The sequence below is a fragment of the Protopterus annectens genome, chromosome 8.part0, assembly GCF_019279795.1.
Source record: "Protopterus annectens isolate FY-2018-M chromosome 8.part0, PAN1.0, whole genome shotgun sequence".
Taxonomy (NCBI): domain Eukaryota; kingdom Metazoa; phylum Chordata; order Ceratodontiformes; family Protopteridae; genus Protopterus; species Protopterus annectens.
Window position 1 is genome coordinate 1,245,988,014 of NC_056741.1, and position 144,179 is coordinate 1,246,132,192.

Here is a 144,179-nt window from a genome sequence, read left to right on the forward strand (position 1 = left end):
AGAATATTATGAAGGACACTATATATTTTTTGACAGATAGTAATACCAAATAAACGATCTTATTGTATAGTTTTACTCCAAGTCAATTATTTAGATACTGATTTAAAGCTAAATGAAATATAACTAAATACAATAATACACATGACTTCATAAACCTTACTAATAATAAATTATGAAGAAAATAAAATAACTAAAAATAGTATTTTTCCTATATTAAAAGGAGTGTTAGCATAATTATATTCTACTGGCATCTCCACTAGTAATTATTTATTAACAATGGAACTGAATAAAGATGGAAATAGATTAGCTTCTCACTAATGGCTCAATTGTTTCACATAAAAAGAACAAAAGGAACTTGCATGAATTCTCCTGGTTGGCATCATGATTAATATTGTAGTCACATAATGAAACAAGAACATAACTATCCACATTACAAAATTACATAAATATCAATTAATACTGTTGTCATTCATAACCCATAAATATACTATGAAGCTATGCATTTACAAAGAAAGTTTCAACCCCCATCTCAGATCTGCAAGAAAGTCCTTGCTGTATCAGGCCAAACATACATTTGTAGCTAACTAGGCTTAAGGCACATTTCTACTATATGTCAGGTGTGCAGTTTGAAGAATATTTTGCAATAAATAGCCATTATCAAATCCATGCATCATTGAATATAAATATGCATTCATTATAACTAGCCTCCATTCAAATTTTCTTAAGTAATAATAACAGCACTTTTTTAAGTTTCATGCAAGACAGATAAAATTAACTATTTATACCCTTTCATTTTAACATCAAACAGTACCACACCTTAAGGTTCTATCCTCATCACTTACAAATGAATAATTTACCCCCACCCTGCAAATTAGTAATGATAATGTTCCTTAACTCTGTCATACATAATGAACTTGCTGATCTTAAAGACAGTTTCACTCCTCTGATCACATTTACTAGAAACATGTTTGTAAGCAAGTCATGGATGTGTCAAACAAATGTATTATAATTGGCAATTCATTTAGGCATAATGCATATTTCCATCGTGTTTCAAATGTGTAGTCTAACAAACGAGTCCATTGCTAAACCTTTATATCTTCAAGTAGAAATATTCTTTTTTTTATTTTCAGATTTTCTTATACCATCTACAATATGAAAAAATATATTATCCCTTTACATTCACGGCACTCCAGGAAGTAATTTTAATTCCTTTGGACCTTTATGCACTACCAGAGTAGAGAAAAGCAGTCTCCCCCAATCCACTTGAATTTTTTGTTCTACTTTATCAGTTTCATTTTTTTCTACTCAACTCGTACAATCCCTGTTTTAGGAATAACGCCATGATCCAAAGTAGCTGCTTCATAAGAAACCTACATAGACAGTTCTTTATTTCTGAAACTGCCTCCTCTGCATTTGTTTTATCAGCTTTTTGTACACTATCTGCAGTATGAAAAAACCTCTCTCTGATTTTGATGTTACCATCCATCCAACAGACCTTCAGATTTGCAGGAAATGTCACTGTATTTCTTTCTCTGCTTCTTGTATTCTTCAACGACTTCCATAGACTGCCGCTGGGTAATCAAGTTCAACACAATCAGATGAATGAACAGCTGCAAATCACCTTTCCAGTTTCCATAACTGCCCTAAAACCTGTTCCTTTACATAAGACTACACAAACTGGATTAGAATAACTCTACACCTTCTATATGTCTTATCACTTCATTCAGTGATAATTATATCACTTTTTCAATGCCCATTTTTTTGTGACACCTGTCCATTGTGACATCTTTGTTTTACATACCTTTCAAAGCTTCCAATCCTCCAATACAATATATATATATATATATATATATATATATATATATATATATATATATTTTTTTTTTTTTTTTTTCCCAGCAAATATTATTGTGTCAGAACTGCCTGTTAGTCCTCATATTCTATCTGCCCAGTTATTTCATTCTCTTTCCCAAAAATCTTATAATTTTAGTGCTTAACAAGCATCATAGTGACTTGCTGATCATGCATAAATACAGCATTCTCAACTCCAGCTACTTCCACTCACCTCACATAATCAGCCGAAAGTCCTGTAAAATGCAATAACTCTTGCTGATTCTCTTTCAACACCCTCAACACTTCTTTCATATTAAGTTGAATTGGCTTTTTTGTATCGCCTTAATACCTTTTCAATTTCAGTTTGCCTCTTGATCTGCAGCAGTACTCAACCTTACCTCAAACCTCAGGTTTTTTAAATAGCTTTCCATCATCACGCACCAGACAACACCTTCACACACTGCTGTCAGAAACCCCACCTTGAATAAATTTAATTCAAAAGGTAAGATTTTATTTATACAATGTATGTGGCTAGACCAAGCCAAACAACCTGTATCATGCAGCAGTGTCAAATGTTCAATCCACCAGAGTTTTACATTGTATTTTTTCTATCCCACCTCAGGAAATATCTTATTTCAAACAGTGTTATAACTGGCCAAGGCAAATGAAAATGAAAATCCAACACACAACTAATCATACAATAACTTGTAAGTAATTGTGAGTTTGTTGGGTTCGGGAAATAATGCTTGTGTTATGAAGTTCTAATTCCAGAGTCACATACATTTATCATTGCACTTACCTATTTTTTTACATCCAGACTGATGTTTGTTCTGTGATGGGATCTATAAAAATCTCATTATCTCAAATGATTCTTCTGCCTCTAACTTCAAACAATCATCGACTCACACTGGTACTAGATTTCCATATTAAAGTGTCATTGCATATCATAGCAGACAGCATCAGTATTTTGTTATTTTCTGCATTTTGCATATCTTTATTAAAGAAGTTCAAATCTCTCTCCACTATTCAGGAAAGTTCACCTTTTGGAGTTATACACATACCTGTCTCTCATCACAAGATCATGGAGAATTACCATTTATTGTCTGTGAATTAATGAACCAACTGCCTGGCCTTCATAGCTAGATAATTTACAGTATGATTATTTGATTTTATTCCCAATACGAATGTGGCAATATCTGTTGCAAATTTATTTTTCATCACCACTTTCACCTCTCACAATTTACAAATCAGCATGTGCCATCAGCTCCACAATACCTGACTTTATCAGCAACAGTCTCTTGACTTAGTATGTAGTCAAATATGAGCCTTAAATCACAGGAAATTCCACCTTGTCTTTGCGAATAGTCAAGGACTGCCAAGCAAAGGATAAGACCACAGTCTCCAGTTGTGGTGTCATAAACAGAGCTGATCTTCCTTCAGCTAGACAAGTCCTTTTCCTCTGACTGTGCAGGTGCCTATGAAAACCTGTAGCCTTTGTCTACTTTTCATTTGTACTGATTTGCCTCACTCATTCATCTGTAATTTGCTGCTGTTGCAATCCAGGTTATCATCTCTCAAGAACACTTCCACTTTCATTCCCTCTTGTTTATATCTCAGCCCTTCTTCCTGGATTCTAGAAGCCAAGGGACTAAATGATGTTCCCTGTGATCTGTCCACATTGTTCAGGGAAAACTCCAACCTTTCAAAGTACAGCATACCTTTCAACTGTCTAGATTTTCACACAATATCCAGATTTTTGCCTCATATTTTTGGTCTGTTCCTCAAAAAAATATGTGTGGTTTTCTGGCAAATCACTGAGGATTGAAGTAATTAAACAATGACAGACATTTGAGTTTCAAACTTTTCTTATCCTTCAGAAAATGCATGCTAATTCAAAATCTGTTATCCTAGCAACATTTTAAGTGCATAAGAGCAATATTTAAAATCTGTTGCTATTTTTGGGCCATTGTCCCCCCATTATGTTTGGTTTTGACTAGATTTCTTGCACTAAGATGGGTATGGGGTAGAGCTTGACTTTCAAAATAGAAAAAAACTTTAAAATATGTTTGCATTATTAATAAAGTCAAAGCTGTTGGTCTAAACAAATCAGTTATGAATTCATTTATATTCCATTTCTGGTATATTTTTCATGTTGGACCCAGTAGTACAGTCGCCTAGAACTACTCCTATAGACTAATTCCAGTTTCATTTCAACGGTTTGACTACCTGTTTTTGTGGACTAATCTTTGACGTTTTATTTAAAACCTTCAAGCTTTTTTTCCCACAGGCTTTCACTATAGTTCTTATACATTTATTTTGTTTTATTTCAAATTGGATTTCATGATTTAACTGCTTGGTGTAATCAGATTAATCCAGTATTTTATTTTATTCTTAGGGCTTTCTTTATGCTCTGGGAATGTAATTTAATCAATGTTTTATTTTAGCTTTACACTGGACATTTAGATTTACCTACTAGTTTAAAGTTTTAATTTCATCTTTAACCCTGAAAGTTTCTTCTTGCATATTTCATTATTTTATAGAATAATGTTATATTGACTTTCTTTCATTACTATATTCACCTATTGCCTTCTCCCTCCACAGCCATTTGCTTTTAGTGTTTCTTTAATGTTTACTTTTATTATCACGTGTGATTGTTGCACTTATTTTTTTAGTAAACACATTGCTTTGGGTTTATATATTTATCAGTTTTGAATACCTGGTTTCATTATGGGCTTTATTCAAGTATAGCCTTTCCCTCCTGTTTTGATGTTCATAATATCACCTGATTATGCATTTTTTTCATTATGATGACTGTCCTATGGTTGTGCATGCTTTTACTTCTTCACAGTTGGACTACTGCAATGCCATTTACCTGGGTTATCAAACTCTAGGCTTGGTGCAATCACCTGTCTATGTTAAACCCAGTTTTTTTGTCTGCTTCAGAGTCATACTGATAATGGTCCAGATGACTGGTTATTGATTAAAACTGTTGCAGGACTCTGCCTCATAGTTATATAGTGGGGTATCCAGATAGCACCAGATTATTTCAGTACTTTGGAATCTCCTATGTCTGCCTACAAGGTCTTCATTCTAGTCTACCTTGTCTTAGATGGCTTGGATCCCTCTTACCATAGGGAACTCCTTAGGTGGTATTGGCCTGCTTTCACTCACTCCTCCTCAGGCCATTGATTGTTGGAGGATCTATGAGATTGACTGGAATCTGCTGGGAAACACTCCATTGGATACTGGGGGCCTCACCTTTGGAACCTGGTACCCGAATGACTTGAGATGAGCCAGATGCTTGGTGATTTCAAGCATTCTTTAAAAGCAACTTTATTGCCTGGTCTATATGAATTAGTCAAATACTAACTTATTATAAACATATTTGTCTCATCTTATTCTGCTATAGATTTGATCTGTTTATTTAGAAATTACTGTAATAGTGCTTCACCGATAGGCACCAAAATAAATTTGAACTTGAATTACTACCTAAACTAGTCAAACCTGTGCACTCTTTTTCTCTCTCTCTCTAGATATGTATATATACATAACAAACTCGGATCATCATCAGTATTAGAGACCATCAAGCAGTGGCGGCTGGTGACTTCAAATTAAAGGGGGGCTGCAGAAGACAGCTGAATGGGTGGAGCCAATGGGAAGGGGTGGGACCAACTAGAAAGGGGTGGAGCTATGCTCAAAACCACAACAAGTGGAACTTTAAATACGCTGTCCTAGGTGCCAAACCATCATTATGAGAGTCCAATCAAGACAAAATGAAGAAAAAAATATTTCAATGCATTGGCTACATGACAGCTTATTTAATATCTAGATGGAAACACAAAGGTTGTGACGCATGAAAAAATAAATTACTTTTTAAATACATTACTGGAATGCCAGCCAAAATCAAGTATAAAAAAACAAGCATCACTCAAGTCAAACCACTTCTCCTTGCAGTGCAGTTCCAATTATAATTTATATTCAGCTTTATAAAATTGCCATGTAACATGCTGAAAGTAGCAATCTGGGATACCCCCACTTGTAAAAATGTTTCTTATCCAAAAAAGACCTGCTGCCTGACAATAACTATCTATTTGTTTCATGGAGAAGACATGATCAAAGTAAAAAATGAACAGCAAACAAGAAAGAAGCTCAAGATAAATTGCTTAAAGGATTCCTGCACAAGTTATGGACCACACATGATAGATTAGCATTATGTTTAGTTTACGGGTAAAACCTGCAATGATGACTGCAAATCTCCAACAAATGTAATGAGCTTCTGAAAATACTGTAATCCTGTCCTTTATTACAAATACTGTCATATGCATTTCAATACCCAAGGCTTATATGTTATCTAGTTATGTAAATATTCTCTGCATGGCAACAACAAAAAAGGCTTTCAATATTGCTAATTCTTTAACAGTATGCTTATTAAAACTTACTTGCATCTTGTGATCTCCGACAAGCTTACCTGATGGTCATTAAAGCATTGCTACTTAAACACAGAGCAACAGGGCAGTGCGACAGCATGCATTTTCTGAATAATAAGAAGCATAAATCAACAGTATAAAAATATGATAGAAAATCAGAACATTCTGTAAAATCAAGGACAGATGAAAAGCCACTGCCGTACTTGTGTCCCCTTTGGATGGGGCAATACTCTGCACACTTACACTGCATAACTGCTCCTTCATTTGCTTGGACACATCAAGAGTCACTACATGTGGGAGTGGGGAGCAACACGTATGTCACAATTTGAAATGTCTCTGGCTGACGGTGATGGCTCTGACACTAATACCTCTCAACCTCAGAGCAAGAAATCTGGACAAAGCCATACATAGAAGTGGGACACAGGCCCAAAAATAAGGACAATTTTTAAATATTGCTCTTATAAACTTAGAAAGATAATAGAATAGTAGTAGGTCTTGCATTACTATGAGTTTTCTGAAGGGTACGAAATCTGAAACTCAAATGTCTGTCATTATTTTCTAACTTCAGTCTTTAATGATTTGCCACTAATATGACAGAAAACCAGAATTTTATGAAAAATGGACCAAAAATGTGATGCAAAAATATAAAATTGCCACACAGTACAGCTGGGAACCTGTCAAAGAAGGGACACCTTTTTAATATTAGTAATGTTAACTTGAGCAGCTGACAAAATTAGAGAATCTACATGCATTTCTGAAATAAAAGTAATCTATAACTCTGATCATTACAGTTATTTATAATTATAAACCCTCCACATTTTCTTCCAAAATTGCTATTTTGCACAGGGATTATTAGGGGGAGAGCAACATTCTGAGCCAAAACTGGGAACAGTTGAGAGGTTTGGATATTCCTAATTCTATAAAGCGATTTATTTGCACGTACCTCTCAGCCTCTTAATGCAGGAAATCTAAACAAGGTCAAATATATTGGAGCAACATACAAACAGTACTAAAAATTGCTCTTGTATAAACTTAAGACATTTGATAGAATAACAGATCTTGCTTTAGCATGCATTTTTCTAAAGGTTACGATGTCTGAAACTTAATGTCTGTCATTATTTAGTGACTTCATTGCTAAATGATTTTCCAGAAAACCACAAATTTTATGAGGAACAGAACAGAACAAATATGAGGCAAAAATCTGTACTAAGATGGGAGGACATGCAGACTCCACACAGATAGCACCCCAGCCAAGAATCAAACCAGAGAGGCTGTAACTGTCAGACAACAATGCTACTCCTGTACCACTGACTGACTGTGTAACAAAAATACAGAAACCACAGATTTTATGAGGAACAGAACAGAACAAATATGAGGCAAAAATCTGCATTTTTTTTTACAAATGGTGGTGGGTAGGGAATTCAGGCCCTTGCCACCTGCATACAAAGTACAGGGTTGAAGTCAGAGGTATTCCCTACTCACTATCATGAGTTCTCTCTAGCCACCAGTATATAGCAACTGGGGCATTACACACACACACACACACACACACACACACACACACACACACACACACACACACACACACACACCCTATGAATTCACCTATTTGCATGTTTGGGAAATGTGGAAAGAAACCAGAGACCACAGGAAAAACCCACACATACTCAGAAAGGAGATGCAGACTCTGGAAAGTTAAGAATCAAACAAGAGAACCAACTGCTGTGAGACTGCAACAACAATTGCAAGCCTAATTAGGCAAACATTATTTATATAATTAAGTTCAAGAGCAACATCTGAAGATATGAAAGAGTTTAAAATGTATTTATTCATGATCAAGCATGCAGAATTCTGCCAATTTTTAATACAACTGTCTGTCTTTTGATATGGTGCTGCAGCTTGGCACAAAGCCAGCATCATTTGAATACTTTCCTTTGTTGCAAATTATGTCGCTGTTGTTTATCTTGGGGGGGGGGTCACTCCACCATATGTCAGTCACATCAAATTGGGTTACAATAAATTACATAAGCAACATAAAAAGCAGCCAATAACAATGATACAATATTATAATGTGCAAAATGCGATATCAGTTGCACAATAAAAATGTCTGTTTCTATAGATATTTGATGAAACTCACTTTAGAAAAAGATCTACAGTTTTGTAGAACTCAACTCATGTATGCAATTGAACAGTCAGTGATGGCAGACTGATAAGGAAAGCAAATATGGCCTAGTGTTCACCAAAACCTATATAAACAGACCCTTTAAGGAAATAATATATGTAATCGTTAGGTATGAAGAAAAATGTCTATGTGACTCATGGCTGAATCTTTTAAACTCTTCAGTGGAACTTCTTTCAAAAAAGTTTTATGAAGGGATAGTCTGATATTATAAGGTGGTAATAACAAATAAAATTGAAGGAATCATAATTTCACAGAAAATATTGTAGATGATCCCAAGAACATTCATAAGTAAGCATTTTGGTTGGTCAATCTACATATCATTGCATTCACCCAGTAGCAAGGTATACTATAGGGCAATATTTCCATTTCTTCACTAAAGTTTAATAACCATATGCTACCCTTTTTTGGGCACTTCAGTGACTCAAGGCTGGAGTGTGTACCACTGCTCCCTTCAGTTTGAAAGCAGTACCCAGTGAGCACAGACCATGGGTACTGTGATTACCATTTGTATCTAGAAAAGCAGCACAGAGAAAACATTGCTGGCTCTATGTCACAGTAAAACAAATTCATGCAACAGCACTTTTTTTTGTGAACGAATACATTGAAACACAACTGTTTAAATCTATTTTATCTTGGACTGAGGACTGTATGACTGGATGCTTAATATCAAACTGTTATGCAGAGTCTTCATTTTGTTGTTGCAGCAAAAAAAAAAAAAAAAAAAAACAGCCGAGTCCAGCACCTACCTCAGTTTATGTATCTAATCTCTCGTCCTCCTCTTCTTTTCCTTTCTTCTCTTTCTGACTGCAGTGCAAGCCCTTAGCCAAGCCAAAAATGACAATGCTGGTATAATCCACCGAATCCAACAGTCCCAATCTCCCGAGTTCCAATGCAGCCTCTAAATAAGGCAAGTACAGTACTACTGCACTAGTGCTACTGATTGTTTCTCCCTCTCTTTTTTGAGAAGAGAGGGAGAACCAATCAGTAACAATCCGGCCATCCACGTCACGTACGTGCCTGTGGACGTGGCAGTCCGACCTCCCTTCTAATTTACAATGTGGTTAAATCGCACAGACTTCTGGGCATCACACTGATGCGTTTCTTAATCTGGACTGCCATTTACAGCAGTCAGATAGTAGGAGATAGATAGGAGATACGTTCCTTGTTAAGAAATAAAAAAAAAAAAAACCCGGAACTCAACGAGCATGCGCAGTTCGTGTTCCGGGAGTTTGTGACATATCGTATCGTATTGTGTTTGCTCTTTACTTTGATACGAAATAAATGGGAAATATTATATATTTTTTATGGCAAATGAAATGTCAACTTTTTTCTGGGAGGGCTGCAGTCCGATAGCACGAGCCACCACTGCCACCAAGACCTCAGCTGCGGCATAGCCATGTTCAATTTTGTGTCTAATGTGGGGAGAAAAGACACCTGGGTAGATGCTGCTTTGCTGTAAGTAATTTACCCAGGAATTCCTTCTGTAATCTGGATATGATAAGTAAGGCTTTATTTTAGTGATCCTTTTTGGTTCTAGCTTTGTTAATAATTTTAGTGAACCTTTTAGGTCCTGGTTTTAGATTATACACAGCATTGAGATTTTCTCTGACTAGTATCTACTTTCTTTTAGCAAGGGCTATTCTGGTTCTTTTTGATTTCTTCCCATCATTTGATACAGCTCAGCATTTAACCTTATTGGACTGTTTGGAGCACTACTGTGGAATGATAGGTTTTGTCTTGGACTGGTTTGCCTGCTTCTTATATTGATGAACACAGAGGGTGATATTGGGGGTTAGCTTCTCAGCCTCCTACCCCACAAGGTCTCACAAGGTTCCACTCTTTATCCTTTGTCATCAAGGAGGTTTTATATGGTCTCCTTTGTCATCAATGAGGTGTTATATGGTCAGAAGGTTTCCATCATTATTGGGCCATTAAGGACAAGCAGTTGTACTCCATTAGTAATCTGCATTGGCTTTTAACCATCTCAAAAGATTAGGAATGCATCCACTCATGAATAGTAGAATTAGTATAAATTTAGCATTACTAAGACTGTTGTTCTGGCCATACATGCTACACCTCAGTAACTTATCAGTACCAATTTTGTTTTCCCATACTACCTTCTGTGGATACAAACTTCATTTTGTGTAGAAGATATGTGATTTGGTAGTGACTATTGACAAGAAGCTCACTCTGAAGGACTTGGTCTCAGTAGCTGTCATATTCTCTTGCTGCCATCTGAGGAACATCAACCACAGCAAACACCTTATTCTAACTGCTGATCTCTCTTCTGTGGTTCATTCTCTGGGATCTTCTCAATTAAGCTACTGTAACACTCTGTATGTGGGGTTTCTAGATCAAAGACTGAAATGTCTGCAGCTTTTGCAAAATTCTGCTGTCCAGATACTTACAGGATTGTTTTAGTGCCACCATATTATGCCAGTTCTGCATGGCCTGCACTGGTTTCCTATCCAGCAATGAATTATCTTTAAATTCTGGTTATGGTTCATCTTGATTTGCATAGCTTGGATCCCACCTATCTACAAGAACTTCTGAGCTGGTATTAGCCTTCTCACTCAATGTGTTCTCTTTCCCAGGAATTGTTACTGATTCCAGCAGTACAGCTTGATTCCTACAGGATGTGTTCATTTTCTTACTTTAGTCCAAAACATTAGATTTTACAACCTGAACGGTTTTAAGAATTCCTTTAAGACCTGTCAGTTTGAACTGCTATTTGAACAGCTTGCTTTACCATCTGTACTACTGTACTGTATTACATTGATATGTATTAGCTTCATATTTGTTCTAGATTTATTATTTTATCTAATGTACTTAGATTTATGTTTGCTCTGGTTTTATTACATTATCTAATTTACTCTGTTTTATATTCCTACATTTTACTTCATTGTTATTTATAGTTCACTTATTGCTCAGTGCTTTTGTTCAAGTGCTTAAATAAACTTGAACTTGAAAATTAACCTACTCTGATTTAATTACATAGTAAATTACTTGGCTGACCTTTGTGGCTATCATCATGGTAGGAATCCCAGGCTTTATTTGTGACACAACTCAGTCTCAAGAAGCTTCTGTGATAAAAGCTGTTGCTTTGACTGCTGTGTTATCCAAAGCTAATTTATAGATTTGTTTGTTAACTGAGTAAGTTAATTTGCTCTTTTTTGGGGTCATTTTCAGCCATTATTGGGCCACAAGATTAAGGGTAAATGCAGCAAATTTATGTTCGATCAAGTGCAGCCATTTAATCAGCATATTTATAGAGTGAGAAGAAATAGGAGTATTTGAAGAAACAATAGGTAGATGCAATGAGAACATCTAAAATTCCACATAGACAGTGACAGGGGCTCGGGACTGAACCCAAGGGAATACTGGCAGTGTGAAGCAGAGATTTTAATACTAACACACCACACTGTTACTCAAGTTCTTGAGGACATCGCAAAACTCAAAGCGGGAACGTTAAGTAGTCAAGGTAGATCAGTAGAAGGTGCCCATACTTCCCAACCCTTAGGTTGAGAAATCAGGACAAAGCCACAAGTTATGGTTGGACAATTTTATTTATTATTTATTTGATGTTTGTTTACCTGGATAGTCCAACTGGGTCACATAACCCATTTTTAGCAGAGTTTTGGGAGAACATATAGTACACAAGTTCCACATTTTTGACTTTATTACAGTATACCATAAAAAATATGACATATAGAGGAAGTAATTTTTGCATTATGAGCAGCCACTTAAGTTTGCTTGGGTTGTAGCAGAAGAATATTTACAGTTAACATTTATGCACTAACTGAGATAGCAAGGACAAAAAACAGGAACAGATTTTAAATATTGCTCTTGCAAACTTAAAAAGTTGCTAAAATAAAAAGTGTTGTGTTAGCATACATTTTCTAAAGGATATGAATTCCAACCCAAATGCCTGCCACTATTTAATAACATCGGTCCTCATAATTTGTCAGAAAACACAAATTTTATGAGGGAAAAACAAACATAAAATTTATAGTTAAGTACTAGGCTAGATACCCTAATGGGCCATTTTAAATCTAGCCAGATTCCCATTCAAGGGTGAAAATCAAACCCTGTATATTGTGTTTGTGAAGTAAACACCTTATCCATTATACCAACTCCCAACTCCATGAATTAAACCCTGTACCTTATGCCTGCAAGGTAAATACCTTACCTATTATACCAAGTTTCCTAAAAGGTGAAATGAAGAAAGGACAAATACTGAAGGTATGATACTATTTTTATATTTATTTTTAGGAATATTTTTAGGATATTTTTAGGATGTGTATAAATGCATCTTCTTGCATTTATACACATCTGCATTTTGCAGTTTTCTGCTTGACTTACTTTCAGCAAATTTGTACTTTGCACTTTTTGTTTTATCTCACATAAACAAAAATGATGACTTTGTTACGTACTGTTTTCATTTTATGTTAGTTCTTTTAAAAAATTGTTTCACCTGTAAACATTGCAATGTATTTATTGTTTTTTAATGCTAGAGCTTTTCTCCTTGGGTCTCCACTGAAAAAGGGTCTCCATCCAGTTGGGCTAACTCAGTTAACAAATGTCAAATGATTAAATAAATATTTGTTAACAAAAACACTCATAGAGTATAAATGATAAAAGAACAAGAAACAAAGTGAAAAGTGAAAAGGAAAGAATGTTTTTGCTCATGGGGACATCAGTATCTGACAGGCTGACTGAAGTATTCTTTTGTCTAAATCTAGAAAGAGTAAAAAGGTCACATAGCAAACCATTCATTAAAAACTGCAAGAAAAATCCAACTTGGTCCTCACTGTGTAATATCTTATACCCCCCTGCAGCAGAGGCCAATGGGATGTATGCAAATGACCGCTTAAGAGCATACAGTGTTTCAGCTACTTGGTTTCTAAATGCCCACGACTTTTTACTTAAGTAAGTCTTTATTGGTACAGTCAGGACAATATAGCCAAACCCCAGTAGTACTAAATTTAAGGTTAATTCTACATAAATGACTTCTGTGCGCTTGAAATTGCATAAATATAACATCTGATGTGCAGAGAGGCATTTAGCTGCTTAACAAATGACTCTTAGAACTCCAGCTCCATAGCTAAGGTGGATGGAGTCCTAACTACAACCCAGCTGACTGTAGACAGACTAGCAACTTGAATGCTGGAGCAGCCAGGAAGAGAGAGGGGAGAGAAAGAGCAGCTTTGTCGGCTCATCTACTCTGGGAAGGAGGGAGATGTTTCTGCCCATGATGAAGACACATTCTCAGTGATTGAGACATGCCATAATAATACACATATTGCCATTAAACTATGACATTGGGGGGTTAGGGTTAATTGACATCATGGTAAGAAGTGCACATGATGTCACTAGTTCTCTGCAGTTAGGGAATAACAAAAACTTTTCTGGCATGCAAGATCAGCATATGTAATGCAGCAGGCTGGTTCACTCGGCTTCCCCTGGTAACTTCAGATTTTCTTGCTGTGTAGATACTCTGTTGTGTTGAGCATGTAAATTGAGTTTATTGCTAGGTTGCTGTGAAGCATCTAGGCAGTCTCTAACTTTACTTAAATCTACAATAGTAACCTCTCAGATTGGGTGTTTTAGTAACATGTTTTTATTTGCAGTCTTTGCAGAACTAGTTAATAAATAAAAAAAATGGCACCTGCGTTATGGAATGTTATAGAAACTATATTTATTTATTTGAATTTGTTAACCCAGGTAAACTACTCCGGAGAAAGGAGTTGGGTTTGTGAATTTAAAAATAGAAAGATATACATTTTAAAGTCAGTGGTAGAGTAGCTGATATGAAAATATGTGGAGCCAAAAATCAAAATTTAAAGTTCAGCTGGAGAACAGTGGCAGTTCCAGCTGTCACATAGATATGTTTTTAAAAGAACTTTAAAGCATTGTTGATTGTTTATCTGTCTTAGGGATAGAAGGAATAGGTTCCATTGTTTAGTTACTTGTCAGCTATACAGTGCATCTCCATGGGAATTATTGGCAGGGGAAGCACATGGCAAGAGCTGTTCCTTGACAGAGAGAATGTCACAGAGGAACATTTATTTGGAGGATATCACATTTTGTGAGCTACCTTGAGCTGATGAAGTTTGATTGCATTTGTGTATTTAAATCAGTTCAGATATTTTAATGCATTACAGTCACTGGTTTATATAGAGGAGCTGGTGTCAGATTTGTCAATTTCATTGTAGTATTGTTTTAAAGTTGAGAGCTGTGCTGAGTGTAAGTTGTTGAATATAGAGATGGCATAGAAGAGATTGGTAGAAGAAAGTTAGGTGCTATATGTTTTTAGTGGACTCAAAGACAAATAATTTAGTTGTGTAAAGAAATAGCTGTTTACATCAACAATAAAATAGCAGCTAAATTGAGTTCCAACTTTTTCTTTGGCTCCCCTCTTTAGTTCCCCCAAATTACTACTCAGACCCTACATCCTCCTAAAATACACATCTAAGCAAGTCCTTAATGCCCTCTGCAAAATCAAAGACATTAGCTTCATAGGTCCTGACAACATACAAGGCTGTTTTCTAGTCATAGTCAGCACTAAACAATGTTTCACGGATTCAATTTTAACCTTCTCAGCTATGTACATGCCTTAGGCCTGGAGAATGCCCATAGTGATATCACTACACAAAGGTGGCTTTACCACTGACCACGGGGAATATAGACCAATTCATCTTTTCACTATCATCTGTAAAAGTAATGTAACATATAATAAAACTTATAAATAGTGACATTTGTAGTCTAGAACCCCTCAACCCAAACCGATCTGAGTTTTTTGAAAGGTAGATTCTGCCAAATTAATCTGGTAGATGTCTTTGGTAAGGTGCCTGAAGTTCTGGATAATGGTCAAGCAGTAGACACTACCTATTTGGATTTAGTTAAGGCCTTTTATACCTTTCCATATTAGTATTACTGAGAAATTCACCTGCTTGACAATGAACCCTGTGTAGTCTGCTGGAGAGGTAAAGAACCCACACATTCAGGGTTTATTGCACCTTTGCTTTAAATAACACATCAACAATGGCATCCTACTGATTTCCATGTCAAGTACAGCTCTATTCAGCAGACATGTCACTAATGTCCAAAATGACATTAAAGCTCTTAAACCAAGCTTGCAGATGACTGCAAATGTGGCACTTTCAGTAACTCTCCAGCTGATACTCATACCCTGCAGTACAAAATAAAAATGTAGTATTTTACTCTTTGGGAAACAAGTGTACTCCTGAAACTACAGCATGAATGATACTGCCCACAAAGCAAATACACCATTAGACTCCTAAGTACATTCATTGTCAGTGAGTTCTATTTTGACCATCACATATTAAGAATTGATAAGAATTCTTCCGACATAGCCTAACAAATTACTAAAGGTATGCCCCCAGCCTAAGGAAATTCGCTCTCAAGCTACCTTTTCAAGCCACTATAGATACAGGGAGCAGATAGTGGGAACTTCAATGGCTAAGCTTCAAACCTGCAAAACTATTAACCCATGAACTTTTATGGCACTTAACTTGCTTGTAAGTGTGTTTATATAGGGCATTCAAAGGCTTTTTATGTCTAATGTCACCCAACTTGTACTGCAATTGGCCAGAAAAGAAATATTATATACTGTAGATGTATTCTTACTGCTGAATTATTTTGTCTTATTTACCCGATGGCAGTGTGAACAATGACCGCAGGTTTTTTTTGGCCAGTTGCAGTACGAGTTGGGTGATTTATTTGGTGACTTGCACATGCTCTGCATTTTATGTGGGCCAAACATCAAGACCTTTGAAACTCAGAATAGGGGAACACATGAGTGACATTAGACATAAAAAGCCTTTGAATGCCCTATATAAACATACTTGCAAATACAATACTTTGGTATTTAGATTTACTATTATTGATCATATTATAGGTAATTGTAGGGATAAAGTTGGTTGGCACAGTGTTTGGAACACTAAGGAGAAAAAATGGATCATTAAACTAGGGAGGCTTTTCCCTCCTGGTTTAAATGAATATTTATGAATTAACCTATGGGAATGTATGTTGGATTCTGCCTTTTGCTTTATAAGAAGAACCTTTTGGTTCTATGCTTTGTTCTGTATTTTGTCTTCCACTGAAGAAGGCTATTTAGCCAAAACCGGTTTGATTTGGGGGTTGGGATTCATGTCCCTTCACCCACTATTATGTTTTTTGCACATTAAATTGTGCTAAATCCACACATGTTGTGCTGGTTCTTGTTTGTTTTGATTTTCCTTGGAGTTTTGTGCCATTTTACTTGCCATACATGCATGTCTGAGAGGTTTGGAGTATACCATCAAGAAAACCAAAATTACAATTGGGTTCCTAAACGCATCAGTAGCTGACCTTCTAAACATCATCTTCATGCCAGTTCTGATTACTGAACTGGTTCTGGAATTGCAATGGTCTTTTGGACAAACACTCTGTAAAGCTCTATCATTTCTAAATATGGCAAATGCATTTGTTAGTTGCTATTCTGTAACCACAATTAACAAAGACCACTGTCCCATCTGGTATAAAAGGAAATGCTCCAAGCATTACAGCACTATAATATGCCTGCTAGTGTGAGGAATAACATTTTTATTCACTACACCTATACTCATTTTTATCAATGCTGTTGAAATTAAAGATGGATCTGGTAGAACCATTTGTGCACTTGATCCTAATGGTGTGGATCTAAATAATGGTAGATATGTTTATAAATTGCCTGAAAAGTTTAGCTTTAGAAATTACTTAGGACATTCAAATTACATTGCTATGGGCAGTATGTCTGGCCTCTCCCAAACTCAAACTGCTGCTCTACAGCTGTTAACAGTAGAAATGAATCGCAGTTTCTACAGATTGGTCCACCAATTCTATTTGTTTTTGGGTACATAATTCCTTTAAGTATCATTATGGTTTGTTACATTATGATTATGCGAAATATACACCTAGTCTATCAGATCATCTAAACTCTGTACATTAGCAGCTGCTTCTGTGGTGAACTTTTCATTAGTTGGATGTCTTTACAGTCACTGAATATATTATTTATAAATCTCTCACTTAAGAGGTCTATTCACTTATTTAAAGCTATCATAACCATTGGACCCCTCGGTGTCAGCTGTATGTATATAAGCAGCTGTAGCAGTCAGATTTAAATGTACTTATCCACTCTAAAACAGGACTGATAAAATAGAAAAATAAATGTAAAAAAGAGAAATGAATCAGGGGGCTAAAGACAGACTAAAAAGCATCTCTCTCTCTCTCTCTCTCACACACACACACACACACACACACACACACACACACACACACACACACACACACACACATTTCCATGGAAACAGATTGCACTTTCATTATACATATATAATCTATTGCAGTATCAGTGAAATAAAATAAATAGCATCAGAGTGCTGGAAATGGAAAATGGCATATTTGTTTTCTTCATGTGATGCTACTTTGATTACGATAGTCAAAACACACTATTTGAATGGTTTTCTGTATTGCAGGAAAGTCATTTAAATTGCTACTTATTTGCACAATATTAATAATAATTATGTGAAAATAATCCTGACTATAAGCAACAAAAGCATATCAGACAATTCATGTTGTAATGCATATTCCATCAGCAATCTTATGATTCCTTAACACTGATTGCCCACCTTGACTTGGACATGGGGAAAATGGAAAGCATTTACTTATTTTAATCTTATCAATAATGACCATGTTTACGTTAAGAATAATACATTTATGTGTATTAAAATAATATCTATAAAACTTCATTATGAAATTCTGTTAATGAAAAATTTCTCCAAGGTGGCATTTTCCGGTGTGACTTTAACTTATACATGCCTAAATGAACTTGCTGATTAGGTTATAAGTTATGTTACCATGCATAATGAATGTTTTGTTAACTTTAAAACGTAAATCTTTCATCACCTGGAGAATAAGTTTTCTACAAAATCTGAAAAATTACTTTTTGGCATGGAAGTTTCAAGGAATAATGTATTCAATACTTTGTATTTAGTCTCTTTCTATTGCTTAATCTAAGTCACTAATTATTAAAAGTTCATTTAAACACAATATACTGATTATAATTGTGTTCTTGTTTGTCATTCATAAAGATCATCTCTACCTTAATTATAAGGCATTTGTGTTTAAATTTTCCAATTTTCTTGCAACTGTATGTTAGTATACTGTTTTTGAAATCAGTCTTAAATTAATTCAACGTTTGAACTGAGTTCTTGAATATAAAAAAGAAATTAGCTTGTGGTTAACAAGCAGCACATGTTTTACCTCACATTTGTACAAGTTTTTTTAATGTGCAATGGTATTATAGGTCTGTGTTACTTAATAATTGTTTGTTAACCATCATCTGAATTAGTCTGTACAACCTACATTTTTGAAAAGAATCAGTATACTAACACTAAAAATTCTAATGTGTATTATAAATTACAAACTGTAATTTTGGAATCACAGTGTTGTTGTTGTTTGTCTTTTCCTGGTTAGGTGTCGCCACAGTGGAACTCCGGTCCACTAATGTTTGGCAGTAGATTTTTTTATGGTGCCAAGTTGCCAGCCCAATGCCCAACCTTCAGTGAAGGCATGCCCATTCACGCAAGTCTTTCGAATGCCACTTGACCGCGGGGAGGACATGCAGACTCCACACAGAAGGCACTCCAGCCAGGAATTGAACAGGAGAACCTCTTGCTCTGAGGCAACAATACTACCGCTGCACCACCGTGGCTATTTTTTGGAATCACATAGTAAGATGACAAATTACATGCCAGTTTATTTAGAATTACTGGTGAAAAACTAGGTACTATAAAGAGTTTTTAGAAAACGAGCTTCCAAATATACAAACATGCATGTGTATATGTGTGTGGACACACACACACACACACACACACACACACACACACATATGCAAACACACAAACACAAAAATATCAATAGCATACATAAACTAAATTAATCTCATTCTAAAACTGTTGGCTGCTTGTTTCCTTATTAGCTTTCTAGCAGATCATCTTTCAAAAATGGATTATGATATGCTATTAACTCTTTTGTTAACTTCTCAAAAGTCATCTTTTTTTTTTGTATTTTATTTTTTCCTGCCCACAGCTGGAACTATCTTATGTTAAACATCATCATAATATGCTAGTGAAAAAAATGAAAATAAAATCATATTTTACATAAAATTGTAAGAAACTGTGGATTATCTGAATTCTTCAAAGTGTTTGTATTGTATACTTCTGGTTACACAGTCATAAGTAACCTTTTTTATATACATGCAAGCTGAGGTTTATTCTGAGATGTTTTTTAAGAAAAACATTATCAGAAAGTTCTCTTACCTTTCACTTCTGCAAAACTTGAGACAGACTGGCATTAGATTTCCATCTGGAAATACAATTATATGTTGAAGCAGAAAGCATCATGGGATCATAGGAGTTACAGTGCAAATGAGCCACAAGGCCATTTTCACTATGCCAGTACCTACCCTTAGACCTAGTCTCTTTTTACCCTTAGGTCTTGCCTCTCTTTTCAAGGAGTGAATTTATAAACACCCATGCAGATGTCCCGTTCCTTTTTAAAGGCAAACAATGTGTTACAACTCTTAACTTGGAAAGGGAGTCTGTTCCATTGAAGGGGTAGGTGCTATATGATAAATTTATACTTCATCCTCCTAGTCTTATTTATTTGTCGGTTTATATTTAGAGCTCCAGTGTTCACAGAACTGTTTGATTTATTGAGGTATAAGAGTTCTTGAAGTACTGGATCCTGTATAGCCCTATAAGCAAGGCACAGGTCAGCCCTAATGAGTGTATAGGAAACTGAGTATAGGGATAAAGATCCAATCTTTCTTTGTTGTTCAGATCTTTTAGGCTCCTGATCTTTTTACTTATAATATTTACTTAATCATCTATTTCTCTTTATTTACTGGGGAATTCTGACAGATTCATCCCATTTTCAACACAAGCTCAGAGAGAAAAGCTCCACATACTAGGCAAGTACATTTAAAGACAGAAAAAGGCATTTTGTAAAATACATTGAGTTTACATGAAAACACAATTATATGAATACAACTAGGGCACATTATATAACATACAGTAGCCTAAAAATTTAAAGAAATATTTTTTTTTTCATGAGGTAGTTGTTTAAAGACAAATTACACAGATAGACAGTGGATGTATTATGTTAATTTGCTTATCAGCTGGAAGTTTCATAGTTTCATAGTTTAGTACTAGGCTATCTGCCCTGGTGCATTTATAAGCCTAGCCATAGTGATGTGGCTTTCGCCACCCCATGTAATGGTACAAAAGTGTACAGAATAGATTTAGAATACTGTGCCTCTGTCTAGTAGTGACACAGTGAAGACCCCCTTACATAATAGAATTAGTTTACTGTGCCTCTGTCTAGTAGTGACACAGAGATGACCCCTGGGGTAAACCTACGATCTCCCATCCACTCGTCAAGATTTCTCTTGAAGAGAGTCAGTGAGGGGCTCTGTCTAACATGAACTGGGATTCTGTTTCAGAGTATGGGAAGCCTCTGAGTTATGAATCTGTCCCTCCAGCATGTCCTATTCATATTTGTGCTGAGGTTTAAATCTTTAGCTCTCGTGGTTCTGGTGGATTTGGATTTTTTGAGGTGGAGCATGTCCATCAATTCCTGATTGGACATGGCCTTGTACGTCAGGCACAGATCACCTCTGAGTAGGCGGTATGCTACTGAATAGAGCTGGAGTTTCTTTAGTCTGGCAGCATATGACATATGTTGGAGACCCTTGATCCTCTTGGTGAGGTACTTTTGGGGTCTCTCTAGCTGTTGCAAGTGCCGGGTGAGGTACATACCAAATGGGGCATTGTACTCAATCATGGGCCTGATAAGGGAGGAGTATAGGGGTACAATGACCTCCTTTGATCTGGATGTGAATCCCTTCATGATAAGGTGGGCAAGGTAGAAAGTCTTTCTAACCACTTTGGCAACATGGGTGTCAAATGAGAGGTCACTATCGACTTGGGTCCCCAGGTCTCTGATTACTTTTTCCGTACTCAGTGGGTTACTGTCTTTGTGATAATTTGTGGGTACTTTGTTTTTCCCAAAGGGGATGACTATACATTGTTTGGCATTTAGTTTAAGGCCATGACTCCGGCACCAGTTGTCCGTTTCAGTGAGGCCTTTCTGTAGGATGTATGTGTCAGCTGTTGTATCGACTATGGCGCCTAGTTTGCAGTCATCTGTGAACTTTGTCAGCCACAACCCTCCCATGTTTGCTTTCACATCTGAGAAATAAATGCCGAACAAGAGGGGTCCCAGGACAGAGCCCTGTGGGACACCACTTGTGACTGGCTTTGAGTCTGACATGGCTCCAGCGATTTTGACTTTATGGGTTCTATCCTTTAGCCAGTTTGCAACCCATCTTGTGACATATGGATTTACATTTAAGCTATTGAGCTTGTCTATGATGCCAGAGTGGGGTATTGTGTCGAAAGCTTTAGCCAAGTCCAGGTAGGCTGTATGGACTGCTTTGCCCTCGTCAATGGCTCTAGTGACTGTTTCAAAAAAGTCAACCAGGTTCAAAAGGCAGGATCTGCCCTTTACAAAGCCGAACTGGGAGGGATCAAGTTTCTGTAAGTCCCCAATGTCTCTGTTTATGAGTTCCATAATGATTCTTTCCATAGCCTTGCAGACCAGGCTGGTTAAGCTTATGGGGCGGTAGTTACCAGGGTCTGTAGAGGTGCCTCCTTTGTGGAGTGGGACTACTGTTGCTGTACGCCAGTGTTCAGGTACATATCCTGTATTAAGGCTAAGGTTAAATAGCATTTTTATGTGCGGGTTTAGCTCCTCTTGGAGTTCACGTAGCACGCAACCCGGGATACCGTCAGGTCCCATTGATGCTGTGTTTTTAGCTTTGCTGAGGGCGGTTCTCACCTGGACATCTGAGATGACAGGGAGGTTACATTCAGCTGGGTTAAGTATTTCTTCTTTTGGGGGTGAGGGAGGGGAGAAATTTGCACTGAACTTGTCTGCCAGAATGTTGGCAATATCTGTGGGTTCAGTGTATTTTTTGTCATTGTGAACTAACTCTGAACATATCTGAGGGTTTCCGCCCAGGTTTCTAACATAGCAGAAGAAGTCCTTGTGGTTATCTTTAGTGTCCATAGCGATTTTTCTCTCAAAGTGGGCCATGGATGTTTTTATGAGAGAACGTAGCTTTCTAATAGTGCTGATCAGAGATGCCTTCTCTTTATGGGATTTTGCTCTGTCGTGCAGTAGCTTCCTTCTTTTGTTATACAATTTGTTTATGGCTGGGGTCCACCAGACAGGACGCCTGCCCTTGGTGGAGAGGGTCTTGGTTTTATTTGGGATTGCATGATCCATGCATTCTTGGAGATGTCCGTAGAAAGCATTTCTGAAGAATTCTGCATTGTGGGATGTGGTTTCCACTGGCCCAGTGGGCTTAAAGGATACCATCTCAGTTTTAAGAAGTGTAAAGTCGGCTTTTGAGAAGTTTTTCACTGTAGTCTTTTGTGTTGGGGGTGGAGGTGGGATATGTATATCCAGGGTGATTATTTTGTGGTCAGATCTCACTACTGAGGGGTATACTTCCGGTGTGGAGCACTTTGTCCCCATGTTTGTGATGATCAGGTCTAGTACATTATCTCCCCTTGTGGGAGAGGTTACTAGCTGTTCCATTGCATTTGAATTTATGAATTCCAGGAACCTTTGGGCTAGGGTGTTTGGGCTAGAATAATGCACCCAGTCTATGTTAGGGTAGTTGAAGTCTCCCAATATGATGGTGTTTGGTGAGACATTCATATCCTCCAATGTCTTCAGGAAGGCTGAATGCGGTTCCTGAGATTGGGAGGGTGGTCTGTAACATGCTACCAGTTGTATAGCAGTTTTGCCTACGGTTAGTTGCACCTGGATGGTCTCTGATGCTTCATGTGTTGCCACTAACCTGGAGGTGTGGGTGTCCTTGATGAATATGGACACTCCCCCTCCCTTTTTGGTTTGGCCCGAGTTTTGGGACCGAAAAGCATGATACGAGGTATAGCCTGGTAGCGCTGGGGTGCTCTCAGGAGCCTTGAACCAGGTTTCAGTGACTGCACAGACATCAATGTCCTCCATACTGAGGAGTGCTTCAAGAGCCTGCATCTTGAGATTTAGACTTCTGGCGTTGAGCAGCATTACCCTTAATTTTTTTCCATTTTTGTTTTCTAAGGAGGTGGGTTTGTCTTTTGAGCCTTGCCTAAAAAAGGCACTATGGGGGTGGAAAGAGCCTTAGCCAATATCCGGAAGCCCAGTGGTGACAGATGCAAGCCATCCCTTGCGAAGCAGCGTGGCTTGTCCAGCATGTCATCCCAAGCAGACAGACATTGGATCCCCCTAGAATGACACCAGTATGTGAGCCAATTATTAAAGCTGATCATCTTGTCTTTGTATTGTGGCATCATTCTTGGTGAGGGCAAGATGCTGCTCAGGGTCAGGGTCATACCAGCCTGGGCTACATAATCAGAGAGCTCCTCTATGTCTCTTTTCATGTAGTCCAGGGAGGTACGTCTCAGGTCATTCACGCCAGCATGGACAATGATGGAGTCATATTTGTACTTGCTTTGGAGTGACCTGAGTGTGTGTGTTATGTGGTGGATCCTAGCTCCCGATAGGCAGCTCACCATTACCCTCTCCTTGTTCAGCCTAGTAAGCGGAACGTCAGTGTGTCTGACTATAGAGTCACCTATTATTAGTGTATCAGGCATGGTGTTTGGCCTTAAGGGCCGTGATTGTTTGACACACTGATTTATTGAAGTATGTGTTGCATGTGTTATGTTTTGAGGTGGTAGATTTTTGGGTGTCTGCTTTGGGAGCCTCTGTTGTTTTGGTAAGTTTTTTGTTAGAGCCTCCGAGTATGTCTTTGTGTTATTATGTGTTTGGTTTGCAGTTGTGGTAGGTCTAGGTGGGACTGGGTTTGGTGTGTGTGTGGTTACCTTCTCCTCCTGTCTGGTCTTGCCAGTTCTGAGTTGAGAGAGTTCAGCCTCCAGTTTGGCTAAATAGTTGCATCTCTCACATGTATTTGTGTTTGTTGGGAGGAGGAGAGGGTTGTCTTTGTACATGAGACAATTGTAGCATTGTCTCAAGATTCTCAGATTAACCATCTGAACAGGAGAGGATGCTAGTAATCTACCACTCAACATGCTAGAATATTATAATGGAGTGCTGTGCCTTTAAGGGAAGTGGGTACTCACAGGGGTGGTAGGTGGATGTAGTGCTTACTTTAGTTAGCGAGTGCTTACTTAGAAGAGAGGTTTTGAGAACAAGTGCTAGGCTTATAATAAAGCGAGTAGACTGATTTTTATAAGAGTAGAGCTTTCTTAAGGGAAAATTTGAAGAGCAGACTTGGCGGAGCCAGAAAAAGTTTAACCTTGTTTAACCAATGCTGCGCTATGTGCACAAATGCGCAAAGCTGTGCAAATGCGGATTTTAAACAGGGAACTTCAAAAGAGCTAGAAATGGTCCAAAACAACCAATTACTACAAGCTGTTGTGCTGAGGTCACTCCTTCAGGGACAGATAGGCTGCTCAAGGCTTCCCACTCCCACTGGTGAGCAAAGAAACTTCCTTCTATCCAAGTAAGGCAATGGACAAAACAGGAACTACACCACATCCCAGAATACAACAAAGCCTGTATACTGGTCTAAACTAGTCGAGGAGAGGCAGGAAAACAAGGATATTTTTTTTGTTTTTTTTGTTTTTGAGATAGAAAGCACACAGAAATGCAGGAAACAGTAATAAATCAGTTACACAGGCTAACACACTTTAGTGGGCAGCCTCAACAGTTAAATTTAACAAACAACAAACAACTTTCGACCAATTTTCGACTAAATAAAACTTTAACTGCAGATAATATATAATGCAACAAACAGTTAAAAAAACAGTTGAAGCTTGTTCAAAGTAAGCAAGAGAAGGTATTTCAGGTAAAAAACTGCAAAAAATACTTAAATCAGGAAAGTAGTCGCTTTTCTCAGTTCTCTGCTGCTAGGACCACTCTGCAGGACCACGAGGAGCTGTTTCTGAGTAGTATAGCCAGAAAAAAATGCTCAGAGGTGGATTTTAAACAGGGAACTTCAAAAGAGCTAGAAATGGTCCAAAACAACCAATTACTACAAACTCTTGTGCTGAGGTCACTCCTTCAGGGACAGATAGGCTGCTCAAGGCTCCCCACTCCCACTGGTGAGCAAAGAAACTTCCTTCTATCCAAGTAAGGCAATGGACAACACAGGAACTACTCCACAGCCCAGAATACAGCAAAGCCTGTATACTAGTCTAAACTAGCCGAGGAGAGGCAGGAAAACAAGGAAATTGTTTTTTTTTTTTTGTTTGTTTTTGAGATAGAAAGCACACAGAAATGCAGGAAACAGTAATAAATCAGTTACACAGGCTAGCACACTTTAGTGGGCAGCCTCAACAGTTAAATTTAACAAACAACAAACAACTTTCGACCAATTTTCGACTAAATGAAACTTTAACTGCAGATAATATATAATGCAACAAACAGTTAAAAAAACAGTTTAAGCTTGTTCAAAGTAAGCAAGAGAAGGTATTTCAGGTAAAAAAACAGCAAAAAATACTTAAATCAGGAAATAAGTCATTTTTCTCAGTTCTCTGCTGCTAGGACCACTCTGCAGGACCTCGAGGAGCTGTTTCTGAGTAGTATAGCCAGAAAAAAACGCTCAGAGGCAGATTTTAAACAGGGAACTTCAAAAGAGCTAGAAATGGTCCAAAACAACCAATTACTACAAGCTCTTGCGCTGAGGTCACTCCTTCAGGGGCAGATAGGCTGCTCAAGGCTCCCCACTCCCACTGGTGAGCAAAGAAACTTCCTTCTATCCAAGTAAGGCAATGGACAACACAGGAACTACACCACACCCCAGAATACAGCAAAGCCTGTATACTGGTCTAAACTAGTCAAGGAGAGGCAGGAAAACAAGGATATTTTTTTGTTTTTTTTTTGTTTTTGAGATAGAAAGCACACAGAAATGCAGGAAACAGTAATAAATCAGTTACACAGGCTAGCACACTTTAGTGGGCAACCTCAACAGTTAAATTTAACAAACAACAAACAACTTTCGACCAATTTTCGACTAAATCAAACTTTAAGTGCAGATAACATGTAATGCAACAAACAGTTAAAAAAACAGTTTAAGCTTGTTCAAAGTAAGCAAGAGAAGGTATTTCAGGTAAAAAACAGCAAAAAATACTTAAATCAGGAAAGTAGTCGCTTTTCTCAGTTCTCTGCTGCTAGGACCACTCTGCAGGACCTCGAGGAGCTGTTTCTGAGTAGTATAGCCAGAAAAAAATGCTCAGAGGCAGATTTTAAACAGGGAACTTCAAAAGAGCTAGAAATGGTCCAAAACAACCAATTACTACAAGCTCTTGTGCTGAGGTCACTCCTTCAGGGGCAGATAGGCTGCTCAAGGCTCCACACTCCCACTGGTGAGCAAAGAAACTTCCTTCTATCCAAGTAAGGCAATGGACAACACAGGAATTACACCACACCCCAGAATACAGCAAAGCCTGTATACTGGTCTAAACTAGTCAAGGAGAGGCAGGAAAACAAGGATATGTTTTTGTTTTTTTTGTTTTTGAGATAGAAAGCACACAGAAATGCAGGAAACAGTAATAAATCAGTTGCACAGGCTAGCACACTTTAGTGGGCAGCCTCAACAGTTAAATTTAACAAACAACAAACAACTTTCGACCAATTTTCGACTAAATGAAACTTTAAGTGCAGATAATATATAATGCAACAAACAGTTAAAAAAACAGTTTAAGCTTGTTCAAAGTAAGCAAGAGAAGGTATTTCAGGTAAAAAAACAGCAAAAAATACTTAAATCAGGAAAGTAGTCACTTTTCTCAGTTCTCTGCTGCTAGGACCACTCTGCAGGACAATGAGGAGCTGTTTCTGAGTAGTATAGCCAGAAAAAAATGCTCAGAGGCGGATTTTAAACAGGGAACTTCAAAAGAGCTAGAAATGGTCCAAAACAACCAATTACTACAAGCTCTTGTGCTGAGGTCACTCCTTCAGGGATAGATAGCCTGCTCAAGGCTCCCCACTCTCACTGGTGAGCAAAGAAACTTTCTTCTATCCAAGTAAGGCAATGGACAACACAGGAACTACACCACAGCCCAGAATACAGCAAAGCCTGTATACTGGTCTAAACTAGTCGAGGAGAGGCGGGAAAACAAGGATTTTTTGGGGGGTTTTTTTTGTTTTTGAGATAGAAAGCACACAGAAATGCAGGAAACAGTAATAAATCAGTTGCACAGGCTAGCACACTTTAGTGGGCAGCCTCAACAGTTAAATTTAACAAACAACAAACAACTTTCGACCAATTTTCGACTAAATGAAACTTTAAGTGCAGATAATATATAATGCAACAAACAGTTAAAAAAACAGTTTAAGCTTGTTCAAAGTAAGCAAGATAAGGTATTTCAGGTAAAAAACAGCAAAAAATACTTAAATCAGGAAAGTAGTCGCTTTTCTCAGTTCTCTGCTGCTAGGACCACTCTGCAGGACCACGAGGAGCTGTTTCTGAGTAGTAAAGAGAAGGGTAGCAAAGGCAGAAGGGATTTAACAGGAGGTAGTTAGATGAAACATTAGGTAGATAGAGAGCTTGCACAGACCTGCATTAACTTTGGACTCAGCAGTGCAGTCACCAGTGATTGTGCATGCCAGATCATTCCATCAAAGTCACTTTAATAATATAGTATCATATGGCTGGCCTAATGGTTGCCTTTAGGACATAACCCACAATTATTATGTGACGCAGAGTACCTTATAGTAACCTCCCCAACATATAAAAATGACAGCCATTGAATCCAAGTTCTAATGGACACTGCAAAATCAAGGGTGTTTCTATAAGTACTCAAGGCAAAAATAGAGAATGTGGTGCTGATGAGTTCCTCCTGCAGATGCCAACCTGCAAGAGGTACCAGCTGTTAGCAGAATGTCAAGTAAATAAACTGAAAAAAAAATGCTTCTTGTTGATCTACTCATTTGGATGTGTGTATGCCCTCCTCTTCATTGTTCACTGGATGTTGCAAAGTTAGCTGAATAAGTGAGTAAAGTGTGTTTTTTTTCATTTATTCTTTCCCCAAAACTTGATTTTTTTTTCTTTTTCATGGTGAAATCCTTACAAGAGAGCTAGATCCTATCATACAAAGCAGTGGTTAGAAAGCAAAGGACCAGGTAATATGATAGTGAGAGGAATGCTGGTGTATTTCAAAACATGAGTGCACATTTTTTTGTTACAAAAGAGTGGCAGTTCTCATTCTTGGGGGAAGTAAGTCTTACATGTAGGCAGCTCATTAAACCATGTCGAATGCTAGCAATGAAATGACATTTTCAGTCTAAGAGAAACAGCTGAAAAAATCCAGCTTAAGATAAACATTATTAAACAACAACAGAGTAGAGATTTCTGCTTGGCTTGCACATGAATCTGGAAACACTTACATATTTGGGTTAAGAAAGCTGATTATGTGTATGCTCATCTAAGGGCAGTATTCATAGTCCGGGGCTGCACAGATGCATAACGCACATCTGCAAACAGCAGCACTATGTAGATATGCAAATAAGGTCAGAGTAATGTAGTTGCTTTGAATACAGAAGTGCAAAGCACATTCTGTAATCACACACTTTTTTATAAATGTGTAAATTGTGTAAAGGCTGTCTTTTCATATGTGCAAACTGTTTTGCAGTATCATAAATAGGATGTGCATTCGCATATCATGGGCAAGAACAGCATTGTACAGTCACACTTAAAGCATTATAGCAAAGCTGCAGACTGTGCAGCAGCTAAAGCTGTTTTTTTTAATTAAAGAGATTAGAGCTGTTTCATCTAGTAGTATCCCTTTGTAGATACCCTAATGGATTCATTAAAGAACAGAAAGGGGTTGATAGGGAACACTGAAAAAGGTAGACTAACAAAGACAGGAAACATACAAAGGAAACATCAAGAAGGTTTGAGCTGGAGGTGATGGGAGAAAATGGGCAATATGTTTTTGTCAGAGGATAGACCCCCCTATGTTTCAGAAGATTTTTTTGTAAATGGTATTGTGGATGGGAATTAGGTAAAAGGGCATAGGAGAAATGGCAAAGGAGGAAGAGATGAGGAAATCTCAGCTGTGTACCTAGTCCACAGAGCCTCAAACACATCCACTGCCAGATGGTGTTGCAGTGGAAATCCCCAAGGTTGAGGGGGTAGGAGGATCTGTTGACATGGTGGTCAACACCAACTGGGCCAGACTATCTTGCACATACTGAAGAGAGCTTTTGACTGGCATAATTCTCCTGTCCACTCCCTCTTCCAGTATGTCCCCAACCAAACTCTGAAGCCCCCATTCAGTGAAGCTTTCCAGGCAGCCACATGCTGGAGTGTCTGCAGGACCATCTCCTCCACTCCAGCCCTGTGAAGACAGCCCTGTATGGGCAGAGGGTGATCTCTCTCTAGCCTGGGAGATACATGCTTGGACTTCTCCTGAGGGATGTGAACCTATATAAAAAGTGAAATGGAACAGAAGTAAAACAACAAAGTAAAAAAGAAACACATAAGCAAAATAATAAATAAAGCACAGAAAATGGGTGGCGGAGTCAAAACAGAACAAAGCACAATAAATCTACAGAAAACTGTTGTAATGCAAAGTATCAAGTCAATAAACCATTCAGAGAAGTATCTTTATTGAAGTTCTATATGGGAAGTGCTTATGTAAAAAAAAAAAATCTAAGCCTGTTTCCTACCTTTCCCGTAACTAGTGTAGTCCAGATTCAGATTTGCTGTATCCAGGACTGCATGTAAGCTTCTGAGCCGCCCAAGCTTTCTGTGTTGGAGGGAAGCCTTCTGGCTTATAAGTGGGAGTGGTAAGCACTAGGTTACCTATCTACCACATAAGGAGTAGTTCTCGCCCAGAAATTGTAGTTAATGGCCGTTTGGGCAGTTTTTCCATCTCTCTCAACTTTCTGATTTAAAATCCCACATTTGCACTTGTTTCCCTCCTTTCCTGTAACTAGTTTAGTCCAGATACAGATTCTTAGTTTTAGCACTTGAATTTGCTTATTCGTGATCAGCACTTGTTCACAACTTGTTGTAAGCACTAAATAACCTACTAATTACTACAGCACTCAACCTTCCTCATTACCCAGAGGAAAACAGTTTTGGTACTTACTTTCCTCACTTGCTTAGAGAAAAACAGCTCTTGTACTCACTTTCCTCATTTATCTAGAGGAAAATAGTTTTTTATTCAGGCATGTCCAAGGGTCAGCTCCCAGTGTTCTCTCCTGTCTATCTAATGAATCAGGGCATCCTGGGGCAATGTAGAAATTGCCTCATGTACACAGACAACCCTCACCTCCTACCACACAAAACTACAACCTGTGAGAGATGCACTTATCTAGCCAAACTGGAGGTAAAGCTCTCTCCAACCAAGACTGAACTTGACAGTCAAGAGGAGAAGGTAAACACTTGCCACCACACCACATTCATCACATAGTCTCATTAAATCTACACCACCAAAATCCACACATAGAAACAAAAAAACATTCATGGAGGCTCTCAATAATAATCTGCACAAGCAACAGAGACCTCCAAAGCAGAAATGCAAGCAATCTCCACCCCCCAACACAACGCAAATGAAACATAGCCCACAGACTTAGTGTGCCACTCAACCACAGCCAATAAGGCAAAACAACATACCCAACAAACTAGTCATAGGTGACTCTATAGTCAGGCACACTGATGTCCCACTCACCAGGCTAAACAAGGAGAAGGTTACTGTCAGCTGCCTGTCGGGTGCCAGGATCCACCACATAACCCACGCACTCAGGTCACTCCACAACAAGTTCAAATATGACTCTGTCATTGTCCATGTTGGTGTGAATGACCTGAGACATACCTCCCTGGACTACATGAAAAGAGACATGGAAGAGCTCTCCGATGTAGCTGAAGCAGGTATGACACTAGCCCTGAGTAGCATTCTACCATCACCCAGAATGATGCCGCAGTACAAGGACAAAATGATTGACTTCAACAATTGGCTAAGCTTCTGGTGTCATTCTAAAGGGATCCAGTATCTGTCAGTCTGGGATGACATGGTCGACAGACCATGATGCTTTGCCAGAGATGGCCTGCACCTGTCACCCCTGGAATTCCGGATACTGGCTAAGGTTCTTGCTGCCCCTATAATGCCTTTTTTAGGCAAGGTTCAAATGACAAATTCACCACCGTAACAGGAACAGGCAAGCAAAAACTGAGGGTGATGCTACTCAATGCTAGAAGTCTAAATCTCAAAATGCACTCACTCGAGGCACTCCTTAAAATTGAGAACATCGATATCTGAGCAGTGACTGAGACCTGGTTCAAGACTCCAGAGAGCACCCCTGCACTACCAGGCTATAACGCATACCATACTTTTCGGCCATGTAACCTGGACCGGAACACCAAAGGAGGAGGTCTGTCCATATTCATTAAGGATATCCACACCTCCAGGCTAGTTGCTCAGCATAATGCAGCCGAGGTTATCCAAGTGCAACTAACTCTGGGCAAAACTGCAATCCAAACTCTAGCTTGCTACAGATCCCCCACTATGCCCCAGGATTCAGACCCCTCTTTTCTTGATGTACTGGAAAATATTAGGGTTCAACCAAATACCCTAATAATGGGCGATTTCAACTACCCCATCATTAACTGGGAAAACTACTCATGTACCAACTCCTTCGCCCAACGCTTTCTGGAATTCATAAACTCCAATGCCCTCGATCAACTTATCCATACCCCCACCAGGGGCAACAATATCCTAGATCTAGTCATCACCAACATGAGTAACCAGTGTTCCACACCTGAAGTCAACGCATCGTTGGTCTGAGCCAACCATAAGCTAATTACCCTAGATATCCACATCCTGCCCCCCCCCCCCCATTAAGGAAACCATGGTAAAAAATTTCTCCAAAGCCAACTTCATGCTTCTTAAGGCAGAAGTGGTGAACTTCATGACACCCATGCAGATGGACAATACACTTACGACTACTGAATCCTACACAATTGCACTTTATAAGCACTTATACGAGTGCATGGATCGTGCTATCCCAAACAGAACCAAGATTCTATCCTCCAAAAAAAGGAACCAATCTGGTGGTCCCCTGCCATAAACAAACTGTACAACAGAAGTAAGAAACTGTTGCAAAAGAGAGTAAAATCCCATGAGTGGAGGAGCTCCCTGGTCAGCCTCAGTAAGAAGCTGCGATCCCTGATAAAATCCTCCAAAGCTAGTTACGAAAACAAAATCACCACTGATTCTAAAGACAACCACAAAGCATTCTATATTTATGTCAAGAATTTCAAAGGCAACACTCAGATCTGGTCTGAGTTACAGCACAATGGCACTAAATATACAGACCCAACTGATATTGCCAACATCTGGCAGATAGGTTCAGTGCTAACTTTACCCCCCCTAAACCCCTAAAGGACCCATCTCTATACCAGAAGAATGCAAAGTTCCTATAATCACAGCTGCACAGGTAAAAAATACACTCTCCAAAGCCAAGAACACAGCATCCATGGGACCAGACAACATCCCAGGCTGCGTTCTACATGAACTTCAGAATGAACTGGCACCCCACCTAAGTACCATGTTCAATCATAGCCTCACCTCAGGCTTTGTGCCTGCTGAATGGCGTACAGTGACGGTTATCCCACTCCACAAGGGGGGAGGCACTACGGACCCCAGGAACTACCGACCCATTAGCCTGATGAGCCTGGTCTGCAAGGCCATGGAACGTATCATCATGGAACTTATAAACAAAGACAGTGGAAATCTCCAAACTCTGGACCCCACCCAGTTCGGGTTTGTAAAAGGCAGATCATGTCTCTTAAACCTGATAGACTTTTTTGAAGCAGTCACCAAAGCCGTAGACGAGGGTAAGGTGGTTCACACAGCCTATCTAGATCTTGCCAAGGCTTTTGACACCATCCCCCACTCTGGAATTATAGATAAACTCACTAAACTAGGTATAAATACCTATGTCACAAGATGAGTTGCCAACTGGCTCACTGACAGAAGTTACACTGCGAAAGTAACAGACTCCAAATCTGACTTAAGACCAGTGACAAGTGGAGTACTACAGGATTCAGTCCTGGGTCCTCTCCTGTTAGGAATCTACTTCTCTGAAGTACAGGCTAACACAGAAGGTCTTTTGCTAATGAAGTTCACAGATGACTGCAAACTAGGAGCCATAATCGAAACTCCTAACGATGTGGACATCCTACAAATGGGCCTCACTGAGACAGATGCCTGGTGTCAAAGCCATGGCCTCAAGCTCAATGCCAAAAAGTGCATTGTCATCCCCTTTGGTAAAAACTCTGTATCCATGAACTACAACATTGGCGGTAGTATACTTAACACTGAAAGTGTGATAAGAGACCTTGGGACACAGGTGGACAGTAGTCTCTCCTTTGATAATCACATCGCTACAGTAGTTAGGAAATCCTTCTACGTGGCACACCTCATCACAAAAGGTTTCTGATCCAGAAAAAAAGAGGTAATTGTTCCCCTCTACTCATCACTCATTAGACCCATTATAGAGTACAATGCCCCTTTTGGTATGTACCTCACAAGACATCTACAACAACTGGAAAGGTCTCAGAAATACCTCACAAAGAGGATTACCGGCCTCAATCAGATGCCCTATGCAGACCGTCTCAAAAACTCCAGCTTTACTCCGTCGCATATCGCCTACTCAGAGGTGATATTTGCCTAACATACAAAGCTATGTCAAACCCAGAGCTGTTGGACATGCTCCACTTAAAGAAATCCCAATCCCTCCGAGCTACACGCTCTAGGGACCTAAACCTTGTCACCACAATAAACAGAACATGACGGAGGGATAGATTCCTGTCCCAGAGACTTCCCATACTCTGGAATAAACTACCTATCTATATCAAACAAAGCTCCTCATTAGCACTCTTCAAGAAAAATCTTGATGATTGGATGGGAAATAGGAAATTCACCCCGGGGATCACTTCTGTGGCTCTGCTCGACAGTGGCACAGGAAAATAATTTTCTTGGGTGGCAAAAGCCAGGGTACCTTTTTGGCTGGGCTTGTATAGGCCCCAGGGCCGATAGCGTAGTACCTACCTATGAACCTATGAACCTATGGGGGTAGTGATTGGGGAAGTGCTTATGTAACTTGGGCAAATGTGCAAGAGTAGTGCTTATGCATACTTGTGATATTTTGAAGAGGTTTTGCATTTCAATTCCATACTTTTTGAGCATATTTTAAAGTAAAGAGTTATCAAACATGAGAGACATCACTAACTGGTGCAGTTAATCTTTTATTTATTTATTTTATTTTACATGTGTTAACCGGGTAATATCTGACTGGGCAAGAAGCCCGTTTTCAGCAGAGACCCGGGGAGATAAGCTCCCAAGCAATGATTACAAAAATTAAGATAAAAAGAAAAAACAAAAACAATATACACTTTGTACAATTGAGTAAAGTTAACAATTAATTGAATAAAAAACACTGATTAAAAAATAAAGATGGTACAAATATGAAACAATATGAAATATCAAAAATCTGAAATAATCAAGTTCATATTGCATAGTAAATAAAATATTTATTATTTTTTTTTTGTAAGATTGACCAGTGATGTAATTAATAGGATACTGATTCAAAGCATAAGAGCAAGGAAAAATAAAAGTAGAATATAACAGAGCGAGCAGAATGGAGATAGCTTAGCCAGAGGAAGTGCAAGAACATAACCAGTGATTTGAGTAATATTCTAGTAGGTACTGTTTGAAGTTATGCTTATCAGGACAGGATAAAATTTCCAGAGAGAGTGAATTCCAAGCTGTAGATACTGAATGGTTATATAGTGAGGTACCACGAAAGTTATGAGATTTACCAATATTGAGTAGTAATGTTATCAGCTGACCGAAATGAGGTTAGATTAGTCTAGGGTTGAACAAGGTCAGACAGGGCTGGACAGTGATCAGAGTTATGGATGACAGAGTGTGTAGCAATTAACTGATTAAGACTAAGTGAAGGAGTTCAATCCAGCCAAGTTACTAAAGTGCAGTACAGTGATGTGATCTATGTGGGAGGTTTGCAGCAATTTTAGCAATTTTATTATAGCAAGATTCGAGGTTGTTTTAGGTCAGATTTATGAAGGTTGGTGAATATTTGAGAACAGTATAGTAATGTAGATAGGAGATGAGTCCTAGCTGTGGTGAGTCAGGCATGAATGGTGAGATATGGTTTAGCCCGATAAAGAGCACCAAGTTTAATGTGGACTTTTTTGACCATTAATGATATGTGACTATCAAACTTTAGGCCATTGTCTATAGTAACACCAAGAAGTTTTGTTTGTTCTATGGGTTCAGTAACTGTGCCATTGGAGGAACAGATAGAAAATGGAGCTTGTTTATTTGTTGCGGAAGAATTGGAAAAGACCATAAGTCTTGGTGTTGTTAGGGTTTAAAATGAGTTGATGGACTGTTAGGTATTTCTCAATAATATGCAAGGCACTCTGGGTTATAATTTGGAGCTCATTCAGAGTGGGGGCGGAGCAGATTAGGGAAGAATCATGTGCATATTGAATGACAGAGTAAGGATTAGCTGCAGAGCACAGATCATTAGTAAAAATAATGAAAAGAAGAGAGCCAGGAATAGAAGCTTGTGGGACACCAACAGAAATGGGCAGTAAGGGAGAGAGATTATTATCCAAAAAGGTAGCTTGTTTACAGTTAGAGAGATAACTGTGAAACCAGCTTAATGTTTCAGTGCTAAAATTGAACGTAGCAAGTTTGTTGAGAATTTATTGATGAGAGATGGTGTCAAAAGCCTTTGGCATATCAAGAAAGGTGACAGAGACATATTGTTTTTTGTTTTTGAGGAGATTAATGGCATTAGTGAAACTTAATAGAGCAGTATTTGTACTGTGTTTCGGGCGAAAGCCTTGCTGGGAACCTGATAAGAGGTTGTTCTTTAGTAGGTAGTCTAATGTTTGTTTATGTAAGCATTTTTCTAAGATTTTGGCTAGTGGGGAAAGGTTGGCTATTGGTCTGTAGTTGGATAAATCTGTGGATGTCCCTCCTTTGTGAAAGGGTATGACATGGGATATTTTCCAGAGGAGGGGGACATACTGTTCAGAAATTGAGCAGTTAATAAGTATAGATACAGGATAAGAGATGGATGAAGCAGAAACTTTTAGAAATTCACCTGGTAACTGATCTGCGAGGAGAGAGCAGGGTTTTATTTTACTTAGAAGGTTTTGCATATAACTAGTATGGATTGGTTTAAGAGAGAAAGTAGGAGTGTTAAGACAAGAAGGAGGAGGTATGGTGAGTGGTGAATTTTCTGTTTTGTTAAGTAATGTGGTTATTGAGGTAATAAAGTGGGTGTTGAAACTGGTAGCTATACATTCTGTGCGGTAGTTTGTTGTAGGGGATGGAGTGGTGGGTTCCTCTGGGCTCAGAAGGTGGTTTATTGTTTGCCAGAATCTTTGAGGGTTATTTTGGTATCTCATTTGGGAAGTTTAGAAGTATGTTTTTTTTGTCTTGTCTAATTTGTTTTTTGACTGAATTTCTGAGCTATTAATAGGAGGTATAGTTAGTATTATTTTTGTTCTTGTGATAAAGAGTCCAGGCTTTGTCACTTTGCTTAAGTAGAAGAATAGTTTCTTTGGATAAGTATGGTAGTTTTTTAGATTTGGCATGTACTTTCCTGAGTGGAGTAAGGCTGTTAAGTGCCTGAAGGAATGCAGTACTGAAATACTGTACTGCAAGATCTAATTGAAGAGTTTTTAGAAGTGACCAGTCATATTCTTTTGTCTGTTAAATAAGGTGGGGGAAACTGCTTCTTCTTATGTACATAGTGAAATGTAACACTGTTAGTACTATGACTGTGTTTTCTGATAAGATAAGTTGGGTGGTGATCACTTAGGGAGTCTGGGAGGCAACCAGTGACATAACTATTGTTGGGTTTGTTAGTCTGAATCCAGTCAAGTATAAAATGTCAGTTGGAGACTTTGTCTATACGGGTGGGCTGGGTGATATATTGAGTAAAGGCAAATAAGTCAATAAAGTTGGTGGGAGAGGAAGAAGAGCAGGAAAGCCAGTCAAGGTTAAAGTCACCAAGTATTAAAGTTTCTTGAGAAAAAGAGGAGGAAGCCCATTCCAGGAAGTTTTCAGTGTGACTGAGGTTATTAGCAGGGGGAGGTAAATGGCTATATGTATAATGGATTTATGAGTATTAATGTCTAGTTCAGTAGTTAGGATTTCTGCAGAAGGGAGATGAGGTGGAGCAGTATTAAGATGAGGTTGTCTTTGAACATTATTGCTATGCCACCACCACATTTGGACAATCTGACCTTTCCTAGGATACTATAGCCAGGAGGAAGTATTGCTATTTTTTTTTATATGGGGCTTGAGCCACGTTTCACTGATAATGGCTATATCTGGGGAATAGTGGACAATGGTAGCATGGAAATCATGAACTTTATTTAGGAGGCTTCTGAGGTTAAAATGTGTTACAAGTAGGTCAGAGTATTGTCTGTGGAGTGGTAGAAGGGTGATCTTAGAAACTGAAACTGGAGAATGAGGAGAATTTGAGGATGTGGAGAATGCAGGGCCAGGGTTTGGGTGAATGTCAGACTGGAGTTTGATGTGTGTGAGGCAGTGGAGTGTAAGGAACTTTAGTTTGCAGAGAAGTCTATAGAGTCCATACTGGAAAGGGGAAAAGCTATGGATATTAAAGTATTTGTAAGAGAAATCATACTTAAAACTTACAAGGTAGTGCATTTTCCTTCATGTTTTCCTGTCTTCCTTAGAATTTCTTTCAGCTGCAAAGGAATAACAACAGTTGTTTGCAGGATTACCACTGAAATCAGTTTTAAAAGCATTCCTGGTTACTGTTTATGCTATCCTGAATTATGTATAATAATTTCTACTATGCGTATGTAAGTAATAAGTATCTCATGGAAACCAGCCTCGTGACTCTTCTCTTTTGATGTTGTGAATTTTACTGGATTTCTTCATCTGCCACAAATACAATAGTGAAGGATAATTTTGTCACCTGTATTAGACTGTATTCCACAAATACGCATATGTCTTATATTCTGTGCATTCATATTCATTCATATCTTATCTTGCCTAATGTTAACTGGTGAATGCATACGTGTGTACTATTACAATTCAGTTGTGAAATATTCTCCTGCATTGTGTAAAGTAGTGAAGAATTATGAACGCAGGTCTGTCTTTTGTTTTAGAAAACACAGGTATCACTCTGTGGAAATCCTGAACTGCAAAGGCTGAAATGTAACAATTCAGGAAGTGTGACTTTCCTTTTCTGAAGAACTTTTGTCTAATTTACAGTACTGAGGAATAACAGCTTGTTTTCTAAACTGGTAGATGAAGGTTATCATTAAAGCAAAGTACCCCCCACCCCCAACAGTCAGTCTGACTATGGTGTGGTGAGTGTCATTTCAGCCATGTTGTACATGCAGCAAGAAATACTTAAAAACAAACAATTAAGTACATCAATTCTCTTTACTTATATTTACTTAGCTCTCATTAAAAATTGTATTCTTGTAATGAATGGAAAAGGCCTTACAACTTTTTCAGTGCAATGGTACACAATTCTTTACATCTTCAAGTGCAATTTTTATTTCTAACTGAATTACATGTAGTCAGCATGACTAATATTTGAACATAACATACATTTACAGTCAGATGTACAGATTACTAATTTCATATTCTTTACTGTTAGTTTTATTTATGATTGTAGCCTCTTGATAGCTAATAAAAGTATTTTTCGTCTGTCATGGACAGATGGATGGCTGACTACATGAAATGGTATTTATGTTTTCTTAATGCATTTCAGAATGTCACCTGCAGCTGCAGTACTCGTTTGAAGGATAAGATGTTTGACTGTTAAATTTCTTGTACTTATACAGTCTTTTCTACCCATTGTTGTATTCTATCTATCTATCTATCTATCTATCTATCTATCTATCTATCTATCTATCTATCTATCTATCTATCTATCTATCTATCTATCTATCTAATCTATCTATCAACATACAGATACATTCAACTATATATGGATTAAAAATTGTATTTACTGTACAACTCTTGTTTTCTTGTCCAAACCTGATCAAGCCACTTGGCCAGCTGGTCAGCACTACGCTTCTGCAAGTCATCATACCTATGACAGCACTGCTGACTGCAGTGGATTATTCCCGTTAGGTTTGACATGTTTTCACCCACCTCCTGCCAGATATCAGTTTTCTTCTAAGTACTTATACATGTGCATTACTGGATCTTCTACAGCTATGAGTCATACAGAAGGCAGAGCGTGATTAAAGTCTCTTCCTCAGACCAGCCAGGAGTACAGGCTCATGCCTTTATAAGTGCTGCTATCGTTCAAAGTGCCAGAACAAGAATGAGGTATAGTGAGGGCTGTATCAACCAGGGTTAGAGCCACTCCCTGTTGGGTGTGACGTCACCTTGACCAAACCCTTTTTAACTAACAAGGTCATTAGACCAGGTATAGATAATATTGACAGGTTTGGTGTAACCACAAATGCTGTGTCACACCCTTGTTTTTCCTTAAAAGCAATTGCTTACTATAGTACACAGTTACTAATACATAATTTCTAACTTTATCTAAATGAATTTAGTATTGCCAGTAATATTTTTTCATAACATTTTCACCTTTTTTCTTATGTTGGCATTTGGTAACATGTATTCAGGTGTGACCTATCACTTTTTCGTCCTCATTTTTTTCTTTCTCTTATTAATAGGTAGTGGAAAAAGAAATGTCAATACTAACATGCGGACATGTTTCTAGGAATTTTGTATATGAAGTACTTGTTAGGGTGTAACATACACACCTGGATGGCCAGTGATTAATATTCACATTCACTGCAACCTGACATTCAGATGACTCCATTTTGAATTTCACCAAGTATGTCTGTATATTAGCTAGTTTTGGCCAACCAGCGAGTGTCAGTGAACAGCTTTGCATTGCTGTGGAATGCTGTGGAGTTCGCAGCCATTCATAGCGCATCCATGCCTTGTCAAATTTGTTCATGTAGCATGTCACAATCGTTGAAAATCCAGAATATACCGATGTACTTTGTAACACGTTTGCATTATACTAAAGTTCATAGACATGCATATAAATTAGCCTAATTTGCATACTAAATGTGTAAATTAGCCTAAATTTATGCTTCAAGGCTCAGCTGAGCAATACTGATTCTTAAATAACTGATAGGCAGCAAATTACATAGGATACCTCAGACATCCAAAAGTAAGAAAAACTTTATAAAATAAGTAATAGTCATTAAAAGGGCAATTAACAGCTCCTGTCATAGTGTTTTAAAAGTCAGTTGCAATGCATTTTGAACTGTGCTTTTACATTCAGTGATTCTCATTACATCCGAGTGACGCCGCCAGGTGCATCTGTAGTTAACTCCTACTGACAGCTCTAGCAGTCAAATATTATGTATTCATATTTGCATCAATAATTACAAAACCATGCTTCAAAATATTTCATCTTAAAGATTACACAATGGCAAACTCAACTGCATTAACATTTGACCTCTGTCTAGTGCAGATAAAGAGATATTAACTGTTGTTTTTATAATATTAGTCTATATCAGTATAGTTTTCTCATTTTTCTAAATATCTCAGCAACCAAGTAACACAGACAGAACACCATAGCCTCACATGAACGCTCTCAGCTAAATGAATAAAATGCTGCAAGCAGTATGTGTGTAACTTGCTGTGCTAATCACCCTTGATATCCACATCCTGCCCCCAACCCCATTAAAAAAAACATGGTAAAAAATTTCTCCAAAGCCAACTTCATGCTTCTTAAGACAGAAGTTGTGAACTTCATGACATCCATGCAGATTGACAATACAGTTATGACTGCTGAATCCTACACAAATGCACTCTATAAGCACTTACACGAGTGGATGGATCTTGCTATCCCAAATAGAACCAAGATGCTATCCTCCAAAAAAAGGAAGCCAATCTGGTGGTCCCCTGCCATAAACAACCTGTACAACAGAAGGAAGAAATTGTTGCAAAAGAGAGTAAAATCCCATGAGTGGAGGAGCTCACTGATCAGCCTCAGTAAGAAGATGAGATCCCTTATAAGATCCTCCAAAGCTAGCTACGAAAACAAAATCACCACTGATTCTAAGGACAACCACAAAGCATTCTATTGCTATGTCAAGAATCTCAATGGCAACACCCAGATCTGCTCTGAGTTACAGCACAATGGCACGAAAATTACAGAACTAACTTGATATTGCCAACATCCTGGCAGATAGGTTCAGTGCTAACTTTACCCCCCCTCACCCCCTAAAGGGCCCATATCTATACAGGAAGAATGCAGAGTCCCTGTAATTACAACTACGCAGGTAAAAGCTGCACTCTCTAAAGCCAAAAACACAGCATTCATGGGACCGGACAACATCCCAGGCTGCGTTTTACACGAACTTCAGAATGAACTGGCTCCCCAGCTAAGCACCATGTCCAATCATTGCCTCATATCAGGCTTTGTGCCCACTGAAAGGTAGACAGCAACAGTTATCCCACTCCACAAAGGGGGAGCCACCACTGATCCCGGGAACTATCGCCCTATTAGCCTGACGAGACTGGTATGCAAGGCAATGGAACGTATTATCATGGAACTCATAAACAAAGACATTGGTAGCCTCCAAACTCTGGATCCCACCCAGTTCAGGTTTGTGAAAAGCAGATCATGCCTCCTGAACCTGATCGACTACTTTGAGGCAATCACCAAAGCCATAGATGAGGGTAAGGTGATTCGCACAGCCTATCTTGACATCGCCGTGGCTTTCGACACCAGCCCCATTCTGGAATTATAGCTAAACTAACTAAACTAGGTATAAATCCCTATGTCACAAGATGGGTTGCCAACTGGCTCACTGACAGAACCCACACTGTAAAAGTTGCACACTCCAAATCTGACCTCAAACCAGTGACAAGTGCATTTTCACAGGGTTCAGTCCTGGGACCTCTCCTGTTAGGTATCTACTTCTCTGAAGTACAGGCTAACACAGAAGGCCTCTGGCTAATGAAGTTTGCAGATGACTGCAAACTAGGAGCCATAGTTGAGTCCCCAAATGATGTAGAAATTCTACAGAAGGGCATCGCTGAGACAGATGCCTGGTGTCAGAGCCATGGCCTCAAGCTCAATGCCAAAAAGTGCATTGTCATCCCCTTTGGTAAAAACTCTGTACCCATGAACTTCTACATAGACAGCAGTCTACTTAACACCGAATGTGTGATAAGAGACCTTGGGACCCAGGTGGACAGTAGTCTGTCCTTTGATAGTCACATCGCCACAGTAGTCAGGAAGTCCTTCTATGTGGCACACCTCATCATAAAAGGGTTCTCATCCAGGAAAAAAGAGGTCATTGTTCCCCCTCTACTCAACACTCATTAGACCCATTATAGAGTACAACGCCCCTTTTGGAATATACCTCACAAGACATCTGCAGCAGCTGGAAAGGCCACAGAAGTACCTCACAAAGAGGATTACTGGCCTCAAACAGATGCCCTACACTGACCATCTCAAAAAACTCCAGCTTTACTCCGTAGCATATCACCTACTCTGAGGTGATCTCTGCCTAACATATAAAGCTATGTCAAACCCAGAGCTGTTGGACATGCTACACATAAAGTAATCCCAATCCCTCCGAGCTACATGCTCTAGGGACCTAAACCTTGTCACCATAATAAACAGGACATGCTGGAGGGATAGATTCCTGTCCAAGAAACTTCCCATACTCTGGAACAGGCTACCCATCTATGTCAAGCAAACTTCTTCATTAGCACTCTTCAAGAAGAATCTTGATGAGTGGATGGGAAATAGGAAATACACCCCGGGGATCACTTCTGTGTCTCTGCTCGACAGTGGCACAGGAAAATAACTTTCTTGGGTGGCATACACCAGGGAACCTTGTTGGCTAGGTTTAAGTAGGCCCTCGTGCCGATAGCCTAGTACCTACCTATGAACCTTTGAACTTGAGCGGTTGCTGAGATATTGTAAGGTGTTTACAAAATATTAAGAACATAATAGTTACTGTATTTGTTGTGACTTATAAAATTCAGTTGAACCTAGAGAATACTACCACTATAAAAAATTGAGCTGAAGGGTTTGCCATTTATACTTCTTTCATAACTCCTGTGGTTCCAGATATATGAATATTTGTTTGAAATGTGAGGACATAATTTGATTCTGTGAAAAGGCTTAGGCTCCGCCCATTGGAAGTTACAGTGCAAACTTCCTGAGCTCCATTGGAGTAGATGAGTTAAGTATTGGGAACTGGTTACAGTGTGTTTACAATGAAAGAATTGAATAAGACATCATTGTTATTCCCCAAGCATTTTACACCTTCTTCTTAAACTTGTCAATGCTTACCATGTATAGACTGAATTACAGGTGTGCAGTGAACCTGTTGTTTCAGTAATGTCAGTGATAGAAGTGTATCTCTCAGCAGCAGACAGCACTGCATTTTGTACTGAAAAATCACAATTGTCTTGCATTGTTTGGTGCAGTTGTGTTGGTGCTTGGAATAGCACGTTAGTATGTTAGACTTTAACTGCTGATGTCATGCAGACAGTATTATGGCAAGTGCAGCGATGTTGATGATACACCCCTGTGCATCACACACTACCTGGCAATTGATGGAATGGAAGCCCTTCCTATTGCATTAACACACATCCTGTGAACTAGGAGGGGCCGTAATTGTGATATGGGTGCAATCTATCACACCGAGTACCTCAGGGAAATATGTTATCCCATAAAAGGCACTCATAGTCTGAGCTTGGTCCTGAGGTGACACTGGGAAATAGATGTAGTTGATCCACATGTACCAAGACTACATCAAGGAACTCCCTGAGTATCCTTGAAACAGAAGACTGTGAGATCCACAAGGTGTCCCCAGACTGTCTTGGGAAGGTATCCATAGCAAGTATAGTAAAGGCTATGCATATTGTAGTGCCCACAGAAATAGGAAGTCCATGCATTCCTCCACTGCCCCATGGGGGTCAACCATGCCCACCAAAACCCTCATAATGTCCCTGTCCATGCTGATAATAAGGAAATCCTTGATAGGTTTAAAGTTATAACGAGTAAGCCTTTGCCTATAGTTCTGCCTTCTTGGTGAGCTAGCACCACTGGGTGCAAGCAGTTTTGGCCGGGCCAAGACAAGCAAATCTGACCTAGAATAAACAAAGCTCACTGTGAGAGATAGCATTTTCATCAACTGCAACTCTGATACTTTTAGCAAGTCTTTCCTTTCTATACCACGTCTGTGACAACTGCAGTCAAGAAAGAAAAATTAACTATGAAATTCAATTGGCATAAAGCAGACTTAATTATTATAAAAACATTAACCTTACTTCTCATTACCATCTCATTATCTGCTCATTTGCATGCTGTCATTTGGGGACACCATGAATTGGCATAATTGGCCTCTATGAATCATGGCTTTGTGCCAGTCTGTGTTCACCCCCAAATTTTCTAACACATTTGCACTACTGACTATAAATGCCATCCTAAAAATAACAGCCAGTTGGGCACCTAGACAAGTCTGTAACAAAAATGAATGCACCTAAGTGATAAAATGTAACTGTTATGCAAACTTCTTGTGAATATTTGAAAAAATGTATTGAATGATTTAATTATACCAGAAACATGATTCATTTTTCTTTCTTTACTTGTTTTATATTTGCGTTACCAAATACATATCTCCTTTACAGAATCTATCCCTGCTACCAACAGTTTCTTATTCATAGAATGTTTTCTATTTTACCTTTTGTATGTATTTTTACGTTTAGTACCTGATTACTATGCATTTTATATGTGAGCTGTGCCTAAAATAGGTCAGTATGTGTCAATGTTCTACCCAGTAAGCAATTTTAAATAAATAATCAATAACATATATGGCTCTAATGGTCAGTTTACTACAATTAAAAATGCACTCTTTACAATGGACAGCTTCCAGGTTTTATACAACAAAATAAGACCGCCCCTTTGTAAGGATGTTGGGAAAGTATCCCCATGTATGAAGATAGTGTTCTTCAGTGGATAGGCAGTGTGAAGATGGTGCTCTTCAATATATAGGCAGCATGAAGATGGTGTTTTTCAGTGGATAGGCAATATGAAGATAGTATTTTTCAGTGGTAGGCAACATGAAGGCAGTGTTCTTCAGTGGACAGGCAGTATGTCGACAGTGTTCTTCAGTAGATATGCAGTATAAAGTTAGTCTTCTTCTGTGGATATGCAGTATGAAGGCAGTGTTCTTCAGTGGATAGGCAGTATGAAGAAAGTGTTTTTCAGTGGACAGGCAGTATGTCGACAGTGTTCTTCAGTGGATATGCAATATGAAGTTAGTGTTCTTCAGTGGATATGCAGTATGAAGACAATGTTCTTCAGTGGACAGAAAGTATGAAGACAGTGTTCTTCATTGGATATGCAGTATGAAGACAATGTTCTTCAGTGGATAGGCAGTATGAAGTTAGTGTTCTTCAGTGGATAGGCAGTATGAAGTTAGTGTTCTTCAGTGGATAGGCAGTTTGAATACAGTGTTCTTCAGTGGATAGGCAGTATGAAGTTAGTATTCTTCAGCGGATAGGCAGTATGAAGTTAGTATTCTTCAGCAGATAGGCAGTATGAAGTTAGTGTTCTTCAGTGGATAGGCAATATGAAGGCAGTGTTCTTCAGTGGACAAGCAGTATGAAGGCAGTGTTCTTCAGTGGATAGGCAGTATGAAGTTAATATTCTTCAGTGGATAGGCAGTATGAAGGCAGTGTTCTTCAGTGGATAGGCAGTATGAAGATGGTGCTCTTCAGTGGATTGGCAGTATGTCAACAGTGTTCTTCAGTGTATAGGCAGTATGAAGTTAATGTTCTTCAATGGATAGTCAGTATAAAGGCAGTGTGCTTCAGTGGATAGGCAATATGAAGACAGTGTTCTTCAGTGGACAGGCAGTATTGAAGACAGTGTTCTTCAGTGGACAAGCAGTATGAAGACAAAGGGCAGGACTCATTAAAAAGTCATCCCAGGCACACTGATAAACATATTATGCCTGCTGCTTTTATATTAGAATATTTCATATTTAGTCGTAGATGCATTCATAAACCGATTACAGTGTTCATAAACAGGTTATGACAGATGTATTAATAAATAGGGTATGTATAAGTAAACGGACTATACAAGGTACACTCATAAACATGTTATGCCAGAATAAGTCATACATAGGATATGCCTCTTGAATTCATAAACAGTCTCAACTAGGTGCAAAGGAATTTCTGCATGGCATAAGAGTCAAGATGGCTGACTGTAATTTAAGTGTATGGGTTATCAGACTAAGCAGTCTCCTTCATCCCTCCACCATGACAATATTACTCAATAAAGAAGCCAGAGATCTGTCAAAATGTGACAACCTCTTCAACAAATCCAGCATAAATATGGGTTACTGGAGTGTCCAGACATAAAAGACAAGACATCTTGGAATGGTATAATTCATCTCCATGCAACAAGCAGTTGTGGTTTTAACATTTGCCACACACCCTTGGCTCATCTACAGTGATAAGCTAAATCTGTGCTAGGGCTACACAACTGCATACTGCTAAATCTGTGCTAGGACTACACATCTGCACACTGCTAAATCTGTGCTAGGGCTACACATCTGCACACTGCTAAATCCATGCTAGGGCTACACATCTGCACACTGTTAAATCTGTGCTAGGGCTATCTATCTGCACACTGCTAATTCTGTGCTAGGGCTACACATCTGCACATTGCTAAATCTGTGCTAGGGCTACACAGTTGCATACTGCTAAATCTGGGCTAACACAGCTGCATACTGCATCTACATCTCATACTGCATGAGAATGCAGTATTTGCATTACTACTTGGTCATTTAAGTAATGCTTACCCAAGTGATATAGTGAAGGATTCTCCTACATATTTTTTCTACAGTAAGTAGGGCAATGCAGCATCAGTGATCTCTGATTTATTTTTTTCATGTTATTAAATAATGATCAGTTATTATTTCATACCATGTAATGGAAGTACACAGAATGCAAAAAGGAATTTATTATGAGTCCTAGAAATCAATAACAAATAAAAAAATGGCTTGGTCAAGTATGCTACTGACATTTTATACCTGTGAATTTATAACACATATCCTTTTTAAATAAAATAACTGAAACAATAATCTATGCACTCTAAAATGTATTTTAATCTTTTCCAGTTACTCTTCATTCTATTCTTTTTTCTGTATTAGTACTAAATTATTTGTGTTCTTTTCTCCAGCATTTTGTATCCCTAGTCTAATTTCCTAATACCATCATTCACTCGCCATTAATCATTACTTTCTGTTACTGAATATTATTATTTCTGTTATTATTATGTCTTGCTAATTATATAATCCAATGTATATATGCCTTTGTTTTGCTGTTTTCGTATAGCTTTTCTCTCCAGGTTTCCCCTAAAATGGGGTCTTGCTTTGGCCAGCAAGACTTTCCCAGAAAACAAATGCATATATACATACATAATTTTCTGTAAAAAGCTTGTATTTATTCAGAAAGCTCAGCTTAAGTTTTATCAATAGTTATATTGTTCTCTATAACATAGTATAAGTCTAAGCACAATTCTGAACATCAAGTAGGTTAATTACTTCACTTCCTCAAAATCTAGCATAAATGGAACTGTTTAATTAATAGAAGTGTAAAATATATCTGACATGTTTTTCAATTAATATAATGACTGAAAGAATATGAATAACATGTTTTTTTTAATTAATATAATGATTGAAAATAATCTGTATGACATATTGTGTTTCTTTCTGCAGGTCCTGAGGGAAGAATGTTGGACAAGGAAAACCTAAATGACTACATCACAAATTTGTGGTTGAGTGAAGCTGCCAGCCATAATTTGACCACATTCAGAGCAACACAACTTCTGTCTGCAGTTTTGTGCATTCTGATATTATTTGTTGGATTAGTAGGAAACACAATGGTTATCTGGATAACTGGCTGCAGTACAAAGAAAACCAAAATTACCATCTGGTTTCTGAACTTATCAGTAGCTGACTTTCTACATGTTATATTCCTGCCATTTTATATTACTGAACTACTTCTGGACCTGCACTGGCCTTTTGGGAAGACATTCTGTAAAATGGTAACCTGTATAAATATAACAAATGAATTTGTTAGCAGTTACACTGTTGCTGCAATTGGCATAGACCGTTGTATTTCAGTATGTCACCCTATATGGTACAAAAGGAAACGTCCCAAGCATTACACCACTGTAATTTGTGTACTAGTGTGGGGAATATCATTTTTGTTCAGTGCAACCTTATACTTTTCTGGCAAAACTATTGAAAGTGCTGCTTTTGCTGGTAAAACCATATGCATACCATCATATATTAGTCTGGATCTAATTAATGCAAGTTATTTTTATAATGCGTCACAGGAATTTAGAAATGATACAGGACATGGGTCAGATTACATCTTTAAAGATGATAAGTCAACTCTCTCTGAATCTGAAATTACTGCTTTAGAGCTGTGGTACCACCTCAGTGAAGGCAGTAAACAAATGTCACAATTTCACAAGATCGGTCGAGTTATTTTCTTAATCATTTTTGGATATCTAATTCCTTTATTTACTATTGTGGTTTGTTACATTGTGATTATGTTAAAAGCACACAGGTCCCAATCTTCCAGATCATCCAGTCTGTTTGTAGTAGCAGTTGCATCTGTGATGAACTTTTTCATTGGCTGGCTGCCTCTGCAGTCACTGTTGGTTTTATTTATAATATTTTCACAAAACACATCTATTTACTTATTTAATGTTATTATGGCCATTGCACCTCTATTTTTAAGCTTTCTGTATATAAACAGTTGTACTAATCCTATTTTGTATGTGTTAATCCACTCCAAACTCAGATCATCAAACTGCAAAATTAAATGCACAAAAAAGAGGCATAAATCAGTGAAGTAAAAGCAAATTAAAAATGATCGCAGATAAATGAAGAGAGATGGATTGGTCTGAATTTAGAATCCCTTTCCATAGCAGCACAAAAAAATAAAATAAAAACATTAAAGGTCTTTGCATCTCTTATGGCAGAAAGCATATTCCTTTTCTTTTGTGAAGTTATTTATTATAAAAAGTCATACAACACTATCAGAACTAGTAACAGAATTCCAACAGAGTGAATAAATAGGGAGATGTGTGGTTATATGATATCAATGATATTCAATACGATGAAGGGAACAAACAACATCACGTGAACCTGCAGCCAGATAAATACTCAGAACCAATGAAAGGCTCCCATAGTGTCGGGAGCAAGCAACTAAAAGGTACAAATGTCCTCCGTCTAATGACCAATGTATTAAAGAGCATCCTCAATCCAATAAACAATGCTTCAACCAACACTGAGGAAAAAAAGTTTAGTTAAAATAAAATATAACAGCAACAATGGTTTAACGCTTTCATCCCAACAGTTGTGACTTTATCAGAACTATTTAAACAAATGAGAATCATGTTTAAATAAAATCATTAATTGATCATCTGATTAAAAAGGAAGGTTAATTAAAGAGATAGCTCATCTAGAATAAAAACAATAATAAATTAGAAAAAGTATAATAAAATATTTGATTTAAAAAAAATTGAGAAAAAAAACATATTGAAACCATATTATACAATTCTCTCCAAAAAAGGAACAAAGAGTACAAAAATGTATAAGGAATTCATAAGCCAGATAAGAACATGAGTGAAAGTAATAAAATGTCTCACGTTTTAGCAGCTCTAAGTTTTAAATCTTAGTCAGAAGCATTCTGAACTTCTTTCTCTTTTACTGATACAGTTTATTATTAAGTGGAACAATTCTCAGTGGAATACATTTTTGATGAGTTGACTGTATTAGACAATTATATCATTAATGATTTGTTATTTGAATATAACACAAACAAGTTTGATTTTATTTTGTCTAGACTGGAACAACAATTAAAATGAATGTTAGGAGAAAACAGAAGAATTCACTGGAGATCAGAATGATTATGCTAATCATACAGCATATCATTTACCTAAATCTTCCTGTTCTTTGATAAAGTTTATTCTCAAAATAACAGGTTAATTTGTCAAGGAATTTTCAAGGTAATTACATCTCATCTGAAGGGGAGACTGTTGTCAGTTCCCCTGATACACATATCCCAACTTCCTGCAGTCAAACTTGCAATTTTTCAGGGGATATCTAGTATGACAATCACCCCCCCCCCCTGCAGTGATCAGAAAGGTTAGGTAATCTGAACAAGACCCCCTCAGAATTCTCATTTTTTTACCCACTCTACCCACTGCTTCTCCTGGTCGGGAGAACTTAAAATTGTGATGTGGGTAATCCTCTATATGTTTGGCTAGTGCATTATTGCCATTGCTGTTCCTAATGTCATAAACATGTTGATAAATATGTTTGTTTAATGCATTAATAGTCTTTCCAATGTAAAAACATTGACAGTCTTGGCAAATAGCAATATAAACAAGGTGCTTGCTTTGACAGTTGAACTTTTTGGACAAATAAACTTTCCTGTACCCACTAATATGAATGACATTAGTCTCTAATATAAAAGGGCATTGTGAGCAATGTCCACATTTTTGCATGTAACCCGCCCTTTTAACAAAACAGTTACGCTCTAAAAGACTTTTTACATGTGTCCCTCCTTTAAAGCTCTAGGGTAAGCCCCCAGATTTGTTTATAAAATGGGGAAAATTTTCAAAAATCTACTTGAGCACAGAAAAAAAAAAACTGACATGAGTAGATTCATCAAGGGTACCCATAGATGTGGTGCCTGCTGTCAGTGCCCTTATATTTTAAAGCAAGGATGTAGATCATTCTTTCCATCTCAATATTTACCTTGCTGTTGGTAATTGTACTTCTAAATGGGTTATATATATCACCCTTTGCTCTAATTGTTCATGCTTTTATGCTGGGAAGACTGAGAGACAGTTTAGTAAAATAATTTACAAACACAATTATGCCATTTTGAAGTGTAATTCTAATAATTCCCTATACAAACACAGAGTTGCCTTGCTTTTTCCAAATTTATGTTTGGGCTATTGGAAGTTTTCTCATAAAATGAGCCAGGGGATCCTTGGAAAACAAGGACTGCATATCAGGAATTAGTATTGCAACTCAGGTTAAATGCTTCAGTGTTTGCTGGTTTGAATGAAAAGGTCTCAATTCTTCCTGTTTTAAAACTTAGAGCTCCTAAACTGTGCAACGTGTTATTACTTTCATTCATGTTTTTATCTGGCTTACGAATTTTTTGTACTTTTTTTGGAGGGGATCGTATAATATGGTTCCAATATGCTTTTTTTTCAATTTTTTTTTAAATCGAATATTTTATTACACTTTTTCTAATTTGTTATTGTTTTTATTCTAGATGAGCTATATCTCTTTAATAAAGCTTCCTTTTTAATCACTTGAACAATTAATGATTTTATTTAAACTTGGTTCTTTTTTGTTTAAATGGTTCTGATGAAGTCCCAATTGTACGGAATAAAGCACTTAACCATTACTCCTGCTACGTTTTATTTTAATTAAACATTTTTTCTTCAATGTTGCTTATTGTTTATTGGATTGAGGTCACTTTTTTATATGTTGGTCATTAGAGGATGTTTGCAGCTTTTTGTTGCTTCCTCTTGACACTCATGAGGCTTTCATTCATTCAATACAATGAAACAATCCAGTTAAATAAGATATTAACTTTTATTTACAACCCCAAAAGCAGCATAAATATGTTATTCATGCTGTGAGGAATGTTCCATCAATATTCATCCGGTATATACAAATTAAAACATTCTAGCTAGATGTAATTTCATTACAAGGATATTAAGAAGCAGAAGGTACCTAATGTTTCTATATGTTATCTATACTGAGTAAGGTTATAAAAAATGTTACTATTTAACCTTTTTATTTAAAGTTTTTGGTTAACACTGAAGATGTCTGTCATCAGCCATGTCTGGGAGCCCCGCTTTAGTCTCTTCTCCAACATCGCTGATGCCTGTCCTACCTAGTGCTCAGACTAGGGGATCTTACAACTGAAAACATATAATATATACATGCACCTGAGAGTGGATAGGGAGAAGATTAGGTCAATGTGGTATGGCATCCTCCAAACAGCTGTGAAGCTCTTTTTTGTTATCTTTCCATACAACCAATGTGCAATGATGTCAGGGCAGAATTACTTCCACAAAACTAGAATCACTGTTCTCACCAGGGACCAGCAGTTATTAGAAAACCCATCCTCTTCTTTAAGAGAGGCAAGATGGCTGAAAATGCTTCTAAGTCCATTTCTCCACAACTGACTCATAAAGAACTGGTCTGCTAATAGACTAATAATTAGAAAACCCAAGAATGAATCCATATATCCAAATATCCTGTAGATTTCTATTGCTTCATCTTGCAATGGAAAAAGTATATGAGATAGCCTGGTCAACATTTATTTGTCAACCTTGTCCAGACACATTCTCACATCTTCCCCATTTGCTCCATGGTGGCCTTAAGTGTGATAAGTGTACCATATGTATATATGTAGCCATACAGACTATTTGCTTTGTTAATGGTAAAAACATGAAATAAAAAAGTTATGTTAGTTCTCAAAGTGAACATGTACTTTATAGCATTTACTGTTCTTGTGACTTGCAATAACCCACTGGCAACCCAGTCAACAGTTTCAAAACAAGGGCACGGAAACAACTCTCTGATGTGATTCAAATACATTTTGTTAATGTAGCCAGCTTATAGGCTAATATAAAAGCATCATTTGTTTAATTAGTGTAACGTTTTATCTCAAAACAATAAGCAGATGGTTCGCAAAATATAAACGACAAATCTGGAAATACCATGAGGTACATTTCATAATTCAATATAATACAATGACAGCAACAGGAATAAATCTATTTTTCCAGTGAATCCATCGCTGTACTGATTATAAAAGCATTATCAGAAAAATGGCATTTCTTTGTTGAACAGTCTCTAAATGTGTTTTCAAATATATGCTCAAATGTTTGTGTGTGTGTGTGTGTGTGTGTGTGTGTGTGTGTGTGTGTGTGTGTGTGTGTGTGTGTGTGTGTGTGTGAATGCTTTTTTTACTGATTCATTGATATTGATAATATGGTTATGACTCATTATTGATGAATATATATGAAATGAGTATTTAAGTAGTTTTGACTTTTCCCAGAAGGCAATTAAATGAGGCACCAGAGATACTATGTGACATTCTTGAGTTATCGACTTAAAGATACTGGAACATGCAGTATATTTTTAGCTTAATTACTAACTGCTTGCATTCTCATTTATATCCATGACTCCCAAATTTCTTATGATAATTCTGTCAATAAAGAATGTCTCTGATGTGATAAGAATGTTTGTCATCTTATAATATGAAAGGAACTTGCAAAGTGTTCTGAACACGTGCTGTAGTCTGGAGGATGTTACTGTTGGTAATTAGACTATAAACTATGTTTAAGTGCCTACTTGAACATTTTTCTTAATTGTTTATATGGAACCATCGAACATGTGGACGATAATTACTCAGCATTATGACGACAATGACATTTGGGCATAGAGTTTTTTTCTAAAATGAATTAGCCAACATTTTATTTTAAAGATTTGTGTATCTCTTAATTTTCAAAGGTATTAATAATTAAATGTTCATTTAAACACCGAGCTGATTACAATCATATTATTCCTTCAGGAAGACCTGTGCTGCGTTTATTTGCCCTGTACATGTGCATGAAGTCTTCAGCATTCCTGCAGTTGCATGACATTTAGCTGCTTTGTGAATTTATTCATGAATGTGCAAAACTAAGCAGTAATAAGGGTAAAGTGGCAAATAATGCACTGGCTTATATAGAACTATTACTGCAAAACTGTCTATCAGAATGAACAAGCAGAAACAACCCCCCAAGCACACACACACACACACACACACACACACAAAACGCACAAACAGGAATTATATTCCTTATAAAACTGCAAAAAAAACTGAGGTATTTTGTTATTTGCTGCCTGCTTACTTCTTAACATTCTGGCAGAATATTTTTCAGAAATTTAATATGATAAAATAGCCACTAGCTATTTGGTTTGTTTACTTCTGCTCTATCTCTGGAACTGTTTTATATCAAATAGCAATATAAAAAGAGGAAAAAAATTAAAAATAAAAGTCTAGCCAAATTCATAGTTTTTTTAAGTTTTAAGGAAGTCCATGCAGTATTTTCACATTTTGGAAATAGTGTTAACATTAAATATTTCTGGCTATAGGGTTATATGGAATGTGGATGGATATGAAATATTTCAACCGGTGTCATCTTCAGAGCACTATAGTTTATTGGGTCTATATCACCAAATCAAAACATAACATACCCAAACACCTAATCATCAATGCATTAACATCCAACTATGAAACCTACGAACAGCCACTTCACTGAATTTTTTTCTCAGGGGAAAAATCACTTAGCCGACCAAAACGCAAACACACTGTCAAACCCTATGAAAGTAGGAGGCTTCACCCCCCACACACCCCCTAACTAAATATACCAACTCCAAGATCGCTCTACAGTGGAGAAAAGGGCAATTTCTCGACTATGGCCAAGCGATTTTTATCCCCAGAAAAAAATTGCTGATGTGGCCATTTGTGCTTTTCATAGTTCAATCATTTTGTGTCGATGCGGAGGTGTTCAGGTATGCCATGTTTCAATTTGCTGATACAGACCCGATTTATCATGTGCTCCTTTACTGAAAGGGGTTATAAGGCAGGCTAGTTGTGGACACTTCATTGCAATGGATTAGATGTGACAGTCATTACATACATTCAAATGATTCTGTGATAGTGTGAATGAATAGGTGATAACTAAGCTTGATAACAATTATCACAAAAGAAGTTGCAATTTTGTCAATTCAGACAGCACAGCTGCTGGTGGCCCAGCTTCTAAGTGGCTTAAATTATTGTAATAGTAACACCACATTTTCTGAAATGAGTATACCATTGCAGAGGGGAATACACTATCCAATGAAAAGAAATGAAATGTCTGGACAATCCACTGATGAAGAGGTATTACTGTTGACTGAGGTCTCAATAACCAGGGTTCAGTGATAACTCCTGAGGGGTTGGATGCAGAAGTCGAACTGAGCATGTAGCTGACTGTCCTTCCTAGAGGAGGAATAGGGTTACTGCTGGCAACTCCAAACAGATTTCAAAACCTTGAGTGAACCAGATTATATACAATCTGACTGGTAAGGCCCCATTCTTTGGAGTAGGAGGTCCCTGCTGTCAGGGGTGCATTGAATGGTCACTCACTGCCATCCTACTTAATAGAAGAGAATGGTGGCAGAGGTAGTAATGGGTCAGACAGACAGATAGCACTGGTCTACTGTGAGAGGTCTTGTGGCATGTATATGGTGGATGCAGATCTGATAACGTCTGCGAAAGAGTACTAAACAAATTTAAGGTAAGAAATAAAGAATGAATGGAGGTAAGAAATGAAGAATGAATGGTCTTATGGTTGTTTGATGAAAATAAGTACACAGAGTTGTGACAAGAAGGCAGGGCATGCTTCATTGACATTTCAGCCATTTGATGGATCATTGAAATGCATAATCATTGAGTTTCTATAGTGCTTGTAATATTTCTTCAGATGTATTGCCCTGTGAATAGTCATAACCCATGACATAAATGGTTGGTAGATGGCTGTCATAACCTTGTGAAAGACTAAGCAGTTAAATATTAAAAGACAGCATCACACAGTATAGGTAAGGATAATTTGGTTTGTCTATCTATGGCCATAACTACAGTGGTAACCCATGACAGCAGTTGTGTGAGAACTAGAACCATGAACTACCTTGGACTGAACTTTAGAAAACACCATCTGTAGTTAGTGTAGGAATTGTTAATGTTCTTCAGTTATGTTTGTAGCTACAAGAGTGATCCATGGCAGCAAAAACTCGATGATTACCTTAATAGCTATAGCTTTATTTGGGGGAAGAATGACAAAATGCCATTGTACTGATGTGTGTCTGTGTGTGCTCGTGTGTATGTGTTTGCATACATGTACACATGTATGCATGCGTACATGCACTGGATACATTTATATGAACTTGCTTCAGAAAAAAGCATTGCCCCATGTATAAATACAGTGGAGGAGGTGGATTAATGTCATTAGATGTCTTGTGTACAGTTTGCAATTGTTCAGTAAAGACAAAGGAATTTTCCTTTTTATATCTGATTTTTGTATTACTAGCTAACTTGTACAGGAGCTGTTTACAAGGTAGTGAGTCACTGGAAACAAGCTTGAAACTGTTGGGAATGATGTCACATTGAGGGTGTGCTTTGTTATTGTGTATTGCGGTGTGTCTTAATCTAACAATCTGGGATTAGGGATCTGTAACTGAATTTGAGGTGGCCTATACTAGCCTTTTTCCCATGAATGGAACAGAGTTGATGCACAGGTAGCTATGCATTTGGATAGTCAGTTTTCCTTGAACAATTGATTTATTCACATTTGATTACCAGGAAAGTCTGACTAAGTAAGTGCCCATTTTCAGAGAAGGACTGGGGGAAGAAAGCTCCAAAGTATTACAAGAACATTTTAAAAATAATAATACCAAATTAGACGTAATGTGGAAAGACTGGTTAAGAATAGATGCAACTTACAGTGGATATAAAATGTTTACACACCCCTGTTAAAATGCCAGGTTTTTGTGATATAAAAAAATGAGATCACAATAAATCATTTCAAAACTTTTCCCACCTTTAATGTGACCTATAACCTGTGCAATTCAATTGAAAAACAAACAAATCTGTTAGTGGAAAAATATAAAAAATAATAAACGTACAATAAGCTGGTTGCATAAGTGTGCACACCCTTAGACTAATACTTTCTTGAAGCACCTTTTGATTTAATTACAACATTCAGTCTTTTTGGGTAGGAATCTATCAGCATGGCAGATCTTGACTTGGCAATTTTTGCCCACTCTTCCTTGCAAAAGCGCTCCAAATCTGTCAGATGGCGAGGGCATCTCTTGTGCGCAGCCCTCTTCAGGTCACCCCACAGATTTTCTATTAGATTTAGGTCTGGGCTCTGGCTTCGCCATTCCAAAACTTTAATTTTCTTCTGGTAAAGCCATTCTTTTGTTGATTTGGATGTATGCTTGTGGTCATTGTCATGTTGTAAGGTGATAGTCCTCTTCATCTTCATCTTTCTAGAAGATGCCTGAAGGTTTTGGGCCAAAAGTGACTGGTATTTGGAACTGTTCATAATTCCCTCCACCTTGACTAAAGCCCCAGTTCCAGCTGAAGAAAAGCAACCCCAAAGCATGATACTGCCACCATGATGCTTCACTGTGGGGATGGTGTTCTTTTGGTGATGCGAAGTGTTGTTTTTATGCCAAATGTACCTTTTGAAATTGTGGCCAGAAAGTTCAACCTTGGTCTCATCAGACCATAAAATATTTTCCCACATGCTTTTGGGAGACTTGATGTATCATTTTGCAAATTTTAGCTGGGCCTGGATGCTTTTCTGTGTAAGAAAAGGCTTCCGTCTTGCAACCCTACCCCATAGGCCAAACTTATGGAGAATACAGGAGATTGTTGTCACATGTAGTGCACAACCAGTACTTGCCAGAAATTCCTGCAGCTCCTTCAGTGTTGCTGTAGGTCTCTTGGCAGCCTCTTTGACCAGTTTTTGTCTTGTCTTTTCTTCAGTTTTGGAGGGACGTCCAGTTCTTTGTAATGTCACTGTTGTCCCATATTTTCTCCACTTTTTGATGACTGTCTTCACTGTGTTCCATGGTATATCTAATGCTGTGGAAATTTTTTTGTACCCTTCTCCTGACTGATACCTATCAGCAATGAGATCCCTTTAATGCTTTGTAAGCTCTCTGCAAACCATGTTTTTTGCTGAAACAGGCAACTGAGTAAATGTCAGGAAAATCCTACTAGGACAGCTGAACTTTATTTGGGGTTAATCACAATCTCTTCAATTGATGTCAGGTGTGTACCCAAGAAGACTGAATGTTGTAATTAAAGCAAAAGATGCTTCAACAAAGTATTAGTTTAAGGGCTTGCACACTTATGCAACTAGCTTATTGTATGTTTTTTATTTTTTATACTTTTCCCCCTAACAGATTCGTTAGTTTTTCAATTGAATTGTACAGGTTATAGGTCACATTAAAGGTGGGAAAAGTTGTAAAATGATTTATTGTGGTCCCATTTTTTTTACATCACAAAAACCTGGCATTTTAACAGGGGTGTGTACACTTTTTATAGCCACTGCTGATAGAGATTGTATAAATTAAAATGCTTTCCCCAAAATTATACTGTGTGTGCAGTAAAGAAAATAAATAATATGGCTTGCTTTGCAAAAACAGTTAAGTGATGACCCTTTATTAAAAAGATTTCTTACAAATGTTCAGCTTAGATATTGATAACATATAGCTGTGGGCTTACTGTAAATGGCATCCTGTTATAAAAAAGGAAGTTGACTTTCTGTGAGCTTTCAGATGTAGAAATAAATGAAATAAAATACAGACACTTCAAGTGACGCAAAGATGACGTGGAGAGAATTTTTGTGAAGTCTTCAGATACAGGAAGGAAGAAAATAACCAAAGAAGGAAATAAAACAGAAATCAATCATGCAAAGCAGAAGAACAAGTCACAAAGACATTAAAAATAACTTTGGTTGAGATTTAAAAGAGTATATAAACTGGACAGTATGTTTCACTCTTTAGTGACGTCTATGACTAAGTGTGCATTAGTCTGTAGTTATATGTGTCTAGCCGTGTTATAATATAATTGAAATAACTCTGACAGTATTAACTGTTTGGCAAGAATTTGTACTAATACAAATAAATATTAACGGATACAGTAGTATGGTGTCTGTATGGTCAGTTGTTAATAATATTTTACAACTGTATATGACAATTATTTGATATTTAGAGAAATTTTTGCCAGTTTGCAGAGAAACTAAAGGTAAGTTAGTATAATACAAGCAGGAATTGCAATATGAAGTGAGTAGTGGTGCTGCAGTAGCATTGTCACCTCACAGCAAGATGTCGCGTTCGATTCTCAGCTAGAGCGTCTTCTGTGTGGAGGCAAACGTGAATGGGCGTCCCTTCGTTGAAGGTTGTGCATCAGGGCTGGTAACTCGGCACGTAAAAATCCACTACCAAACATTAGTGGACCAGAGTTCCGCTGTGGCGACCCCTAACCGGGATAAGCCGAAAGACACAACAACAACAAAGTGGGTGAAAAAAAAACAGGGTTATGGTATATTTAGAAAGAGAGTCAGGGGTGAGAAATTGGTTGAAGTAAGGAAGTGAGTGAAGAAGGGAGAATATAGAGTGGAAGGAATGAAAATATATTTTATAAACATATATACATGCATGTGTGTGTATATGTGTGTGTGTGTTTGTGTGTGTGTGTGTGTGTGTGTGTGTGTGTGTGTGTGTGTGTGTGTGTGTGTGTGTGTGTGTGTGTGTGTGTGTGTGTGTGTATGTGTGTGTGTAGATATTAATGATATGATGGCTGCTTCTTTAGATGCAGCTGTTAGGGCTGGCATATGAATGATTTGATGGGGCTGGGTCTTTAATCAGCAGTGAAAGCTTATGGGGGAATAATCTCTGTGCATGCTCATCTGTTCATTGTGTCTCCATGTGATATACTGAAATGTTACCCTATCAAGTACCTTTTCTTGCAGATCTGACACCCTGCACCCCAAGTTCGATATAATAAATTATTGCAATGTCAGGACATGGGTAACACTCACTTACCACCCTTCACCCTGCCTCCCACCATTGAAATCCAGGTCCTAAGTCTTAGTTCTGCTACACATTTGGGATGAATCACCTAGTTAGTTATTATACAGAAGAATGTGGTAAAATGCAATGTTTTGGCACAGGAAGGTCATTACTTTTAGTTTAGAAAATCAAACTCATGCGTACAAATCTTCCTCTTTTCAAAATGTAATCATTTTCTTTTTTGCATTGAAATCATCTCTGTGCTTGACAGGGGCACAGGAAAATAATTTGTCTTAGGTGGGGAAAGCCAGGGTACCTTTTGGCTAGGCTTATATAAGTCCTAGGGCCAATAGCCTAGTACCTACCTATGAACCTATGAAGCAATTGTAAAACAGAAAAAAAAATTGGCTCAGCATCAAACAAATCTGAAACAATCAGTTTTTGTGCAATGTAGAAAATATAGTAAGAGACTTCCATCAGATATATTTGTCCACCCTATGCACTCTAGCCCCAGTTTCCTTCATTGGCAGTCAGACAGAGTTACCTGCATCCAAATACTAGAAACTGTGGACAGAGCATTATTTTTCCTGCATTAATCTGGAGTTTGAGCCCACCTTAAATGATTTTGGATGCTCAATTGCTTATAATGCTTATAATTCATTGCCTAACTAACTTTAAATTATGCCACCATGCTGAATGTCTTCAACAAACATCTTTCACATTTGTTTCTGCTTTCTGCTTTAACAGCAGTTCCTATGAAACACTTGTGGCCAATGGGAAGGCTACATTGAGAGTGATTTTTGTTTGTTTTCTTTTTTACTGAAAAACTATATTAGGCATGCTCCTAAGATATGTAATTAGCAAATGGCAGAAACATTTATGAGGAGCTTAAATGAAGTAAAATAGTTTCAGACATTTCACTATTATGAAGAAGGAAGGTGAGGAGAGCAAAACTGGACATATTTTAATGCTAGTCCCAATAACAGGCACATTGCTTGTGCCTTCTTTGCCTGTAATTCATATTCTGCATTCGATGAAGTACCTATTGCTCTTTTGTCTTTTATTTGTTCATATACATTGCTGCAAAAGTTCTAGGTCAAGAACAGAGTTTTTCCTTTTCTTTTTTTTCTTTTTTTGAAAAATCGATTCCATCTCAATGTACTTAGTGAGATCACTCTATTCTGCCTTAAACCAGAGCTCTGTGTATTCATACCACGTTATGCCTTTATGGAATATGACTGGACTAATGCTTGCTTGTTATCAGAGTGGTGACTAATAGTCATCAGTGCAGTAGGCATGCTAAAAGGCAGGGTTTTCACAAGATACAAGATGATTATAATTGCCAGTTAGGGTCTACACAATATACAAGATGATTATAAATGCCACCACTAGCCATTCCAACTTTGTGTTGATGAAAAATGGACATAGTCCTGTGCTTCTCTGATATATTTAGTATAGAGCTTGTAATAGAGAACTTAGGCACAAAAAAGTAAAGATTACCTGCTTTCTGAAAGGTTGCTTGCCATCTACAATGAATTAGACAAGTTAATATGGCTACTATGGTCAAGCCAAGGCAAGGGATGATTGTCACTGTCCCTGCCAACTGTTCCTCCCATGTGTTTTAAAATGAAACAGAGTTGGTGCCCTGCATATCTGTGCATGAGTGAAGTATGACAGAGGTTTGTCATCTAATGAAATGGTAGGCTATGACAGAGGGATGCGTTATGCAGTAATCTTTATATATAAGGCACAATTCAAAGTTCTGTTTAGCTATGCACAAATTTGTGCAACCTAATAAATGCAACCTCATGAAAATGCACAAATGATGCATTAACATTAGGTATATGCAAGCAGCCCAGTAACAGTGTATGTGGAACATAAATCTGATGTTGGAATGGAAAATGAGAAGGCCAGGCACAGAAAATGCTGGTGCATAGTTACAGTGCTGTAAAGCATATGCTATAGGATTAATGCATGTAGTATGCCCTAGTGGGTGTAATTCATTCAGTATAATATTAATGGATGCGATATGCCCTAGTGCGGTGTAATGCAGATAGTGTAGTATGAAAGAATGCACTATGCCCTAGCACAGTCTAATGCAGTTGGTGTGGTATGAATGAAAACACTGTGCCTAGCGCTGTGTAATGCAGATGGCTCAGTATGAATGAGTGCAGCCTGCCCTAGTGCAGTGTTATGCAGACGGCGTAGTATGAATGAACACATGATGCCTTAGTGTGGTGTAATGCAGGTGGCATAGTATGAATGAACGCACTGTGCCCTAGCACAGTGTAATGCAGACGGCATAGCATGAATGAATGCACTGTGCCCTACTGCAGTGTAATGCAGAGGGCATAGCATGAACGAGAGCAGCCAACCTTAGTAAGGTGTAATGCAGAATGCACAGCATGAATGAGAGCAGCCTGCCCTAGTGCGGTGTAATGCAGGAGGCATAGCATGAAAGAGTGCAGTCTACCTTAGTGTGGAATAATGCAGAGGACATAGCATGAACGAGAGAAGCTTGCCCTACTATGGAGTAATGCAAAGGGCATAGCATGAATGAGAGCAACCTGCCCTAGTGCAGAGTAGTGCAGAGGGCATAGCATGAATGCATGGAGCCGGTCCTGGTGCAGAATAATGCAGCGGGCATAGTATGAATGAGTGCAGACTGTCTCAGTGTAGTGTAATGCAGAAGGCATTGTATGAACGAGTGCAGCCTCTCTTAGTGCAGTGTAATTCATAAGGCATAATATGAACAAGTGCGACCTGCCCTAGTATGGTGTAACGCAGAGGGCATAGCATGAACAAGTGCAGCCTGCCCTAGTGCAGTGTAATGCAGAGGACATAGTATGAATGAGTGTAGCCTGCCCTAGTTTGGTGTAATGTAGAGGGCATAGTACAAATGAGTGCATCCTGCCCTAGTATGGTGTAATGAAAAGTGCATAATATGAATGAGCACAGTATGCTCTAGTGCAGTGTAATGCAGAGGGCATACTATGAGCAAATGCAGTCTGCCCTAGTGTGGAGTAATGCACGGGACATAATATAAATGAGTGCAGCTTGCCCTATTGTGGTGTAATACAGATGGTATAATACTAATGAATGCAGTATGCACTAATGCTAAAGAAGAAAACATATGAAGGAAAGAAACTAAAATAAGACAAGGTCAGCACTTTATTATAGCAATAATGCAGTAGAGGAGTAGGAAATATGGCAAGATTTAGGCCTGGCTAGGAGGTTTCAAATGCCCATGATAGGACTTCACCCACTGAAAGTGACTATTCCTGTCATGCATTTGATTTAAGATTTAAATTTGATTTTTTTTTTTTGTACCACGGTTTGCAATGACTGCATATACAGGATTGTGTACTGCCTGACAATGTCTGAATTCTGGTTCAGGAAAAGAAAGAAGGAAGGAGTATATAGAGTATTGTATTAAGCAAGGTATTGTGATAATTTAAAGAAAATGGGAACAGACTGATATAAATGTATGAAGTTGTGAAGATTGGGTGAAGACAGGAGAAGGCTGCCAGCCTAGACAGAATTTTGGAGATAATTCTATCATCTGTAAATATAAATGTAAACCACATGCTTGTTGTCTTAAATAGTAAAATAGTGTTACATGTGGAATTGAAAAAAATGTAACAACAGTGCACTCTACTGACCAAGTAAAACATGCTGTGACCCTTTGATCTAAACACGGCTCCAGTCTGTCTAAGTAAAAGAATTCTTTCTGTTGTTTTAAGGCCAGCGTTAATGGTCAGAATTTGCATGCGTAAATGTCCTTTATTGCTCTAGTTTGTGCCCAGAGGTGAAGAATGTAAATATAGTTTCTGTTAGCCTGGGAACCCAGGGAAGTGTGAAGAATGATTTAATGTGAACCAGGAATGTGATTTTAAAAACAGAGAGAATCAGAGAGCATTAAGCATTTTTGTCTTGACCATCCAACTCATCAGCACTCTGCCTTTGCTCTATATGTAAGTTTATCTTAGACTTGCATATTCTCTTAGAATTAGCTAGAAGCTAGAAAGATTAGACTAAGTGTTTTTCTGTGATGTCAGAACTGTACTACTGAATTATTTTAAGTATTTCTCTGTGTTCTCTGAACTCTTGACTAGCACTGTGTAATAAAAAGTATTGTCTTGTGTTTTGGCTATTTGTTATTAAATATTTTTAAACCCTTTCAACTGTGATTGTTTTTGTAGAGATAATTTAAGCTCTTTAGTACTCGCATGCCTTTGGTAAAATTGTACAAAGCCACTTCAATAGCTTTAGCCCTGGGCTATACTACCAATTGGATAATAATATTGCACAGTAAAAATTGGAAACCCTTTTTAGGGCCTTTGAGTAGCTGATAAATATTAGTGGATAGTGGCAGCTGATACTATTGTATAGTCTGGAAAAAAGGGGCACAGCTGGAGAACCTGTGCCAGCCTTCCCCAAGAGTGTCCGTGTGGTTGTATAAACTCTTCTCAAAGTGTGTGTGTGTGTGTGTGTGTGTGTGTGTGTGTGTGTGTGTGTGTGTGTGTGTGTGTGTGTGTGTCTGTGTGTGTCTGTGTGTGTGTGAGCTACTTGGGCAGGGACACGAAGCACTGGTTGGACAGAGAGGGTGCTGGAGGTTTTAGCTTGCTCACTAAACTGAGATCTAGACCCTATAGCTGTGCCAATGCGGAGTCTTATTGGGGACCTGGAGAGTAAGGGAGCAACCATCCCCAGACTGACTGTGATCTGTGTGCTCTTAAGGGAAATTGCACTTTACGGTGTGCATTTGTTATCCTTTCCTTCTATATGAGACACCCATCACTAGTGTTAGTGGTGGGGATTGAGGTTCCTTGATTGCTGGGCCAGAGCACGGGCATGATATATTAATTGTTTGGCAGTGGTGGGATATCCACACCACATATTAATTGGTTAGCAAATACTAATTGGCTTGTAGAGGTGTGGGTAGAGTGAATTCCCATAGCTTGTGTAGAGTGAGCTTTGAAGGTGTTTTGTACTCTAAATCAGCCATGCAGTGAATACCCAGAGTTCAGATCACAATTGTTTTATTTCTTTTGTTAGCTTAGTTAGTCAGGGTGAGCAGGCAGCATGTCAGTAGAGAAGTATGGAAAACTGACAAGGAGCCACCTGATGGAGATGTGCCAGGCTAGGGGACTGGTGCATGGAAACCTGACTAAGGCAGACCTGACTGCAGGCTTGGTTACAGCTGCATCAGAAAACAGCAACTAGGAGGACAATCAGACTGGCAGTAGAGATATAATACCCTCAGAGAATGGACAGCTCAACCTTTCTGTAGAGGACTTAAAACTCCATGTGGAGCTAAAGAGACTTGAGTTGGAGTCCAGGCGTTTGGAGATAGGAGCCAAGGAAAAGAAGTGGCAGAGGAGGCATAAGAGGGAAATGCTGATGGTTCACCATAGTCATGGAGGTAATGGGGAAGGGAGTAACTGGACCCCAGAAGTACAAAAGGTCAGTAAATTTCTTCTGCAGTTTAAAGAGGGGGATCATTTTGATAGTTTCATTCATATATTTGAGATGGTATGCAAACAGTATGGTGTTGACCAAAGGTTCTGGGTATGGTTCCTGACCCCCTTACTCCATGGTAAAGCTGTAACTATTTTGTCAAAAATGTCTGTTGTTGCATGTTTCAATTATACTGCTGTTAAAAATCACTTGTTAGAATTGTTTAAGCTAACACCTGAAATGTATAGGAACATTTTTGTGAACATAGATGCAAGGCAGATGAAAATGTGTGTGAATATGTTGCTGAACTGGGCACTTTTTTCCATAGGTGGGTGAGTGGATGTCAGGTCACCACTTTTGAAGGGCTGGCAGACCTTTTGGTGAGGGAACAAGCCCTTAGCACTTTGCCTGAGGACATGAGGATCTGGTTAGCTGATAGACAATGTGCTACTTCAGATGAGTTGGGGAAGAAGGGAGACCTATACCTGGCAAGCAGGGCAGCCTTGCACAGGAAAGAGACCCCCCCAGTACTGCTCATGGGTCTAAAGGAACCCAGGGTGGGCAGCACAGACTGCCCCAACAGAATCTGCCAGTAGCAGGAGAAGCCACTAGTCCAGGTACACATCCAGGAGCTAGGGTTAAATGTTTTGAATGCAACCAGTGAGGCCATGTGGCATACATGTGTTCATGGAGGCAAGGTGGGGAACAAAAGGTGAGGGAGCCAGTAAGTGGGAAATACAAAATGCCTATAGTAGGTTGTCTTGGGGCAATAAGGGTGCCAAACTACCCAAAGAGGTTATATCATATTGTAGTGAATGGCAAAGAGGCCATTGCCAATAGAGACACAACCTCTGATATAACCATTGTAAAGCATGCAAAGGTTACAGAGGAGCACTACTTGCCTGGGCAGTCTACTTCAGTCAGGGCTTTAGGAGGGATCCCATTCCAAATACCTTTGGCTAGGGTTCACCTTGACTGGGAGGGTGGAAAAGGATGCCAGCAAGTAGGTGTGTTTGAAGAGGTTGATACATCAATGACATATAATTCTTTACAAAATTCCAGCTAGCTAGATTGGCATGTATTACACATCCACCGCCCTACTTCTCTTGGCAGGCTGAAAGTACCTCTGGGTCTACTATGTTTTAATGAAAAAACACTTCAACACATGACACATAGCTGAACAACAGTTTAACGAACGTTCACATAACCGAAAATTGACTATCTTGGACTGCATTTACAGGAAGAATGGTTGGCATTGTCTGGTAGTGCAGGTGTGGTGTTTTTTTTATTTTTGTTTAGCTTTGTAACAGGAGGGGTACTTAAAATGCTGAGAGGGGTTGCTGTTATAGATCGTAGTACAGTGAAGATAAGGAAATATACTCTTTTCCCCACTGTAGTGTGATCTCACAGTTATGGTAATATGTGTTTGAAGTGTTTCCTTTTTTGTTTTTGTGTTTACTGGACATGTAGTCCATGGTAGTCTGTTTTCAGTTAAGTGAATTTCCGTTAAACTGTGGTTCAGCTATGTGTTATTCGTTAATGTGTTTATTCTTTAAATCATATGAGATCCAGTACCTCCTATCATCTCAGTAAGTTATTCTAGCAACTTTAGGTTTGTGAATTGGTTTTCATGGTTCATGGTTGGGGACCTTTGTCTAAAAAAACACAAAGCTAAGAAGTATCCAACCACCAACAAATAAACAAAGAACACTGGATAATGCTCAAGAAGAGGTTCAGTCAGAAAATAAAACATATTTGGATTAAAAACTCTTTTAATTGCCACTATTCATCCGTAGATTTCATCAGAAAAAAATTCAAAATGTGTTAAACCACTTTTATATACTACAAAAGCTCACATTAACCAATCCACCTGTTTTTTTTTTAAATTTCCCCTCTTAAATCTTCATTGACTATATCTAAAACAATAAAAGTAAACTTCTTGAAACCTTCACAATTCAGACTGTTTGTACAATGCATTATTCTCATTTTGACCTTAATAGCATATACATGCTCTTTTATTCTTTTGTTCAAACTCCTTATAGTCATACCTACATAAAATGCCAGACATACTGTGCATAAAGCAATGTAAATGAAAACAGAGGTAGAAGAAATAAATCTACCCAGAACCCTAATATTTTTGTCAAGGTGATATAATGCTATATAAGGTCCTTCATGGATATACCTACACATATTGCAACTGTGACATTTATAAGTACCATAATCTTACTCTGTATAAGGTAGATATACTTTTGTATCCCCTTGTTCTAAAAATTACATTATATTACCTTTTTTGCTTTGCCATAAAATACAGACTGGTACCTAATGTTTTGGCTAAATCTTCATGTCTCAAAATAATTTTCCAGTTATTACTAATAATGATTTTGATAGTGCCACTATCAACACTTATGTCCAAACAAAATCTGGTTGTAGACTCAAAATTATTGCAATCATTGTCTAGCAAATGTTCTCTTATCTTAATTTTGCTAATAAAGCCTTTGATGAGTCTCATTAGCCACACTTAACAATACATCTTTAGGACACCCCCTTTCAAGAAATAATTTTACAGTTAGCTCGATTTCAAGTCCAAAATCATTGTCATCACTCACCATTCCTGAAGCTCTAATGAGCAGACCACGAGGGATGTTTTTCTTGACATATAAAGGATATCCACTTTTATAATGGACATAACTGTTAGAAAACTTACTTTTCCTATGTATTTTACTAACAAAACTGTACATGACTTTATCCCATCTAAGGTCAATATCCAAAAAACTCACCCTCTGTCTGTGCTCACCCAGAAAAAAATTTCAGAAAACTAGAGCTACTATTAAGCCCATTGATAAACTCCATTAAATCAAAACCATCACTTGTGGCTATAAAAAAACAACAAAACAATGAAAAAAAAAATAACCTTACTAAAAGATGAAAAGTTAACAAGAATCGCCTAAAACTACATTTGCAAATGCGGGGGCTACTGTAACCCCAATTGCTACACCCTTCATTTGTTTATAAAACCTTTTATTAAAAATAAAATAATTATTTTCTAATAAAATATCTAAAATACAAATGTATGTATTAGTGTCCTATCTATTGAAGTATATTTATATAAAAAATTACAAACATAGTCAACTCCCTCCAGCTGAGGTATACACACACATAAATAGGGATACAACAACAACTGTAAACATAAACAAAGAAGAAATGTTGTCTCAGTGAGAAAAATCCAAATGAAACATTCTTATATTGTGAAAAAAATCCCAAGAATCACATGTGTAAGAATCCAACATTTGGAGCAAAGGATTAAAAATATAATCAAGGTATAAAGAAATCCCCTCTGTACTACTACCAGAGGCAGAAACAATCGACCTGAAGGATGGATTGTATATATCTTTGTGTAATTTTGGAAAGCCAAAAAGCATGCCTACTCTAGTGTTTTCAACATGCAGAAATTTATATAAATCAACTTGAATGTCTTCACTCATAAGTAATTCATAAAGATTGTCATGTATTGAATTGTTACTTTTCATAATATCGTGTCATGAAACTTCTAAGTATTCCTGTTTATTATTTAGCATACCCTCTATGGCATTATTATACTTTTCATAATCCATTATTACAATCCCACCCCCCTTATCGGCTTTCATAAATTGCAAATTCTTTTGTAACCTCAACTCGTTCAGTGCCTTTCTTTCTTCGATATTTAAATTATAAAATACTTTCCCAACTCTATTATTTAGACAGGTTCAAATGTCATTTTCACGGCAATTTTTAAATGTCTTAATAGTATGCTGGAATATAGGATTGAAAACGGAAGGCCTGTTACAGTCAAATCCAGCTTCATAATGACTTAGGTGAGAATTGTATAATATAAATATATGATGGTCATAACACAATCTTCTGAGCAGGATTTATATTGTATACTGTACCAAGCTGTTGTACCCATGTGTTAAACATATGGGCTTTGAAAAAATTGTAATCAAAGCATCCAACACAATTTGATTTGTGTCCCCTCCCTACCATTGAGAATGGACAGCAACTGTACAATGTCCTCCATGAAACCAAACCTTCTAAGTAATGCAAACAGGTAACTCCATCTCAGTCTATTAAATATAGAACAAAAACCTTTGGTGCTATGGAAGATTATAACATTGTCATCAAAAGCAGGGGAGTTGGGAGTCCTTGACTTCAATAGGGCAGCAAGACTTAAATGTTGCATGGGATATTGGATCCAATCAACCACTCTAGATGGAAATGCATCCTAATAGAGCTATCAGAGAGATGTATAATTTATTAAGGAACAGACGGTTGGATAGTAAAAGGTGCAAAGGGTGATTGGTGGGGGTGGAGCTAATAAAGTCCATAAATAATTAACTGAAACTTTGCCGAATGAGTTAGCGCCAATAAAAATTTTAACAAGAATGGGAACTGTTACTTATAAAAGTTTCCAGAATTCTGAAGATTTATTTGGGATTAATGTACTGACATCATTTAATGACTGGAGGAAAATAACAGAATGGAAACAATAAATGGATAAGAGTGCATATTGTGGTATGCAAAGAATATTGTTTAACACATTATTAGAGAATCTGGAAGACTTTGAAATGGTACACAATCCAAATTGATGAATGGCTAAAATGGGCTCTTCTGTAGATAGAAAATCAGTAGGTATACATTTTGTTAATTGTGAATTTGAATTGATCACAAAAGACTTATATGAGCTACAGCCAAAACATACAACAAACAGCTGCTTACTCATATTGGTACAATAAAAGCAGTGGTGGAAAAACAGTAATGGTGTAGAAAAAGAACAGTCTAGAACAAGATTTCACTATGAAAAATTCATGGCCTTCTTGATAACGAATAATTGAGAATCAATCCACTGAAGCACAAATTGTACCTCAAAATATGCATTTTTTGCATGGAGCAAACTATCTGGGGACTTTGCTTCCACTCACTATTTATAATATATAGACAACAGCATTCTTTGCACCTTTATTGCTTTTCCTTCTTGAGTAACCCAAATGTGAGGAAAAGAAAAGCACTCTGCAAAGATGAGCTGACCAGCCGCATGGAAAGTTGTCTCACACCATTACTATCAGACCATCTTTAGTTGTTGTTCTTCTTTTGGCTTTTCCCGGTAAGGGGTCGCCACAGCGGAACTCCGGTCTGCTAATGATTGGCAGTAGATTTTTACGGTGCCAAGGTGCCAGCGCGATGCCCAACCTTCAACAAAGGCACGCCCATTCACACATGTCTTTTGAATGCCACTCGACCGCGGGGAGGACATGCAGACTTCACACAGAAGGCACTCCAGCTGAGAATCGAACGGGAGAACCTCTTGCTGTGAGGTGACAACGCTACCGCTGCACCACGCAGTTTATCAGACCATCTGCAGTATAACCATTAAATATGATGACAAGAAAGCATGACAAAATAAAAACTAAACTATTCTCAAAGTATATTGCGGTTTAGTATATAAAACTAATAGTACAATTATCTAATGAAATCTACTTTTGTTAGGTATGACATAATTAATAATTTACTGGCACTAAGTAAAGCAGGTTAGTAATATTGATTGGTGGGATGCTTTGCAAAATCCACTTGACTGAAATAATCTATAAAGGGTTAAAATTAAATTGCATCTGTTTTAAAAGGTTAAATATGTGTTTGCAACAGCATAAGTGGAAACATGGGAAAGTACAGGATGTTAAGTTTCATTTCCTGAGCCTGAGGCGGCATTCTTTATAAATCACATGGTAAAAAGAAACATATTCCATACTAAGCTAGAAATGCAGATAAGAATTTGCAGATCTATTTTTACTAAACTCGATGTATTTCTATTAGATATTTAGTAATGATCTGAAGAATAAACTGTATTATTAACTGTATTAGCATTTTTCTATTAGATGCTAGGAGTAGTATGATTCATAAAGTTTACTACTTTGCTAAAGTTTTACTATAAAAATATCATGAATTATTTTGTTCAGGGAGACATGGCTTTCTGAGTACTGTCTCCGTGTGTTATTTCTTTTAATAAATTGTATTTTAATCTGCCAATGACTAAAGTTTATTTTATTATGGTTAACCTTAACCAATCCTTTCTTCAAACAAGATCACTGCATTATGGGTTTATCTCCTTCTTGGAAATGCAGTGTTAGCGAAGATGATGATATTAAATCTCTGTATACAGAGGGCAAAAACACAAATCTTAAACAATGAGTTTATTGTTCTGTTTTCAGATGAGGCACTCTTTCAGCAACTAGTGAAAAAGGTATGAAACCTTAACTACTATGAGACAGAGAGAGAGAGAGAAAAAGGAAAACTAAGAAATAATGGTGATACATACAAAACATGCATTCATTAAGTATTTGGCAATATGCGTCATCTGATGAAAGTCTGTCAGTAATGATATAGGCTTATATGACTTGACCATTAGCAGCTGTTATAAAGGGGCAGTTCAAATAAATGTGGAATCAAAACAGGCACAAATGGCCTGCAATTTCTTGTTAGATTATTCCTACATGTGTCCAAATTTGGAGTATTCGATGTGTGTATAAGTAATTTGTCTGAAGTAAATGAAATCTACTTCAGACAAGCTCCATTTGCAGTAGGCCAATTAGAATAATGTGTTGAGTAATGGGGCAGTGAGCTACTGGAAGACCTTGTTCATGTATTTAAAATTCATAGCAGAGTCATCAGTTTATATGAAGCATATGTATATGTGTTAGCAACCAATAGTACAACTGCTGAGATAATTTTTGTACAATTATTGGAAGCATGTTTAAGGTGCGAAAGAAATTAATTTTATAAAAGTCCTTCTGATGATGTGGAGAGTCTTAATATCTTCTTGCTGGAGTTTTCCAGCATAACTCCCAGTGAGTATTGCATGTATATGGGGGCTATGACTGCACCAAGAACAGAATGAGACTTGTGGTCATCAGCTACAAAAACTGATAGTCTGATCTTATGGACTCTTAAGTAATATAGCCTTGAATCAGTATGTACAGTCTCCCATGAGAATGAACACAATTTTAGATGTTGTATTATTGATGAAGTCTACTAATATAGCAGCAGTTACTGAGACAGATTCATTGGGGAGTTCAGACTGCATGTGTGTGCTAACCCAGAAGTAGTACTAATAATAGAATTAGCAATGTTTCAGCAAAACAGTACTATAAGGTGGACTATCAGTCCATTAGGAATGAGTTGCCTATGGGATTGTAATAACATTTTTGAGGCTGGGAACACAGAAAATAATTGATGTATTTTGTAATCTGTGTTAATAGTGACTGCGTTCCAATCAGGAAATGTAAGAATAGTCATGAAGTTAGTGGTCCACTTTGGTGGAACAGAGCATTATGAAAGATTACAAAGTCAAAATTGCTACAGCCACACAAAAAGCATTCAGAATGGAAATTAACTTGATATAAACATGTCTAAAACATTCAGGAAAAAAAACAATATGAGCCTTCACTGACAAGAAACTCTAAAGATAATATATGTTTCTTTAAGCATGTAAGGAAACAGTCAACAATCAATACATAGTTTGATTTTTTTTGAAAGATATAGGGCTGGTAACTGATTAGAAGCAATAGATAATTTATTTCCTCTTTCTTAAAACTACATACCAGTAAGTTAAATAATCCAGGTTTTATTACTAAATAATTTGGTTGTTATTAATATGGATGATGCAGTTTGGCCTATAATACAAGATGAGTTGGAGTATGAAACTTTATTATGGATTAATAAGCATACTGTGGCTGACTCTGGTGAGCTATTTTTTTCTCAATAATATAAGGTATATTTCATATCCAATTTTAGTAACATTATTTCAACATTCTTTGTAGGAGGGATTTGTATGTGTGGTTTGGAATAAAAGCATTTATAGTGTTAATTCATAAAAATGGTGATGAAGGGCAGGTAGACAATTACAGATTGATAAGCCTTAGATAGGAAGATGCCAGTTAATATTTTTATCTAGAGCATATTGAAGCATTTGATTTGCTTCCTCATATGGATGTACTAACATCACTTGAGGGTTGGCATCATACATCTCAAGCTCTTAGCAAAAGAAATCTGAATAAAGCCTATCACAATGGGGGTCAAAAGCCTAAAAATAGAGACACATTTTGAACACAGCTTTTATAAATGTAAAAAGCTAGAAAAACAGAATTTGTGATAGCATGCATTTTCTGAGTGATGTGAAGTCTGAAACTCAAATATATGTCAAAAACACAGTTTTTATGAGGAACAAACTAGAAGAATGAGTCAAAAATTTGGACATTCTGGAAAAATCTATACAGTTGAGTGGTATGGTTGGCATATTAACTCATATATTATAGACTGGATATCAATTTGGTTGCAAGGACGAACCTTACTTTCTGCACCTCCTTCTTATAACTTGTATTTAAGCACCACATTTGCATGTTGTTGCACCCCGTGCAACAGTGTCAGCACTGCCATGTGTAGACACAAATGCTTAGAAACAACAATTTTTCCCTTGATATCTGTCAGAGAACCTTCCTTAGCTCCACTGCCTCTCTGTGTGCAACCCAGTTGTGCATTGCTACCCAGCAAGCAACTGAGGTATTGACACAGTCTTCCACCTATAGCCTTTCACAGAAGAGCCACTTTCATTACTCTCACAAGCAAATCCTGCTCCATCTAGCCCATCCCCAAAAGTCACTACAATATATACCTGCCCACCATTTCTCTAGCCAGCCTGATTGACATGGGCATCCTGAGGCAATGTATCAATGGCCTCATGTATACTGATAACCACTTGCTCCTAAAGCAAACAAATACAGTATGTAAGAGATGTAACTATACCATGAAATTATAATCAGTCCTCTCACATAACAACAAACAAGACATACAAAAGGTTGTCAGCACACACACCTTCCCTCTCACACAAGATATATAAACCCACATACTGGGAGGCACTCACTAAATGCCTACCAAAAGACTGGAAACCCCTAAAGCACAAACAGTATGCACATACTGGTACATGAACAGAATCCACCACCACACATAACAACAACACATACCAGTGTCTCAGCACTTAAACCCCTATGGCAAAACACCTGAAAACCAAATGTTCTGGTTATAGGCACCTCAATAATGAAACCCACAGATATCCCACTCACCAGGATGAACAAGGAGAAGTTCACAGACAGCTGCCTGTCAGGTGTCAGGATCTGTCAAATCATGTAAGCACTCAAGTCACTTAGCAACAATTATCATTATGACTCTGTTATAGTACATGTTGGTGTGAATGACTTGAGATGTACCGCTCTGGACTATATGAAGAGAAACATGACTGAACTTTCCGATTATGTGTCCCAGGCAGGTATGTTCCTAGCCTTAAGCAGCATTCTACCTTCACAGAGGATGATGCCGCAATACAGGCAAAAAAATGATTAATTTCAATAATTGGCTTAGCTTCTAGTTTTATTCCAGGAGGATCCAGTATCTGTCTGCCTGGCAAGACATGGTCAACAGTCCAGACTGCTTTGCCAGAGATGGCCTTCACCTGTCTCCTCATGGCTTTTGGGTACTGGCAAAGACACTTGCCTCCCCCGTAGTACATTTTAGGCAATGTCCAAACAACAAGGCTTCCAACATAAAGAAATCCACTAAAGACAAACTCAATGTCATGTTGCTTAATGCTAGGAGCTTAAAGAGTACACTGCACTCCCTGGAAGCATTCCTTACCTCGGAAAATGCTGATGTTTGTGTAATCACAGAGACTTGGTTCAAGGCCACTGAGAGCACCCCGGCTGTACAAGGCTACAATGCCTTTCACACATTCAGACCCCAAAATGAGTGTGAAAAAAACAAAGGTGGAGGTGTATGCATCTTTAGTAAATCCAATTACACCCCAAGACTGGTGAAACAGTATGACTCTCTTGAGCTACTCCAGGTCCAATTAACTATAGGAAAAATACCCTTCCACAACATTGCTAGCTACAGGTCCCCCACCATGAACCAGAAGAAGCACACTGCCTACCTGGACTTACTAGATTCACTTAACATACAGCCAAACACCTCAGTCATGGGAGATTTCAACTATCCTTCCTTATACAAGTGCAAACACGATCACTATGAGGTTCCTGGACTTTGTTCATTTGAATGCCCTGGAACAGTTTGTCCACATCCCCACAAAGTGCTTAAATGTCCTGGATCTAGTGCTCATCAACATGGGGGGGGGTCACTGCACTACATCCAGTGTGTTGCCCTCCCTAGTAACATTAGACCATAAATCTCTCTCATTTGAAGTAAAGATCAAACCTGCCACCCCCACTGGAGTTCAAAAAAATGAAAAATTTCTCCACAGCATACTATTGCCTACTAAGCGATGGTATAAAAAGTTTCAAAGCCCCTGTCAAAATAGACAACAATGTCTCTTATGCAGAGATGTACACAATTGCCCTATATAGCCACTTAAACAAATGCATTGAGTCGGCTGTACCAAATGGGAACAAAACCAGGTCTTCCCAAAAAAACAAGCCACCCTGGCGGACTGTAAGAATAAATAAGTTATACAACAAAAGAAAGAAACTGATAACCAAGAACAGGAGGTAACTAATTCAGCAGAGGAAGAATGACTTTCATAGCCTGAACAAGCAAATCAGATATCTTGTTAAGTCCTCTAAGGCTAGCTATGAGTCTAAATTAGCATCCTCTGTCTTCTTTCCTAATAATAATGTTTAAAAATTCACTTCTATTTCAGAAAATTTAATTTGAAAGTTATGAATTCTGTATTATTATTAAGATATTCAACAAACTCTTTTTCAAAATTTCTTGACTACTTTACCAAATTAAGAAAATGTCATCTGCAAAGCAGCTATAACCTAATCCATTCCACATAGTGAAACTATTTCAATGAATACATACTTCTCTTCCCACTCATTAAGACCTAAATTAACATATGTATTGGCGAGCAAGATATGCATTGCCACCCCAGAAGACTAATGCTAAAGCTCTTCATTAAATAAAAATATATTACTACTCAACAATAAAATCCAATAAAATGCTGATTGGTTCAATATGTCCTCCTGTCGTGTCCCTAAATTTACATCCATGTTCCCTTATTGCTTGTATTCTGTAATGATTTGATATCATCATGATGAAGGGGTTAATGTCGAGCATTGTCAGTATAAAACTCTCCATCCTAGTTTCCTTTTCCTATTCAAATATCATTTTTAAAACTCATTTGTATTCCTAATAACACAATTTAAATAGGCTCTCCAAACATCTTCTAAATAAATAGAAAGGGTCTCCATACTCCACTCCCATGAAACAATAGGACTCATAGGATGTTGGGTTAAATCTTTATGCATTTTAGATAGTCCATATAACACGGGAATTTTTTGGGATGCAACATGCATACACAGGAATTTTTTGGGATGCAACATACATACATACATACATACATACAATTATACAAATATAATATTATGCCATTCTATGTCTGCAGGTCAAGTACAATTCTAGTAAACTTCTCTCCCTAAGATTTACTGTGAAGTTCCTGATGACAAAAAACACCACTGCACTCACCATTCTCACGTCTATTTATACTAGTCAGCATAAAATATGCCATATTATCACTCCTTTTTAAGATTTTACCACCTTCCCTCGTATTCTTCTCAAATTCTTCTTTGTTGTTTCCCTTATTTCAATTCCCACTGATAGGCCCAGATATTTTGGATGTCACATCTCCCTTACCTACCCTACATCTCCTCTGCCTCTACCTTTTCATATTCTTGCTAATACCATTTCTTTTTTGTTATATTTCAGTACTGGCTCTCTGTCAAACTTCATAAATTTCACAAAAACTGATAATACAATTCATACACCCTCCTTTATATCTGTGCAGAGGAGGCTGCAGGTATACTCATAAAGCATGCATACTGATTCATTCTTCCTCTTACTTTCCATTTGCTAGCTCTTCTTTTAAACAGTCCTAGAAAAAGTGGACAACTCTTTCACATGACACAGGCCTCTTTTATTATACCCAAAACTCCTCCATTTATCAATACTTAAACTCTATCTGAATATACATTACATTGAGCCATTTGCATAACAGCTATTGTATCCCTCTTAGTTTTAGAACCTCCCATAAGTATTTCCAGCCCACCAAATGAAATCTTAATTTAACATTACAATTCCTCCCATTCTATTGTTCTCCCTTTGTACCATTCCAATGAATTTTGTAAATCCTTACCCAATTCCCATCACTAATTACCAGCTGTTCTTCCTTTTATTAAACCATTTTCCTCTCTGGACAATCCTTGACAGCACCCTGTTTACCATTACCACTACTATTTCACTTAGTTTTTTGATATCTACATTTAAAGGCCTTTAATTCCCTTCCTTCTCTGAATCCCCCCTTCTTGGGTATGACTACTATCCTTGCAGTCGTCCTCATGTTGGAGAGAATGCCAGATTTTCCTGTCCTCTTACATTCCTCAAATGCAACTTATTTTTTCTATCACCCTGTATAGAACTCTAATAGGTATCCATCTTGTCCCCCATTCTTTTCCTCCATCATGATATGATCCTTCTTCACTTCTTGCTATCTAAATGCTTCTTATATTTCTCCAATAATTTGTATTTTTTCTGCATTATCATTTTATGCATATTCCTTTGAGTCCTCTTTCCCTGGCTCCTGTAAAGTTAATTATAGAAGTCTCTGAATATCAACAATACCTCATTATCCTTGTCCACTAATTTATGTTACTTGTTTTTTATCCTTGTTACCTCTGGGTTTCCTCTACCAGTCTTGAATTTCCTCACTAGGGGTTGCCCCACTATGTTCACACTTAATAAGCAGTACTTCCTCAAATACTAGTTCCCATTTCAATAACTAACATTGGCCTTACCCAAGTCTTTATTCTTTTGGCCAACTCTGTCTGCTGAGCTCTTATTTGCCTGCATTTTTTTGTATGCTCTTTTGAGTCCTGATTAGTTCCATCTCTGATTTTTCAAGCTCCTCTTTTCTCCTTCCTTTCCTGTCCCCATGTTTCTATACTTTTTATCTGTGTTGCTGCCTTCAGTCTGTGCCATTAGTGTTTTCCTAATATCACTGTCCCTCTTTCATCTCATTATTTCTCTATGATCCTAATATCACTGTCCCTCTTTCATCTCATTATTTCTCTGCGATCCTAATACCACTGTCCCTCTTTCACCTCATTACTTCTCTGTGATCCTAATACAACTGTCCCTCTTTCATCTCATTATTTCCCTATGATCCTAATACCACTGTCCCTCTTTCATCTCATTATTTCTCTATGATCCTAATACCACTGTCCCTCTTTCATCTCAATACTTCTCTATGACTTTCTCTTACTTCCTTCTTTCCAGTTGTTTCCATTTATAGATTGACCATTGCTGTCCTGCTTCTCCTTCCTCTTTTTTTAGTTTTATTTCCATTATGCATGATCACAAAATTCACTTTCTTGCATCTCAGTCTCAACAACCTTTCCAAGCATATCATTCTTTTTAAGAAACTCTCCAGTTTACTGACCTATACAGAGGATTCCTAGTAAAGTGTACTCTTTTTTCCCTCTCAATATTTCTGCCTTCACATGTCCACCCATCTGCCTTCTGTCATACTCCTTTCTTTTTAGATTCTCTGACATTTTTAATTATACTCTGTCTTTACAAGCAGTAACTCTAGTTCCAGCACAACACTTATTCCCCATGAATATCCCTACCATGCCTCCTATTTGAACAACTGAGTGAAAAAGGTCTCTTTGGGATGCATATACACTTCCTATTGTCTACCTGTTCCCCTTTATTCTTCCCCTGCAAATTTTCCATAGCCTGATTTTATTTCCTTCACAATGCACTGCAATTGTTTCCTAAGAAAGATGGCCACCCTCGTGTTACCATTTCCTAGAATATTGTCCAATTGTCCTCCTAGGAATTCCAAACTCAAGAACTTCCCCATTGCTCACCTCTAATTTTGTCTCTTGTAATAATGCAATGTCTCTTCTATACCTAGCTGGTCTGGTGTGTGCTTTCTTTCTTTTCATTTTGAGCCTGCATCCCAAATGCTCCAAATAAATGCTATCACTCCCTCAATGAATCATCCTACTATGTAGTCTTCCCACACTCTCAACTGCTCATGGCCTTTACCCTCTAACCTCATGCCCTCCCAAGCTGCACAAGTTATCCTTTGTCATACACTTCTACTCTGACCCTCTGTCCCACACCATAACCCATTTTCCTCACTCCATGGAACCCTTTCCTTGTCCTCATCCTATATTTTCCTCTTTAGTTTTTTCTCTTCTTCTTTTCTTAGGACCTTTCATGTATTTCCCCCTTCTCTTTGTCATACATTTTTCTCTTCTCCGGTACTACCTCACATCTGCTTTTGCCACATCAATGTCTGGAAATTAGCTCTATTTTCCTATCTACATTCCTTTTCTTCTTTATACTGCCTTCATTACAAAGTGTTTCAAACCTTCTTTCTTCACCATTTCACTTTCTTCTTCTCTTGCTTATATTGCAATTCACCCCGTTCTCCTTTATTTGTTTCCTTCTCTAGTCCTCTCTCATTACTTCGCTCATTCTACGGTACTCATAGTCTGCTGTTTTCCTTCTCTAATACGTTTCTAGCTGACCCAACACTGGTAATTGCTAAATGTCAAGCATTGTTTTTATTCATAATTTCTCCAAGAATATTTCCTGTTTTTCTCTGTTCCCAGTACTATCCCCTGGAGCTGAGGCCATGATAGTGGTGGGTTGGGCATTGAAAGTAGAGCTGAGCAGCCTGTGGCAACACATACATTGTCCCTGTACAGCAAGGGAGGATTTTTTGCATGCCCTAGCTGGGCTGAGCTAGTGATGTTATGTGCCTGTCCTCACACAAATGAATTGAACACGTCTTCCATGATTTGTAAATATTTGTTTAGTGATCTTACCATTTTTAACCTCTAATCTCTAAGAATTTTAGGAAGAAGCCCATCAGAAGATATTATCATGCCTGAGTTCTGTTATCACTTTTTCCTAAGAAAGGGATGTAGCAACTAACTGGATTTGATAAATCTAGCCCCCCTACCTTTGTGAATACTGAGCAGAACCTCAGTTATTTTATAAGCTTTACCAATCCTCATAAGTTCATAGGTAAATACTAGGCTAACTGCCCTTACTGGCCATTATAAGCCTAGCCAGTTTCCCTTTTTGTGCTCAAAATAACCTGTCCCATTTGGTTATAGGCTGGTCTTAACTATCCCATGGTTGATAATTATATATTTCCCATAATGAGAATAACTGGGATCATACCGTAGGTAACTTGAATAGACCCATGCATGAGATAAAGCCATTAGTAACTGCCTCTTCCATGTAGTAGAGGGGGCAGTCCTGGGGTAAATTTTCTGTTTCCCATCCATGGATCTAAGCTGTGCTTAAGTATGGGTAGGGATGAACTGTGTTTTATATAGATAGGGAGTCTGTTCTGCAGTAGTGGTATCCTCTGCAAAATATACCTGTCCCTCCAAACCATTCTGTTGATGTTGCTGAATTCACACTTCCCTGATTCCAGCTCCCTGAAAAGTCATTTCCTGAAATTGTTTTACAATGTAAAGCTTTACAATCAGACTGTGTTCATATACACTGATTTTTTTTACCCTTTTTAGGGTCTTTCTGTTTTCACTTTTGGTAGTTGGACCACAGAGTAAGCATATGTAAATAAGAGGGTGTAGGTTGTAAGAAGGGTTTAATCTTTCAAAACATAAATATTTTTCTAAAGTTCTTGAAAGCATACCTCACTAGCAAATAAATACAAGCTTAATTGTTAAAGGGAACCAGAGTTTTTAGTTTCTAACTTATTATGCAAAAAAAAATCACTCTATACTCAAAAATGTGCAGTCATAATGATACAGGCAGACAGCTGTCTAACCAATGCAAATATGTACATAAACAGTGCCAGTATATTTGTGTCTATTGCAGTGATTTGTGTAAATAGCATTCATGTGAAAACATATAGTCATTTTTGAACTGTGTCAGTATTAGCATCCTTGTACAAAATGCAATAATTTGTGTAAATAATAATGTAAAACCACAATTAATGCAGTTGTTGAACAGTAAATTTGGTTGTATATAACCTAGATGTAAATACTGGTTTGAAATATAACTCAGAAAGTGATCTGTTTTGTAAGTGTACTGCCACCTTGTGGCCTGGATCATGCCTGAAAATGTTTTTTGTATCAGTTCAATTAGCCGCCTAATAAAGTCATATAAATAAATAAATAAATAAATATGATTTAAAAGTTGTCATGTGCAGTTGTAGGGAATGCCTTCTTTAATGAGTTTGACTCATTCATTTTGCTGTTGGCAGATTATGTACTGTTTACCCATGGGGAGCCATGAATTGAAATCATGGTTCTTTGTGCTTCTGTTACTACTCTTCCATTAAAGTCACTATAGCAGGAAGTTTCCTAGACTCCAAGGACTTGTACGCATATACATATAACCTTCCTTTTTTGTCTTGCACCTCCTTGCATCATCAATGCTGAATTTCTTCTATATGCCTTTCATATCATGAACCACTAATGTTCATATCTTTTTATCTCTATCTGAGTTTATATCACTAAATGTACTAATACATGCATGTTAATATATCTAAGGAAAGTATTCTATTTATTCACTCAGCAAAAATCAGGCTGTTCCGTGAAACGAGAATATGATATACAATACAGACACAATTTGCTCTCTGCTTCAGAATGCAATAGAACAGCATTTTTTAGAAGAACAAAGTATTTTAACAAGTATTTTATGTTTTTTATGGAAAATGTTTTTCTATGAATAAATGATTTAAATTAATATTAATTCTGTAATCCATCTATAACGTGTTTACAACTGGTTTTGACAATTGACATTCCAAATAAAAATGAAGTAAATGATTTATCATGACCCACTGTCACTTCTAAATATACTCACACAGACATATGGAACATATTATTGCTGTCTCCACTGACAAATATACTTTAGTGATAACATTGCTTGCACAGTGTAATGAACAGTAATTTCTGGAAATAAACTTTGATCTGTTCCCTTTACAATTTATTAAAATAAAAAAACAACAGCATCTGTTTCAGACTATTTTTTTTCTTAAGTGCATTTCTATATGTTCTTTATCTTCTCACTGTCAGAATTTACAAGTAAAAGGTGAAAGATATAAAAACAGCAAGCAAGATAAGCAACAATCAATAATTGTAGAAATCTGTTTCTTTTGTTTCTGATGAAGTTTCTTTGGTTTACTTTTATAGTCCAGAAAAATATAGAATAACTTAATACGACAAATAAAACAAAGTATAACATAACGTAGCATAATAGAACAGATATACCATAACTGAAGGATTGCTCGTTTTAGTTGATCATGTGATGACATCACATATTATTTGGAAGCCTTATTTAGTGTGCTTTTTCATTTGTGTTTTCGTCTGATGAAGTTCCTATGTAGAATGAAAGTGTTTACGTGGTGTGAATGTTTTTACATTAAATCATTTTTGTTTACAATTTTATTAGTTTTCTGATTTCTATTTGTTGTTTTAACATCAGAGTTTCTTTAAAATTGTAGACGTATATTAGTCAATTTTCATTCTGCTAAACTACCTATTGTTGTGTTCATGTGTGTGTGTGTGTGTGTGTGTGTGTGTGTGTGTGTGTGTGTACATAAAATCATATTTGTTTGCAACATACTTATCAGTGATGTGAGAGCAAACTGGACCAAAAGCCAAGTGCAGGAGAATGATATACTGATAAATCCTACCACTCAACTATACAGATTTTTGCAGAATGTCCAGATTTTTGCCTCTTATTTTTGGTCCGTTTTCCTTAAAATTGTGGTTTTCTGGCAGATTAGTGGTAAATCATTCAAGGTTGATGTGAGAAAATAATAACATACATTTGAGTTTCAGACTTCCTACTTTTCAGAAAATTCATGCTAATGGAAAACCTGTTATTCTATCAACTTTCTAAGATGTTATCCCACAGCAGTTAGGGTTGGATTGGGTTAGGGAATTCCTTGAGTCAAGACATGCTGAACAGAACACTATCTATATAATTGAGACCTTATTGGAATTGGTGTTAAAATACAATTTTTTCAGTTTTGGCAATTTGGTTTACAGACAAGCTTCTGGTGTAGCAATGGGCTCACCTTGCGGGGGTTCTTTCGCCAATTGTGTAATGGCCCAATGGGAAAACACATTATTGTTTAATAACCTGCTATTTAAGGAGCATGCCGCCTGGTACACTAGGTACCAGGATGACATGTTCATGTTATGGAGAGGCTCCCCGGAGATGGTGATCCCATTCATAGATAATATCAAAACTATGACCAACTTTTTAGATTTCACATTCGAAGTGAATGGCACTGAAATTAGCTTTTTAGATATAAAGCTGAACAAAGATAATCATGCTTTTAGGTTTATTAGTAACATTTACAGAAAGCCTACCTACTCCAATGGTTTTCTTCACTTTGGTAGTTGCCACCCCCTCCATCAAAAAAGAGCGGTGGTTAAGGGGCAGATGGTGAGGGCGGCACGCATGATTACCAAAGATGAGGACTTCCATAACGAGTGTAGTAATTTGACCAGGATGTTTTCTAATAGGGGATATCCCGATTCACTCATTTTAGAGATTTCATCTGAAGTAAGGTTTAAAAGAGAATCTGGGCACTTTAAGCCCATTCTTAACGAAAAAGGGCTGAATGGGATAGCTAATCAAGACATGACTGCAAATCAGAATAGAAGAGGCAAAGAGCCCGATATTAGGTTTTTGTGTACATTTTCCATTGACCATCATTTTATAAGGAAAATTCTACAGAAAAATTGGGCAAACATAATGGAAGACACAAATTTGCGCCAATCACTAGGTACAACACCTAACATAACTTTTAGAAGAGGATTTAACCTAAAAGCACTGCTGGAAATGAATAAACACACTACTTTCAATAGGGTTAAAGGTATGACCAAGTGTGGGTTTTGTAATCAATGTAAATTTGTACAGGAGGGCAGTCATGTAATAATAAACAATGTAAAATACAGGTTAATCGGCAATTTCAGCTGCTCTTCCAGAGCAGTTGTTTATGTGGCAAGCTGTAGGCAATGCCCTGCTTTCTACATAGGAAAGACAGAGAGGGCATTGCATAAAAGAATGTATGAACATCTATACGCTATTTCTAAGAACGACATCAATAATGCATTAGCTTGCCACATTATTCAGAATAAGGACCATAATTTTAATTTTGTTGTGTTGAAGCAAATTAAGGCACAAGCCAACTCGGGTCCATGGCAATTAATATTAGAAAAAGAAGAATTGCTATGGCAACTGAGGACGGCCGCACATACACATCCAGGGCTAAACGAAGCGATATCGCTCACCTGTATTTTAAAACTTTTGACCCTTAGGAGATAAGACTTGACCCTGTAGAGATTATGTTGTGTATTAAGTATATAATTGTTTTTTAAGGTGTTTTCATTTTCTCTCTTTTTTTCTTTCTCTTTTGTTTTATAGAATAACAATGTAATGTAATATAATGTCATTTAGTTTTATATCTAATAATACATTTTATTAGATAGAGATTGCAGTTTTTTGTTTGCTCGACATGGCATGGATAGCATTTGCACAGAAACATAGGTTAATGGGGTTATGACTTCTAAAATACTTTTGACAAGTGGTTGATTATTGATATCATTAAATTTATGAATTTTTAATTTTAACTTGCATTTAATGCTGCCTGGGGCGGATTTTAATGATGGTTAACAACAAACTCTCACTAACATTCCCATTTTGACATAATAGTTTAAACTAAATATAAGGAAATGGAAGAATATGTGATTTGTATGCATTTTATCGCACCATGCCCACGTATATTTATGTAGGGTGAGCAGGGTCTTGTTTGCCTACGTGTTGAAACATTTGGTGGCGTTTTCGGTGGTTGAACTATGGAATGGAGCGCAGGGTGGGAGATAGGGTTATGACGCTTTTTGTACGGTTTCGTCATGGTAACGGAAACAGATTAAGAAACATTGTGATTATAACAACAAAAATAGAGTTTGTTATCATTTTCAAGAGGGGTTTATTGTTTTAATTTTTTACCGCACATTGGATAGTTTAACAACAGGCATCAAAATCTGGTAAATGAAAGAGTTGTGAGTTTTGCGTAAACTACAGTTTCGTTTTTAAACAATAAAATGGGGTAATAGAGTAGGCTGGATTTTAAACAAAATGTTTTTAAGTGTTTTTAACATTCAAATAAACTACCATGGTATTTAATTTAATTAAAATGGTAGTTTGCTAATTGATTAATTGGCACCCTATTTAATGGGGAAGCTGTAACAAACGAATGTTTCATTTTTGTCTGAGGAAGGAGGGATACCAATCTCTCCGAAAGTGCTTGTGTTTAATAAAAGTTCTTACGTTACAGTCTCGAACTATTGTTGCTTTAATTTCATTTGACATCGCATTTGGTGGCGAGTGTACTACGATTTTATTACACGCTTTGTGGAACGTTATCCCTTGCCTTTTTGTGTTTCGAAACTTTCTAAGATTGTAAGAACAATAGTTAAAAATTGTCCCAATTTCGAGGCCTTTGTCCCACTTTTATTTATGGCTTTGTCCAGATTTCTTGCTCTAAGAGGTTGGGAAGTATGTGATAAATACATAAAAAAATAAGCATATGAGATCTGGGATATCTAAATTGAAATAATATTTAATACAGCACAGAGTGATTGAAGCTGTAGATTCATTTAAGGACCTTGGTATATGGGTAGATCCAGCTTTGAGGTTTCGTAATCATATCAACAATTGGTTAATGATAGTTAAAGAACTATAGGATGTATAAAAAAGATATATAAAGTCTAAAAAATCAGAAATAATGAAATCATTGTTTGTTAGTGACATTAGACCCAAATTTGAGTATGGAATAAGAATATGGAAACCTTATAAGAAAACAAGCATGAATAAACTGGAAAGCAGAAATATGCCAAGGGCATCCAAGGATGAGAAAATTTCAGTTATTATGAAAGACGAAAATAATTGAACTCGTACAGTGTCTCATATAGATATGTAAAAGGAGAAGAGAACTTAGTTGGGTATATAGGGCATTTAGAGACAACTACCTCTGGAAATGTTTGGGGTATCAAAAAGTACTAAAGAATCATCAGACAACCTATGTAGAAGATGCTATAAGAATGAGAAGTGTACTAATTGGTTCTGTGACAGAGTAGCTAATACATGGAATAGACTGGCAAATTACATTAAAGCAAGCACTAGTTTAACTAATTTTAAGAACAGCTTGAATGTTTATTATGGGAATAATTGTTTTGGTACATTGGCAAGCTAGAAAGGCATTATTGCCAGTGGTTGAAATATTTGCATGTATGCATGTAATTGTAGGATGTCCAGAGCCATGACTGAAGAAGTTTATTGAAGTAGCACACAGATAAATACAGCACATAAGCCTTTGCACTCTATGATGCCTTTTTAAGTATGAAAATTAGAAGAATTAAAAATCATTTAAATAAGTTTGTAGAGTCACCTTACATCAACATATGATAATCATATTCATGAATTAGTGTTTAAGGAGCTGAGACTTTAAAAAGAGTGTTTAAAAAGAAGGCATCGTATAACCTGGGTACAGTGCTGCATTATTAAAAGCAATCTATCTGTATTCCTTATACTCAGTTTTTTAACTACAGCACCCCTCACACATATTCATGAATACAAGATAACATTCCTCAAACATATTTATGAATACAAGTTCGAGCACCAAAAAAATTAAAACTATGTGTAGTGGTCTTCTCAGATTAATGCCTAGCAAGAGCATCTGTAAGTCCTTCTTCTACTCTTAGATCCCTTATTTCAGATGGCTATTAGTCTTGTCGATATACAAGTAGGTACATGATTTGCACATAGTCAGGTTAAACTACACTTGCATCAGTGTTTATCTTTATCTGTTTCTTTGCTTTTCAGTGACTTAATGTTGCTTACTGCGTCGATGGAAATGTCCAGGAACTGGCAGTAACTTATCTGCTAAGCAATGAATCACCACTGAAGCAATTGCTACCTATCCTGGCAAATGGCAACATTACAATAAATATAACATCAAGGTTAACATCTAAAAATGAAAGGCTAACTTCTTTGAAAAAAAAACAAAACTGTAAGTGTGACTGTGTTCAAATTTAAATAGCTTTAAAATAAAAAAATGTATATGGGGGCATTAGGTAACTATGGTGTTATTCAGCACAGAGGTATGTGAGCTACTGACTGCTAGTTTATTCATAAATATTAAGTAACTGGTTATAAATTGGAAAACAAAAGCCTAAATAGCTTTTTGCACACTTGTAATAAACAAATATGACTAGCTTTAAAAATAAGCAAAACACTCAGACACAGTGAACATGTCTTACTCCACTATGCAAAGGGATGGAGCCTTTCCTGTTATCCAAGTTACCAGGATTTGATTAGTCACTTTAGCACTAGAGCAGCCAGGCAGGGAGGGGGGATGTGATATAAAATGACCCACTCACCTCTTCTGGGGAGTGGGGAGGCTTCTATGTCCTCTGGGGCATATGGAGTAGTGCAATCTCCCAGTGGATACTGGAGAAATCACCATTTATGTTTCCCGTGGAGGCAGGGCTGCTTACAGGGAATGCCCCTTGTAAAAGTAAGGGGACAGCTTCCTCAATCAGCCTACTGCATGATCTCCCTTGGTGCTTAGCGAAGTGCATTTATGAGGTTAGGGTCAGCAAGTAAAAAGTCAGACCACTCCTGATTGCCTCTCCTATATGACTCTCACACCAGTGATGGAGAATAAATAGGTTCACTGATCAAGACAGGGCTGATGATCTGCTACTGCAGGGGAAAAAACATACAGTAAGCACTAAGCATTCTAGAAAAAGTGTTCTCCTATTTATTGGCAAAGAAATGTATGCAACTGTTAAAGCTGTTTACAGATTACTGTCAGCATGAAAGTTATTTAGCATAGCAGCATCATTTCACAAGCTAAATGACTTACCATCCAAAATTAATGGCCTATTTTATTGTGTAAAAGTTAAACGGACTTTAGAATATAGGAATAAACTGGAAATAACTGAAAGAAATTGGAATGAGGCTGAAATTCATGCCACCAGTGAGGCTTTTTAAGTGGAGTAAACCAGCTTTACAACTGCTTCTGAAGACGTTCTGCATGTTTTAGAATGAAAGTGCATACATTTGATTAAAATACAGCTTTGTGGCATTCTGTGCAGCATTTTTGTTTTTTACATATACAGTAAATGTGTTTCAGTTATATAAAAAAGTATTCTTTAGATCCAACACTAGTTTGGTTTACCAGTGTATGGAGATTTTACTCACAAATACCTATTTTCAGGGTGAGTTTTACAAACAGCATAGGGTGTTGCTATGGGGCAGTGTCAACCCCCACCTTTGCTAATATGATTTTGTGGACCTGGGAGACCAACATGGCATTCAACTCTCTCTTTTCTGATAAAGTAGAAAGTTATATGAGATACCTGGATGACATTTTTTTTCTATGGAAAGAGAGTAGAGATGAACTGATGGAATTTATTGACTTCCTTAACCATTCTACAGATTTCTTGGAGTTCACCTATCAGGCTGAGATTAACTCAGTCAATTTCCTTGATGTTACTATAATCAAGAGCAACATTTGTGGGAGGTATGAATCTAACATTTTTAGGAAAAAAACTTTTTCCAACGCATACCTCCATTTCAACAGCCAGCATCACTTGTGGCAGAAGAGAACCTTGGTAAAGAGTCAGTTTATCAGGTTAAGCCAGTTAGTGTCAGATGATATTATGTTTTAAGAGGAGGGACTCAAGCTTTGTGCTTTACTCAGAGATCATGGCTATCCATCAGACTTGGTTGACAAGTGGTTTACATTGGCATCGGAGAAAAGGATTATCAAATATGGGCATCTCCTATGGAACCCACATGCTATACCACACAATGAAGCAAAAGATGACAACCTATCACAAGCTATAGTGATTCAATATAATGGGGATGTTTGTTCCCTTCACCAAGCAATAACCAGTCATTGGAACACTCTTTTTGGCACCCTTGCATTGTTGGACCAGGAGGGGCAAAAACCCAGGTTTGTGTATAAAAACTGTAAAAACTTTAAAACCTTTGTTGGAAAACAACAAAGATGTGTTTAACATAGTCACTAGAAATATGGGGATGAAACGTAGGACCTGCAAGCAATGCATATTCATCTTACAAGGTTCCCACTTTTCGGTGACAGGATATTCAAAGCTGATTACAGTTAATGGGAACTATAATTGCAAAATAAAGGGCGTTGTTTATATTGCCTTTTGCTCATCCTGCCCTGCATTGTATGCAAGCAAAACCACTGGCCCTCTCAAAACCAGAATCTATCAACACTTATATGCTATTAAAAAAGCACAGACTACTAATGCCCTTTTTAAGCATTCTAGAGTATGCAAAAATTTTAGAAAATGTGTCTTTACAATTTTTGAAAAAGTCCCTGTCCCTGTTAGGGGAAGAGGCTGGTAACTTTGATTAGAACAGCATGAGTTTTTTGGCAGTTCTTAGTTAATGTAACAGTTGTTCCAGGTATTAATGGTTAGTATTAAACCCATTCTAAAAGGTAAGGCTGCTATTATTTGATGTTCTATTCTGGATGTAATATACATATTTGCTTAATTTTTACTCAAGTGAACTTTTTAACAATAATTTTTACTAAACCTGGCATGTTTTTTTTAACAATTTCTTATTGAAAGGCTGCTATTTGAATGTATTTTCAGCTGTTTGAATGTAGCTATTTGTATTTATGCATGCTTTTTGTCTTTTTTTGTGGTATGTCTCATTAAGAATTCCCTTCAAGAACTCAGCTTGGTGCCATTGAGGCTTTTTGCAACTGTTTCTAAAGTTCTACATGTTTTAGAATGAAAGCACTTAAACTTGATTAAAATATGGCTTTGAGGCATTCTGTGGGGGCGTTTTATTTATTTTTTTTGTTTTTTACATATTTATTTAATATGTCCTATTGTGGAAGTTATTTTTGGTCCTGTAAATGTACCAAATAAACAAACATTTAAGAAAAAAATAATCTTCACTTTTGGCTTTAGTGGTCTTGTATTTCTTTTGATACTTGACTCGTGCACTACAGCTCTTGCTAAATTTAGGCAGGTCACTGCTGAGATATTGGATGAGCTGCCTTAATGCCCAAGGATCCCTTGATGTGCCTCTAAAATTAGACTGTCCAATCCCCCCCCCCATCTCTGGTGCAAGATTGGATGGCGGGTGTAATGATTTTTCCTCACTGTAGTGAAAAAAATGCATTCTGTAATACCAAACTGGACATTTTTCAATATTCAAAATTGACAGCATGTCTTTTTGTAGAAATGTCTGCAAGCACAAAAAAGCAGTATCTGGTCCTTAAAATGACATTTTAAGTTTTAACAATTATAAACAGATACCATTACTTGTTGCCCTGGCTTTAAATTTTTCTGCATGTAGTAAATGTGCTATAAATAAACTCTTGTAAGTCTGTAAGCAAACTGATAATGTACTGTAGTGAAATAGACTTATGCTCATACGTTCATAGGTGTGTACTTGGCTAATGGCCCAGGAGTCTTTACAAGCCTAGCCCCAAAAAATTGCCCAGGCACCGTGCCACCTAATGTTAGTTCACAGTGCCCATATCCAGTAGGGCAACTAGAATGATCCCTAGAGTGAACTTTGTGTTACCCATCCACTTGTCAAGACTTCTCTTGAAGAGGGCCAGTAACATGCTCTTCTTGATATGAATGGGAAGCTTATTCCAGAGTATGGGCAGTCTTTGGGAGATGAACCTGTCTCTCCAGCATGTTCTGTTAATTGTGGTAATGAGTTTGTGATCTCTGGAGTGTCTGGCGTGGGGGGATTGGGATTTCTTTAGGTGTAGCATTTCAAGTAGGGCTGGTCAGGGGTCTATATTAGATGTTCGAAGTTACTGAACTTTGAATACGGTATGGTCGACACCATATCATCGAAGTCCAGTAACATCGAACACCTAAAAAAAACATTACTAAAAGTAAAAAAATAGACCTACTTGCTTTAATCTCCTTACGGAGATTTCCGTTTACCTCTTTGATGTCCTGCAGTTTTGCTGTTTACATGTTGACAATGTCAGATTCGACATTGTGAATGTTCACGATTCTGATATAGACCCCTGGTCAGACATGACTTTATAAGTCAAGCAGTGATCACCTCTAAGTAGACGATAAGAGACTAAGAACACCTGACGTTTCTTGAGTCTGTCCATGTAGGACATGTGTTTAAGGCATAGGATCCTTTTTGTGAGGTACTTTTGTGGACTCTCCAGCTGTTGTAGGTGTCTGGTCAGGTACATGCCAAACTGGGCGTTATTTTCGATGATTGGTCTAATGAGGGATGAGTAGAGAGGGATGATGACCTCTTTCTTCCTGGATGCGAAACCTTTGGTTACAAGATGTGCCATGTAGAACGACTTTCTGACCACAGTGGCAATGTGGTGGTCGAAGGTGAGGTGGCTGTTGACCTGGGTTCCCAGATCTCTTCAGTGTTCAGTGGGCTCCCATTAAGATGGTAATTCATGGGAACTGAGTTTTTCCAAAGGGGATGATAACGCATTTTTTTGGCATTAAGCTTCAGGCCATGGTTCTGACACCAGTCATTAGTCTCAGAGAGGCCCTTTTGTAGATGTCTGCATCTCTTGGGGAGTTGATAATGACTCCTAACTTGCAGTCATCAGTGAACATGGTCAGCCAGAGTCCTTGTGTGTTGGTTTGGACTTCTAAGAAGTAGATGCCAAACAGGAGAGGGCCCAGGACCGAGCCCTGTGGGACACCACTCATGACTGGTTCACAGTCTGACTTTAAATCCACAACTTTCACTCTGTGGGTCCTGTTACAACTCACCTAGTGATGTATGGATTGATGCCTAGTTTGGTGAGTTTATCAATGATACCTGAGTGGGGAATGGTATCAAAGGCCTTGGCTAGGTCAAGGTAGGTTGTATGCACTGCCTTACCCTCATTTACAGCCTTGGTGACTGCCTTGAAGAAGTCAACCAGGTTCAGAAGGCAGGATCTCCCCTTGATAAAGCCAAACTGTGTGGGGTCAAGAGTTTGGAGATTGCCTATATCTTTGTTAAGCAGGTCCATGATGATGCACTCCATAGCTTTGCATACCAGACTCGTCAGGCTAATGGGGCAATAGTTCCCAGGGTCTGTAGTTGGTCCCCCTTTATGGAGCAGGATGACTAAAGCAGTGCACCATTTGTTAGGGACATAGCCTGAGGTAAGGCTGTGATTGAAGAGGGCACACAGAAGTGGTGCCAGTTCATTTTGTAGCTCATGTAGGATGCAGCCAGGGATATTATCAGGTCCCATGGATGCTGTATTCTTGGCTTTGGACAATGCAGCTTTTACCTGTGGGGCTGCAGAAATGGTGGATACCAGGCTTTCTTCTGGTATTGTGGTATGGCCCTGGGGGGGGGGGGTAAAGTTGGCACTGAATCTGTTGGCCAGTATGTTGGCTTTATCTGTTGGCTCAGCATAGGAGGTGCCATTGTGCAATAACTCAGAGTAAATACGGGTATTGCCTTTGAGGTTTTTGATATAGCTATATAAGGCTTTGTGGTTGTTTTTAGTGTCAGCCACAATTCTGCTTTCATAGCTGGCTTTAGAGGATTTGATAAGGGATTTCTGCTTTTTGTTGAGATGGATAAGGGAGGTTTTCCAGTCTTGTGACTTAATTTTTTTCTGCAACAGTTTCTTTCTTCTGTTGTAGAGTTTCTTGATGGCTGGTGACCACCTGATTGGCTTCCTTTTTTTGGAGAGAGTGTCTTAGTTCTATTTGGTATGGCAAGGTTCATGCATTTGTGTACATGCTTATACAGTGCACTGGTGTATGATTCAGCAGTCATGCAGCTATTTTCCATTCACATGGGTGCCGAGAAGTTAGCCATCTCTGTTATTAGGAGCCCAAAGTCGGCTTTAGAGAAGTTTTTCAGGGTGGTCACCTTAGCGGAGAGTGTAGGTGAGATGGAAATTTCCATGGTAATCAGTTTGTGGTCAGATTTAATCAGGGAGGAATTGACTATAGGTGTAGAGCAACAGTCTCCCATGTTGGTTATACCCAGGTAGAAGATGTTGCTTCCTCTGGGGGGGGGGGGGTCATAATGAGCTGGTCCAGGGCATTGGAATAGATACATTCCAGAAAGCGTTGGGCCTGTACACTGGTACTTGAATAGTTTTCCCAGTTGATGGAAGGGTAGTTGAAGTCACCCAGTATGAGAGTATTGGTTTGGACCTTGATAGATTCCAGGGTGCTTAGGAACTTGGAGTGAGAGTCTAGGGACATGTTTGGGGTTCTGTAGCAGGCTATGACTTATATCACCATCTTACCTAGTGTTAGTTGTACCTGAAGTATCTTAGATGCAGTATGCTGGTCTACCAGTCTAGAGGTGTGCAAGAATATGGATACACCACTGTCTTTAGAGCTTCCAACCACATTCTGGGGCCAAAATGTATGGAATGAGTTTTAGCCTGGGAAGGCAGAGGTGCTTTCTGCCTCTTTAACCAAGTCTCCATTACAGCACAGATGTTGACATTCTCCATTCTGAGGAGAGCTTCAAGTGAGTGCATCTTGAGATTTAGACTTCTAGCATTGAGCAGCATGACCCTCAGATTGCATTTGTTTGTAGCTGTTATGGTGGAATTTTGGTCTTTGGAACACTGCCTAGAAAGGCACTATAGGGATGGCAAGAGCCTTAGCCAATTCCCGGAATCACAGTGGTGACAGATGCAGGCCGTCTCTGGCAAAGCATTGAGGTCTGTCAATCATGTAGCCCCAGGCAGACAGATACTGGATTCCCTTAGAATGACACCAGAAACTCAGCCAATTGTTGAAGTCATTCATTTTCTGCTCGTACTGTGGTATCAGTTTGGGTGACAGTAGAATACTGCACAGGGCTAGGGTCTTATCTGCCTGGACCTCATAATCTGAGAGTTCCATCACATCTCTTTTCATGTAGTCCAGGAAGGTACATCTCAGATCATTCACACTCACATGGACAATGACTGAGTCATATTTGTACTTCTTGTGGAGTGACCTGAGTGCATGTGTTATGTGGCAGATCCTGGCACCTAATAGACAACTGACTGTCACCTTCGCCTTGTTCAACCTAGTGAGTGGGACATCAGTGTACCTCACAAATGAGTCTCCTATGATTAGTACATTGGGCAAAGTGTTTTGCCTTAGGAGTTTGGGTTGAGGGGGCACATTGTGGTGGTGAGCTATGTGTTCTGAGGTTGGTGTTGTGTTGTGGTGGTTGAGTGCGTTTCTGTCTCGGGGATCTCTGCTGTTTGGGTAATTTTTTATTGAGAGTCTCCACAAAGGTAGGTGTATGGTTTGTGTTTCTATGTGTGGGTTGTGATGGTTGGTGTTTTGGAGGGCTGTGTGCTCTATGTAGTGAGTTGCAGATTTTGACCTTCTCCTCTTGACCAGCTAGTCAAGTCTTGTTTGGAGTGTGCACTGCCTCCCGTTTGGTGATATAACTGCATCTCTCACAGGTATAAGTATTGGGAGGTAAGAGGAGAGGGTTGTCTGTGTACATTAGACAGTTGCCACACTGTCTCAGAATGCCCAAGTGCACCAGGTTAGCAGGAGAAAGTGCAGGAAATTGCCCTACAATCATACCAGGAGGGGTAGTCATAACTAATAAGTTCTGGTGCTGTTACTGCATAGGAACAGCTAGTGTTGATAGCACCAAAGTGTCCTACAATAAATGTTACAAAAGCCTGTTAAAGTGCTAGATGATTAAGCTAATTTAAGTGCAAGAAGTTAAAGAACATGCACGTTCTAAGGGGAAAATTGAAGAGCAGACTTTCGGGCACTGTTAATAGTTTACCTCAGCTGATCACCACTGGCACAGTGCGCAACCACGGGCTTTTAAACCAGAAAGTTGAAAGGGATGGAAAAAATGCCCAAAGGCCAAAAACTACAATTTCTGGGCCAGAAACCACTCCTCTTATGGTAGATAGGCTACCGAGTGCTTACCACTACCACTTATAAGCTAGAAGGCTTCCCTCCAACACAGAAATGTCTGGGGGGGTTCAGAAACTTAGAAAACAGTCCTGGATAGAACAAATATGTATCTGGACTAGACTAGTTACAGGAAAGGTGAGAAACAAGCTTAGAACTTTTTTTTTTGCTTTTTTTGCAGAAGAGCAGTTAAAGCAGTAGCAAAAACACTTTAAATACAGTACAAGCTAGCACACTGTGCAGCAATATTAAGGCAAATACAGTTTAAATAAATGCAGATAAATTAAAAATGATAAAAAAACAAGTGCAGAGAGCAGTAAATTATGAAAAAATCAAAATAGAGGCAATTAAATTATTTATTTCTCCTTCCTGTTGCTCTTGTAGTCTGCAGGATGCCAAAACTGGATCTGTGGAGCTTAAACAAGTGCAAACTCATGTAAACATGGACTTTTAAATGAGAAAGTTTAAATAGACAGAAAAACTGCCAAAACAGTCAATAAACTACAATGTCTGGGCCAATAAACTACAATTTCTAGGCCAGAAACCACTCCTCTTGTAGTAGATAGTCTGCCTAGTGCTTACCATTTCCACTGATAAGCTAGAAGGCTTCCCTCCAACACAGAAAAGTCTGGAGGGCTCAGAAACTTACAAAACAGTCCTAGTCTGCAGGCTACCAAAACTGGCTCCACGGAGCTTAAACAAGTGCAAACCCACGTACACATGGGGTTTTAAAGCAGAAAGTTGAAAGAGGCAAAAAACTGCCCAAACAGCCAATAAACTACAAATTCTGGGCCAGAAACCACTCCTCTTGTGGTAGATAGGCTACCTATGATAAGCTAGAAGGCTTCCTTCCAACACAGAAAGTGATGGGGGCTCAGAAACTTACAAAACAGTCCTGGATACAGCAAGTCTGCATCTGGACTAGACTAGTTACAGGAAAGGCGAGAAACAAGCTTAGAACTTTTTTTTTTTTTTTTTTTTTTTTGCAGAAAAGCAGTTAAAACAGTAGCAAAACACTTCAAATACAGTACAGGCTAGCACTCTTGAGTGTGTAGCAATATTAAGGCAAATACAGTTTAAATAAATGCAGATAAATTAAAAATGACAAACAAATTCTTGTAAGTCTGTAACTGAACTGATAATGTACTACATTCAAATAGAAAGGCTGTAACTTCATTATTAAATCAAATAGAAACCTCAGTGGCATTGTTTCAACATTTTGTTGACTATCTGCACCTTTTTAAAATTAATCTTAACTGTTGAATTTTCTGTGTTTACTCTATGACCCTCATGTCATAAATTACAAAAGAATGTCTTCAGTGTACTGGTCTCTACCCACTGCCTTACATGTAGCTGTTCTTATAGCTGATGACATTTAACTCTTTCAGTACTACTGAATGCTACAAGGATTTATCATTAATGTCTACAATTATCTTGGATATACAGTAAGAACTGTTACTGCATAAAACTGTCATTAATAATATTTAACTGATCTTTACTATACTGCTTTATGGCATATAGTAATGTATTTAATTCAGCTTGTTGAGCTGGACTGTAATCTGATAACTCATTTAGGTAAATCCATGCCTATTGTGTGCATTGGTAAACTGCAATTTCTGTGTGAAATATATAAAATCTTGAACCGTTCACCTATAGACATTTAAACTGATCTGACTCTGGAACTTTACTTGTCTGTCCTTTACAAGTACTTGAAGTTTACTCATATAGAAAAATTACATTGCATTCTTTTCCTGATATGAGAATTGAACCTGTGGCTTCGAAGACAGATAATATTTATGCTGCACTCTTTTTTTTTTTTTTTTTGCATGGGATCTAAAATTTTGAATGTACTGTCACTTTTAAAAATCTAAAATTGAGTTTAAATTCTACATTCTGTAAAACTTTCAAAACATCATTTGATATCTGTAAATGCTCTTTTTATCTTTATCTATATCTAGCTATTATTTGTGCAATGTAACACTATAATACCATAATTCAAAGGTCTTCTGCTAAAACAAAACAACAACACAAAAAATTAATTTGCAATATATGTTTCTGTAAACCATTTATTTTGTGACTTTAACTTGACTGCCATTTCTGGTGTACCATATGTAAATCTAGTACAAGCCTGAAACGGTTACCTTTTTTCAAAGGTGAATTGAAATTTCCTTTCTAGACTGTCTTGGCTTTTCTGAGAATAAGATTCTGTTTCTGAAAATGTGGTAACTTGTCTGCCTGCACTTCAGCTGTGGCAACTGAACTGGATTTTATTTTGTCTTTAGTCCATGAGTCTGCGTATTTCTGCAGTAGCTGATTTTTTTAAATTTCTATACATTGGCTACACAGTCTGCTGCACACAATTTCTTACAAATATTATCTGTTTGCATTACTGTACATCCTACATACTTTTTATTTCTCTATAAAATCTTGTTACTGAAGTCTAAAACAGCATGCAACTCCATGTCCACACCTAGTACAGCACTGTCACACTCAAAACTGCTCACAGTTGTAACCTTTGACTCTTTTAAACCCTGACAATGTTATACCTGCACTTGTCTCCTCTGGTAGAGGTCTGTTTGTAACTGAAATTGATGCATCTGTATTAATAAGTTTATTGTTCCATAATTCCTTTCCTGTGAACAATGAAATATATGATTTGTCATTTTGCCCTACCTTAAACAATAACAGATAAATCATCTGGTGTGGTGCTAGACTGCCACACCTTTTACAGATATGCTGAAAATCCTTTTTTTATAGAACTAGTAACAACACTGACTTCAGCTATGGTATGCGTTTCTTTTTTATTTTGCCCTGAAAAACTAGTAACAACATTGACATGAGCTATGGGATACATTTCTTCTTTATTTTGCCCTGAAGTCCATGTATTAATCATGATGGTGTTTACTTTATCAAACTAATCAAAATTTCCACTCTGATCCTTCTTATCCTCCTCCATGCAATATTTGCACTGACTTCTGAAAATAAGAAACTAGACTTTATTACATTCTGAGCATCTGTATTTGAAATAACATGAATATGAAACATTGCCAATGTTTACTTTGTGTTTTTTCTGGAAATTTGCATGCAGCACACATTGACTGTGTTTATGACTGTATTTGTAATACTGCGACTTAAGTCTATATTTTTAATTATATGTGATGTAGCATTATTTACACTGATGTCTGAAGACTATAAACTAAAATTTGTTATAATTTGCATATCATTTAAGTCTGAAACCATACTTACATTAGAAGCTGAATTATAACCTGCAGAACATGAGAAAGTGTGTCTGTTACCTAAATCATTACAGTTTGCTTCTGTGGTTTAACCCTTTTGCATCTAGAAAGATTTAACATTCCTAAACTAACAACATTCAAGTATCCATGGTGGTACAGCGGTAGCGTTGTTACCTCACAGCAAGAGGTTCTCCTGTTCAATTCTTGGCTGGAGTGCCTTCTGTGTGGAGTCTGCATGTCCTCCCCACAGTCAAGTGGCCTCTGAAAGACATGCATGAATGGGCATGCCTTTGCTGAAGGTTGGGCATCAGGCTGGCAACTCAGCACCATAAAAATCAACTGCCAATCATTAGCGGACCCGAGTTCCGCTGAGGCAACCCCTAACTGGGAAAAGCTAAAAAAACAAACTAATAACATTCAAATTTAAATGAACATTTCTGGAATACAGTTCTTTAGACAGATTCATCCAGTTGTTAACTTTAAACCACACAATTACTGGTGCCTTTACTATACAAGTACTGTTTGACATATCTATAAAATTTACATTTACTGATGTATTTAAACTTTTCTGAGATTTTGTTTTGACTTAGCTAGAAAATGCAGTGTAATAAAATGAAGGCTCAATAAGGAAAGTTGAAGTTGCTTTAAGAAGGTGCCCAGATGTCTCTCAGCTTTTTCAAGCTCCCTCTTGTAAGGATTCCCTTGGCTCTGCAATGTCACACTGGAAATCTGAAAGTCTGTCATCTGCTTTGGAAATGGTGAAGTTTTCCAATATGTTGCTGTTAAATGGAAAATGTCCTTCACACTGTACCTTGGAAAGTCTGAAGTTCTTTGAGACTTTACTGTAGATTTCCTGAAGTAACATACTGAAGGAACACTGCTGCTTTGTGAAATACATGTGATACACAATTTTAGATTTCCAAGGTTGCTATAGGATTTTGGGACTTACTTTAACTGCAATCACCCCCTTCCCTTGATGATGGCTCACCACTGTAAGAACTGAAAGGACTGTAGAATATTAGAATGAACTGGAAATAACTGGAAGAAACTGGAATAAGGCTGGAATAAATGTCTTTATCTGTTAACTAATCAGAACTGTACTGAACAGGTGCCAGTCTCTCCTTTATGTGCTAAATATTCTTGTACCTTTCAGAATAAAGGTCTACCTATACTGTAGTTCAGTTAAGAATGTTTTATTACATACAGTGGAGGTAGATGTAAACAATAAGTGAATAAAAATCTTACTGTCTCCAATAACAGTGCTGATAATCTGAAATAGACTGAATTATATTGTCTGCAGCTTCTGCACTCAGAACATCAACTCTCACTGTCTCCAATAACGGTGCTGATAAACTGAAATAGAGTTAATTATAAAGTATATAGCTTCTGCAATCATTATACTCAGAATTATTCCTTTCTTCCTGAATAATGTAATTAATATTCTGGAATTCTGAATAGTTGACTTGATTTCTGTACTCACTCACGAGTGCCTGTACCAAACTTCTGTGGACTGCACTGCAATGACTTTCTGAATATCAGTCCAAGCTATTTAACTTACATTTGTGTCTGAGGTTTATCTCCTAATAATACCAAAACCCTATAACTTTCTTACAAGTTCTACATGCCTCTTTAGCCTTGGTTCCCATGCCTGTTTGCACTCAATGTACAGCAAATTGTGTTAGCACATTTTATTCTTATCAGTAGTCTTGAATAAAGGTTACCAATACATTCCTTTTGATTGAATCTGCATGTAAAATGTAAAATTAAGGTATACACCTGCTTTAGTATGGCTACATTTCTATGCCTATGCGAAGAAAACACTATATTTATGTCTAACAAGCTTCATTTAAGTGAAACTTAATCTTACAATTTGTAAGCAATCGATATAACTTACTGCATAATAAAGTCTGCCCCTTGTTAGCAAATTAAATGTATCAAATGAACCTAATTACCTGCTAATAAACAAACCTCCATGCTCTAACACCCTAACACATCTCATTTCATAAACAATGTTAACTGAATGAGTACGCTTTAAAGATGGTCACAGTGTTTGCAATTCTATATATGCAAATAGTACAGATGTACCCATTTAAAGCCTCACTGATAGATCACCTTAAAAACTTAAAATTTTCTGTTTCAAACCTAATCATACTCGACCTTCTCTCTTATCCTAATAACTTTATCCAGTGTTCTTTATCTTCAACTGTTTTAAATTCCCCTCTACAAACTTGTTTCATTTCCTCTTACTATTCCTGTATTTGAAATTAACTTTTAAGTCTTGTAATCTGTTAATAAGGTCGCAAATCATTTAATTTATTTACATGAATTTGTTTACCAGGTTAAAGCTCTGATCTCAATGGGTCAGTTTCAGCCTCTGCCTGGAAGTACAGAACGTAGCAAAACAAAAGTATACAAGAACTTACAATGAAGTAAATGCAGTTATAGTTTTATAAAGTCAAAGACAAAATATAATACAGTTCAGTAACCCATTTAAAGGATTATATAAATCAGATTAATGCACCATTGCTTATAGTGTTACTTATTTATACACACATACATTATATACAAAAAGTGATAAACAGGTGAAGGGACAGGGAATTAAGGAGAATGTGTGATATAAGGAAGCTAGAGGCTGAAGGCTGGCATTAGTAATAAAACACTTGAAGTCATGCCCTACTGACTGCTGAACATTTATGTGAGAAATGAATTAAATGAATCATGATCCTTTGTGCTCCAGTTTTCTTCATTTCCACTACTTGATAATATGCTTAACTGTAAATATTTTCACTTGCAAAGCTAAGGTTACTACTAAACTAGTAATGTCAGTTTTTGTAAATATCTAAACAGTCTTCTCAATATAAATAACCATGTAAGGTGAACATTATCATGCCTGGATCCTTTGTAACTTTGCAAGAACAAATAATAGCATTCTCCTTTTATTTTAAGTGCATGCAATGAATTATCTTTACTTATTGGCCCGATTCCAAGACTTGATGTCAGAGTAAGTGACTACTGACAGCAGGTTGAGGTGTTTTGGAATCTGGTCCCTGTAGAAAGCCTGTTTATAGATAGGCCTTACACTGAAGTAAATCACTTACATTGAGAGCAGGTCTTTCAGAATCAGGACAGACTTACACTGAGAGCACCTCTTTTAGAATCTGGCTTATTATCATTGTACACTGTCACCTGACATTTGATGTTGATGTACATAAATCACCAATATGTGCGAGAATAGTTCATATGCAAATAACTCTTTCATTTGTCACAATGTGATGGCGATTGAATCGGAAAGGGCTAATTCCGTAACAGCTATCTGATTAACAAATTAAATAAATACATAAACAATTGGTATTTAATCTTCAAATGGCCATCAGTTGTTTTAAAAACAGACTATGCACCAGATTTCTACACAATGTATGCTTGAGCAGGGAACGTCTCCAATATATGTATTTTAAATAGCATAGCGGTGATATAAAGAGAAGTCCTGGAACCTTCCCTCTTATCATAATGTAACTGAGGAAGCACGCACACCATTATGGTTTTTGCCATAGCTTAACTGGACTCTAACATGCCGAGTCTTGTGACTCCCCTGATCCAATGGGCAACTTTAAATAGATGGAACATTCAATTAAAATTTTAAGTGTTTTAGGAAAACTCTCCTTTGCTGACCTTTTTAGCTAAACCCCCACAATGATAATGACAGGTGGACTACATGGGAGCCTAGCCTTAACATACAGGTTATTAAAAACACTCCATAATGTGAAGTGATGTACTCTGTACCAATGGTCTCTGTGTATATGTATATGTCAATTAGTAGTAGCTGCACTGATGATAAAAAATTGATGATTCATTTCTGTTTTTCTTTTTATTCAGTCTCTACAATGTTTCCAAATCCCATCCTGTACCAATATATCTTCTCATTTTCTCTAGCTTAATGTCCTCTTTTATGGTATCCAGTGCAGATGGCTAAAACATCACCACAATGTTATATCTGTTTGAATACACCAGCAATATATAACATAGCTGTAGTGTTTGGAAAATACTACTTGTACCTTAGACAATGTGATTCGTTCTGGAAGTTGTTATACATTCAGTTCAGAGCCTGTCTGAATATGACACAAAGTTGATTGTGTACGTATAATCCTTGCTTGTGTGTCTCTTCCCATATTTCTACCTGTCATTATCTCCACTCACTAGTCCAATATGCTTAGGTACATCCACATAGCTGTCTAGTACTGATGACTGCTGCCATTGGTACTATCATCAGAAAAAATTGTTTGGACTCAGGTTACCTCACTCACACTTCCATGCACAGATAAAAACATTCAGTTATGCTGACTATTATCTATATCTATCACTGGCATATAAGAATTGATTGGGGAAGGGATGGTATATGGTGCTCAGCATTGGCTTTGTCTACTCTATGCTGCTGTGGTACAGCTTTAGACACAGTTTATGGCAACAGTGTCTCTGAGTAGAACTCCTCAATTCGCTGCCCTAACTTGTGGAATACAAAAGACACAGTATCTCAGGACCACTGGAGTTCTTTTTGTTTTGGAATCCAACCCAATTATACAAAAAAAGAAAAAAATTACATTTGAAAGATGCCTGCATAATGGCCACTGGTATCTAAGAGCTCTTAAAATCTGGGTGAGGGGCAGCTTCTGATTTTCATGGCATCTAGCACAAAAGTGCCCAACTTCTTTCATTATTCTTGTTCAGTAAAACCTTGCTGGAATCTGTGATTTATTCTTGCCCATTCCTAGGTGTCCTCCTTGTACACAACTCTTTGCTAACATCATCACTATATTTCTGAAAGGTTTTTGTCACTAATAGTTGATGCACAACTTCCTATTTTATTTATTTAATATTTATTTATTTGACATTTGTGAACTGGTTTAGTCCATCTAGGCAGAAGCCCATTTTCAGCAGAGACCCGAGGAGAAAAGCTTCAGAACTGCAGAAGAGAAAGTACAATATAAGACAACAATATCAACAGACAAAAGATATAAGTAGATTCCAAATATAAGTAGTTCAAATTATAAATTAAATTAACAATGAGAATAAAAAAGTGAGACCCAAAAGTATAATAAAGAGTATAACAATTTTACAACACATTTCTGTTTAACAAAGCAGCAAGAGCTATAAGAGTGTAGCTTGAAAGAAAGATAAATGAGGGGAGAAGAAGTGAAATGTGAGGAGGAATAACCTTTGCAAGCCAGGTGGGTAGCTAGGAGGGAGGGAGACTGCATTGAAATTATGTTGGGTCACAAGGCCTTTTTGTCCTTGATCTGTACAAGAAATTGTTTTATAACTCAGATTATGGGTGAGAATGGGAACATTTGTTAAGTCTCTCCCCTTACTACATTAGCTGAATTATCCCTTGCTCAACTCAAAGTGGCATTTTCCCATTATGACTTTTTAAAGTTGGTTTGCGTAACTGAAGTCAGCCAACTCTGGTGTTTCCTCAGGGTTTGTCCATCATGAGGCAGAAACCACTGGCCCCCTTTCTACTGTTACAAGGGGGCACTAGTGACTAACTCTGCTAAGAAAGGCAGCTCATACTAGTGTTCATTTACTATACCTTTGCTATGTGTTAGAAAAATATGTATTTAAATATATGTGAAATGCTAGTTTAAAAGCAAGGTAGTTTATAATGCATTTTATTCTATTAATCATATAACAGAAGGGATAAATTAATGTGTAAATGCAAGTAGCTTCTGAAACTGCAGTGTGCTTTGACCCCTGACCCTGACAGCTGCCAGCTCAGCAGGCTTAATGTTTATGCTTTTCCTAAGTGATTATCTGCTGGGTCAGGAAATTAAATGTGTAAATCTTGCGCTCCTTCCTGATGAGATAACTTGTCCTTGTAAATAATGAAATCTTCTCTTCCTGCATGAAGTAACTTGTCCTTGTGAGATAAAAACACAGCTGGTAAAGAAAGTGAAACAGTGAACAAATATGTATGTTAAAGACTGAATCTGCTATTGTATTCGAACTGATATGAGACCTTTAAAAAGTAACTTTACAGGAAGATATTGTGCCTGATCGGATGAAACAGCAAGGTTGTATTATTATCAAAAGAATGTTTTTGATAAATATACAACTGCAACCAACTGCAGCTGTTGCATGAATAAAGGCCTGTAAGCTAAAGTGATGTAAATGCCCTGTGACTTGTAACGTCAGTAAGGTGGGAACAACTTGAATGTTAAACCTATATAAACTTGTGAACTTCCTGTATCATGTTAGACAAAATTCTGTACTTGTATGGTTTTTTGCCTCCTGGTGTACACTAGTAAACTTTTGAATCTGAACCTCCTGTGTATTGAATACTTAATTTTATTTAACATTTTGGTCTTTCGGAAGCCGGAATCCCTCAGACAGCTGCAGATCAGAGTCTACCGGTGGTCGAATACTGCGCAGGAGAAGTTACCAAAATGGTTCTTCTTGGGTGAAAAGACCTCCGACTGAATTGTCGTTTAAAGAGGCTGGCAACTTTCTGATCTGTGGCCGAAGAGCGGACATTGGCCAGTTCAAAACCAGGAGGCTCAGGTAGGAAGAATTTGCCTTTTTTTCTGTTTTAGATCAGGGACTAGGTTACAGTATATTATTGTCAAGATTTGTTTTGTAGATCAGGGACAAAAGGAAGTACTGTATATTTGGTCATAGATCAGGGTAACAGAATAAGGTAGGCAGTTATTCTAGATAAACTGTGAACAGGAATTGAGAATTTGATATCACGTGATAAAAAGGGTTACATAACATTTTTTGTACTATGGGAAAGCAGTGCACTAAAACATCGCGAGATCCACCCCTAACCGAAGATGCAAAATATATGCAATCACAACGGTCCGATAACATTAGGTATTATACGAAATGGGTTAACAAATATGAATTTGATGGCAAACTAGATAAAGCTTCACTAGTTAAACTCCTTAAATAGCTTAAATCTGATGCAGGAGGCCAGGCAAAAAAGCAACATCAATTAGGTATTCCTCAGGCACATAAGTGGATTGAGGAAGCAAATTGTAGAGAACAGAAGCTTAAAAATTCAAAAACATTATTTTTAGACAAAGAAGATAATAACTTGGTAATGGCAACGGCTCCTCCTCCTCCTCCCTTGCCCCCTCCCTTACCCTTTTCAGGATATGAAGCGAGTGGACAGGCTGGTCCACCTCCGTGTTACCCTGAAGTCTCAGCAAGACCACAACCATTTGTTAGAGATCCTATTGAAACTAGGTCCCGAACACGTAAAACACATAGGGACACAGAATCATACCAAATAGAGAGAAACCTACAGGATGAGAGTGAGGAAGAAATGTGCCCACTCATAGAAGTTCCAAATCCTCAAGCAGGACAGGAAGGGCAGGACCCAACTCTCTTAGTATACAGACCATGGACACCGGAGGATATCCGGAAGGCAACCGAGGAATTCCCATCCAAAAATTAACTTTGTAAAATTTTAGAAGATTTACAAGGCATGAGGTTAAGTTACCACTTAAATGGGGAAGAAGTAGAAAAAGTAGTTAGACAAGTTATAGGTCCAGACTGGCACATGATTTGCGGCAACTGGAATCCTCGTAATGCAGAATTTAAGCCACTCCCACATAGTGACGCAGAACTAGACAATAGAGTGAAGGGTCTTACAGACCGAATCTCTGAGAAATGGAAACCTAGAACAGACTGGACTTGCATTAACCAATGCATACAGCAAGACAATGAGACAGTAGATGGATATTATGCCAGATTATTAGAATGTTTAAATAATCATAACGGTATGACAGTTCCTGAAAATCAAACACATGATTCTTCATATGAACAGCAACTAAAAAATGCATTTTGAAAGGTTGCATCGCTCCAATTAGTAGTTTCATTACGAAGCATATGATAGATCACCGAACAAGTAGATTGCAAGCCCTACTTGAATATGCTAGACATGCTGAGACACATTTTATTAGTAAAAAGAAAAAGAAGGTGCAAGTCTTCACTGCTAAAGACAGAGCTGAAGTATTTGTATTACAGTCAGGTAAAAAGGGCAAGAAGAATGCCCAGGGAAACAAACAGTCTGACAAACAATCAGAAGATTTTGAAGAGAGGAAAAAGTGAGGTTAATGCTTCAAGTGCGGAAAAAGGACATCTAGCAAGGGATTGTAGGCAAAACAAAAGGTAATTACAGAAGATAAAGGAGATGAGGACTGACTATATGATAGTGAGGATACATCAAGTGAAATTCAGAAATCATCAGGAAAAGTTAATAAACAGAAAACAAATGTAAATGTGATAGAAGGAGTAGAGGAAGTGCAAGTAGATATGGAGGATGAAAAAAGTGAAATTTTGGACTTAGCATTATTGAGCTTAGAGCTCTACTTGGCAGATACAAAACCGGAAGTGACACTTCTGGTGGAAGGAAGGGAAGTCAAATTCCTGTGTGACTCATGAGCGTCACGGACTTTGATACACCCCTCCAAGTTACCAGAACACTCTGAATCACCTGATTATATATTAGTAAAAGCAGCAAACAGACAGCTATACAGGGAGCCACTCTCCCATGATATAGCAATAACTGACCCTGTTTCAGGTATGACTCAGAAAAGTAAAATTGTTGTTTCTGCAAAATGTCCAGTAAACCTGTTGGGCAGAGACCTTATGCAGATATTTGGCATAGCAGTAGTTCCAACTATACAACGTATGGAGGCAGAGAGACAAATGGATACCTTTGTAGTGCGATCGGAAGGTGAAACTTTTTACTGGTACAGCCAGGACCTAGTCACGACTGGTCCAGGGGCAGTAACTGAGGAACTGATGAACGTAGCCATCAGTAAGACTCCCTCCCTTGACACTGATCGACAGCATTTGTTACACTGTACTCTATACTACTGTACTACACCAGGACCTGAAAGAGAATATGAGCAAGAATTATTCAGAAATCGTGCAACTAGACTAGTATTGCATACTTTGTACTGGGATACTGAGGGAAACAGTGTGGTTAGCTGTTCATTACCTCAAGAATTCCTTGCATTGTATAGATCAAACCGATTACCACATGTCAGCTTGACAAAGAATAAAAATGTAAAATGGGCAGACTTAGGAGAAAAAGTAACAAGATGGGAAAAACAGACTGATTTAGAACTATCAGAACAGGGAATACAAAAACAGAAGTTAAACTGGTTAACACAGACACACCCAGCTGTACACCTCCAATCCAGTGGGGATAGCTGATTAGCATTTTTATTGGAAGAAGAAGAGAAAGCCTTGAATAAAATTCCAATAACTCTTTGGTCAACAGGCAAGTCAGATGTAGGACTTATTCAAATAGCAGGACCAGTTACAATTACCCCCAAATCAGCTTTTAGACCACAAAAAAGACAATACCCTTTAAGAAAGGATGCAGAAATAGGAATTAAGCCTATAATAGCAGTATTACTCAAAGAAGGAGTACTGGCAGAATCTCCTGATTCACCATGTAATACACCCCTATTTCCTGTTAAAAAAGCAAATGGGGAATGGCGGATGGTACAAGATTTACAAGCTGCAAATAATGCAGTGATACCTAGAGCACCTACAGTGCCAGACCCACATACTTTGTTGAATGATCTAAAACCACAACAAAAGTATTTCTCTGTGGTAGATATCAGCAATGCTTTCTTTTCGATACCTATACATCCTGATAGTCAATATTGGTTTGCATTTACATTTCAGGGTAAAAGGTATACCTATACTCGGCTACCACAGGGGTATTGTGAGAGTCCAACAATATTTGCACAAGAAATGGCTAGCAATCTGGCAGGGTTCACCCCACCGGGAGGTAGTCAAATTCTACTTTATGTAGATGACATCTTGCTAGCAGCCCCCACCCAGCAACAATGCAGGGAGGATACTGTAGCATTATTGAAATTTTTAGCAACACAAGGACACAAAGTAAACAAAAGTAAGTTACAACTTTGGAGAAAACAAGTTAGATACTTGGGATATGTAATATCCAATGAAGGTAGAATACTAAATGAGGAAAGAAAAACAGCAATTTTGCAAGCACCCAAATCAACAACCAAGAAAGAAATGATGTCTTTCTTAGGTACAACTAATTTTTGTCGGAGCTGGATACCAAATTATGCTTTGGAATCTGCTCCACTAACTGACTTGATATATAAGACACCAATGGCAGCACAAGATATTTTACAATGGACAACTGAAGCAGAAACGGCTTTCTGCAGGTTGAAGCAGTTGATAGCTTCTTCATTGGTTTTAGGACTTCCAAATTATCACAAACGGTTCATTCAGACCGTAGATTGTAAGCAAGGATATATGACGTTAGTACTGACGCAACAGCATGGGGACAAGCAACGCCCCATAGCCTACTATTCATCACAGTTGGACCCAGTGGCACGATCTTTGCCTAACTGTGTACAAGCAGTAGTTGCAGCTGCAATGGCAGTACAGGCTTCAGCCTCAGTGGTGTTATTTCACCCTCTTACATTGAGAGTGCCTCATGCAGTTGCAATAATTCTACTGCAAGAAAAGGTGGCATATCTTTCTCCTGCTAGACACCTTTCATGTATGACCATACTGCTGAGCCAACCTCATATGACAATTGAACGATGTACGACATTGAATCCATCAACATTACTTCCAACTCCTGTGGAGGGCACACCAAACAGCTGCCTGCAGGAAATTGAACAGTTAGCTTTACCTAGAAAATATCTTACAGATATGCCCTTGGATAATGCCGAGGTGACATATTACGTGGATGGCTCATGCTGAAGGGGTCCTACAGAGAAGAATCTGGTGGGGTATGCAGTAGTTACAGACACTGAAATTTTAGAAGCTCAATCCTTACCACACAACTTATCTTCACAAGCAGCGGAATTGATAGCTTTGACAAGGGCATGTACTTTAGCAAAAAACAAGTGTGTAAACATATATACTGATAGTCAGTATGCTTTTTTTGCAGTACATGTATTTGCACAACAATGGAAAAATAGAGGAATGATAATATCTAGTGGAAAACCTATTAATCATGCGCAATTTATTTTGGCGTTATTAGAATCTATTCAGTTACCTACCAAAGTAGCTATTTGTAAATGTGTAGCTCATACAAAACAACAGGATAAGATTTCAAAAGGCAATGCATGAGCTGATGCGGCTGCAAAGCAAGCAGCCTCAGACTCAGAAACTTTATTTTTGAACGAGGACTTACAACCCTCTGAGATTTTAGATTTAGACATGTTAAAAACAATGAAGACGCTTACTACAAAAACAGAAAAACAAAAATGGGTAAAATGAGGTGCAATTCTTGAAAATGGACTGTACATTTCCAAAGAGAAAAACAATATTGCCGTCTAATTTATTTAGATATGCAGCTTTGTTGAGCCATGGGCAGAGCCATGTCTCAAAAGGGGGGATGGTACAGTTAGTCAATCGAATATTCCAGACATATGGATTCACAAATTACACACAAAAAATTTGTGCAGCTTGTCATACTTATAACAAGCACCATGCACAAGGGGCATTTAAAACCAAGCAATTAAGTTTTCCTATACCACCATATCCGTTCCATACTATTTGTATGGATTTCATAGAATTAAGTAAATGTGAAGGGAAAAAAATACTGTTTAGTTATTGTAGACATGTTTTCTAAATGGGTAGAAGCTTTTCCAACCAAAATCCAGATGCAACAACAGTAGCAAAAGCCCTGATAAAAGAAGTGATCCCTAGATTTGGCATTCCAGAGAGGATTTATAGTGACAATGGCACACATTTTGTCAACCAAATGATCCAGCAACTTGGGAGATTTTTTGGTATCTCCTTAAAGAACCACTGTGCCTACCACCCACAGTCAGCAGGACTGGTGGAAAGGTACAATGAACCCTTAAAAACAAATTAAGAAAGTTAGTTGAGGAGACCCAAAAGAACTGGATACACTGTCTGCCTTTGGCACTGCTGAGTATGAGAACGGTTCCAAATGTAAAGGGTCTGACTCCCTTTGAAATGGTTTTTGGGAGAAGCCCTAACTATGAAATGACAGTACAATATAAGACAACAATATCAACAGACAAAAGATATAAGTAGATTCCAAATATAAGTAGTTCAAATTATAAATTAAATTAACAATGAGAATAAAAAAGTGAGACCCAAAAGTATAATAAAGAGTATAACAATTTTACAACACATTTCTGTTTAACAAAGCAGCAAGAGCTATAAGAGTGTAGCTTGAAAGAAAGATAAATGAGGGGAGAAGAAGTGAAATGTGAGGAGGAATAACCTTTGCAAGCCAGGTGGGTAGCTAGGAGGGAGGAGACTGCATTGAAATTATGTTGGGTCACAAGGCCTTTTTGTCCTTGATCTGTACAAGAAATTGTTTTATAACTCAGATTATGGGTGAGAATGGGAACATTTGTTAAGTCTCTCCCCTTACTACATTAGCTGAATTATCCCTTGCTCAACTCAAAGTGGCATTTTCCCATTATGACTTTTTAAAGTTGGTTTGCGTAACTGAAGTCAGCCAACTCTGGTGTTTCCTCAGGGTTTGTCCATCATGAGGCAGAAACCACTGGCCCCCTTTCTACTGTTACAAGGGGGCACTAGTGACTAACTCTGCTAAGAAAGGCAGCTCATACTAGTGTTCATTTACTATACCTTTGCTATGTGTTAGAAAAATATGTATTTAAATATATGTGAAATGCTAGTTTAAAAGCAAGGTAGTTTATAATGCATTTTATTCTATTAATCATATAACAGAAGGGATAAATTAATGTGTAAATGCAAGTAGCTTCTGAAACTGCAGTGTGCTTTGACCCCTGACCCTGACAGCTGCCAGCTCAGCAGGCTTAATGTTTATGCTTTTCCTAAGTGATTATCTGCTGGGTCAGGAAATTAAATGTGTAAATCTTGCGCTCCTTCCTGATGAGATAACTTGTCCTTGTAAATAATGAAATCTTCTCTTCCTGCATGAAGTAACTTGTCCTTGTGAGATAAAAACACAGCTGGTAAAGAAAGTGAAACAGTGAACAAATATGTATGTTAAAGACTGAATCTGCTATTGTATTCGAACTGATATGAGACCTTTAAAAGTAACTTTACAGGAAGATATTGTGCCTGATCGGATGAAACAGCAAGGTTGTATTATTATCAAAAGAATGTTTTTGATAAATATACAACTGCAACCAACTGCAGCTGTTGCATGAATAAAGGCCTGTAAGCTAAAGTGATGTAAATGCCCTGTGACTTGTAACGTCAGTAAGGTGGGAACAATTTGAATGTTAAACCTATATAAACTTGTGAACTTCCTGTATCATGTTAGACAAAATTCTGTACTTGTATGGTTTTTTGCTTCCTGGTGTACACTAGTAAACTTTTGAATCTGAACCTCCTGTGTATTGAATACTTAATTTGATTTAACATTTTGGTCTTTCGGACCGGAATCCCTCAGACAGCTGCCGATCAGAGTCTACCGGTGGTCGAATACTGCGCAGGAGAAGTTACCGAAATGGTTCTTCTTGGGTGAAAAGACCTCCGACTGAATTGTCGTTTAAAGAGGCTGGCAACTTTCTGATCTGTGGCCGAAGAGCGGACATTGGCCAGTTCAAAACCAGGAGGCTCAGGTAGGAAGAATTTGCCTTTTTTCTGTTTTAGATCAGGGACTAGGTTACAGTATATTATTGTCAAGATTTGTTTTGTAGATCAGGGACAAAAGGAAGTACTGTATATTTGGTCATAGATCAGGGTAACAGAATAAGGTAGGCAGTTATTCTAGATAAACTGTGAACAGGAATTGAGAATTTGATATCACGTGATAAAAAGGGTTACATAACATTTTTTGTACTATGGGAAAGCAGTGCACTAAAACATCGCGAGATCCACCGCTAACCGAAGATGCAAAATATATGCAATCACAACGGTCCGATAACATTAGGTATTATCTGAAATGGGTTAACAAATATGAATTTGATGGCAAACTAGATAAAGCTTCACTAGTTAAACTCCTTAAATAGCTTAAATCTGATGCAGGAGGCCAGGCAAAAGCAACATCAATTAGGTATTCCTCAGGCACATAAGTGGATTGAGGAAGCAAATTATAGAGAACAGAAGCTTAAAAATTCAAAAACATTATTTTTAGACAAAGAACATAATAACTTGGTAATGGCAACGGCTCCTCCTCCTCCCTTGCCCCCTCCCTTACCCTTTTCAGGATATGAAGCGAGTGGACAGGCTGGTCCACCTCCGTGTTACCCTGAAGTCTCAGCAAGACCACAACCATTTGTTAGAGATCCTATTGAAACTAGGTCCGAACACGTAAAACACATAGGGACACAGAATCATACCAAATAGAGAGAAACCTACAGGATGAGAGTGAGGAAGAAATGTGCCCACTCATAGAAGTTCCAAATCCTCAAGCAGGACAGGAAGGGCAGGACCCAACTCTCTTAGTATACAGACCATGGACACCGGAGGATATCCGGAAGGCAACCGAGAATTCCCATCCAAAAATTAACTTTGTAAAATTTTTAGAAGATTTACAAGGCATGAGGTTAAGTTACCACTTAAATGGGGAAGAAGTAGAAAAAGTAGTTAGACAAGTTATAGGTCCAGACTGGCACATGATTTGCGGCAACTGGAATCCTCGTAATGCAGAATTTAAGCCACTCCCACATAGTGACGCAGAACTAGACAATAGAGTGAAGGGTCTTACAGACCGAATCTCTGAGAAATGGAAACCTAGAACAGACTGGACTTGCATTAACCAATGCATACAGCAAGACAATGAGACAGTAGATGGATATTATGCCAGATTATTAGAATGTTTAAATAATCATAACGGTATGACAGTTCCTGAAAATCAAACACATGATTCTTCATATGAACAGCAACTAAAAAATGCATTTTTGAAAGGTTGCATCGCTCCAATTAGTAGTTTCATTACGAAGCATATGATAGATCACCGAACAAGTAGATTGCAAGCCCTACTTGAATATGCTAGACATGCTGAGACACATTTTATTAGTAAAAAGAAAAAGAAGGTGCAAGTCTTCACTGCTAAAGACAGAGCTGAAGTATTTGTATTACAGTCAGGTAAAAAGGGCAAGAAGAATGCCCAGGGAAACAAACAGTCTGACAAACAATCAGAAGATTTTGAAGAGAGGAAAAAGTGAGGTTAATGCTTCAAGTGCGGGAAAAAAGGACATCTAGCAAGGGATTGTAGGCAAAACAAAAAGGTAATTACAGAAGATAAAGGAGATGAGGACTGACTATATGATAGTGAGGATACATCAAGTGAAATTCAGAAATCATCAGGAAAAGTTAATAAACAGAAAACAAATGTAAATGTGATAGAAGGAGTAGAGGAAGTGCAAGTAGATATGGAGGATGAAAAAAGTGAAATTTTGGACTTAGCATTATTGAGCTTAGAGCTCTACTTGGCAGATACAAAACCGGAAGTGACACTTCTGGTGGAAGGAAGGGAAGTCAAATTCCTGTGTGACTCATGAGCGTCACGGACTTTGATACACCCCTCCAAGTTACCAGAACACTCTGAATCACCTGATTATATATTAGTAAAAGCAGCAAACAGACAGCTATACAGGGAGCCACTCTCCCATGATATAGCAATAACTGACCCTGTTTCAGGTATGACTCAGAAAAGTAAAATTGTTGTTTCTGCAAAATGTCCAGTAAACCTGTTGGGCAGAGACCTTATGCAGATATTTGGCATAGCAGTAGTTCCAACTATACAACGTATGGAGGCAGAGAGACAAATGGATACCTTTGTAGTGCGATCGGAAGGTGAAACTTTTTACTGGTACAGCCAGGACCTAGTCACGACTGGTCCAGGGGCAGTAACTGAGGAACTGATGAACGTAGCCATCAGTAAGACTCCCTCCCTTGACACTGATCGACAGCATTTGTTACACTGTACTCTATACTACTGTACTACACCAGGACCTGAAAGAGAATATGAGCAAGAATTATTCAGAAATCGTGCAACTAGACTAGTATTGCATACTTTGTACTGGGATACTGAGGGAAACAGTGTGGTTAGCTGTTCATTACCTCAAGAATTCCTTGCATTGTATAGATCAAACCGATTACCACATGTCAGCTTGACAAAGAATAAAATGTAAAATGGGCAGACTTAGGAGAAAAAGTAACAAGATGGGAAAAACAGACTGATTTAGAACTATCAGAACAGGGAATACAAAAACAGAAGTTAAACTGGTTAACACAGACACACCCAGCTGTACACCTCCAATCCAGTGGGGATAGCTGATTAGCATTTTTATTGGAAGAAGAAGAGAAAGCCTTGAATAAAATTCCAATAACTCTTTGGTCAACAGGCAAGTCAGATGTAGGACTTATTCAAATAGCAGGACCAGTTACAATTACCCCCAAATCAGCTTTTAGACCACAAAAAAGACAATACCCTTTAAGAAAGGATGCAGAAATAGGAATTAAGCCTATAATAGCAGTATTACTCAAAGAAGGAGTACTGGCAGAATCTCCTGATTCACCATGTAATACACCCCTATTTCCTGTTAAAAAAGCAAATGGGGAATGGCGGATGGTACAAGATTTACAAGCTGCAAATAATGCAGTGATACCTAGAGCACCTACAGTGCCAGACCCACATACTTTGTTGAATGATCTAAAACCACAACAAAAGTATTTCTCTGTGGTAGATATCAGCAATGCTTTCTTTTCGATACCTATACATCCTGATAGTCAATATTGGTTTGCATTTACATTTCAGGGTAAAAGGTATACCTATACTCGGCTACCACAGGGGTATTGTGAGAGTCCAACAATATTTGCACAAGAAATGGCTAGCAATCTGGCAGGGTTCACCCCACCGGGAGGTAGTCAAATTCTACTTTATGTAGATGACATCTTGCTAGCAGCCCCCACCCAGCAACAATGCAGGGAGGATACTGTAGCATTATTGAAATTTTTAGCAACACAAGGACACAAAGTAAACAAAAGTAAGTTACAACTTTGGAGAAAACAAGTTAGATACTTGGGATATGTAATATCCAATGAAGGTAGAATACTAAATGAGGAAAGAAAAACAGCAATTTTGCAAGCACCCAAATCAACAACCAAGAAAGAAATGATGTCTTTCTTAGGTACAACTAATTTTGTCGGAGCTGGATACCAAATTATGCTTTGGAATCTGCTCCACTAACTGACTTGATATATAAGACACCAATGGCAGCACAAGATATTTTACAATGGACAACTGAAGCAGAAACGGCTTTCTGCAGGTTGAAGCAGTTGATAGCTTCTTCATTGGTTTTAGGACTTCCAAATTATCACAAACGGTTCATTCAGACCGTAGATTGTAAGCAAGGATATATGACGTTAGTACTGACGCAACAGCATGGGGACAAGCAACGCCCCATAGCCTACTATTCATCACAGTTGGACCCAGTGGCACGATCTTTGCCTAACTGTGTACAAGCAGTAGTTGCAGCTGCAATGGCAGTACAGGCTTCAGCCTCAGTGGTGTTATTTCACCCTCTTACATTGAGAGTGCCTCATGCAGTTGCAATAATTCTACTGCAAGAAAAGGTGGCATATCTTTCTCCTGCTAGACACCTTTCATGTATGACCATACTGCTGAGCCAACCTCATATGACAATTGAACGATGTACGACATTGAATCCATCAACATTACTTCCAACTCCTGTGGAGGGCACACCAAACAGCTGCCTGCAGGAAATTGAACAGTTAGCTTTACCTAGAAAATATCTTACAGATATGCCCTTGGATAATGCCGAGGTGACATATTACGTGGATGGCTCATGCTGAAGGGGTCCTACAGAGAAGAATCTGGTGGGGTATGCAGTAGTTACAGACACTGAAATTTTAGAAGCTCAATCCTTACCACACAACTTATCTTCACAAGCAGCGGAATTGATAGCTTTGACAAGGGCATGTACTTTAGCAAAAACAAGTGTGTAAACATATATACTGATAGTCAGTATGCTTTTTTTGCAGTACATGTATTTGCACAACAATGGAAAAATAGAGGAATGATAATATCTAGTGGAAAACCTATTAATCATGCGCAATTTATTTTGGCGTTATTAGAATCTATTCAGTTACCTACCAAAGTAGCTATTTGTAAATGTGTAGCTCATACAAAACAACAGGATAAGATTTCAAAAGGCAATGCATGAGCTGATGCGGCTGCAAAGCAAGCAGCCTCAGACTCAGAAACTTTATTTTTGAACGAGGACTTACAACCCTCTGAGATTTTAGATTTAGACATGTTAAAAACAATGAAGACGCTTACTACAAAAACAGAAAAACAAAAATGGGTAAAATGAGGTGCAATTCTTGAAAATGGACTGTACATTTCCAAAGAGAAAAAAACAATATTGCCGTCTAATTTATTTAGATATGCAGCTTTGTTGAGCCATGGGCAGAGCCATGTCTCAAAAGGGGGGATGGTACAGTTAGTCAATCGAATATTCCAGACATATGGATTCACAAATTACACACAAAAAATTTGTGCAGCTTGTCATACTTATAACAAGCACCATGCACAAGGGGCATTTAAAACCAAGCAATTAAGTTTTCCTATACCACCATATCCGTTCCATACTATTTGTATGGATTTCATAGAATTAAGTAAATGTGAAGGGAAAAAAATACTGTTTAGTTATTGTAGACATGTTTTCTAAATGGGTAGAAGCTTTTCCAACCAAAAATCCAGATGCAACAACAGTAGCAAAAGCCCTGATAAAAGAAGTGATCCCTAGATTTGGCATTCCAGAGAGGATTTATAGTGACAATGGCACACATTTTGTCAACCAAATGATCCAGCAACTTGGGAGATTTTTTGGTATCTCCTTAAAGAACCACTGTGCCTACCACCCACAGTCAGCAGGACTGGTGGAAAGGTACAATGAACCCTTAAAAACAAATTAAGAAAGTTAGTTGAGGAGACCCAAAAGAACTGGATACACTGTCTGCCTTTGGCACTGCTGAGTATGAGAACGGTTCCAAATGTAAAGGGTCTGACTCCCTTTGAAATGGTTTTTGGGAGAGCATACTATGTGCCTCAGTGGAAAGCTCTCATGCCTGCAGAACAAGAGGCTGACAGTTCATTAGCAGAGTATATGAAGAAATTGTTAATGAATAAGTCTGTTTTGCAGTTTAACTCTCTTTCAGATAAGGAACAGACCAGACCGGTGGAAGCAGTCGTGGGCCCTGGAAGTTGGGTGTGGCTGAAAGTGACGAAAAGGAAAAACTGGGCGAGTCCAAAGTGGGAAGGTCCATACCAGGTTTAGTTAGCAATGCCTACTGCAGTTAGAGTGGCCCAGAGGACGTCCTGGGTTCATTTGACACATTGTAAACCGGTAAAGAACTTTCAACTTGATAAAAACTTTGTGACTGATACACAACCAGACCAAGATGGCCGAAAACAAAGTGAATAAGAACTTAGATCAACCCCAGAGATGTTGCATAATCATTTTGTTGAGTATACATTTATTGACTATTATTGTGACAATTTTCCTCTTGTTGTGGGTTATCCTACAAACAACCACGCAAGTGAAAGTGAAAAGGCGTGATGAAATGTCTATAGACTGGCATCCAAATTTTAACACATACCTAGCCATGAAACGTGTATATGCAGAGACTATGAACATTTCAAATTGCTGGGTTTGTACCACCATACCTACACCATATGGAGGACTGTTAATGTCCGCTATCCCTTTGGGGATAAATGAGACTTGGGAAAATTTGCTTTTTGCCACTGGAGCTGTAAGATCACAAGACAAAATAGCATTATTTTTACCTGTTACACAAAAGGGAATTGTGTGCTTTTTTATAAACGATACCCTCCAAGTAGGATGGAGTAATTGTAATATTACAATATCCTACAGGTGTTACATTAAAGTTAAAAGTGGAGGTACTGTTTGTAATACTAACTATGATTCATATTTGAGCACAATGAAAATAACATTGAATGAAGTACGACAAAACCCTGTTTTGTTTAAACAATTGTCAATAATAGATCAGAAAATGTTTCATGCATGGCTAATGCGTATTAGTACTAAAGTAGAAAACTGTTATTTTATTTGTGGGAAAAAGGCATATAAATGCTTACCTGAGAATTGGTCCGGCAGTTGTTTTTTGGGTTATCTGGTTCCAGCAATAAGACATACTGCAGAATTGCCTTTGGGTAAGATACGAAACGTGAGAGATGTAGCCCGAAAACCTGAAGGTCCAATGGAGAAACCTGTAAATCCAGTCGGAAAGATCGAAGCTGGCTGGAAAGACCATAATTCCGTGAAGGATAAAGAAAAATTAACTCATATGGACTTGAGTGACAGTGTTATATCTTGGGCAGGGATATTCCCAGCATATGGAGCAGTCAAATCGATCTGGGAATTGAGAAAACTGTCAAAACTTCTTGAAGTAATGAGCAACGCAACTTTTTCTGCCCTTGAATTAGTGACTGATGAACTGAATGCAATGCGAACTGTAGTGCTACAAAATCGAATGGCTCTTGACTTCACCCTAGTGGCGAGAGGTGGTACATGCGCACTCATCAAAGAAGAATGCTGTGCATACATTCCTGATAATCGTCATGAGATAAATAATCACCTAGAGGTAATTCAGCTAGTATCGGCCATGACTGAACCAGGCCCAAACCCACTGACAGACTTTTTCCAGAATCTATTTGGGGGGTGGGGTTCCATCCTAATGAATATTTTGATTGCCATTTGTGTGGGTATATTCCTGATAGGAGCATGTGTTTGCTGTGGAATTCCCTGCATGAAAAGATTAATCAAAGATTTTATTAATGTATCTGTTACTGAAACCATGTATCAAGATATTGAGATTGAAAAATTGATCTCAGAAGACATTTTTTCTGAAGTATAAATTAAATGACTCACCTAGCTGAAAATCCTAAGTGGAAAAGGTTAGGAGATAAAATAACACTATGTATACTTCAAAAAATAGAATAAAAAGTATTAATGGGGGGAAATGTTAGAAAAATATGTATTTAAATATATGTGAAATGCTAGTTTAAAAGCAAGGTAGTTTATAATGCATTTTATTCTATTAATCATATAACAGAAGGGATAAGTTCATGTGTAAATGCAAGTAGCTTCTGAAACTGCAGTGTGCTTTGACCCCTGACCCTGGCAGCTGCCAGCTCAGCAGGCTTAATGTTTATGCTTTTCCTAAGTGATTATCTGCTGGGTCAGGAAATTAAATGTGTAAATCTTCCACTCCTTCCTGATGAGATAACTGGTCCTTGTAAATAATGAAATCTTCTCCTCCTGCATGAAGTAACTTGCCTTGTGAGATAAAAACACAGCTGGTAAAGAAAGTGAAACAGTGAACAAATATGTATGTTAAAGACTGAATCTGCTATTGTATTCAAACTGATATGAGACCTTTAAAAAGTAACTTTACAGGAAGATATTGTGCCTGACCGGATGAAACAGCAAGGTTGTATTATTATCAAAAGAATGTTTTTGATAAATATACAACTGCAGCTGTTGCATGAATAAAGGCCTGTAAGCTAAAGTGATGTAAATGCCCTGTGACTTGTAACGTCAGTAAGGTGGGAACAACTTGAATGTTAAACCTATATAAACTTGTGAACTTCCTGTATCATGTTAGACAAAATTCTGTACTTGTATGTTTTTTTTGCCTCCTGGTGTACACTAGTAAACTTTTGAATCTGAACCTCCTGTGTATTGAATACTTAATTTTATTTAACACTATGTGTACCTTATTCATTTGTCTTATCCTTGTCCTTAATAAATATGATGCATACAATTTTCCCGAATATTATTATGGCTCTGTTAAAGGTAATCTAGTCTTGCTGTTTAGACTTCTTTCCCTGTTTTCTTTTCTTCCTTAGGTTGCTCTTTCTCTGTCTCTATTAGTGAGCAGCAATCTCTGACTTTTCTTTTTCTCTCTAGGTTTATTTCTTTCTGTTTCAGTATGAAAGAACACAACCCTCTCACTTTTATTTTCACATCTAGACTGCTTTACTCCTCTAAAAGTGTCCATCAGCCTTCTGTTTTATGTTGATATAAAGCTTAGAATTTTGTTCATTGTTTACATTTGCCATACTTCCTAACTCCACTCCCTGAGAAAACCTCCTTTATATGAGTAATTTCTTCTCGTTAATTCAAGTCACTTTCGCTTTCTGCTTTGCAACATTTTCAGACTGCAATATTTTACTATGCTACTCCATCCTTTCTACTGACTCTTTTCCTGCAGGCTGCTCTGCTATATGCATATGCTAATATATCTCTTTATATATTTTGAAAAGTGTAGGTTCTTCTTCTTTCCAGAATCTTAGCCACATATTTGTACACGTAGAGCTTTCCAAGACTAATCACTGTTGTTTATTAGACTCATATACTGCTTTGGATGTACACACAGAGCTAGAGTGTAACCTGCAGAAATGTATTCGGCTACCAACCAAAAACATTTCTGCAAATTATAAAACGGAGGCATGACAGCTCCAAAGAAAGCATGTATTCAATGTAGTAGGCATGCTAGTGGCCAAATAGATGGCCATTAGCATGGTAAATAGATGCAAAATTATAAAAAATAACTTTTTTTTTTTCTGGCCGATTTTGGCCGTTTAAGCGTAGGGCAGTGGTGCACAAATGGGATTGACCCAAAAAAAAAAAGCTGGAAATAAGCTTTTAAACCAAAATCAGCATTCTGTCATAATAGTCAATGGCATGCAGAAGACAACAATACCACTGAATAGAGGTTGCTAAGGAGGAAGTCTGAGTGTCAGTCTTGTAACCATGCATTAGCAGTTAGTTTTATGCAAATGAGGGGATTGATACTGAATCACAGATTTTCCCTCAGTGTTAGCTAGCACCCAACCGTGAAAGAGCAGCAACACCATGGTGCAAGCCTAAGAGGTAGATGACCTCATAAGGGGGAGTGTCATGCATGCTGTAAGCTTATTGGAGCTCTGTGGCCCTTGTTTGCCCTTAGCTAAGCACAGCTAAGGAAGGGAGTGTGTCTGAGGCTGACTAGCAGTGTTTACATTGCCTAAACAGGTGTTTGTGCCACACACTGGGTTTTATACAAAAAAAAAAAAACAGGAAATAGCAGCTCTGTTCACATCTGAGCACTGGGTATGTGTGGCACACCTCAGGGCTTAAACGGGAAGGCAATGGGAAGGAAAAACAGCAGTAGGAAGGCAATCAAGGAGAACTAGCATAGCTGGCAGCTGAAATGTATCAGAATCAGCCAATTACACAGGCAGCAACCTAGCCCAGAACACTACTATAAACTATGCAAACACCTTTCCCTCTGATTTTTCCCACATACTCTACACCACTGGTGTATACAAGCGGGGACATTTTACCAGCTTAAACTAAGAAAATGATAGGGGCTGTTTTTGCTCTCATATGTGGAAGAGGCTAAGGCTGGTGAGGATGAGAATGCTGACAACCAACACACAGTGAGGAGAAGGAGAAGAGTGTACAGACCCAGGGTAACCTGCCAGGGGCTACATGAGCTGGAAATAATGGAGTCCTACAGGGTGGGCAGGGACATCCTGAGCAAATTGTTGAGCTGTGCCGGCCACACCTCGCACACAGAACCAACAGAGGGGAACCCATTCCAGTGGATACCAAGGTATGTGTAGGCTTAAGAATACTAGCTACAGGTACCTTCCAAAGGCCAACTGTGGGTATCATGGAGATCTCACAGGCATCAGCATCCAGGGTACTGCACCATTTCCTGGATGCCATGTCAGCACATGCTAGTGAGCACATATATTTCCTCAACACCCGTGAGCCATTGTCTAGCAATATGCTTCTCTTCCACCAAATAGCAGAATGCCCTGAAGTAGTGGGTGCTATAAACTGCATGTGCATACACATCAAATTACCACCTGGTGAGAGGGGTAGGGTCTACATAAACCATAAGGGCTTCCCCTCCATTAACTGCCAGGTTTTGTGCAATGGCCAGTGCATTATAATGAATGTATGTGCTGGCAGCCCTGTAAGCTATCACAACTCCCACATCTGGCATATGACATAGCTGTACCAGAGATTTGCCAGTGGGGACATCCCATATGGCCACCTAGTGGGGTATGCTGGTTACGCACTGGAGCCGTGGCTGGTGACACCCATCAGAAATGCACACACACCTGAACAAGAATTCCATAATGAAGAACATGCACAAATGAGAATCATAATAGAGCGTGTGTTTGGGATGCTCAAGTCATGGTTTTGGTGCCTCGACATATCTGGTGGAGCCTTGCAGTACTCTCCAGCTACATGTATACAAATTTTCATTGTATGTGCCATGCTACACAATATGATCCTGTGGAAACTGCTGCAGCAGGAACAGCACGGGGCAGGGCCACACAGCCCCCCACCCTTGCCAAGGCCAGCACAGGCACAGAGTGACTCGGAGGAGGAACAATCTCAGCCTGCCCATGTAGGCAGAAGGAACCTTGCCCAGTATGCCCAGGCTTTGGCAAAGAGGCAACGCATAACACATAACATGGTAGGAACCCAGGGAATGACACCTCTCTCTAACTCACACATATAGTAAAGGGGATGCCAAACATGACACTACCTGTGCTTTACCAGGTATAGGGAGTGTATTATGTGCATCTGACATAGTCAGCCCCCCCAGCACCATCCTCAATACTGGCACAGCCACAAGTAACTCACTCTTCCTATCAGTTGCTGAATGGAGTAGTATGCTCTGCTAGTCATAGCTATGGTATGGATGTGAGCATTCAAGAGAATCAGGTGGCTGAATGGGATGGCAGCAGATAGTGGACAGCTATATGGGCAGCATGGAATCCATAACAAATACTGGTGTCAACAAAGTAAGCAGTACTACACAAGGTGACAAATCCCACTGCAGTACATGTGCTGGCCCAAATGTGTACCCATAGGACACACACATGCATGTCAGTGAGGTTCACATACCCAACAACAGCCTCAGCCAGCAGGACAGGTGTAGATGACCATAAAGAAAAGCTATGTTAAGGCCTTCAATTAATGGCAACGGATAACAGCCCCCCTCCAGACATACACAGACAGACTACAACAGGTCAAGCAGTTATATGTTAGTTCTTTAAGGTATGAAGCCTGAAATTGAAATGTAGGTCAATAAAACCTAAGATCTGTACTCTACTGATATGTCTCTAGTCTGCATGATAGGTCAGAATACAAAATGAAATGGAAGCCAACAGAGTGTCTGAAATACCAGTACAGTCATAGCAAATGTTTACAGTTGTCAGGTGTGCCCCCACCCCCACAATCCTATGTAGAAATGCAGTAACATGTACCAGTGGGGTTAATAACAGTGGATCACAGGTTACCTGAGCTGACCCAATTTACAGGATAGATTGTTGCATATGTACAATATGCAAGGCTCTGTGTGTTAGGTTGTTGTATGTTGTACATTGTGTGGAAGTGGTCAGCATGTAGGCATGGTGGGCTGTGTCCCGGTGGCCTGTGGCCACTACTTTTGATGACAGGGCCATGTTCTGACAACTGCAGTGCCAACCACAATAGATCCCAGCACGACCCAATTCAGCAGTCATCCATACTCATTGTTCAGATGTCAATATCTGTCACCATCTGAAAGATGGAGATGCCATGAATGTGGGCCCAAACATACACACAGTAAACATGTGGAAGTACCCTAGACAGAGTACATAAAATGTGACTGTCAACTGCACACACCTTTGGAATTGTACATACAAGTTAGCAGCACATTAGTTGTATGTGTAGTATGAAATACTGATGTATTCTGGACAATCAATGGTAGACCACAAAAGGCACAGTTATGAAGTAATGAGAGAATGCCTATGTCCCCACACAAGGCAGCATAAGGAGAATGTCCCAGATATATCTGTGAGTCAGCTGCAAGAAGCCTCCATATCACACATGCACTCAGCTCACCCCACCATCATTCACAGGTTTATCACAGGTCATGTCCCTGCTGCTGGGAATAAGTACAGCATGGCCCCCACTTCTGTATGGGAATACCCACAGAATGCAGCATGCTGAAGAGGTATCCTATGCAGGTGTGTCCTGACTCCCAATCTGTAACCAGCACCCTGCCAGCACCCAGACTAGTGGATTAATATGGACAGGAACTATTGTCTTTAACACCTTGAACACTTACACTGTCACCCCAGGGGAATCCAGTGGCTCACAGCCTGGGACTGTAGGAGTGACAAAATGCACTGGCCTGCTACAGATGGCCTGCATCACTACCAAATGCCATAAAGTCTTCTGTCAAAGGCCTGTGACTCACCCATACTGCCAATGTATGTTATCTCATGGGGTCCCAAAAAACAACATAACACAGTCCACAGAACACAAATGCATGGCCATGTCGACAAATCCCAGTAGCATGCCCACCATGTCCTACTGCATAAACTTTGGACCAACACACAGAGCTATTTATTTTTAAGTGGTCTATTACAGGGAATACCTTCTTTCTATTATTTCCATAAATATTTAAAGTGGGGAAAATAATTCCTTATTATCATAATAAATGTTAAATTGAAAAGTACAGCAAGAAGATGAATCTCAGGATTCAGCAAGCTCTGCATGGTGTGCAGGAATAGTGCAAGAGCTGCTGCACGCAATATGGCCAACGAGCGATCCAGGAATGAGCTCCTAGGATGTGCACGAGCACTCCAACACTATTCCTGCATGGACACAGCTCCTGTATATTAATTACCCCATTTGCAGGTGAAAACCATGCAAATGAGGTGAATTAGTGATCCAGGAAGCAGGCAGGCATCTGTGCAGGAATAGTGTAACCTGCAGAAATGTATTCGGCTACCAACCAAAAACATTTCTGCAAATTATAAAACGGAGGCATGACAGCTCCAAAGAAAGCATGTATTCAATGTAGTAGGCATGCTAGTGGCCAAATAGATGGCCATTAGCATGGTAAATAGATGCAAAATTATAAAAAATAACTTTTATTTTTTTCTGGCCGATTTTGGCCGTTTAAGCGTAGGGCAGTGGTGCACAAATGGGATTGACCCAAAAAAAAAAAAAGCTGGAAATAAGCTTTTAAACCAAAATCAGCATTCTGTCATAATAGTCAATGGCATGCAGAAGACAACAATACCACTGAATAGAGGTTGCTAAGGAGGAAGTCTGAGTGTCAGTCTTGTAACCATGCATTAGCAGTTAGTTTTATGCAAATGAGGGGATTGATACTGAATCACAGATTTTCCCTCAGTGTTAGCTAGCACCCAACCGTGTAAGAGCAGCAACACCATGGTGCAAGCCTAAGAGGTAGATGACCTCATAAGGGGGAGTGCCATGCATGCTGTAAGCTTATTGGAGCTCTGTGGCCCTTGTTTGCCCTTAGCTAAGCACAGCTAAGGAAGGGAGTGTGTCTGAGGCTGACTAGCAGTTTTTACCATAATGCTGGGATGAAGGGACAACTATAGAGATACTTCACAGATATCACTCGCATAATGTTAGGAAGAGGATGGAATAACAGAGTGGGGGGGTGTAGAAACATGGACGCCATGGAGTGTGTGAAGTCGGAAACTCTGATGTGTGCCCATACTACCCCCGCCTACAAACCCAGTAATGAGTGACTACAAACCCGCTCATAAACCACAATGTGAAGGGGAACTGACCAGATATATGAGTCCTGCCTCTGGGTAACCTGGGTGAATTTGTACAGCTGAGAGGTATGGACACAGCAGGATATGGCCAATCTATTATGTTGATAGATGTACAAGCAGGAGATCCTCAGCCACCACAGTACCAAGGTGCTGGACCATTTACACAGATCCATCACCAAGTGTCTGCAGCTACCCCTCCAGAATGGCATGAGTGTGCAAGAATATGTCGGCTGCAGACCATAATACTGGACACATTGGTAGTTCCCTGCATATTGCCTCACAGATAGTAACCATGGTGTGATTGCAGTGGACTATATGCCTGTTGTTCACAACAGTGCCACTGACATCAGAAAGTACTGTGATGTGTAACATCTCCTGACTGAGTGTGTGTTATCCAGCAAGTAAAAGGACATGGCACCCTGTTCCACCCCTAGAGTAGGCAAATAAATGCTTACAGTGGTCCTTTTGCTATGTTCCCCACTGGACACCTGCAACAACTGTGGAGTCTGCAAATGCAACCCACAAATGGAATACCATGCCTTATACACATGCCTTGTATGGACAGATGCCACTAACTCAACTGAATACATGTATCATGCTGTCAATGTAGGTACAAGCACGACCTCAGTTCCATAGCCAGTTCTCCCCAAATGAGGTCAGGAATGCTACATCAGAAGATAACAATCTGTGCACACAACATGCCCCAGAGACCTCAAGTACACTTCCACATCTCAAAGAACATGTGTGGGACATGTGCACAACCCAGACACTGTCCATGTTATGGAATATAGATCGCATACATGGGAAGCAGTGCACATCACTGGCCACCCACAATAGTAACCTAGATGAGTGGATGGTGAATACAATACCCACCTCTGGGGACAACTCCAGGGACTACACCCCTGAGCCACACTGGACAACATTTTTATGTGGCCTGATGCCAAGGTATTCCCTTTGCCTGACCTTATACAGCCGTCAGGCCCATTCACCTACTACAAACCTGTGAAACAATGAACCTATGCATCTCAGTACTGGCAAGTGTGTGTGTGTGTGTGTGTGTGTGTGTGTGTGTGTGTGTGTGTGTGTGTGTGTGTGTGTGTGTGTGTCCATTGGCACCTGCTTTTGTGGACATTCAGATGTACTACACTTCCATTATCCCTTCTTTAGCACTGTTGCTGATGTCACTCACCTTCAAAGATACCTTTGGACAACTCTCCAACATGTTCCAAAGACAACCACAAGGCATTCTATAACTATGTCAAGAATCAGAATGGCAATGCTCAGATCTGCTCTGAGCTGCAACAGAATGGCATTAAATATACTGATCCCAAGGATATTTCCAATATCCTGACAGATCAATTCAGTGCCAACTTCACCCCCTTCTCACCCCCTAAATGGCCCATCTCAATACCAGAAGATTGCCAAATTCTGCTAATAATGGCCACACAGGTAAAAAACACACTCTCCAAAGCTAAGAAGGCAGCATCCATGGGACCAGATGACATCCTGGGCTGTGTACTACATGAACTACAATATGAACTGGCACCTCACCTAAGAGTCATGTTTAATTATACCGTCATCTCAGGCTTTGTGCCCACTGAGTGGCGCACAGCTACAGTTATCCAACTCCACAAGGGGGGATCAACCTTGGATCCCGGAAACTACTACCCCATCAGTCTGATGAGCCTGATTTGCAAGAACATGGAACATATTATCATGGAACTTATAAACAGAGACATTGACAACCTTCAAACACTGGACCCCAACCAGTTAGGGTTCGTGAAGGGCCGATCTTGTCTCCTGAACCTGATTGACTTCTTCGACTCAGTCTCCAGAGCTGTGGATGAGGGTAAGGCAGTCCATACAGCCTATCTGGACCTCGCCAAGGCCTTTGACACCATCCCCCACTCTGGAATCATAGATAAACTTACTAAGCTGGGCATTAATCCCTACGTCACTCGATGGGTTTCCAACTGGCTTACTGACGAAACCCACACTGTAAAAGTAGCTGACTCCAAATCCAGCTCCAGACAACAGGCAAGTGGAGTACCTCAGGGTTCAGTCCTGAGACCGCTCTTGTTTGGCATCTACTTCTGTGAAGTACAGGCAGGCCAACACTAAGGGACTCTGGCTAACAAAGTTCGCACATGACTACAAACTGGGAGCCATTACTGACTTCCCAAATTATGTGGATATTCTACAAAAGGGCATTACAGATGCTTGGTGCCAGAGCCATGGGCTCAAGCTCAATGCCAAGAAATGTATAGTTATCCCCTTTGGGAAAAAACATGTACCCATGAATTACCACATAGGTAGCAGTACACTAAACACCAAAAGTGTAATAAGAGACTTAGGGGCACAGGTGGACAGTGGTCTCAACTTCGATAACCACATCTGCACAACAGTCAGGAAATCCTTCTATGTGGCACACCTCATCACTAAAGGCTTTTCATCCAGAAAAAAGGAGGTCATTGTCCCACTGTACTCATCCCTCATTAGACCCATTATAGAATACTATGCCCCATTTGGTATGTACCTCTCAAGGCATCTGCAACAACTGGAAAGGCCGCAGAAATACCTCACTAAAAGAATCACGGGCCTAAAGCATATGTCCTATGCTGACCACCTTAAAAAACTCCAGCTATACCCTGTTCCATATCGTCTACTTAGAGGTGATCTCTGCTTAACATACAAGGCCATGTCAAACCCAGTGCTGTTGGACATGCTACACTTAAAGAAATCCCAATTCCTCAGAGCCATACACTCTATGGATCTAAACCTTGTCATCACAATAAATAAAACATGCTGGAGGAATAGAAGGATTTCCTAACCCAGAGACTCCCCAGACTCCGGAATAGACTGCCCATACATGTCAAGCAGAGCACCTCTTTGGCCCTCTTCAAAAGGAACCTTGACGATTGGATGGGAGAAAGGAAATTCACCCTGGGGATCATGTCAGTCACCCTGCTAGACAGGGGTCCAGGGAAGTAAACAGTGTGGGAAGAAATAGCCAGGAAATTATTATGGCTAGGCTTGTATAGGCCCTAGTGTCGATAGCCTAGTACCAACCTATGAACCTATGTAAGCTCCATGGTTCATAGGTTCATAGGTTCATAGGTTCATACTAGGCTATCTGCCCAAGGGCATTTATAAGCCTAGCCCATAGTTATGTGGCTTTCGCCACCCCTTTAGTTTGAATAAAAACTATGCCTATTATTTTGCTGTGCCTCTGTCAAGCAGTGACACTGAAGTAATCCCTGGGGTATATCTGCGATCTCCCATCCATTGGTCAAGATTCCTCTTGAACAAGGCCATCGAGGTGCTCTGCCTCACATGTACCGGGATTTTGTTCCACAGCATAGGGAGTCTCTGGGTGATGAATCTGTCCCTCCAGCACGTTCTATTTATAACCGTGTCGAGGTGCAGGCAATAACTGTATAACACTGTAATAGCAATACATAGTCAGGTAGGGGGTTGGAACTCAGTACTGTTAAGTGTGTATTTGTGCGTTTGTCACCAGTATCTTATGTGGATGTTGGAGTGAGTGTGTACTGACAGGATCCATTGCATTGTGGGTTTTGCTACATCATTATATTGAGGATCTATATGTCCCATTGTCCACATTACAAAGCCAACAGTTTTCAAACACTGTAGAGAGAGGTTTTTGTAGACAATCCTCAGCCATAAATGTGTACAGCCGTGTGCAATTAATATCAATTAATATGTGACAGTATCGATTAATATAAAATATAGGTAATGTCCAGATACCACTCTCCACCCACGGATCATACACGCTTCTCTCTCTCTCTCTCTCTCTCTTTCTCTCTTTCTCTCTCTCTCTCTAAGGAATGCTCATGATCAGCTGATGGCCTGTGCACGAATTGCAATCCCCCACTTGCTAATTGCATGTGAAACAGCTGCGGTATCATTCCTATAGCCAATTGCATGGAAACACACTCCTATAACTAAGCATTTCATGTGGGTGTTGGCCCTTTTCCTTCACTGTGAGCAGAACTTCATGTGGGTGTTTCACAAACAGCATGACAGAGGGGAGTCCTACATGATTTAAAGTCTGGCATGACAGTGTTATGTGGTTGAGGAAACTCTCATCTGTAGGGCTATCTGCAGACTGTCCAGAGTTTGGAGTCTTACATATGTTGTGTTACTCACACATTTCCTATCTTTGGATATGCAGTAGCATACTCTGATGATTGCAGTCAGTACCTGGTGACATCCATGTGAGTTACTGACTTCATATCCCTCAGAAGAGATATGTCACAATAAATCCTGCTACACCAGGAAATTTCTCAGATTATCACAGCAATATGTCAATATTGGTGCTGTGTTTGTTCCTCTGTCCCCCAAGTCTGTCACCTTTAGTCCAAATGTCATGCAGTAATAGGTGCATATGTACAGTACATCATTATTTACTGACATCATACCTGATAACAAGCCAGTGAGATATCAGACTGCTAGACATGTTATGTATAGTAGGCCTCATATTTGAGGACAAAACCTGGACATTCAGTTGTAGTGTGTACAGTATTTTATTTATTTTATTTATTTATTTTACATTTGTTAACCGGGCTAGTCTAGCTGGATATATTTCCATTTTCAGTAGAGGCCCGGGGAGAAAAGCTCCACATATAGAGATCAGAGATATATCATGAGCTCAATTAACAGATTACAGGCTGGTAGGACTTAGACAATGAATATTGTTACCCAAACAAGAATAGGACTTAAAAATTTCTAGACAATCTAAATGACATCATAATGAATATTATTACATAGTTTAAAACAAGAAAAAAAAAATGTAAGACCAAGGAAAGAGAAATGTACATTGTTACTAAAAAGGAAAGGAGTTTAACTTTCTGGACAATCTAAATAACCTCATATTGAACATTATTGCTTATTTTAACAGCAAGTAGAGAAAGTGGAAGACCAAGGAGGAAGAGAAACAACAATAGAGAGAGAGAGTAGAGTTAAAGAGATACAAGTTTACTGGAAAAGAGTCATAGCCAATAAGGAGGAGAGATATATGAGAGAAGTATGTAGGGTGGAAGGAAGATTAGGGGAGAAAGGAGGAGGCACAACAGAATAGGGCGAGAAAGAGGGTTAAGAAGGGAATCAACATTTAGTCAGGATTAGAGCAGGGACACATCCAGTGGCTTCTGAGGTATGTTCTGAGTTTTTGTTTAAACAGAATAGTAGATGGAATGGAAGTAAGTTCGGTAGGAAGTTGATTCCAGTGTTTACCTATGGAGTTTGAGAAGAGGGAGTCACCAGCTAGGTTATTAGATTTGGTTAGGGTAACCAGCAGTTTGCTAGATGAGCGGAGTGAGTTCAGATTAGCATATGGGGTTAAGAGGTTAGAAAGTACAGGTGTGTTAAGAGATTGGTAGAAAGCTCTTTGGACAAATGTAAGTTGGGAAAGAAGTAACATGTTTGACAGTTCAAGCCAGTTCAGTTGCTGCAGATTCAGACAGTGATGAGTTCTGAAAGGCTTCCCAGTAACAAATCTAGCTATGTTATTGTAGGTAGTAGACAGTTTGGAAAGATTGTTTTTCTTGAGGTTAGTATAGATGGGAGAAGCATAGAGAAGAGTGGAAATGAGATGAGAGTGGGCAAAAGTAGCTTTGGCTGGGGAGGTTAAGAAAGTCTTAATTCTATAGAGAGAGCCAAGTTTCCTGTTTACACATTTAATGGTATTATTGATATGACAGTCAAAGGTAAGATTGTTGTCAATTGTGACACCTAGCAGTTTGGTAGTAGGGTCAGGTGATATAATGGTTCCATTGTTAGATAAGATAGTGAAATCTAAAGCTGGGGATCTGGTAGTAGGCTTAAAGAGTAAGAGTTTGTTTTTTGCGTTTAGGAGCAGGCAACGATTTAAGAACCAAGTTTCTACTTTGGAAAATACAGCTTGAGTATTAGTTTGAAGTTCGGAAATGGATTTAGCAGAGCAAATTAGTGTGGAGTCATCAGCATATTGTATACAAGTAGCCTTGGAATAGCTACTTATAGGTCATTTATAAAGAGGGAGAAAAGAAGAGGTCCAAGAATAGAGCCTTGGGGGACACCAAGTGAGATTGGGAGAAGAGATGAGAGTTCCTTATTCCAGAGGACGGCCTGTTTCCTGTTAGTGAGATAGGAACTAAACCAGTGGATAGCCTTAGCTTCTAAGGAAAGAGATTCGAGAATTTTTAAGAGGAGAGTGGTTGACCATGTCAAAGGCTTTGGACAGGTCAATAAAGAGAGCTGAAGACAGGATGTTATTATTACGATTCTTGTTAATAAAGTCTGTGAAGGAGAGGAGAGCGGTGGTTGTGCTATGAAAAGGCCTAAAGCCATGTTGACAGTTAGTAAGAATGTTGTTTTTTATTAAGTGGTTCATTAACTGATGGTGAACACATTTTTCCATGATCTTTGCAAGTGGGGATAAGAGAGCTATGGGTCTATAATTAGAATAATCATAGGAGTTCCCTCCTTTATGTAAGGGTATGATGTGAGAGATTTTCCAGATATCAGGTATGGTTTCTTCATTTACAGTTCTATTAATGAGAATGGATATAGGATAGGCTATATCAGAGGCTGCTTTTGAAGGAATTCAGATGGCAGTTGGTCAGCTGAGGGGGAGCATGGTTTGAGTTTGTGGATACATTTCAGAATAAAGGAAGTAGAGATGGGTTGTAGCGTAAAGGTTGGTAGCTTGAGGGATGGAAGGTCAGGGATATTAGTATTGTCTCTAGAGAGTTGAGAGGCCAAGGAATTAATAGTATCAATAAAGAATGAGTTGAAGGTATTGGCTGTATCAAGGGGAATACTTTTCAGACCCGGAAGGGGATGGAGTGGTAGTCTGTCCTGGGTGAAGAAGTTTATTTAGGGTTGTCCAGAATTTTTGAGGGTTGTTATGATTTGCTTGCTGGAGATTACTATAATAACTCCTTTTATCAGAGAAGATAGCTTTTTGGTAATGTTTCTTAGGTGCCTAAAAGTCTGATGGTCTATTGGAGATTTGCTAGTTCGCCATTTTGACCAAGCTTTGTTTCTAAGTAACATTTTTGTCTTGTATCTTTAGATAGCCAAGGGGCAGGTTTAGATTTAATTCGGATGGAGCGTTTTGGAGCATGATTATCTAGAATTGTTAGGAATGTGGTATTGAAGTAAAGGACAGCTTCTTCAAGAGGAAGTGTCTTTAGTGGGTTCCAGTTACAGGCATTTAGTTCACTTTTAAATTGAATAGGGTTGAATCGTTTATGATCGTAGGGTCCTATAGATGGGAGTATTGTTAGAGGCGTTTTGTCTTATAATATAGGTTAGTTTGTGATCACTAAAGTCATCGGGTAAAGTTCCAGATTGATATTTTAGTAGAGGTTTGTTAATGAGAATCCAATCAAGAATACTTTCTTTGTTGTTAGGTTTGTTTGTCCTAGTAGAGGTGTCTATTGTCTGTGTAAAGCCATGGAGGTTAATATGAGAGGCTGGGTTGTTAGTGTTTAACGAGGACCAGTCAAGGTTAAGGTCTCCAAGTATTATGGTTTCTTGTGGGTAGGTGGAGGTGGCCCAACTAAGGATATTTTCTATGGTAGTAGAGTTATTTCCAGGAGGTAGATAAATACAGATAATATAGATAGATTTTTCGGGTTTAGTTGAAGCTTTGAGATAAGAAGTTCAGTCTTGGTAATGTCCAGGTTCTCATTGGGTACTAATGTTACATTTAGTTCAGTTTTGAATAATATTGCCACTCCTCCTCCTTTTTTAGTTTTGCGGTCGAGTCTTAAGATGTTGTAACCTGGAGGAATCATTTCATTATCTGTAGTAAAGGGTTTTAACCAGGTTTCAGTTAAACAGAGAATATCAAAGGAGTGGTGTTCAAGAAGGGAGTGGAGATGGGTGATTTTGTTATTGACACTTCGTATATTAAGGTGCCCTATGAGTAGAGTATTTGCATTGGAGGTTGGTATTAGTAGGGAAGAGTTTAGTGTAACAGGTATAGTATCAGATGTAGAGGCTAAGGGCCCTGGGTTTGGGTGAATGTCCCCATCTGCCAAGATGGAGTGGTTATATTTGAGGTAAGCTTTGTTAGAGAAGTTCAGTAAGTATTTTAGTTTCCTAAGCAAGAGATTCTGGATTTTAATATGAGACAGCCTATGATATCTGGCTAGAAGGTAACTAGGGGTAGATGTAATATTTATATGAGTAAAGTTTAGGCTTTCGAAATCAAAGGCTGTATGTTTGGGAGAGTAGATAAGGTGGTAGTTAAGGTGTGATTCATAACAGGTCAGGAAGTAGGGTAGTGTGAGAGCAAGAGAAGTACTCAGCAGAAGTGTTAGCTTTAACAGAGTAGTTTCTGCTACAGAGGTCTTAGAAGAAGTATTGTAAGCTTTGATGGACATGTTGAGGAGAGAAAGAAAGGATGAAGCAAAGGAATTAGACTCAGATTATAGAATAAGTAAGACAGGTTAGATGGATAAGTTAGAGTAAGTATTTATCTTTGGGTGGGGAGGGAAGATAGGAGGGGTAAGAGTGGAAGGTGTAGTTGGTAGGGTGGGTGGGATAAGGGGGTAGGGAGGGGAGCGAAGCGGGGCAGAAACAGTTAGAGAAGAGAGTGAGTCAATCAGCTTAGCAGGGAAGCTGAACAGTACTGTTTCATATGCTAAGTAGTTTAAGTGGTAAGTTAGGGAGAGTTAGGTAGAGGAAGATGGAAAGGAGAAGGCAAAAAACAAGAATATAACAGGCTCAAGGTATGTGTAGGATGTATACAGTTTGCAGTGGGACCCTGAGAGGGTAATAGAAAGTAAGTAAGCAGGAATATTAAGATACAGTCATTTGGTGAATTAAAATGTAGGAAAAGAGAGAAAGGAGTGCAACAGCCAGGGAAGTAGTGTAGAGACAGTGAGAGAACAGGAGAGGCTAGGCAAGCAGGATGTCACAGCTATAATAAAGCTAGCGGATGAGGGGGACTTCAGGTCAACCAGGGGCAGGAGGGAGAAGCAATAATAGATGAAAGGGGAACTGTTAAACTGCAGATAGGTAAGGGACAAGACAACCTTAGCTGGTGCCACGTGTGTGCTGTACACAGGAGGACAAAACATAAAATAAAGTAAATAGGCAAAAAATGGATGTATAGCCAGTAAAGATTATTTTAAATAGTCAATATAACTCAATAATGGTAAGAGGAGAGCTAAGGATATTACAGGGTAAGGAATGAGGAGAGCTGCAGATCTTAAAGGGTAAAGAAAGAGAAGAGACAGGTAAAGTGAGTGGAGGGATGTAAGAGGAATGATGACAGAGGAAAAGGAAAGATGCAAGTAACATGAAAATGTGGGGAAGTAATCAAGGAGGAGGGGTGTATAGGGGGGAGGGGATTTAAGTTTAGCGGGAATGAAGAGGATAGGAAGGCAAGGAAAGGGGGTGTGTCTAGAGAGCTATAAGATTAGGACCCCTGGGGGTGGGTGGGAATTGGGGGTAGGGAGGGGAGCGGAGTGAGCCCGCAGGGCGAACGGAGCGGGTAAAAACAACTAAAGGTGAGATAGGAGAGGAGACAATCAGAAATGCAGGTAAGAATGGTAGAAGAGCAGTGTATATAAAAGGAAGGGGTAGGATAGAAACTAAAGTACACCAGTGAGATGAGATAAAATTAAGTAGGATTAAATTAGAATAGAGCATACAGTAGGAAAAGAGGAGGAAAGGGTGAAAGTGTAGAATGATAATTTAGGCAGGTTACAAGTGTAAATCTGGAGTTAGGAGGGGGATAGACAGACAGCAAGGTATAGCTAGGGCTAAGGAAAGTAACGGAGACCAAATACTGACTTAACAGACGAGACTAGACTAGGGCTAATAAGAGCCAGAAAGAGCAGCAGAGTTGTAACAGAGAGAGGAGGGTTCCACCTATGAAATAAAGCAGGTAACTGAGAGGGATAAATAAGGGAAGCAAAATAGGACAGTGAAAGGTACAGGGAAAAGGTAAAAAATATATAAGCAGGAAGAGTTAATGAAGCAAAAGGGGTAGGGAGGCTGAGAAGGAGAAGTACTGGCTGCTAGGGACTCAAGCACAGGCAACTAAAGGACTCTATAGGAAGACCCGATAGGAGGCTATCAAACTAACATTGCTATGCCCAAGACCTACTTTCTGATTCTTGTTAGAGTGTAGAATATGAGACAAGCAGAATTTCAGTCACTGTAGGAAGGGCCAGGTTCGTCCAACACCAGTAGGGAGTAAGTTAGGGCAGGAATCGTTCAAGTTGAGCTTGGATCTTTGGGGGGAAAGATAGGCAGGCAGAAAGGAAGAAAAAAAATAATATAGAGTTAACACTGGTATTAAATAAGGTAAAAAGTTAACACACTAACAGAGGTACAGTAGCAGGTAATAGCAATCAGTCTAACACCTTGATCTACTTAACAAAATTAAAATCTAGGTAGCATATTAAAAATATACATATGAGCAAGGCAGAATACTAAGAATCATTTAGTATATGCAATTCATTTCAGTAAGACAGTAATAAACGAAAGTTGAGTAATAAAATATATATAGTACAAGATATTTAACCTGGTTATTCATCATATCATTACAATAATACCATTGCTTCTGTGATAACAGCAAATAAAGGGCAAGTAAGGAACATTTAATTTAAAAAAAAAATGTAACAGTTAAAGCAGGAGTTCCTTCCGAGTGTACCAGGATGCAGCAGCAATATAGGTAATAAAGTAGTACAAAAGAAGAGACAACCAAAGTAAAATAGGTCATCTGCATGGGCTGGCCAGGTAGTGTTTAATAAAGAGAGGGCGGTAACAAAGTTTGGGGTATACTAAACATTTATATAAAAAGGACAGTTTTAGTTAGACAAAATACTGTAACAATTGTAGTATCAGTTACACTATCATAGACCGACTGCTAGTGCAGGGTCTTAAAGTAGTTTGCAGTCGACAAAACCGCCAGTTCTGCACGTGGAATAGCTCCACAAAAGTGGCACAATCCAGGTAGCGAAAAGGCTACAAATTGCAAAAAAAATACAGTATACTAACTAAGACCGACTGCGAGTGCAAGGTCTTAAAAGTAGGTTGCAGTCGGCAAAAACACCAGGTCTACACGTGGCTAAGCTCCACAAGAGTGGCGCAATTCAGGTAGCAAAGGCTACACTAACATAGACCGATTGCGAGTGCAAGAACTAGAAGTACTATGCAAACGGCGAAAACGCCAGTTCTGCACGTGGATAAGCTCCACAAGAGTGTCGCAATTCCAGGTAGTGAAAAGGCTACAAAATGCAGTAGACAAAACACTTAACATACAGTAGTGAGGTCTGTGTACTTATGGTGATTGTTGACAGAGTGTGTCTTGTGAATATGTTACTTGGCCCATGTACAGACTGTGGTAGATGTCATTGTTCTTGGTTCTGTTCTATCTGATGTTGCATGTTGCTCCAGTTTATGGTACCCTATCAGCGTACATGTTTGTAGGGCCAGACTGACACATGTCCCATACCACATTCAGGTATCAGAGTACACTGTTTATTGGCCCAGTATATGTAGGGTTACTGTGTGAGTGGCTCATTTGAGGGTGTTGTTGTTCACACAGTACATATACTGTAATAGTACTTAGACTTACCATAATGTGACTGTGACTGAGTTCAGATTGGTTGTGGGTATGCACTTTCACACAGGTGTCTGTTACTCCATGCTGTTACGTGCCTGTAGTGCCTACTATATTTGCAAGTACATGTGTATTCCCCCATAGGAAACCTGGGTCAGTGTTGTGGCAGTCTTCCTGTAGTTTGTACAGTGCTTTGTGACATGCTAGCAGCTCAGTGTATTTACCTAGTGTGATGTTATGTCCAGATATTTGTCAGATGAAATGTTGTCTGGAAAATCAGTGGGATGGTGTAAAGATGTATGTCACTAAGTAGTGTGAGGTATGTGGGATTGGAGCCTCTGCTCCTCCGGTTAATATGTGTTAGGACAGACAGAAGTGTGTGAATGCATCAATAGTCTGAGCTGATCTATTCCAGTATTTTTGTGATATCCCCATTTACATGGCTGTAAACAGCCACTTTGTCAGGCTTGGTCCACACATCTTGCACTAATGAGTTCTGTGTATACCTCTGCACTGACCAGATTGTGTCAGACTGTCCACATTTATTGGTCATATCTCTGCTGTATTCCACAGGATCATTACTGTGATTTGTATGGTACTTCACTATGCTGATCTTATGATGTCTGTCAGTAATTGATGGCGTACATGTCAGTATCAGAAGTAACTTCCCACACAACATGTCTGTTAACACAACCCCTGTTACTGTAGCACCATTCCACAGTTATACCTGCAATACTTACATGACATCCTCTTGCACTAAAAGGTTGTGACTATTGGTGCTGAGGAATGATGCCAGTACATATTATGGGCATATATGTTTATATATATATATATATATATATATATATATATATATATATATATGTATTATATGTGTGTGTGTGTGTGTGTGTGTGTGTGTGTGTGTGTATATATATATATATATATATATATATATATATATATATATATATGTGTATGTATAAATGTATGTATATTTGTGTGTGTGTGTGTGTGTGTGTGTGTGTGTGTATATATATATATATATATATATATATATATATATATATATGTAGTTTTACTTCATAATCTCAAAATGCTGAAATAGCGAATTTCAGCATTCCGAAACCACGAAGCCGAAAATTCAGAATGCCGAAAATGCATAAGAGCAAATTTGAATATCTCAAATCTGCACTTAGGCATTTCAAATATGTTGCATGTAGTGTTATGGTGCCTGACATTGCAGGTGAGTGAGTGTTTGTGTGTGTTTTTGTACATTGTATGTGTGGGTAAGGGTAGGGAGGTATAAGTTTGAGTGTGAGTGATGGATTTGTTGGTGTTTGTGTATGTGTGATGTGTAGTTGTGTGCAAGCAAGTGGAGAATGCCATGGTGTGAGTTTTTTTTTTTTATGTTATGTGCGATCTTGGAGTTGGTATATATATGTCGGGGGGGTGTGGGGGCACAGCCCCCAACATGGGGGGGGAGCAGCTTATATGTAGTGTAGGGTTGTGTTGTTTGTGTGCTGTGGGTGGAATGGTGTGTGTGTTTTGCGGTGTATGGTTTATGTATGTTCGTGAGATTTGTGATTGTGGGTCTTCCACAGAAGGCACACACATGCACACACTCATGCCTAGGGCCAATTTAGAGTGTCCAATCACCCTGCAGCATGTCTTTGGGATGTGGGAGGAAACCGGAGCACCCAGAGAAAATCCACACAACCACAGGGAGGACATGCAGACTCCACATAGAAGGCACCCCAGCCGAGGATCGAACCAGAGAAGCTCTTGCTGTGAGGTGATCATTTCCTACAGGAGATACATGTTCTAATATATGTTCTACTTAGCGACAATCTTACATATGTAAAAACTATCACGTCATTTACAACTGACCATGTTAATGAAACACAGTATTGCATGTGCCCAAATCAATAAGCACCTACTCATTCTTAAATCTAGCTTCAATAAATGTTTGCTTATCATGTTTTACATGCTTAACAGCTATATCATGGACAATTACCATTTCTACATAACTCCCTTTCTGTGCTTGATTCTTACTATGACATTTTGCTTTAAATGCCTTATCTGAAAATAAGTATCGTTGTCTTTATAATGACTGAATCTAACATTTTATATTAGATTTCAAAACATTATTCTTAATTGTTATTTGTCAAAGCATTGTTACTCCCCGACCATAATCTTTTTTGGAAACATAGATCCTGGGCAAAATATGGCAGCATAGCACTAAAGAAGTGCTTGCTTCAGCTATGACTCAAACCTAGATCATCTGAGTCACCAGTCCAGCTGCTTTACCACTGAGAGTTGGAAGAAACTGAGAACTAGCTAAGAGTTTGAAGCTTCGTATCTCCCTCATTCATATCTGATTTGCACACAAACAGACCGATAAGAATGGAGGAAGTGCAGCTAAATTATTTGTGATTTTTTTTTTGCCAAGTAAGTGAGCTGGTCCACTGACCTTTTTTCACATATAATCAAGCTTTATATACAGGAACATCATCCTATCACTACTGCACTGCACACCAAATGAGGCAAAGCAGGAAAAGGAGTGAGTGCTTTGACAAACTACCTGAAAAATAACTGAAATAAGCTGTATATCAGTTAGAAGTTTTTCATTACATTTTTTTATTTTGTGCATTCATTCATTCATTCTGGGATTATCTGCTTATTCCAAAGCAGTGTTGTGGGAGAGGGGCTAGAGCCTACCTCTGCACATATTAGGTACAAGGCAGAGAAGCCCATATTGAACAGGAAGCCATTTCATTGTTGAGAGCACAAACACACACACACACACACACACACACACACAGATACACACACACATACACACACACACACACACACACACACACACACACACACACACACACACACACACACACTATAAGAAATTCACTGGATCATCAGTTTACCTATGGCAAGTCTTGATGTGGGAGGAATCACTGTACCTGGCACAAACCACATGTGGACCCAGAAGAAATGTTCAGACACTGCTTAGAAGGCATACCACTATGAGTAATAATCAGTCTACAATTTCTTCTAAATAGTGATCTTGCAATATTTATAAATATGTGATAAGGATGTAAACTAATGGCATAAAGGCACAAATTGCACGGCATATTATCTAAAGAAGCCAGAGCCACAATTACCTTCTGCATATGTCTTATACGTATGGTAACCAAAAACGGACTTCCACAGCAAAAAACTGAACACTTTAATAAATAAAATTTAGAATTAAAACAACAGCTGAGTCCTTTCATCTTAATCTCATAAAGACTTCATCAGAGTGGTTGTCTGCCATTACCAGGGACAGTATATACTAAAAGAAAAATAAATCATGTTACAAAAATTGGCATGCACCATGATATCACTCAATTAAATGTTCAAGATGAACCCAGTTAAAGACAAAGCTCTAAACAATCTTTTAAATTCCTATTAAACTAAAAATATACTGAAAGAACTGTATATATAAGAATGTATGATAAAAAATATATAATACAAATATTTTAGAAAGTGTTTAGTTGTTGTTTTAATTCTAAATGTTATTTATTAAAGTGTGATGAAGTACGTTTAGTAGCCTCTGTTTGCTTTTATATTCCTTATATATATTTTTTTAATCTAAAAGCTGTACTATCTCATTCTCAAATTTCACATTTAAACTACATGATAAAAAGAAATTATATGTAATATCATCGATAACGCTACAAATTCATATAACACATTCCCATGTGTAATTAAGTAACATTAAAACATTCTATAATTATATGCCCCCCCCACCCACCAAAAAAGATGGCATTGATACCTTGGATCTTACATCACTATAAAAAAGTATTGATCGGTACCCTATCAGGTAAAACACTGGACTGGATGATATCCAAACTTTGTATTCAGCCTATAATTGGCAGTCCATTGTGATGTGGAAAAAGGAAAGCTTGGATGTGGAGCAGTGAAATAAGTGGTGAACTGGTAATAAACAGTTTTGCCTTTAGCAATGAATAAAGAATGCTTCCATTTGTCCTGTATATTGCTTTATATGATGGGTTATTACCCACTTTATTAAACAAATGAAGTTATAACACATGATAATTGGCAGAAAAATGAAGGATGTTAATAGTTACGTGACTAACTAACTATAGCAATCATTAAAAAACATGAAAAAACAGGTCACTCTGTTTAAACTGAAAGTGAATTATAATTTCAAAAATAAAAGTTCATGAAAAATTAATAAATGGAGACCTCTGCATTATGTTTAGTAGGTTTAACACTTTTAACTGACTACACTGAAAATACCGTTTTATTTCAGGGAACATTGACCTTCTGTCTCACTGTTGGATCCCCATTTTGAATGAACAGCAACCACATTGTGCCATATTGATTTTTATTTTATTTATCTATTTGGGGAGTCGCTTTGTTTTTAATGCTGCTTTCAATAAGCCTATAATAATATTCAGTGATTTCAGTGAATACTTCCATTTAAAAGCAGTTGATGCCTCTAGCACTAGACAATCATCATGTCACCCACCCCCACTCTAATTTTACGTGATTAACTGATATGATTTTATTAAATTTTATTTACTCATGAAAACTGTATTGTGAACATTTTACAGCAGGAAATGTAAAGACGTTTCTGACCACCCAGCAATGCACCCAACTGTACGCCTACCTTCTCCATCAAGTTATTTCTCATCATCAGTCTGTATGTGACACAGCAACATAACTGCATTCGTTTCTCAAGCGATGGACAGGCTGATACATTTAAGTAACTATTTTACCACCACTCACTCCCCCCCCCAAGTAATGTCTTTTAGAAGTGATTTTGGCTGCAAATAGCTTCATCATAATGACTTCTGTGCAGCATAGTACTGCACTGCATCTACATCTTACAGTTACTTCACAACTGACTCAAGGCACATCTTGTGTGACTGCCATACTGCTTTGACTTATTTGTGTAGTCACTAGGATGTGAAGTGGCAAAGATTAAGGTACTAATAAGATTAGCAAATCACCAGTTGCTTCAATGAGATGGAGATTATTTAGTCAAAGAACATTTCTGTGAAGATCATGCAAATAACATCAAGCTATTGAACATAACTTTGCAGAACTACTTTTTCCAGCATTTGATATGTGACCATATATTATTTACTAATATAATTAATTCTGAAGTCACTGCATCTTGGGCAAAGGACTGTGTAAACACTTCAGAAAAATTACTGTAAGAGATTCATAACCAATAACCATGGCTGCTAATGTAATCAGAATGGAATTACAAATGGTCTGGATTCAACTTTCATATAAAGCACTTAATTCTTTCTGATTTTGTATTTATTTCTTGTGATCATGTATGTTCCAGTGAGAAGGCTATGCATTTTTTCAAGGATAAAAGGTGCATGGCTGCAAGCCCATCTAGTAAGGTGCTGTTGAACAGTTGGGAGTGGAAGAGAATCTGACAGCTATGGATTTGTAGGCATTTTATCCATACTGGAGAACCTGACTGAAAAGACAGTCAGAGAGGAATGGTTAGTGGGGCACCAAAGAACAGCAATCAGGCCAGACTCATGGGTGGCAGATCTTATCTAACTAACCTAAATCAAAGGCAAGGCAAGGGTGCTACTGGATTTCTCAAGGAGCAGATTCATTTGATGCAGCCTGCCTTGATGATAACTTGACCATACCTCTCAACTTCTTAGTCCAAGAAATCTGGACAAAGCCTCACATAATGGGGTTACAAATGCCCAAAAATTGGGACAGATTTTAAATATTACTATTACCAACTCAGAAAGTTGAAAAAATAACAGGGTATGTATTAAAATGCATTTTCTAAAACATATGAAGTCTGAAACTCAAATGTATGATATTGTTT